General features: G+C 42.5%; 6 protein-coding genes across 16 annotated transcripts in view; 2 read left to right on the forward strand and 4 right to left on the reverse strand.

Moving 5' to 3' along the window:
- SCAF1 (SR-related CTD associated factor 1) overlaps positions 1-144 on the reverse strand; it is a 21680-nt gene extending 21536 nt beyond the window's left edge. Inside the window, exon 1 of one of the 2 annotated variants that reach the window (XM_007424131.4) lies at positions 35-144. The gene's annotated coding sequence lies outside the window, so the exon portion shown is untranslated. The other variant, XM_007424130.4, reaches the window with a different exon arrangement.
- Positions 145-6153: 6009 nt separating this feature from the next.
- Positions 6154-18106, forward strand: RRAS (RAS related). The gene is made up of 6 exons (XM_007424132.4): positions 6154-6490; positions 8194-8281; positions 9648-9750; positions 10843-10951; positions 13814-13932; positions 15293-18106. The coding sequence occupies exons 1-6, from the start codon at positions 6389-6391 to the stop codon at positions 15378-15380; spliced, it is 609 nt and encodes a 202-aa protein (XP_007424194.1). The 5' UTR covers positions 6154-6388; the 3' UTR covers positions 15381-18106.
- Positions 18107-19677: 1571 nt separating this feature from the next.
- PRR12 (proline rich 12) lies at positions 19678-62584 on the reverse strand. Its single transcript, XM_088143533.1, has 14 exons — positions 62136-62584; positions 53248-53360; positions 52110-52271; positions 47311-50801; positions 41452-42058; positions 38869-39188; positions 37997-38113; positions 37404-37537; positions 36213-36667; positions 35119-35244; positions 33957-34054; positions 32123-32251; positions 24522-24617; positions 19678-22837 (listed from the first exon to the last, which is right to left on the reverse strand). Exons 1-14 carry the CDS (start codon positions 62219-62221, stop codon positions 22697-22699), a joined length of 6075 nt encoding a protein of 2024 aa, XP_087999659.1. The 5' UTR covers positions 62222-62584; the 3' UTR covers positions 19678-22696.
- Positions 62585-68055: 5471 nt separating this feature from the next.
- PRRG2 (proline rich and Gla domain 2) lies at positions 68056-97739 on the reverse strand. 2 transcript variants are annotated; one of them, XM_015887376.3, is made up of 7 exons: positions 97490-97739; positions 88842-88949; positions 85030-85193; positions 76926-76971; positions 74329-74455; positions 73619-73762; positions 68056-69623 (listed from the first exon to the last, which is right to left on the reverse strand). In XM_015887376.3, the coding sequence occupies exons 2-7, from the start codon at positions 88939-88941 to the stop codon at positions 69593-69595; spliced, it is 612 nt and encodes a 203-aa protein (XP_015742862.1). In that variant the 5' UTR covers positions 88942-88949; positions 97490-97739; the 3' UTR covers positions 68056-69592. The 2 variants fall into 2 exon arrangements, with proteins under 2 accessions (XP_015742862.1, XP_007424196.1); XM_007424134.4 differs by having other exon boundaries at positions 73619-73765; positions 97490-97735.
- A 10961-nt stretch (positions 97740-108700) lies between these two features.
- On the forward strand, positions 108701-121968 carry NOSIP (nitric oxide synthase interacting protein). Of its 6 annotated transcripts, XM_088143535.1 has the most exons (10): positions 108707-109056; positions 110156-110249; positions 110985-111121; positions 111996-112101; positions 113758-113839; positions 115578-115719; positions 117225-117331; positions 118188-118375; positions 118519-118627; positions 119884-121968. In XM_088143535.1, the coding sequence occupies exons 3-10, from the start codon at positions 111052-111054 to the stop codon at positions 119953-119955; spliced, it is 876 nt and encodes a 291-aa protein (XP_087999661.1). In that variant the 5' UTR covers positions 108707-109056; positions 110156-110249; positions 110985-111051; the 3' UTR covers positions 119956-121968. The 6 variants fall into 6 exon arrangements, with proteins under 6 accessions (XP_007424199.1, XP_087999661.1, XP_025019818.1 ...); XM_007424137.4 differs by lacking the exon at positions 110156-110249 and having other exon boundaries at positions 108701-108790; XM_025164050.2 differs by having other exon boundaries at positions 108707-110249.
- On the reverse strand, positions 120420-131758 carry RCN3 (reticulocalbin 3). Of its 4 annotated transcripts, none has more exons than XM_088143534.1 (7): positions 131652-131726; positions 128226-128465; positions 126393-126586; positions 125645-125817; positions 123367-123427; positions 122922-123121; positions 120420-120530 (listed from the first exon to the last, which is right to left on the reverse strand). In XM_088143534.1, the coding sequence occupies exons 2-7, from the start codon at positions 128456-128458 to the stop codon at positions 120420-120422; spliced, it is 972 nt and encodes a 323-aa protein (XP_087999660.1). In that variant the 5' UTR covers positions 128459-128465; positions 131652-131726. The 4 variants fall into 4 exon arrangements, with proteins under 4 accessions (XP_087999660.1, XP_025019816.1, XP_025019815.1 ...); XM_025164048.2 differs by lacking the exon at positions 131652-131726 and adding an exon at positions 131371-131390 and having other exon boundaries at positions 128226-128467; XM_007424138.4 differs by lacking the exon at positions 120420-120530 and adding an exon at positions 121160-121298 and having other exon boundaries at positions 128226-128467; positions 131652-131758.
- Between the last annotated feature and the right edge of the window lie 11706 nt (positions 131759-143464).

Below are 143464 nucleotides of genomic sequence, written 5' to 3' on the forward strand. Positions count from 1 at the left end.
TCCACCGGGAAGCTAGGCCCTTCCGCCCGCCCACCTCAGCACAAAACCAGGAGGCGCGGCCACCGCCGTCGAAAGTGTCCGGGCCCGGCCTCTGTGGCAGCCATTTTACTCCTTTCGGCCTTACTGCGGGGAGGGTGACCGAGAAGGGCGGGGCAAGAGAGGCCGACGAGCATTCTGGGAGATGTAGTTGCGATTGGCATGGTTCTTTGGCGAACACGGAGGAAGTGTACTATAACTACCAGAGTTCCTCGAATCGGCTTGGAAGTAGAGCGCACGGTATGATGGGAGATGTAGTACCGGATATGCTACGGATGGGCCCGTATGAGAACGATCGATCCCGGAATGCCATGCGAAACTAAGGGGTTACGGTCTTAAATGGTTCGCTCGTAGGCGATCTAAATTGCCAGTGCCAATTGGTAGAATCCGCCATGTGCGGGGTGAGAGAGGGTCATACGTGGGCATTCACGTGCACACTCAAATGCAGCACGTGCTCGCGCTCTCCTTAGCAGCGCTCCGTATCCACTGCTCCAGTTATAAAAGAAGCCAGAAAGGGTATCAGGATTTACGCACACATCAAAAGCCACAAGTCTTCTATGTTTAGGTATTCCATACTAGCCCTGGCAGAAAGCGGTTCTTTCGATAAATTTACAAACTTCACCAGTTGGTTTTCTATCGTTCTATGACTTTTCCTTTTGCAATGTCTTGCAAGAACTGTATCTACAGTATTCCCCCAAGAGCCAAAATTTAAGTTAGTAAAGAACTTTTATTTTTAAAGGATTCTCACAATTGTGAAGGCTTGTGGCAGCTAGGAACTGAATAGGTACATTTCCAGGCATCTCAATAATGTGTTTCAATAATATGGAAAATTTGAATATTCAAATATAGGGTTGAGTAATGATCTTCTAAAGGTGCACTCTGATTGATCCCCACAACTTGATTTGTAAGGTCAAAGTCAACTCCAATAAATTCTTGCACCCTGACTCATACATAACCTTCCTTTTTATGCTAATGTGGGGCAAGCAACTCATATTTAGACATTTTGAAAGTTTTTAGCCTTACACTGTGTTTGTGCTAAATCATAAACTATGGCTTACAAACTAAGGCAAAATTAAAACCCAACTGTTATTGAGTTAACCATGGTTTACTCAATTACTCTAGCCATGATTTACTCAACCATCCTAATTTTGCACAATGTGCTCAGCTCCAAGACGGCTGGCTAGTGTATCATGCAAATACAGTATGTCTTAGCACATTATATGAGCCAGACCATCACAAGAAGCTGTAATGCTGGTTTGTTACCTCTATTTTCTATACCTCTGGATGCTTCCATACAAAGTTATACTGCACTTTCGTTCTGTCTCAAGCCTAAAATGTTACGGGTCTGTCCAAACGATCTCATCTTCCAGCTACAATTGTGTTCTCCCACTGCTTGAACAACAAAGCAAGGACAGAGATGGAACAATTATTCTGGATCAGGAGCACCAGCGCGCTCTTTTCTGACAGATCCTATACCCTGAACCGGAAGTGAAGTGTCACTTCCAACTTCAATTCTCACTGGTGGCTAAAAAACAGGCGGGAGCAGGCCCTCTCCAGATCCCCCCCCGCCCGCCAAGTAATAAGGCCAAGAAAGGGGTTTTTATTGCCACCTGCTGGTCGCCGATAATATAATATAGCAAGCAAAAATCCCAGGACACCTTCTCAGAAATCTTTAGAGAAATTGTAAAGCTGGGTCGCAATCATCCTGGTTTGTGGTTTGCTTTTCTCCTGATGGAGTTTCAATATTTAATTGAAGCATTTCACGATACATATGTGATGAATTGATTATTCCATCATGTACAGATCACAAAGACTGAGAGCATTTCAGTTTCCAGGATATTTATTTATAAAGGTTAAAGTCATATATGTACCCCTTATTCTGGCTTTCTCCGAAACACAATGGGTACCCTTGGTTCCTTTTGCTATTTCAGCTGTAAAACAACACACAATTCTTCTATTGCCATCATGCAGTATGAAAACAATAGGGCCAAAGTAAGTTTTTAGATGGAGCCGAACCGAGTGATTATTTCAGAAGTATTGCACCGTAAAACGTCTTTTAACCCAACTTTGGTACATTATTTCACATAAATTTTCCTGTGCTTTATACAGTATAGCCCCACAAGCATGGAATCAAATGGGAACTGGAAGAGAGAGAGTGTCTGAAGGGCTTGGATCGTCATCGATCATCTCTTGGAGCAAGATGCCTGATTTCATATGTAGTTTTTGGATGGGAATTGTCTGCGGTAGGGAAAACTGTAGTACAGTAGCCTATAATCAGCAGCCAGGTCATTATCTGTAGAGATTAAGGTATGTTGTTATAAAGGGAAATTACTGTACCACCTCTTCATGACACCACGCGCATGCTGAGGGATTGCTCTTAGTTCTTGTCTTCTTCCCCCAGGGGCTAAGATCATGTCACAAAGTGGTGGTGGTGGTTGTTCAAATAAGCCTCTTTAAGAGTATGTATTTAAACATCACATTCAGCTTTAGTATTAGTCCAAGCAAGCAAATCTTTTAAAGAAGTCTTTGCAAAAAATACTCCAACCAAGCAGATGCTCCCTCCTAGGCGCCTTGGACCACACTCTACATTGGTGTTTCTCAATCTTGACAACTTTAAGATGTGTGGACTTCAACTCCCAGAATTCCCCAGCCAGAATACTGGGGAATTCTGGGAGTTGAAGTCCGCACATCTTAAAGTTCTTAAGGCTGAAAAAGACTGCTCTATATTATTCCTAATTGACAGATTTATAACAAAACATTTTCAGCCATGACCACAGCTGGCAGTGACAACTGGGAATTTTGATAATATATGTTGGGGATGATGGAAGCTGGAATCAAAAAAACCTCTGGAGGGCATCAGGTTGGGTAAAGCTACTCCCCTGTTACTTACAAGACTATTTAGTTCATTTATCATGAAACTGCTGAAAGTAGGGGAAGGAAGTAGTGGTTCATCCGACACAGCATCCATTTACTGTGATCTTTTCAACCTTCAGGTACCTTTAGTTGCATTTGGATGGAGATGTCTTTGGAAAATGCATAGCAAGCATCAATCTGCAGTGTTTCAAAGACTACCATGCCTGATCATTTGCCCAGAAGGAAACAGACAAAATAGTACAACATCCTTTAATAGAATCTATCACATCCCATTTCTAACCATCAAAACTATTTTAAACTATCTTCCTGTTTTTTAATCCTTCTCCCTGTATTTCAATAAACTTTATTTTTCTGGCCTATCAAAACAGAATGTGGGCCTGGGCATATGAAAAAGACCTCTGTTTGTCTCAAACCCATTCCTTCAGCCTAAACTAACTGATTAAAGCTGGATCAATTGTAGGCTGGAATTATGGCTCTCTGTTACTGAGAGTTGGTGTAATAATCAAAGTGTCAAGCTAGAACTGGGCTTCAAATTCTTGTTTCTGGATGATCTTGTTCTTTACTGTATTTCAATTAAAACTAATTCTCAAAATTAGTGAGATGGTGACAAATTTGAAATATAAATAAATAAATATAAATATATAAACTTCAGACAGACCATTCAGCTCTGATTTAAAACATAAATGCAAATGCAGGTTTTTCCATTCAGCAGCCAATGGGGGGCAGGGGGCCGGGGCATAAAGCAAAGTATCTTCCAATCCAGCCATCTTCCATCCTTCTGAGGTCCAGCGGTTTTTTGCTTTCAACCTGCACCATGGGACTTGATTAGTGATACTCCACTTAAAATAGGGCAATTATTTTCTGCCGCTGTCTGTATTGGCCGTTGAGATGCCAGTGACTAGATTGTAGGGTATTCCATGATTGCTTTCATGATGTTGCTTGTTTTAACTCATTTCTGAGAGGATGTTCCCAGTGGGAGATAAAGGATAGCCACTTGTGTCATCCCATTAAGACATCTTGCTAAGGTGACCTATAACCCACCAAACGTAACTGAACAACACCACCAGCATTCCTCTCCTTCAGCTGTGCTGATTGGGGGCTCTGGGAGTTGGATTTTACACCAACTGGAGGCCTGCATGTTCTTAAAATTAACCCTAAGATCTTCCTGCAAAATGCTGCTGTGTACATTCCAAGGTTATGTATATGCAAGACTGTTAAGCAAGATAAGGTAGATGACTGGAAGTTTCCGTCATCAGCACACTTAATATTCATCCATTCATTCTTTGTTTATCCATGTCTGTATCATGTCTGATCTTGTGCATATAAATCACAGAGTCTGGTAAATGTGGCCAAGGAATGTAGTCTGAGTTCCTCACTTAGCTTCCCATTGAAGACTTAGAGAAGAAATGCTACTTAATGGTTTGGCAGGACCAAGGGCTGCAGTGAGTGGAAAAATCACAAAAAATGGATGGGGTCACACAATACATGTGGGATTGGGATTTTCTGAATTTTGAGGGCGTGGGTGAGTAGGTTCCTGGTGTTTTAAACAATGCTCATTTAAGTTTACCCTACAGTGAATTGAAGTTTAGTGATTATCTGAAGGAGCTCTGGTGATCACAGTTGCTCACCCTTGGTTGAGGACTGGGATCCTTGACTTCATAAAACAGCCCTCCCGACCAGATGCTCTCCAGATGTGGCGGATCTCACTTGCCATCAAATATCACAAGGGGCTGAAGGTGATGGCTGGAGATGAGGGGTACTGTAGTCTAAAATTAACTGGACAGAACCAGATTGGGAAAACTAGTGCAAAATAACAGTGATTTACATCAATTGTCACTGACTGTACTTTGTCATTTACATTTGTGATAAATACAGTGAATAAAAATATAAGTGTTACATATTATTTAATATTAAATGCCTCAATGTTACATAGATTAAACATAGAGTTTTCATCTCTTTGATCTTAGATTCTGCTTAGGCAGCAAGGGGCCTTTTGGCAACTTGCTAATGAAATATTTGAGCATGGGCTTTTGTACCACTGCAGAAAAAGGTGAGATAAATCACAGCTAATTTAAGTTCCCTAACTCCGTGCAGGTCAAGGCACTCCTTCGCAACTGGAGGCGGAGGGAGGGAAACAAGGCGTGGGCTGGTGCCTCAACTTCCTCCACACAACTCATGAAAGGAATGTGGTGGTGAGCTCACACTCTCCTCCGCCCTGGCTGAGTCAAGCGTTGGGTCCTAGACTCCGCCGGTAATCCATCCCTTCTCGAGGAAACTCTGTAAGCCTTTGCATTCCAGGGCAAGTCCAAGCCTCCACTCTTCTGCAACTCCCGGTTGCAAGCCGATTCAGGTTTTGACTTGATGTTTTTGGTTTCACGCCACTGAAATTTGCATTCACTTAAAAAGGGCCAGGTGTTATTCAGCTCCCATCTTACCCCAACATCTCTTCCTCATTCCAGAAGGCTCACTGATTTCCTGCATCTCAGAAATCCATCCCTACAGCTATGTGTCGCTCCCAATAGCATACTGCAGTGTTTCTCAACCTTGGCAGCTGGAAGACATGTGGACTTCAACTCCCAGAATTCCCTAGCCAGCGTGTGCTGGCTGGGGAATTCTGGGAGTTGAAGTCCACACATCTTCCAGTTGCCAAGGTTGAGAATCACTGCTTGTACAGTACAATAAAGAACTTGGACCTTCCACCAACTAATCTAAACGTTCCACTAGAAAGTCAGAAGTTGCGTTCAACCCAACTTGGCTAGCTGCTTTTTTGCCTTAGCGTGTTTGTATGAACCCAGTCACCGTGGCTAATGTGCAACACAATCCCTCACGGGGACCCAAGAACTTGGGTTGATTTGACCAAAACAAGAGTTCTATCCGGATGTGTCGTGTAAAAGCGCCGTAAAGTCGCCACGTGGGCGCCTCTGCGCCTCGTTGAAGATAGGCAGCTCCCTCTTTCAGGGGCTCCTGCGCATCCCCCGTGTTTTGCGAGGAATCCGAATGCCGCTTCTATGTGAAAGTGCTGTATAACTACGTCCATTCTGATTTCATCATCGCAGGCGCAAACCTCTCCAACCTGGCCTCCTCCTGGCCTCCCACTTCAGGGTGGAGGGCACCGCCTGCCGAAATACCCGATCTAAGCCACTGCAGCATCTTAAGCAGCGCCCGGGGTGCGCGCTGAGCGGAGCGCCTCCCTTGCTCCCGACTGGTCCACCTCGGGGCGGGGAAGAAACGCGGGCCCGGCGAAGCTTGTTCCGGGCGTGGGACCTCCCCGTAGCGGCTCCCGCTGGCCAAATAGGGAAGCGGAGCTGCCAGCGATCGCCGAGCTTCGCTCCTCAGAGGGCCCACCCTGGACCGCTCAGCCATATTTTGGGGGGGTCGGAGGATGGCTGCTGCGACGGAGCGTGGGGGCTTTTGAGTGTTTTGGTCCGATTACTCCCCCCCACCCCAATAAGGAAGCGAACAACTTCTGCCAAGCAGGATGAATCCCAGCGAAGGTGCGGCGCCGCTGGAGAAATACAAGCTGGTGGTGGTCGGGGGAGGCGGCGTGGGCAAGAGCGCCCTAACTATTCAGTTCATCCAGGTAACTCGGAGAAAGCGCGGAAGGGCGGGGCAGGACTGGGTTGGGTAGGGCGGATGGGTCAGGGCTAAACAAACTTTGTCGGTCTGTTTTCGTGTTGGGTGGCTATCCCAGGACTTTGTCCATTAGTGTTAAGTGTGTGCGTGTAAGTTCTGCTGAAACGACTGGAACGTTTCCAACTTAAATGTGCATAGATTTATAGCCCCATTTAAGCAACTTTGGCTGCCAACATACGCCTACTTAGGAATAACGCCCCAGGGAAACATGACATGAGTGCAAACATTTTTTAAGCTAACTGCCTCCAGTCTGGCGCTCTTCAGATGCCTGGAGCTACAATTCCCATCATTTTGAGGCACTGTGAGAAGTGATGCAATTTCTCATCCAGCAGATACGGAGGGCGCCAGGTTGGGAATGTTGCAGTAGGTCACCTCCATTCTGCTGTTCTTTCTTATCCTCAAAAGACAGCTGCATTTGGAGAAAGAAAGAGGTGTTAGTGAAAAGCAAGGGACATAAAAGGAGTCTTCTTGGATCAGCTTGGTGGTGCTTGTATTCCAACATTCAGCTTTGCAGAGAAGCAAATTAGGCGTATTTGTGGAGGTACATAAGATGGGTAAAGGCAGTATTCCCCCCCCCCCATTGTTTTCTGGCATTTAAGGTACCCTACCTATGATTTAAAAGCTAATAAACACTTGGCTGAACTTGAATAGGGGTCAGATCTGGTTAGAATTTGGATGAGAGACCACAAGGAAAGCCCAGAACTATAGGTTGGACTGAGAAATGGGAAACATAACTTAGAAGGTGGTAATGGAAAACTACTTCCATATTGCTACCAAGAAAAGAGAACTCAATTCAAAAAGTAAAGTCTTCTACTGCCACCTGGTAGCTATTGATAGCCCTCTGTTACCATTATTATTATATTTTTATCCTGCCTTTATATTTGGTCAACTCAAGGTGGCGAACATACCTAATACTCCTATTTTCTCCACAACAACCTTGTGAGGTGGAATGGGCTGAGAGAGAACGACTGGCCCAAAGTCACCCAGCTGGCTTTCATGCTTAAGGGAGGCCTAGAACTCACAGGCTCTTGGTTTCTAGACCAGCACCTTAACCACTATACCAAACTGGCTCTCCGTCTAAAGCAATGTTTTTCAAACATGGCAACTTTAAGATGTACGGACTTCAACTCTCAGAATTCTCTAACTAGCATGCCAGCTGGGGAATTCTGGGAGTTGAAGTTCACTCATCTTAAAGTTGCCATGTTTGAAAAACACTAGTGTAGCAGCAAGCATGGAATTGGTGACAGATGTTTGAGTGAAAGCTTGTGCCAAAGACTTTAATCAATCAATCAATCAATCAATTTTATTTCGGTCATAGACTAGCATATAACCAATGACATAGCTCTTATGCTATAGTAAGTATAAAAACAAAAATAATGTTAATAGCATAAAATAGGATGTGGATAGAATTATGAGATAAAATTGCAGTGTGAAGATATTATAAACAAAGAAAATCCTTTGTAGTTACAGTTAATTTTACAACAAATTAAACACTGTAATTAACTAAAACAAATAACTATAAAATGGTATAAATAATACTGCCAAAGACTTAAATTTTTCATGAGCAAAATTGGAAAATGAGTTTCTAGTTATTTCTGTCATCCTTAAAAATCCTTTCCTCTCATCCCCTCTTCCTCTACTTTATTTCAGTCTTACTTTGTTTCTGACTATGACCCCACAATTGAGGACTCCTACACAAAAATCTGCAATATTGATGGTACTTCAACCCGGCTGGACAGTGAGTATCAGTGGGCTCCCATTCCACGGAGATACGGTGGGTGCTGTGTGCAAATGAATGTGTGTGTGTGCAGGGGTGAGGTAGAAATTTGGGTCAGAGGGGTCTTTACATACAACGGTGTGTTTCATCCTTAGGTACTACTTGCATTACAGTGAGGGTTCCTTCATGACTACAGCTCTCAGTTTTTAATATTTCCTTACTGGCATTGCCCACTGCCATGAAGGAAAATAAGCAGGGATAAGGAAAGGGAGGCTGGCAGAGTGGGCTTCAGTGGAATAAACTGGGAGAGAAAAATTCATTGTGCACATCAGCCTTTTCCAATCTGTGCCTTCTAGATCTGCTGGACTACAGTTTCCACTAATCCCAGCCAGCAATGGTTTGTTGTTCGTTGGTTATTTGTCTAACATGTTTGAAGGGTACCAGTTTGGAGAAAACTGAAGTAAACCAACAGGGATCTGGAACTAGATGCTGTGAAACTGAGCCTGTTATTAAAATCAAGCCTGTTTGTAGAATTCTTACTGCCACAAACTTACCACCAACTATCCATTCTTGAATTTGTCACCCAACTGGAAGTAAGCTTAATCTATATTGACCATTGATGGGAGGATTTATTGATTGGAGGAGACCATAAAATGAATTTGACAGCAATGTGTTATCAAGGGGCCTGGAAGGTCTATATTTGAGTTGGTGATGATGGTTGCTGCGTGGAGGACACAGTGTCTGAGGCCTGGTCATATTTTCTTTCTTTCTTTTTAACTTTGTTTAAAACCAACAACAAAAATTGCATGTCGGGAGTGGGAAGGATGCAGCGCTTTTTAGCTACTGGAGCCTCAGCTGATCTGTTGCTGAAACCTGACTTGATGCACCTCCCACCCCAACAAAATATTTTCCTTACAGGTGACAGACACCCGTCTGTCAGAGAGTTGATGTTTTAATGTGCTGCGATCCAGCTATATATACCAACATTCCAAAAGCATCAGAGGAAATTTAAGTGGCAGCTCTTAGCACCCCAGAGCTGTCTGCCACCTTGCCAAATTTTGCCCCCCTGAGGAGTGGAGGCACATGAAATGCCACCAAAGGTAGCTATCAGAGACCTTTTTGCTGAAGGATCCCATCACAACTGGAACTGGCCGTGTCATTGCTACTAAGATGGGAGCAGGCAACCTGGTGTTCTGTGTGCATTTTAGTATATAACTCTCGTGGCTGCGTCGTCTTGAGTCTTGTAGAGTTGTAGTTCAGAACAGCGGGGGAGCATCTGGTTGCTTACCACTGCCCTAAACTCTCTCCTCTCCTCTTCTACATGCTTCACGCGCAGACTGATTGGCATCTAATCTATTTTCTTTCCCTCCCAATTTTCTCCTGTCAGTTCTGGACACTGCTGGTCAGGAAGAGTTTGGAGCCATGCGGGAACAATACATGCGTACAGGGGAAGGCTTCCTCCTGGTTTACGCTGTCAATGACCGGGGCAGGTGAGATGAAAGCTGAGGCATTTCCATGGAATGGGAACCTTTTCTTCATTAGGGCTAAGGTGTGCGTGCCACTGGTGGGTGGGGCTTTCATCAAAGATATTTGGGGTCATGATTTTCTCATTTTCTTTCTCTTTCCTCCTTGCTCACTCTTTCTACCAAAGGTGTAAAGAGATGGTTCACCTGTGGCTCATGGGCTGCAGATTGCTCAGCCTAATGGGCCAAGGAAAGGCAGGCTGGGATGTGAAGGCTTCATGAGCATTTCCTGGCTTTGCCTGCCTGTATTAGGTGCTTAAAAATTGGCAGTTCTGGGGGTTTTTGGAGGAAAAAATATTTGGCTGGTGGTTTAACTTGCAATTAGTCATGTTTATACTTCCTGAAGCTGCTATTAAAGCTATTATTAAAACTTAGTGGTAGACACAATAAACATTAAACTGGCTGGCCAGTGCATCGTGATAAGCCATAATGTTGTCTCTTTTGCTTAGGATATTGTATGAGTTCAGTATATTCATGACTTATACATAGTTAAAACAAACGATGGTTTAGAAAGCCATTGTTCCTAAATAGCTACACAAATGACAATGATACGAATTTCAAAATGGTCAGGATGCTCAAACAGACCTTTTATGAGGAAAGCACACTGTATTTGTTATAATTTTCCCCAGATAGTCTCCTGAAATGTAGGAAAAATTTACAGTAGTCTTGGTATTGGCATTGTGATTTTTCCCTCTTAGAGGCAACATGAGGGAATTCTTCATCATTTTTTTTTTTTTAAAAGGGCTGAGTAGAGGAAAAAACCCTCTTCTTTATGCTGTTGCCAGTGCAAGTATGTTAGAACTTGGGAAATTCTTCTACCCCAAATGCTGCTGGTTCTGGCTGCAGCCTTTCTCAGCTGTGAGATCACATTTATGTATTCATTTGTTTTATTCAATTTATAAGGCTGCCTAATCAGAAGCAACTCAATGATGCAATCAATAGGCTTAAAAACATCACAAAAAATAGAACAATACAGGAACTAGTAAAATAATAACAGCATATCTGGGAAAAGCATATTGAGGGAAAATTCTTCTTATTCCCATTTCTTTGTCATCATAGTTTCAATGAAATACACAAATTCCACACTCAGATACTTCGAGTGAAAGACCGTGATGAGTTCCCCATGATCCTTGTTGGCAATAAGACTGACCTGGACCTTTATCGACAGGTGAGTCCAAAGGGTTCGCTGAGTATTGCAATTTTAATCTCCACATGGTGGGGTTCTGTGGTGAATTATGCAGCTTAATGTTTTCAATCTATCGAGCAAGCCCATGTTCAGCAAAATACCACTATCTCTTAGATTAAATATGGCATAGCCCTATAATCTTCCAAATGTTGCTGAACTACGATTCCCAGCAATTCTGGATCATGAAAGTAATAAGAAGAGATGCTTGGAGATCTAGATAAACATACTGGAGGGCTGCAGGTTCCCCTACCCTAACTGAATATTGACTGTTTTCTTACAGCAGGGCCAGGGCATCCTAGAACAACCATCTCCCTCCCTCCCACTTGTACATTCCAGATGCAAGGCTAGAAAAAGTTTGACATCAATTCCAGTGGAAGGAAATATTTTCTTTCTCATTTCTTGGTCCAAAGAGGATCATGCTAACTCAACTCATCCCTCTAGAGCAGAGAGCACTCCAGCAGAGTATGAACAAAATATTTTGCATTTTGCTGAATTAAAGCAATATCAGTTACAACTAAAATATTAATATGAAAATATAAAAAGGGCACAAACTCACCAAGGCTGCTGGTGGATTCTAGTCAGGACAGTGCCCAGTTCTCAGCTGGTGGTATCATGGCCACTGTTGCTATTAGGAGGCAACTGTGAATGAAGAACTGGAATGTAGACTCCAAATGAGTTCTAATACTGGGTTCATTCGAAGGGGGAAAACTATTCCAAACTCCTGAGCAAAGTCAAGAACAAAAAAAAAGCCCCGCCTCAAGGAAGGTATGAAGGCAAGGGCAGCAGAACATTAGGTTAGACCTCTCATTCCTTTCATCCCCATCATCCAGAGCAGACTCTGGGATCATAAGGGGCACAAATCACCCCAAACAAATTACACTAGCCTCAGCTTTAGTCTAGAAGAAATGCTATTCCACACCAATGTAATAGGGGTGACACATAACAATGACTTTCTCAGCTGCCAGGTAGGTAGAAGGCTAATGGAATTCACCCACCTGTGGATCCATGTCACATCAGATGCATGGGTCTTTCAGATAGTATCACACAGCCACATAAGTTATTTTACAAGACCCCCTGAGGTTGTTTTACCCCATCCCCTAGGTCATGCAAAGGACAAAACTTGTTAGTCCTGAAGGCTATCAATCACCTGATAGGCAATATAGGCAATCAAGTTGTTTCCACCTGGCCACTGATTCTCCAGCTCATAAGGCATATTAGTCATCATTTCCAAGAATAAGGAATGGTGCACCATCCTGCACCTCAGGGTAGTGAACCACCACATTAGATAATTGCAGGTTTCAGTATCCAGTTGGCCTTGGACTTATAGTAGGTTTACCTACACATTCCAATCCATCTTCCCCACAAAGAAGTTCTTGAGACGTGAATGCCATGGCACTCAGTATCAATTAAAGGCCATTGAGCCTGTCATCAGTATCCACAGTATTGTGACTGTCATAGCCCATCTCAGATCTCAGCAAATGTACACATGTACTCCTATCTGATCCTCCTTCATTAAGCCGGGATTGATGGCGGGACCTTAATGCATATCTTTGAGAACCTGGGCTTCGTAATCAATGAAAACAAGAGCACCCTTCAACTAGTGCACCACCAAAGCACATTGGCACCATTCTAAAATTGAAAGAGGCCTTACTTTCCTGCCAAAGGAGAGACAGGAGACCATCCAGGCACTAGTTGCATTAGTTGTTCAGACCAGGCCTCATGATTCTCACCAATCTCCAGGCCAGATGATTGCCTGGATAATATTAATACCATGGACATGATTTCACTTCTGAATCCTCCAGTAGATGTGTCTCCTCCCTTTCAGGAACATAATGATCTAATCTCCAAAACACCTGGCATTCCTAGCAAAGGTGAGGAGCTCCCTCAAGTGGTCACCAGGTCCAACTCATCACATACACCAGCCTCAAGTAATGAGGGACATACTGCTAAGGCTGAGTAGCCTAGAAGGAAGAAATTCAAAGTAGCATATATCTCTTGGAACTACAAGCAACATGACTAGCTCCAATTACAGACTCTTCTAAAAGGCCAGCACATCCTCCTCCTAATAGATCAGAACTACCAAAGCCTGCTTCAGGAGAAAGAGAAGAACTGGATCAAGGTACCTGATGAAGAAGGCAAAGTCCTACATAGGACCAAGGAAAGGAAAATATACCATCTCTATGGCATTCAGAACATGGCAACATATTAGCTCAGCCATGAAGATCTGGATCCTGGTGAATGCAATTTTTTAGAGCAAATTAGAGCAAGCTCTTGAATCTTTATCAGTTGGGGAACTGACCATTACAATAGACTTCAATTCCCAGAATTATCAGCAATGACCATGCAGGTGAGGAAGTCTGGAACTCGGTGTTCAAGCATCTGAGCTGTCCAAGTTGGGAAAGACTGGAGTATAGTAGAAAATTCTTGGATTAATTATCAACTCTTCTCTGATGGAAGATTTATTGAGAGCGGACAGGCAGAATTGCCTCAGTTGAGCTCCAAAATTGCAAGAGAATGAGAAAAATCATCTTGATTTAGGGAAAGAAGCATTTGAAGGAAAAATATGATCACCAGAAGGCATCATGGATCCCTCTCTCCCTCCCCACACCCCTTCCTTCTTTTGTTTCTCATCTTTACATTTCATGTTAGCTCAACAAATAAAGGTCTGGAACCATGCATTTGATGATGGTAACATCTAGGCTGGCTGAGAAACAACTCTGAGGTTGACTTGGGACATTGCTTGGCAAAAATTCATACTAAATATTTCTCATTTTCCTTCCTCATGCTGCTATATCCTCATGTATTTCTGTACTAAGATCTTTTCTTACTTATCTATGTGGTCAGGTGCCTGAAGAGGAGGCCCTTCGCTTTGCTCGGGAAAACCGAATCCCCTACATGGAAGCCTCTGCAAAGATCCGATTCAATGTGGATGAGTCTTTCCATGAGTTGGTCCGAGCCATCCGGTAAGAGGGAGGCAGTTGGGGCTGAACCATGTACTATGAAAGAACTGAAACCCCCCCACACCGGAAAAAACTATTTTCTATGACAACATCCCTCAGTATGAAAGGCTTTTTCTGATTAGATATTCGCTGTTTTTTCTTTAGGAAGTTTATGTTCTGTCTTTCTGCTCATACTGTTCTCAAGGTAGTTAACAGCAATTAAAAATAAAAACAAAACATAAGTATAAAAACAATGCAATTAAAATCAAGCCAAAGTTAAAATTGATAACTATTAAAACAAAATCAGTTCACTGGTTATGGGTGAAATAGATGGATTTTCAGTCTTTTCCTAGATACTGGGAGAGTAGGGGCCAAGCACACTCCTTGGGAAAGGCATTCCTTAGCCTCGGGGCTATGGAGAACAAGGTCTGTCTTTCTCCCTTTATCTCCCATTCTCTCCTCTGACTCTTCCCATGTCTCTCACTCTCCGTTTAGCAGCCAGAGAGAGATTGATTGGATCAGAAACCTGGCGTGCTTCCTTCCTTCCTTATAATGGCTTTTGAAATTCCAGGTTGAGGACCACATGAGATTAAATTCAAGGCCATTAAGTGGCCTGAGGGACGTAGGTTGCCCACCCAATATTAGCAATTCCATATATTTTTATAGAATAGGGTGGTGGCGGTGACTGTGATGATGATGCCATCCACTTTCTTGTGTGATGCAGCTTCCTCTCTGAAAATGTGTATTTCAGACTGTGGCTACGTTTCAGCTGCAGCTAACCAGCTGTGTCCAGTATCCCACTTTGGCCCTAGGAAGCAGATTCAGCTATTCAGTAAAGATTCCAAAGCAAGGAGGAAGGGTGGAACTGGAAGGCCAAAGCACCAAGCTGAAGGGTTGCACTGTCTCTGGTGGACAACTCATTTTGCAGGCCTCACCCTAGAGATTTCTGCTATGAAACGTGAAAGCATGTTAGGTCCTGCTTTCTATTTAGAGTTGCATCGTTCAGCGTGTGTTGTTGCGGGGTCTTGCCCACCATTGCTGGAGCTGAACTCTAGCTCACAAGCTGAAGATGTGGACTTTTTCACTGGTCTGTAATGAAGGGCCATCCAGCATAGTGGGTGGGGTGAGAGTAGTCTTGGTTGCATTCCAGCCAGCACTTTCCTGGAACCCCCCCATGCTGTAGCACAAAGGAATGGTCATTAGTACACTGCTTCCAACCATATAGCTTCCTGGGCAGGAGCAATTGCCCCCCTCCAGGGATATAAGTAATGTTTTTGCAAGTGGTGCTTATCTTATGTAAGAACTTTTCCAGAACGTAATGTGACCCAGCATGTGCTCTTTAATGTCGTTTCCTTTGCTCACTCCAATTTTCTTTTCTCGGCAGGAGGTTTCATGAGTTGGAATCTCCCCCTGCCCCAGCCATTCACCCCAAAAAGAAAGAACGCAAAAGCTGTCCTTGCTCCGTTCTGTAAACTGCCATCCCGCATCAAGCAACGCAGCCTGGAAGAGGAAGGAGAGCAGCTCAGATGCCCCCCAACAAAGAGGACAGAGCAGGGTTTCTCCTAGTTCCACCTCCCCTACTACAACCAGGGCTGGCACTGTGTATTTTCTAGTTATACCAAAATGTTACCATTTTTCTATTGTTGCAGAGGAGTCTGCAAACTGGGAATCAGGCAGGAACTAGACAAATCCTACTCCTCCAACCTATCCTGAACCTACGGGAGATGCATGCAATTTTGTTTGCTGTACTCTGGCACTTTGCCCTCCTCTGTTCTTCCATGGAAATTGCATAAAAGGTACCCTTTTTTGCCAGGAGGCAAAAAGCTTTATTCGTTTTAAGTAAAAGAGGTACAGGGTTGTAAATTTCACTGGTAGTCCAGTGATATATTGAGTTAAAGAATAGAAATCAACAGAGGATCATATATTTCACCGCAGCTAAGGGCATGCTTTTGCACATACACAGATATACTTACATGTTCAAAGACCTATAGTACAAATGCATTTTAAAAGGTACTGTAATTTTTCTATTCCTTTTTTAAAACATCCTAGCTCAGACTTAAGCCATACATGGGCCAAGCAACAAGGGAAGCAGCTGCAGACACAATTATACTTTCATTTCTTCAAGTTGCTGGTACTGACTTTCTTTTTCCTAGAGTAGGGCTAAAAACAAGCACACTTTACAGCAGTGTTTTTCAAACTTGGCAACTTTAAGTAGTGTAGACTTCAACTGCTAGCTGGGGAATTCTTGCTGGGGAATTCTGGGAGTTGAAGTCCACACATCTTAAAGTTGCCAAGTTTGAAAGACACTCCTTTACAGTAAGGGAGTTTGCAACATTGGGCTAGCAAACTCTTTTGATATTTTAACAGAAGGTTGTGAGGGCTCTCATAATATGGTTGCCATATTGTGTGAGTCACCTATTCACAAAACAATTACTATGATCGGTGTGACCAATTACAAAATACAGCGTCTCCTCATTTAGCAACCGCAATTCGTTCCAGCAAAATGGTCGCTGAGCGAAATGATCGCTAAGTGAACCACATGACACAGAGACACTGCAAAGATCACTGGTTGCTGCCATCTCATTCAGATAAAGTTCTCTCATACAGCACTGCCAGCGTTACTCTCTGTCAGGTGCAGAAATTTGGTCATAAGGGCACATGTTGGTCGAAAATGATTTTTTTACTACCGTTTACTACCATCGTAACTGCAAGAAGTCACTAACTTAGGTAGTTGCTAAACGAGGACTGGCTGCATCCATAAGGCAAATACATGGTGATGCTTCCTGCAGAACCATTTAACAGCTCCTCAACCTCCTACCATCCCAGCTTACTGTTTTAAGATGGTGAATGTTGGAAACCTTGAATGCTTAATTACTAGAATTAAATTTCAGTGCCAGACTTTTTAAAATTGCTCTGTTCAGGAACAGAATTATTGTATACTTTGAAGACATGGCCAGCTTCTGTTAAATTCCTTCTTTGTTCCCCACTTCTGTAATGTGCTTGTAAGGTTAAGTGATGACAAGGAACCTTTCTTAAAAAAATTAGCTCTTTGTGTTAGTAAATTTTCCACTTAGCAGGGCTTCCCAACATCTTCAGAGGTACTATCATGTTGAAGTATACTATTATATTGAAGTATCAGTATTGCAGTTGCATGCATTTTTAATTGGATGGTTTTTATCAGTAGATCCTTACATCCATTTTCCAAAGCTTGCATGCCATTAAACAGTTCCATCATCTAAGATAACCTTCCCCAGACCTCAAATGTGTTAAGACTACAATTCTCAGATTATATTAGGGTGGAGTAGTGGTTAACATGTTCAATCTGGATCTCTTTGATCATGGTCATAGAAGCTTGCTGGGCCAGTCACTGTCTCCCAGTCCAACTTACCCTACCAGGTTGATATGGGAAAAATGAAGGGGAAAGTGTTAGCACTTGGACAACATACAAGATATAGATAAAATTCTCAGCAGGCATGACCATGTGCATAATTGGGAAAGGCTATCCTGCTAGAACAATCTATTGATGCTCCCAGTATTTATGTTCTAAATATCTGCAGTTTATAAAGCAAATGGATGTATTGAACGGGCAAGTTTGAACTGTCAAACATACTTGTGTGGTTTGAGTCTCTTATTACCCTTCTACCATGTTGCAGAGCATTGCATTCCAGCTGTAAATGCCAAAGAGTCTCTTATGCAAAGATTATAAAGCCTTGGGGTTTCCCCTTAAATGCAAACTGATTGTGGCAAAAGCCCTCATAGACTAGAGACTCTATTAATTCTCCAAGGCCACAGTTACCAAACCGCTGCAGCGCCAAAGTGAACTCACAAGGGCACCATGGATATTTTAAATTTCCAAGGGAAGCCGCAATACTCAACATCTGTCAGACACTGCATGAACCAGTAGCCTAGTACTGTATGTTTTGTTTCCCTCGGAAATTTAAAATATCCTGTGGTACCCGGGTGAGTTCGCTGTTTCTATGAAGCCCACGGTTCTGAAACGGCACCATGAACCAAGAAAGTTTGGGAACCTCTGGTACAAAGTGTTATTCTAAGGCTAAAAGGAATATGCACACACACACAAAGGCACAAAGACACAACAATGAAACTAAAAACCTATTAAATGTTAAAGTGGCCATAGGCTGTGAATGTATGACCTAACCATGATTTTAATAAAAGGGAAACATTCCCATTACCAGTGTGTAACTTTACTGTTGTGGTACATAACAAGCAGATACAAAGGCTTGCTTTGCTCAACATGTTAGGCTAAGGAAGCTGATATACTAAGCCACAATATGGTTTATTTGCTTGACCACAGCATATTCTGTGGGAACAAATGCACATTGTGTGAACTCAGCCACTCTTTTAGTGTTAACTCCAAAAAGTCAGCTAACTTTTCTAACAAGTAGGAATCTTTCCTAAAAAAAGGGGGGGGGGAATCTTCTGAAAATTCTGGCCCTGCCAAATTTGTGCTTTGATCCTGTCCCCTTTGCATTACTGTTCTCCTTGGTGTAACTCCCCAGTGAGGTTTATTGGCAATGAAAGGTTGCCATTCCTGATACACATCAGCCTTCATGTGATACTTTGACAAATGCTCTTCAACAGATTTCCCTATCTACTCAAATATGGGGTGGGGTGCCTTTTTAAATGCATACTTCTGTATCACATGCTACATACATATGTGTGTATGCTTGAGCATATGGAGAATGCTATAATTTTTATAATTGAATTGCCTGTTAATGAGAAATTTAACATGTCTGTGCACAACTGACAAATAGTATACATTTTTGTACACAGTAAGCTGGGGCGGAAAATTTTGAAAACTGCAAGTATATTAAAAAATATAGTGGATAAGCATACGTAATAACTCAGTTTGAATTGATATGGAGAATTAAATGTGTTCTTTACTAGTCAGTCTAGAAGTTCAAGTCTTGAGAACCCTGGAGAAATACAAACAGTGCAATTCCTCCCAGATAAAAAAATGCTTCCTCCAACCTGAAACAAGTTTCTAAATTCTGCATCCTCTTTACAAATCTATAGGAATAGCAGTATCTTTTTTTCTCAGTATGAGCAATATGCAATCGGCATTTTACTACTAAAGTTGTGCAAAAGTTATATATACAAAATAGCAATGAAACCACCACTGGAAATAGAATTTTGTAATAAATGACAGATAAGGAAGGGTGCCTTGGAAGTTGACCAACAGAAAATACACAGATAGAATAGAACCAATAGAAAATACACAGTAACTGACCAATAGAAAAGACTTTATGACGTCTAATTGACATTACTGGAAAGACTGCCTCTGCCCCACGTGGGCTGCTGTCCTAGTTTGTAACTAAAACAGTGCTGCTATTCTGCCTGGCAGGCACATGTACTGTTGCGATGATGTGGATAATCTTTCATCTGATAGGGAAGCACCGTAAATAAAAAGTGGAACCAGGAATAGTGTTCCTAGTGCCCAATGGCCTTCAGGAATTGCGCAGGAGGAAAATGTTGAGCGAGGGTTTAGGTAAACTTCGGAATATGGATCAGACCACCAAGATGTTGAGACCAAGAACCAGGGTCTCCTGCTTCAATGGGAGAAATGGACCTAGGCAGGCTTGGTGGGAGTCTATTTTCCCCCATCATTACCCATCCTACTTCTGCCCTCCTTTTTTCCATGGCCACCCCAATCTCAACAAAATGAACAAAGCTGTGCTTCAGGCATTTGATTTTTGCAAAGAAAAGTGTTTTTTGTCATTTTGTTGTGTACACAGTATACAATGTGAGTTTTACATATTGAGAGAAAAAAACGTCTCAGACACTAATAATAAACAATAAAAATATATAGGAACATCCAATAATACAGAACACAAATCCCATATCTCAGAACAATACCCTTGAGGCGCGAACAAGATACACAGAAATACACGTCGTAAAAAAGGGGGCCTTTCAAGATCCAAATATAAGGGTGGGTGGCGGAGGAGGAAAGTCTTTTTTTGTCACAGGAAATTGGGCTGTACATGTGTGTCTGTCTGTGTGTGTGTGTGTGTTGCACTTGTCCTTGATCAACTCAGAGCTGGGCCTGTCCAATTCTGGGTGCTCAAGTTTGGCTACTCTGCCCCTCCAACCGGGAGCAATGGTTTAGTAAGGTTCTGCATGGGATTGATGGTGCAAGTTTATTGTCCCAAAGAAGTGCCAAGGCTCTAGGTCCCTCTAAAATTAACCCTGTACTATGAAAGACTCCCCCCAACTCCATTCTCTCATTTCCCCAAACCCATGTTCAGCTAACCCCACTTCCACACACAGCTACCTGTCACAATCCATCACTTCTAAGGCCGAACAGCTATCAGTAACCTGGTTTATCAGGGAAAGCTGTTTTAAAAATATCTAAATTGCAAGCTTTAAAATACTCAAAGGAAGCCAGGCCACTCTCTTCTCTTTAAAACCATTCTCTTTGATTAGGGCTCATTCACCAAATTCCATCCCCCCTCCACCACGCACACTCACATACACACTTGCCAACCTCTTTTCATCCACAATAAATAAGGAGGGGAGAGAGGGAGAAAATGAGATCTAGCAGAATCTGTGTGCATATATTAGGGACACTGACTTAAGTAACCAAATGGGTCTTAACACATTTCTGTGCCCTTCAGAGATTTGTTTGAAGTAGTTCTTTACGATGAGACCACCAATTCTGAGGTGGGATTTATTTCCCTCCATCCCTGAAGTACCTTTTCACACCTCCCTCCCCACTACCCAAAATCTGAAAAGTATATTGGGGCAACTCCCAGAAGTCCTGTTGATTTGGGCAGGTGGAAAGAAATCAGGAGTCTTGGAAAGACCAAAGTTCTTCTAAGAGCAGAAGGAAAATTAAAATGGAGGAATGCTTAGTGAGGAAGGAGGAACAAGGCTCTAGAGGAGATGGGCCAGGAATAAAGGATGACTTGATGGGAAAAAATCAAATGGATGCGGAGGAGGGAGAAATAGCAATGGAGGAAGAATGAGGTAGACTTCGGCAGGGAGATGGGAATCTGACATAGGAAGATCTACATTCAAGTAAGGGATTGATTTGGGAGGTCAGTAGAAGATCCGGGGTGGGAGCAGGGAAGGATAACAGTTGGCCAAGGTGTGTGTTTGATGTAATTAGGAAGATCTGGGAAGGGGACAAGATAATGGATGGCTAGATGAGGGGTGGGGAGCCCACCTGTGAATTGAAGAAAGGGTAACTAAGACAAGGTCTTCATCCTCTAGCTCATCAGAGTTTATCATTTCAGTTTAGGGTTGGAGAGGGAACTTTGTTTAGGAGGCAGGATGGGGTAGGGGACACAAAATCTCCCTTCCCCCTCAATAACAACAACAATGATAAAAAAAATTAACAACCTCCTAATGAAAGTTTCAGTCGAAACCAAAGAACGTCACAGCTACAGGTGAAAGGAGAGAGAGAGAGAAAGAAACTCCTGCGCATCATTAAGTTCAAGTTAGTCAAATACAATATGATACATAGACTTTTTATCCTATACAGTATATACAGCTGCAGAGAGGGGGGAGCAGAATCCTGCCTTGTCAGACACCATAATATGGGGAGAATGGGGAAAAATAAACAATTATCCCTCCCTCATAGAAGTGCAGATCTACCACAGGGGAAGGGACATATCTAAAGCCCTCTATACATTCCTCCCATGATCCAAGGGGGGGGGCAATTGTGAAATCTGGGGGAGGGGAGGGGAATTTCAGGAAGTCTTGCTACAGTCTTGGCAGGTTGCTATAGATGTCACTAGGCTCTCCCCTGCCCATTTACTGCTATCTATTCAGAAAGGAGACTGGGAAGAATAGGGAAACGTTCCACATGTCCAAATGAGCTGGAATCCCCAATTCAATGGCAAAAAAGTGAATCCTCCAGCAGCAATTGCCCCATGAAAACACAAGGGGGGGACGGAGGGAAAGGGGGGTTTCTCCAGAAAGAGAGAAAATCTGTGCCGCCAGTTATGATTGGGAACAGGGAGCTTGGCAATAAATATTCCTGTTGGAAGCAAAAATAGAAGTGATCGCCATTAGTGTAAGGATGGATGGCTTCCCTTCACTCCAAACAACCGTTATTTGGCAGAGATGGGATTAGAGTTGTCGGAGAACAGGGGTCATATTTCCTGATCAGACTATGGATAAGAGGAGCTAGACACTGTATAAAGGGTGGCCAATGCACCATCCCCCCATGCTCAATTCTCAACTCTCCCTAAGGAGAAGTAAAGGTTCTTGATGGAAGAGATGCAGGATAGAACCCAGGAAATCCTGGTCCTTCTATTTTCGCCAATCTCACTACTGTCAACTCACTCCATTGAGAGAAATCGAGAAGATTTTCGGCTCTAAATCACACACCGCCATTCCTCTGACCTTCCAATGGGTTCCCCTATTCTCAACCCCCACCTGAGCAGGGGGCAAGGCTGTTCAATTAGATATTTATACATTTATATATAAATAATATTTCTCTGTACAGCCAGGGCAAAAGGGAAAGGGGTGTTCCAACCATCCAATGATTTGATGAGAACCCTCCTCAACATGTCCTGTCTGCCATCGCAAACCTCCACCCTCCACCACCGTAACAGGAGGCTTGTCCCATGTCCTGTTTAAGGAAAAAGAGAAACCCCCAAGGAGAAGGGGTGGTGGCGGTGGTGGTGATGGTGGTGAGCTGAGTCTGAACTCGTTGCCTGTAATGGTACCCCTCGACTTTCCTCTCCCCACTTCCTGCTCTGGCTCTGCAGAGGGGCAGGCGTTAGGCGGCCCCTCCTGGGGCGTGGCTCTGATGGTGGTGTCACGCACATTTGCTTTGCGCCTGAGTCAGCAACTCACTGAAGGAGTCAAACAGTTTCTCCAGCCATGGCTGGTTGCGCATGCACTGCTGCACCACCTCCTCCTGGCCCAAGTCTTCATCTTGACCCTCAATTGCCGTCGTCTGGAAAAGAGAAATGAAAAGGTTAAAATATTAGCCATGAAGCCAACCATGGAGGCAGCTGTTTCAAGATTCAGGTAGCCAGAACTGATTAAGTCGTGAGTTGGGGCCAAAGATAATAAAAACAACCCTAAAAGTCCTGAGACTTTTTAAACACAACACCATATTCTGTAATTTTTAAAGACCTTCACAATCTGCAGCTTATATACAATTCTACTTCTACATATTAGTCATGGAGGTGTAGAGGAAGATGTCTTCATTTAAGAAAACCCATATTGTGGTTATTTTATATTATATTTGTACTTGCTTTAGTCTTTTGTTTTTATTTTATTGTGAGCCACCTAGAGTCAATTGGAGTCAGATGGCATCCAAATAGAATGTCGTCGTCGTCATCATCATCATCATCAGACAACATCTGCCTATCCCAGGTCTTGGGGAAGGACTTGATAGTCTAATCCAGTCTAAACATCTGGCTGACTGTGCGACTAATCATAATAATAAATAATAATGACAGAATTGATGCCCCCTCTCTCAGCATCATCAAATTTTGATTTGGTCCACTCTTTAATAACAAATAATGTTTGTTACAAAGTATCACTGCTATTGATGCCAGAACACAATTTCTTTGAGGAGAGTCAACCAACGTGTTCTGCTTATGTTCACACGGACTAGATGCTATGCTGGAATGATGCTTTAACAGGCTGGTAAATCAGGTACCTGATATCGATCCACTGAAACTATTTGCTCTCCAAAAGAACTTCCTGCTATATTCATTCCTCAGAAAATACAAGCTGTCAACTTCATGGCAGAAGGTAAGCAATCATCTAACTTCGGAGACAAATGTATATGGGTCAGGACTACAATACCAAGCAATTTGATTAGGTTTGATTGAACCCTACATTCTGATCTTCTTCTCCAGCAAAACAATACACCAGCATTTCTAAGAAGCAAAGTATTTACTCATTCTTGGGGAGAGGGGGTTAGTGGGAGTCTCATCATCTCAGTGAACTGTAGCCTGCTAAGGCTGCAGTCTCCCAGAAAATGGAGTGCCTTTCTTAACAGTCATGTGACCTCCAGAACAATTTGTGCACTGAAGCCAAGTTCTATAACATTGAACACATGGAGTTGACAATAATGTCTCTATTTTCCATGCAGATAAACTAGTTTATGCACCCTGGACTTCACCTGAAACTTGTCCACTCAACCAGTGTTGTTAATAGTATGTGAGTGACTGTTCATGTGTTTGTGTGAAAGAGAGGGAAAAGGAGAGACAGGGAATGGTATCAGAGAATATATCAATCTAAGACAGGCTGGCTGGTTTACACAATGTGTTAGGCTATATAACATGGTTTGTTTGCTTTTGTCTTAGCATGATGTGTGAACCCAGCCTATGACTAATGTGACAGCAGTGATGCAAAAAAAGAAATGAAGCAGTTCAAGTGTTGGGCTAGGACTGGGGAGATGTAGGTTCAAGTCCACCCTCAGCCATGGAAGCTCACACTGGATGACTTTTGGTCATTCACTCTCCCTCAGCAAAACCTACCTCCCAGAGGTAGGGTGTTGTGGGGGAAAAAATGGAAGGAAGAATCCTACGCATGCTGCCTTGAGCTCCTGAATGAAAGACAGGATATAAATCTAACAAACTACCCACAAACCCAAATGAGGTTAACTCAGGGCCTTTACTTACCTCATCCTTACAACGCAGAAAGGTGTGGTATTTGTAGTGGTGAAGGGAATGGTAGAGAGTGTAGAAAAAGGACTTCTCCACTTCCACATTGAATTCCTGTCGCAATAAGGACAAAGAGATGAGGGAAACCACTGCATGTAACATTTCCCTGCAACTTTACAACAGCCATGAACTTCTGAAGTCTCATACTAAATATTCCCTCTAAACCAGTGTTTCTCAACTTCACGTCCACACATCTTAAAGTTGTTGAGGTTGAGAAACACTGCTCTAAACTATTAATTTTTTAAAAATCTAGGAAGTTTTTATCTGCCCTCATCTTCTCCTTTCAGCTTTTGCTAAACTGCTCTTTCCTTCCAGTTACCATGGGCCCATCCCCACCTCAGTACCTGAAACTTTGATAGGGCAATCATTGGGCCTGATCTATGCATACAGGAAAATGAGGTGGAGGAATAAAGCCACAGAATCAGGTGTCTGATGGACAATGCTGTTTCAGAATGCCAGAGATGGAGGTGGGGATGAAAGATGCCGTTGTAAAGCCAATTTTATAATTCACAAAAGAGAGAGTTTTCCTCCAAGCTAAAAGACAAAACATAAAGGAGTATTCAAAAATAGGATATGAAAGGGTAGATCTTCCTACCCACTAATTTCATGCCCATCACTAAGCTTCCACTCCTAACTGACCTTCCTTTATTCCCGTTTCTTGCCAAAATCTACCACGCAGTTTTCCAAAACCAATTCTCACCAGAAGGGATAAGCTTGAACTTCCATAACTGCTAGATCTGTTGGCTGAGAAATCTACTACTATCTTCCTTCCATGATAATTTACTTCACAAGTCCCACATTAGTTAAGCCTTTCACTTCCATAGCTGTTGATGGCAACAGAGATGTTTATTTCTTTTCCTTTCTTCTGGCTATTTTTCTTAAGGCAATGTGCATTTCAAGCCAGGGTCTTGAAAAGCAGAGGGGAAAAAAATTCCAGAGATATTGCTGATGAATAGAAGTTTGTAAACCCTAATGATTTCTTAAACTAGAGTATCAAGATCTGAGTATTTTCTTCCCTTAAAGACGAACAGGTAGTCCTCACTTAACAATCATTTGTTCAGCAACCATTCAACGCTACAACGGTGCTGAACTAATGGCAATAATGGCTGGTCCTCAAAGTTACAGTCGTTGCAGTGCCCCGTTGCAGTCATGTGATAAAAATTTGGGTGCTTGGCAGCCGCCTGCACTTATGACCACAGCATGCACTTCAATTCCCCCACCTGCCTATCTCCCCCACATCTCTGCCCTTTTGGCTGCCCTGCCCTGCCCTGCACTCCACCCCCACCTACCCCTGCCCCCCCAGCTGACCTTCACTGTCTGCTTCCTCCCATTGCTGACAAGTATGGCCAGAGGCCTCATGGTGTCATGGAGGCCACGCAAAGGGCCAGCAGCTGCCTCGGCCAGGTGCACCTTGTCAGCAGCGGGAGGAAGAAGACAGCAAAAGTCAGCTGGGACTGGCGGGGGGGCGGCAGGGGTAGGCAGTGGCAGTGGAGTGCAGGGCAGCCAAAAGGGCAGAGGGAGGGAGATAGGCTGGTGGGGGAGTTGAAGCAGAGGCGAGTGCAGCATGGCAGGAGAAGCATGAGGTCCTTGCCTAACAACCACAACAAGACTACTGGAACTGCCATCACTAAGCGGTGCGGTCACATGATGTTTCGCCTAACAACTATTTCACTTAGTGATGGAAATTCCAGTCCCAGTTAGGGTCATTAAGTGAGGACTCTTGAAAATATAAAATACTTGCTGAAGCTGCAGTTTTGAATGCTGGAGGTTTTAAATTTCCAATATCAAATGTTTGTATATTTTATATACTCAAAATTCTTAAGGGAAAATATTAAAAATGGCATATTAAAGGTATTCCCTTTTGTAATATCTCAAATAGTTTAAAACAATGTTTTTCAACCTTGGCAACTTTTTTTTAAGATTTCTTTATCCCGCCTCTATTATTTTTATAAATAACTCAAGGTGGTGAACATACCTAATACTCCTTCTTCCTCCTATTTTCCCCACAGCAACAACCCTGTGAGGTGAGTTGGGCTAAGAGAGTCACACAGCTGGCTTTCATGTTTAAGGCAGGACTAGAACTCACAATCTCCTGCTTTCTAGCCTGGTGCCTTAACTAGACCAAACTGGCTCTCTCCAACTTTAAGATGCTGGCTGGGGAATTCTGGGAGTTGAAGTTCACACATCTTAAAGTTGCCATGTTTGAAAAACACTGCTTTAAAGGATTTTCTAAAACTCCAATTACCCTAGATATCTGGACATGCATGCACACACACACAAACACACACACACACACACACATATTTCTCCTCCACACCCCCAAAAGTGGTGTCTGCAGAAATTTAAAACCTCTTTATAAGTATTTTTATGACTGCTAAAAAGTTGCTTAACAACTTTTAAGCCTTAACTGTTAAGGAGATTTAATAGAATGTGCAAACTATTGTACAATATCCTTAATTTCACATACCAGCGAAATAATGTTTAGGATCATCCAATGCAGATTAGAGCCCTACATGAAGAAAAAGAGATGCCAGATGTTCAAGCTGGCTTTAAAAAAGGCCAAGGAACACAAGACATAATTGCTGATGCATGCTGGATATTGAGAAAGCCAAAGAATACCAAAAAGAAGACAGCATGTGCTTCATTGATTATAGAAAAGCCTTTGATTGTGTCCATCTCATCAAACTGTAGAAAGTGCTCAGAAAAATGGGAATTCCAGAACATCTCATCGTCCTCATGAGAAATTTTGATACAGATCAGGAAGCCACAGTACGAACAGAACATGGCGAAACAGATTGGCTCCAGGTTGGCAAAGGAGTGTGACAAGGCTGCATACTCTCCTCTTATTTATTCAACTATATGCTGAATATATATTAAGGGAAGCTGGATTGGAAGAAGATGAGCATGGTTTTAAACTTGGAGGAAGAAACATCAATAACCTGCACTATGCTGATGACACTACCCCCATAGCTGAAAATGCAAAGGATCTGCAAGCCCTAGTAATAAACGTCAAAGAGCACAGTGAAAAAATGGGACTAAAATTAAAGAAGACCAAACTAATGACAACAAGTAGAACAACCAACCTTAGAATTGACAATGAAGATATCAAAGTAGTGGACAGTTTCTGCCTTTTAGGATCAACCATCAACAGTAAAGGAATAAGCAATCAAGAAATATGCCGCAGACTAACATTCGGTAGAGCAACCATGAAGGCCTTGGAAAAGATATTCAAATGCCAGGATGTATCTACATCTACAAAGATCAGAATTGTGCAAGCCATGCTATTCCCTGTGGCACTCTATGGAAGTGAACGTTGGACTTTAAAGAACCAGGATAGGTAGAGTATTGACACCTTTGAACTTTTGTGTTGGAGAAGACTCCTGAGAATACCATGGACATCTAAGAAAACAAACCAATGGATCACTGAATAAATCAACTCAGAGTTCTCACTCAAGGCACAAATGGCCAGGCTCAAATTATCCTACTTCAGACACATTATGCAAAGACCCAGCTCTTTGGAAAAGGCTCTAATGCTGGGAAAGGTGGAAGGAAAAAGAAGAGAATGATCAGCAGCAAGGTGGATGGACTCAGTTACAATGGCGATGAGTGCACCATTGGAAGACCTGAAAGACCAGGTTAGGAGTAGATCATCATGGAGATCTATCTATGTAGTTGCTAGGAGTTGAAAACAACTTATGGCACATCATCAATCAATCAGTCAATCAATCAAAAAGTTGCTAAAGTATGTCCACCAGTTAGTAAAAGGACTCGATTTTTCTCACGTCTCTAGTCCATAGTTTCAATCAGGTTTTCAGTTAGGATGCAGAACTGAGATTCTTGTGGTCATCTAGGGGAATGATTTACCCCAGGAACTAGGAAGCTGGGGGGGGGGGAGTTAATTCCTATTTATTCTCTCGGTAGCTTTTGATATTGTGGACCATCTGATAGGGTTGGGCCTTGAGAAGATTGTTTTACAATAGTTCCAGTCTTTCTTCTTAGGTCAAGTCCAGAAGAGAGTGCTAGGATTAGTGATCAGCACTTAGAGTTCCATTTTTTCCACAAACTGCTAGAAGTAATCCATTTTTAGAATGAAGCACTTTCAACATATTTTCTTGTTTCTTGCTATTCAAACACCAGAAAAATAATTGATTGCCTAAATTCAAAAATAGGCTGAGTGAAGGTAAACAAGCTGACCTCAAATCCAGATGTGGCAGGGTTAATGTTGGTTATTAGAAAGCCAAAGATTAAGCCTCCTGTGGATGATGCTGCACTCCTGAAAAGTGCAGGAAATTCAATACATGACTACAACACATTGTGCTTGGCAAGACAGACTAACAAATTAAGATAACTTATAGAAAATGGATCGCCCAAGGGGGGGAAAAATCTAATTTTGTTTTTTGATTTTAATTTTCTGCCCATATCTTTTACTTCTTGAGTAGCTTAAACAATGAAATAGCCACATTATTACAAATAAGAACTTTTCTTGAAATGCATCTTGGGGATGGACAAATCCATACCCACTCCAGCAGTAAGAACAGAGTTGGGTATATCCCCTATACAAAGTCATCTAGTAATTAAAGTATTCCACTGTTGGCTGAAGATCTTATTTATGGACCCATATAGATTACCCAAGCTGTGTTTCAAAGGGCAAACACTTAATGTGCCTCCTCACACTTGCGCTGCCCAACTTTCAAATGCCATTGCACAATATGAATTCTCCATCCAATTCCCAGTCCAATCAGATCTGAAGGTGCAGAAAAGCTGCAAACAAAGGGTCCTGGATGTGGCTGCCTAAGATGATACTGCATTCCTTAAATGTGCTAAGTCCCTGAAGTGGTTGGCTCAACACAAATCAGCCTCCCAGATAGAAAAGTATTTAACAACTTATATGCCTCAACATCTTAGAAGACCTTTCTGTAGAGCACGTTTTGAACAATTAGATTCTATGGTAAGATATGGGAGGTTCCATGGAGTTCCATTTGAAGAAAGACTGTGTACCTGTGGTGCATCAGCTGTTGAAGACATTGCATATATCCTATTTGATTGCAAACTATATTCTGCAGAAAGGACTGTTTACTTAGATCCTTATTTAAAAACTAAAAAAATATTGGGACTCCCATGAGAAACTGTCTTACTTCTTTCAGGGGACAAACTTGCATATCGCTAGCAAGGCTGTAATTTTTATATCAAAGGCCATTTCAAAGAGGACAGACTACCTAGAACAGATTGGGGTTAACTGTTGGGGTGATGATTTGTTATGACTATGTCCTACTGTTTTCTCTGTATTGGTTTTATAGTTTTTTATATGGTCAGACGACTAATCAATAAAGTTTCTTGTTGTCGTCGTACAAATAAGAAAAGCTTGGTTCATTTGGGTCACACAGTGGGTAAAGGTTTACTAGGTGATGTTATATTAAATAATCTCTATTCTCTTTGAATGACCATTTTACATGAGATCTATCACCTGCTGGCATTACATGAGATGGGCCAGTCCATGTGGACTGTCTTAGCTAAGTATGTCCATGTACATTTCAATAACCACAAACTAATTTCAAGGAAAGGGGAACCCACTGCTAAGCACCTGTGGCTCAAAACTGTATCAGCATATATCATATATATGGATAGTTGCATGCTTTTTATTTTCCTCTACTAAACTGACTCACTGGTCTCAAGAAATACCTCCTCTGAGTGCTGTGCTTCATAACAGCTCTATAACTTGTAAAGCTAGCATGGCGGAGTGAGTACTATTCAGCTAGGGAATTTCTTGAAGAGATCCCTTATCTCTTTTTTGACAAAATGAGAAAGAAATACTAGCATTAAATTGTTGTTTTATTCAGTGATGGGAATGTAGGTTATACTATTATGCTCAAATGGAGATTTCCTTCACCCTCAATTCCAATTAAGGCCTCGTGGGATTGCCCTTTTGAACTGACTTTCTGATTCTTTCCATGTTGCATAACCCGTTGCTATTTTTTTAAAGTTTTGTGACCTTGTTAATACAGGAAGAGAGCACAGACGTTGCCAAAATTTCTTTACAGCACTGGAGTATATTTTTGGAAATATACTCAAATTCCCTGCTAAATCTTCTTCTCTGTATCTAATCTAACATCTATTCTAATCTAATTATCTTATCTCTTATCTATTTATTTATAAATAAATATATAAATGTTATATATCTTATCTAATATCCCCAGGATTCAACAGGAGAGGCCAAAGTTACACAGCACCACTATCCTCATTTTTTAAAAAGAATACCGGATTGAAACTTTTTGATTGGAATTTAAAATTATATTTCAAGTGGAGCTCCCATGAAAAACTGCATGTCACTTTTTCCTTAAAACAAAAAAAGTGCTTCAGAGTGAATGTAATCTGTATGAAAAAAGAGTAATACATTTATAGTCAGAGCTGACTACCGCAGAAGAGTAGGCAGATCTGCTAGAAATGGGAATCTAGAGTAAGTTGTTACATTAGGGATGAAGGGGAGGATGAATTAATATTAATCATCAATGTGCAATTAAGAATGGAATTAGTGGCTGCCATAATGATATATGTGTTTTTTACAGGGAGAGGATGCACTTTCCAATTTATGTCTGTCTTTGGTCTCTGAGGATGCACTGGTGATATGATGAGAACCCAGAGGGTTTTTTTCACGTTTTTTGAGAGCTTAGAATTTTTGAAGGTACAAATTAGGTGCACTGAGAACTGCACGTTAGATAAAACATGGAAAATCACCATGTGTTGCATGTGGCCCACAGGCTATAGACCAGTGTTGTCCAAACTTGCCCACTTTAAGATGAGTAGACTTCAACTCCCAGAATTCCCCAGCCAGCCATGCTGGCTAGGGAATTCTGGGAGTTGAAGTCCACTCATCTTAAAGTGGGCAAGTTTGGACAATACTGTTATAGACTGTCAATTTCTGATTACCAACAAGCTGTGGGGAGCCAGCATAATACAAACCCAGAGCAGCCTTCCACAAGTCAATGCTCTTCAGATGTGCTGGACTCCCAGAATTCTCAGAAGCAGCCACAACATCTGGAGGATACAGGTAGGGGAAACCTGGGGTTAGCACATCAAAGTAGGATAAGGTAACTGTAATGGTATGTGGGAATGACCTTGGGAAACAGGAGGAAGATCCGCAGACTAGGCAATGGTCAGAAAAGAGGCAGCTGAGCCTGCAGAAGGAATGGCAAACGTCTCAGAAGGGACCCTGCCTAGTTTCTTGGACTGTAAAGGCAAGGGGGGAAAGGCTTACAAGATTCTGTTAATGTAACCTTACAATAAAGTTAGAGCTAGTACTTCTGGATGTGCTTCTTGTCTGGACTACCTCGCAAGGCTGACAGTAAGCCACATTCAAATCACTTCTCAGTCATGAAACTCTCATTAATGGCCTACGGATCTATTGTTCACCCTTGCAATTTGTGAATATAAAACAGAAGATGAGTAGGAGAACAACTATACTTACCTTGAGCTCTCTGGTAGAAAAGAGAGAGAAGAGTAATCAGTGTAAATGGATAGGTTTACCACAGATCCTGGGCACCACCTTCATCCACAACACTTACCTGCGGTTTGGATACATTCTTCTTGAGTTTGTTGAGCGTCTTGCGGTTATAAGGTTCACCACCTGGGCGCAACTTAACTGTGGTATCGCATGTTTCGGCATGGAGTTGGGGGAACATATGGAGTGCCTCCTGGATGGGAAAGAAAGTAAATGTGTGAGAAGCATAACCTCTGCCTGTCAGGGTCAATTGATTCCACTTTCTATTGTTAAAAAGATTCCAAGATGTTAGGGACTGGACAAATCAGATATTTAAATATATATTAAAATGGAGGCATCCTCAAATAGTAGAGTTAGGTATAGCCTCTGAAAAGACTTCAGAGACAAAACATTAGAGGCAGGAGGTGGTTCAGGGAAAGGGAGAACTACCCTCTATATAAGTAGGACCAGGAGACTTCTTTCCTTGAAACAGACAAGAGCATCACTACTGAACAGGATGCTCATTGACTAGAAAAATCTAACTACAGCCTATTCAAGCAGACCCCAATAGCACAAGGTCCTGAAATCAGGTGATCCTAAAGAACCAGTTCCATGCCCTTGGTCCAACATGCACTGCAAATCCAGAGCCCGGCAACATGACATCAAATAAACCTCAGTTTTTCCTCTGTATTTGAAGATTTTATTTTTTCATGTTTCACAAACTGTTTTTAAGCAGGATGGGGAGAAATGGCTTTTCTTAGCCAGCTCAGGGCAGGATGCCTGATGTTAAAATACAGAAAAATGGCCCTTTAATCTGACTTGTCTGATCATTCCAACAAGACATACAGGTAGTTCTTATTCAGTGACCACAACTGAGACCAGCAACTTGGCCATTAAGCAAAGCGGTTGCTAAATGAAACCGCGACTGTGCTTATGATATTACTTCAGCTTTCCTTTGTTTTACAGACTTGCGAAGGTTGTAAATGCAATGATTGGTTATAGTTATTTTTTCATCACTGTCATAACTGTAAACGGTCACTAAATGAAGCAGTTGCTAAGTAAGGACTACCTGTATAAATCCCCCTAAGATACATGCAAAGTTAAAGCCGACTTTCACAGCAGATTGCCAACACAGAAAAAAAAAAAAGGAATAATCAAGCTCTCCTGTTTATGCAGTAGGAGCCCTTCAGTCTGTGGTGAAAATTTTGCAAAATTCTCTGGGGTTAAGAGTACAGTATAAGGAAAAATGATTAAAGAAGAGGCCAGCAAAGTAGTACTTCTGAGATACTTCTAAATGCCTCCCATAGATCTTCAAAATAAAATTAAAAAACCCTAACCATGGCTAAAACTCATGAGACAAATTTCAGTGTTCTTGACTGAGATTTTGTGAGGCCTCAGGGATAGGGTCATTGAAACCTTGTGCAACGCAGGGATCAAGTGAGATTTCACCCATTTTTTTTTTTAAATGTCAATTTAAATTTTTGGAATTTCTGCCACCATATACAGTATGATTGACATAATATCAACCCCACCTGAAAAAGCTGCCGACTCATGAATTGAAGGGTGACACTTCAGAGCCATTTACTAGCAAGATACACGGATAGAGGAACTGAAACATCCAAGGCAGCATGAAGTCTCATGTTAAGTGTGCATTTCATATTTATATATAGAACAGGATTTAAAGGTCCATCTGGGCTGCTAGTAAAAAGCTTGGATCCTTAACCTATCTAAACTATGTTGTGTTACAAACCTTTTGGCCTTCAGGGCCTCCCCCTGCTCCCCCATTGTTGTTGTGAAGGTGAATGAGAAGAAAACACTTGAGCCAAATCTTGGCAACAAAGCAAAGCCTAGAATAAATACCCTTTTCCAAAAATCAGTCTCTGGGGGAATAGCAGATTCTACTTGCCCTCTTTCCGTACCTGTAGCGACGGATTCAGGGACACTCTCTTCAGCACCTTTTTCTTATGATCGTTCAAAATCCCATCAATTTTCCTCATGGGCGGGAGATACAGTTCATCTGGGATAGGATTGTCAAAACAGATGGCAAAGGTCACCAAAAAAAGCATCCAGGATGGGCAGGGACAGGAAACCTGCAATGCAGGACATGGGCAGCCAGTGTCCTGCACTAAGGAAACCCGGCTGCAGTGGTCTGAGTTCTAGACAAGCAAGCGAAAGGAACATAACAAGGTTTCAAATGCCACATTTCTATTCTGAAGAGGCTGGAATTTTTAGGCAGGACCAGATTTTTCAAAATGCTACATGTTATGAATAAACGCTTGCTTAAGCACCACTCTACCCCAGGTGTTCTCAAACTGTGGATCCCCTAAGGAAATAATTTAGAGGAGGAGCATTTTTGTGGGGGGGGGGAGTTGATCAGGCTTGGGCAGGCAAAACTGAAGCACTGTCAAAGCTCACTCCTGCTTTGCCCAGAGAAGTCTACAGCAAGTTTGCATATGCAAAGCAAGGAACAAAACCCAGAGAGCATTCTAAACAATGGTTAAACCCATGGGTCTTGACATCTGTCAAAAACATCTGCCAATTACAATTAGAGTTTTATTTATTATTTAGCTTTAGCCACAATTTCATTTATCATTTTAAAGGGCTGCGGGACTGCAAAGTTTGAGAACCCCTCCTCCAACCAGCCCTTCATATCTTTGCCTAATACAAATGAATGCTACAAAGGAGTATACTGAAACATTCAGTGGTGTTCTCTACTAACAAGAGATCAAAGCTGTGGGATTTATACTGCATTTGCAAAATCAGGCATCTTAGGAAGAATGTGGAGATGTTTATACTTTTTCTTTTCTAAAAAACAGCATATTTATAGTTCTTACTATGGCAACATAGAACAAGACTGTATATATTCAGTCTGTTCTGGCCCCAGGAATTTCCTAAGCAAGTATAGCTAGAGAGCAAAAACTTTTTGCATTTCCAGAAGGCCATCAAGCAAATATGAGTGAATGGTACAAAACAGAAAGCAAAAGGAGGAGAGCTACGAGAATGGCCTATGGAAACAAAAGCCACTGGCTTTTCAAACTAGCCCATGAGCCCATCTAAGCACCTCTACACAAGAATGCGCACCATTTGTATCCTCAAGAGCTTGGATCATGTCTGGGTCAAGGGCAGTGCTGACCAGCATTTCCACGTAACTGCGGTACATCTCCTTCATGGCTCGTGTATTGAGAATGCGGCCTGTGGGCACACGTTCTAAATGGGAAATGGAGCATTATTTTATTACGGAAGACGGCTGTAGCTCTACCTTTCAAAAGGGTTCAAAACAGGTTAACAAACAAACGAATGCAAAACACAGTAAGATTATATAAGTGTTTCTCAACCATGGCAACTTTAAGATGTGTGGACTTCAACTCCCAGAATTCTGGAAGTTGAAGTCCACGTCTTAAAGTTGCCAAGGTTGAGAAATGCTGGGTTATACATACAACCAAAAATTAGAGGGAGAGAGGGAGAGGGAGAGACCAGTCTCGCTCCCTCCTTGACTCATCTGGAGGTTCTTCTGATCCTACACTTAAACAACCCCTCTATAGACAGGGCTCCTTCTTTCTATTCCCTATTGTCAGCCTTCCACAATTTCTCTGTCTAACTGGTTAATGATAAAATCCTTTCCTAAGGCTTTTCAGAGAACCCGTGGCCTTTCACAAACGGCCGGATCACAATTCCCTGGACTCTTTTCTTCTCGTGGGCTGGAACTGCTGGGAGTTCTAATTCAGGTCACGTGGAGAGGTCCAGATTCCTCACCCTTGTAAATTCCTAGTTTCTCCTTGATCTAGTTCACACACATGGCAGTGAGCCACAGTATGCTTAACCATGATCTGTTCAATAAATCCCAATGGCTGGGATTTATTGAACATATCATGTTCAATAAATCTGTTTAGTGAACATGATAAACAGACCCAACTACCAACAAGCAAATAACTGTAAAGTGGTTTCTCAACCTTGACAACTTTAAGATGGGTGGACTTCAACTCTCAGAAGTTCAAGTCCACACATCTTCAAGTTGCCAAGGTTGAGCAACTCTGGTGTAATGTATGATGCCTGCCCTTGGATCAGTGCCACATTTCTTCTCTTCCCAAGACTACAGAGGTTCTTGGCATCATTTCTAAACTTCTTGGTTCTGGTGCCCACCAACCTGGGTGGAGGTTCTTCCCCCCGCTACTCACCCTCCTCACTCTGCTGGTCAGGGCTGGAATCTGAGTCCGAAGAAGATGCTGCTTCTTTGAGCCATTTTTTCCTCTTCTTGGGGGGCGGCTCAGCTTTTACCTTGGCCGGCTTCGGCTTGGGTTTAGAAGCTCCACCGCCTGGGGCAGTTTTTGTGAGCACAGGCATAGGAGGATCCGCCTTTTCCACTCTGGGGGGCTTCTCTGCCTTGGCTGGTTTCTCTGCCTTGGGGGGCTTTTCAGACTTCTCCACCTTGGGGGCCTTTTCTGGCTTGGGTCCTTTCTCAGCTTTGGGAGGCTTCTCTGCTTTGTCCATTTTTTCAGCCTTGGGGAGCTTCTCGGTCTTAATAGGCCTGTCAGGTTTCTCAGCTCTCTCTGGGACTTCCAGCTTCTCAGGTTTCTCAACCTTGGGCGCCACGGGAACCTTGGGGGTAGACGCCTTGGGCTGGCTTTGCCTCCTGTGCCAGAAAAACAGAGCACTGAGAGCCAAAACCACGTGCCTTGGGCCATGAAAGGAGGGAGCCTACTTGAGAGGCCAGGTTTACTGTGGCAGGAGAGTTTGAGTGCAAAGAAAGCCGTAATGGAAAAGTCAGTGAAAACAGGGAGGCCCTGGGAATTCTTACAGCCTAACAGCTAGCAAGCACTACAACATTTCAAGCAGACTGTGATCTAATTCACCATTCAAGATGAATCTGAGGCGGTGACGGGCGACCCAAGGGAAAGGATGCCCAGGAAAGCACGAGCCGGTGAGGGAAGTAAAGATGCCCAGCCCAGCCGCCCCCCTTGACCTTAGGAGCTGTGACACGATTAAGCAGAACAGGAAAAAGATGCTGAGCTCGGTGCCCCCTTAGCTGGAAGAGGGAAAAGGCAGTGACAGGAGCCCATCGCCCTCATGCATGAGGCGACATAAGCAAGGATGGAACATCGGAAGGCAAAGAGTGGCTGCTAAGGGGACTTTTCAAAAATGAGAAAAAGTTTCTCGTGCAGAAGTCATCTAGACAATTTTAATTCAGCCTGAACTGGAGGGATAGGGAGATGAAAGAAATACATGTGCGTCCCAAGGCAGTGCTGGAGAAACGGGCAATTTAAAAACAGCTACCCTGGAATGAAATCTGTGTAAGTTAAGCAATTACCCAGAGGTATTACTGTTCCTCAGCGGGAACTGGCCTCTCTTACACCTTCCTGATCCTTTACCTGACGGCTTGCAGAGGCCGGTGCCAAGGTTTCTTGGAACAGACACGGACGTAATCTTTCTTGTTGATATTCTCCAAGAATTTAACATAGAGTCGTTGGTACCGGTTCTTGGCATCACCAAAATAGCCCAGATACTGAGGGGTGAAGCAGGAAAAGAAAGAATTGAATACAGAAAGAAAAGAGAGAGGGAGACCATCCCACTTATAACTGCTCTTCTTCCAGAAGTAATGAGGGAACAAGTGGAACTGAAATTGCAATCCTTTGCCCAACACAATAATATATCAAGCTAATTGCTCAACTGGACTATCCCAAGCGCAAAAGTGGTGGTGGTGGTGGTCAGGGACCATTCTTTTATCAACAGACCAACAAAAGAAAAGAAGTATTCCTGTACTTGGCTTGACCCTACGCTACCATCACGGTAGAAGCATACCCAGGGGGAGGGGAGTGAAAGGAGGAATGGGAACAGGAGGAATGGGATACTTGGATTTAATTTACTGATTTCATATCTATCATGTTGGTGAGATCCCTCATCTCTGAAGCTCTTGCTTCCCTGAGAGTATGATACTACTTAAGTAGATGGGGTGGACACTCACATTGCTGGTTGCACAGAACTGACGCTGCCCATCCTTGATTTCAGGTGTAAACTTCTGAAGCAAAGCTTTCTGTACTCGCCAGATTGGAGGTGGTTCCCGCCCAGTCTGAAGTGCAAGCTAGAGAAGGACAAAAAATTAGTTACAGCAATGCCAAGTACTGGACAGCTAATAAGCTCAACTACTATCCTCTAACCAAGATTGTAGCAGAAGAGAACTGCATGAAATGACAAAAGAGCTCCCAGATATACTACATTTCTCCACAATTTGTCCTTCTGGATGAGGCTATTAGTGATGAGCTAATCTGATTCTTCAAATACCCATAAGTATTTGTAGGGAAGATATAATAGCTTGCCAACAACCCACCTAATACAATTTTAAAAGGGAAGTAATATTTTGGGGAAATAAATGGACTATTTATTTATACTTCACCTGTGGTTATTTTTTTCATCCTGATCTCAATGGGAACTGAGTGCAATTAAATTCAGTTTGGACTCCAAAGCATATAATTTACAACTGCCCCATTATAATTACACAATTCTCCCTCCCTTGAATATTTTCTGCAGTTTCCTTTAAAGTTTAGCATGTCAAAGTTTAACTTTGAGAAATTCTCAACACTAAACTTAGTGCTTGAGAACACGAAGAGTTTCCACTTTGAAAAAAACTCAACTAGTGTGCTCCAGGTATTCTGAATTACAATTCTCACAATCCTTTGCACTGGCTGCAGCTAGCAACAGAGGAAGTCAAAAGCACACACAGGGCATCAAGTCACCTAGTTCTGCTCCCAAAGCATTTGAACAATACCTTTCAATTTTAGTATTTAAAGTGTGTCTTTAATGTACACACCCATTCAATGCTCAAGACTCATTACATACCTTGAGAGCCTGAACATCCTCAACACGTATGACAAACTCATCCCGCTCTCGGAAGATCCCCTCCCCACCACTCTCCACCTCCTCTTCATCTGTCTCTCCACAAATGGCTGCAGTCTCCTGCTTCTTAGCAAGGTGAAGAGGCCGTGTGTCCTCAGGGTCTTCAGGCTCAGGAGATGCCTGGGGTGGTGGCTCTTCGAGCACTGGGGGAGGCTCCTTGAGTGAGGGAGCTGGGGAGATGGGTGGGGGTGGCTGCTCCTGCTGGGCATCTGCCTCCACTGAAGGAGCAGGGCTGGGGACCTTCACCTCCACTGGTGGCACATCTGCAGGAGAAAAAAAAGTAGAGAATGAGAGGAAATTCATTCTTTGGATCTGGAACCCTTTTGGATTTAAGGATGTATCCTTCTGATGATCAATACTCCTATTTACCAATACATACTGCAGAGGGCAACCATACGCTGCTTTATAATGAAGGAACCAAATTCTTAAACATATCACATATTTACATTAGTACACCTTCAACTTTTCAGGCATTCACGCCTGCATTTAATTTGTTTAATTTTTAGTTTGTTCAGTTATTTAGATTTTAACTTATCTTTAATAGAGTTAAGGTTAAGACTGCAACCTTGCATGATATATTTAATTCTGATTTTTCAAAAGATGCAAGGAAATCAACAGCAACAACTGAATACACAAAAGACAGAGTGTGCTGACAGGTGCAATTAAATACAGGGGGCTCTCACATGTAACAGTAAGCTAGGAGTCCTCGCCTAATAAATCATAAACGTAAACAAACTGCAAATTAGTTCACTCGGTTTATTTGCTCCAGTTCTGTTCCTCACTTTAAGCTAGTGGATAAACAAATTATACAGATGACACTTTTATGTGACATGTACCTTGGATAAATTCAAATAAGCCATAATTTAGAAACCAACAGCAAACTCTACTGCAAAATGAGCTTATGAATCTCAGCTTATTTGGGAGGATTTAACCATAACCTCGGGTTGACCTTCATGCAAATGAGTCCTGCTCGTATTTACTTGTTTGTTTGTGTAATGAGAGGACTGAACAGGAGTGAACAAGTTGAATGCATTAGCGTGCCATCCAGTTCAGATTTGTTAAATTAGAAATCCAAGTTGATCATTAAGTTCATCTACTATATGCGTGCGTGCATGTGTGTGTGTATTTGGTATGAATAATCACTTGAAAACCAGATCATTATACCATGAGAGTTACTAAAACATAGTAGTTCTCATGGTATAATGACGTGGTTTTCAGTGAATCATATTATATTCTCTATGCTATTGATTTACTGAGAAAAACAGTGTTTTTAAACATATTTTCCACAAGTAAAAATGTAATGAAAAGATTTCCAAAAAGTGTGAACTAGCCGTGAGTAAGCAAGCATATTTCTCTGAATACAGAAAAGAGTACAGCTTTTGGTAACTTTATATCAGGACTACAGAGCGTTTCAATAAGTCAAGGGCTGCACTCAACCCGAGTGACATAGAGGGGATTACACAACAAAAAGTGAGTATGCCTAAGACAGTGTTTCTCAACCTTGGCAACTTTAAGATGAGTGGACTTCAGCTCCCAGAATTCCCCAGCCAACCATGCTGGCTGGGGAATTCTGGGAGCTGAAGTCCACTCATCTTAAAGTTGCCAAGGTTGAGAAACACTGGCCTAAGACAACTAAAATTGGCAATCAAAATCGGTAAAATAGGATAATTATTTCCATTCCTTTCATCATTTTCTCCTACTCTGAAATTAGTTGTTGCAATCTGCCAGCAACTTTGGAGGGACTCTGAGGACATTATCTAAGTCTTGGGTTGCTGGACACAATAGTGTAAATGATCTAAAATCTAAAATGAATGCTGGGTGGAAAAGGGTAAGAAAGTTTACAGGAAACAGTGTACACCTTGATCTAACTAGGTAAACTATAGTCTTAAGGCAATCTACTTGGAAAATAGGGGACCACTTAAGTGCTACAGAAAGATGTTCACAATTTTACATTAAGGATGCAAAAAATATTGCTAGTAGGAATGAGGAATAGAGCAGTAGCAGAACTGTGACCCTTTTTGTATCCTAAAAAGGCCTCCCAGCTTCCCCAAATTAAATCCAAAATATTTTTTTTGAAAGGCCAAACACTCCCAAGACTGCCATTTATTTGCCGGGGGGGGGGTACCTTTGTTTTTAACTATGTTTTACGGATTGTTGTGAGCTGCCTAGAGTGATTGTATGAGATAGGCAGCCTGTAAGTCCTGTAAATAAATAAAATAAAAATAAATTCTGCATGAGATGTGGTGACACTACGACGTGGGCAAAATCCTAGAAACGTTACTGACCTATTGTTAGAAGGAAATATTACACCATAAACCAGTATTTCTCAACCTTAGCAACTTTAAGATGTGTGGACATCAACTCCCAGAATTCCCTACCCAGCCTTGCTTCTGGGAGTTGAAGTCCACACATCTTCAGTTGCTAAGGTTGAGAAACACTGCTATAAACACTATCAAGTGGTGATAGGGACAGAAGTCACAAAAATTAAGGGACACCATGATCAGGACAGGTGGCCCTGGCACTCACCACTGGGTTCTCCATCCTTACGGTCAGTGGGATCATAGAGCGCCGAGATGGCTGAAGAGATGCTCTTCTGCAGGTCCTGGTTCTTGCTGACAGAGTCTTCCTCGTCTGATGAGAATGAGGGCAATGTCTCCAGGTTACGCTTCAGCTCCTCGTCAAGCCGTTTGCAGGGGCTGGTGCAGCTCATGACAAGCCCAGCTGGATCTCCTTCTGGTCCATCCAAACCACCAGGTAACATTGGGGGTGCCACACTAAAGGGGGGTGGGGGCTGGGAGGAGGAAGATGTAGCCGATGGGGGGCGAGGCGTCTTGGATGGGCTGCCTGCAGAAGAGACCACGGGAGCTGCTGCGCTGGAGGCCCCAACTGTGGCTGCTGAGGAGGTGGAGGATGAAGGCAGCGTCTGACGCTTGCCTGACTTCAAGAAGTCCAGGAAGGAGGCCATGAACCCTGACTTCATCTCAGGCTGCTTCTCTTCCACCTCTTTGATCTTCTGTTTGATCTTCTCTCTGGTCTGGTTGCTATCCAAGCTGCTCTCTTGGGTGGGCTGGTGAGATGGGGTGGGAGCCTCCAACTGAGATCCCTCCAAACCTTTGGGGACTGGCAGTTTGATCTGGGGAAAAAGAAGGGACAGGAATTGGGGGAAGGGAGGAGATGGAGAGCAATTTCCTGGCCTGCTGCTCCCATATGCTGGCTGACAATCTTGACCTAAGGGCCCTCCTTTCTTTAAGAGATTTTTTTTTCACTATCCACCAGCTTTCCTGTGGACCTTCAATTAAATCCAGGTATATGCAAATGAAGTGCATTGTACATATATTTTTATTTCTTATTCTGCTTCCAAAATTATAAGCCTTTTGAAGAATATGGGTATTTATTTTCTCACCCCCAAGCAACTGGGTGGCAGATGGAAAGAGCATTAAGAGCAGGATAACATTACTTGTGTATTAAAGAAATAAACCACAACAATAGAGCCCTATGAGGCATTATCTACAACCTGTATTTAACTGGGAATCCTGCTTGGTTCAACTTCACTTCTTCCTCTAGACACAGACTCATTTTCTCCACTATCTTGAGGACTAGAAACATTTCTAATTTTTTAAAAAAATCAGAAATGCTGTGGATACTAAATTATGCACCAGTGATAAAATTTTCTGAAACCTGAGATATACACCACAAAGGTCTAGTGACAACTAAACCCAACCATTCATTTACTGTCCGTTGATCTTGCTGTTCGTCACCGAAGACAAATTCCTTGTATATATTTTATACTTGGTCATTAAAGTATTTTTTTTTTGAAGTAGTCACTTTCTCTTAGTTACTCACATACACAAGGATCAGATAGTCCATTGCTCCATCATCTACAGATTCTGCCAGGCCTGATACCAAAGAAACCAAACTCTATGCTAAAGGGGAAAAAAATACAGCTAATGCTAAGAATATGCAAACACTAAACTTTGCACATCTTACTTTTGATCTCAGAGAACCCCAAGGATTCCACAATTTTCTCACCCTCCCACTGGAGGGACAAAAATGAGAAAAAAAACTGGGCCTGAACCAATTTCTACTGTCTTGTGAGGGAGTGGAAAGGGGTAGGCAAAGAGAAGCATAATCTGGGCAAGACAGAAGCACTGTTGATTAGCACTTTTGCTAGAATGAGGTATATCACAGACCCCTTAAAATGAAATACGAAGCTTGGGAGGAACAAATGCTGCTCCTGAATTTCCATATGTCCATGTGGTACACAAAGACAGGAGTGCTTTTCAGCAGCTTCTGCAGTTGCATCAGCTGGATCCTTTCTTAAACAATCATACCTAAAATTGGCCAAACAAGCCTTAATTGCACAACAAGCAACTTTATACTAAGTCAGACCACCAGACCTTTCTGGTCTATACTAATCAATATACTGAATGCTGATAAGGTTGATTAGCAGCAGCTCTCCAGATGTTACAGAGGAATGTCTCTATTCCTTTCTGTTGATGCCAAGAACTAAACATGGAACTTTGTGCCTTAACAGATGTGCTCTATCATCAAGTTACAGCACTTCTTTATGCCCGGTATGGATTATTGTAAGGCACAATAAAGTTTCAACAGCCAAACTGCTGCCTCATGTAAGCTATTCCAGGGTTATTGTTACCAGTCAAACTGGCTGCCAGTCTCTTTTGGAGACCGTTCCAAAGTAGAGATTTTAATCTTTAAGGCCTCAAACAAGCTTGGCATGGGCCCCCCAAAGCCCCTCCAACATTTTCAACTTAATAGGACAAAAAGGCAAAAACAGTTCAATGCATGTGGAGTAAACATATTAACAGTCTGATTTTTTAAACTGAATTTGATCTTAGTTTAATGTAAATGTACATCAGAGACAATGGTAAAAGTGCAGCCCAGGGAGCCACCTGAGTGAACAGAGCCAAAAACTGCAATCTTTTTTTCTTTTTCCCATATTAGGGAGCCAAAGCACAGGCCTTAAGCCTTGCAGATTAAAACAATACACACTTCACTTCTGAAACCTCTCCCCAAACATCCTGACCCTAGCTAGTGTAGTTCTTCAACTTGCTATGCAATCTCTGCTGTGGCTGATCAAACGTGTGTACTTTTTATGTAAATTAAATTAAAATGAATTTAGTGTTTGTTCTGGTCCTATCCATTTTATGAAGTAGGCTCCTAGCACACCATTCAAAGGCCAAAAACAGCCTTCGGCCTAAAAAGTTTGCACACCCATGTCCTAAACCAGTGTTTTTTAAACTTGGCAATGTTAAGATGTGTGGTCCACACATCTTAATATTGCCAGGTTTAAAAAACACTGTCCTAAGCCCTCTGAGACCAGGCTACCTTTAGCGCTGCTTCATTCTGTACGTACCTATTCACACACGTTGTTCAACAGCCAAGGCACTGTCTCCCTGCTATTTCTGAACCATGACAAATGGATACGTGAGACAAGGCCTGAAAAGCCACAGCATTCAGAGTGTGGGACGTCCTTTTCAATACCCTCTTTTCAGTAAGTGGCCCCAAACCTGATTACTTGCCTCCCCTATTAGTTGTTTATTAGGTGCTAAGGTTGGTTTTGCTTTGGGTCATTCCCAATATTGCAAGCTGCCTTATGGGTTGTTCATGGAAAAGCAAGGGATACATGTTTTAATAAATAAAACATGAACCCCATTACAATTATCATTTTACAGAGAAGCCAAAGGCAACTCAGATACAATTATTTTTTGCATTAAAGCACAGGTAGGGAACTCAGACATTCAGCAATCAAAATAAGCCCCTAATTTGTTTGCCTTATATATCTCCAAATTTGCATACTGCTAGCAAATTTTCATCACATTTCTCAAGGAATGACTGCAATATGTTAGCAGGAAGAAAAGGTACAAACCAGGAAATTGTGGCAAGATCCAAACAGCCCAGCTGGCTGTGAACACATGAAATCCTAGCCCACCTACTGGAATCCTGGTGCCCTTGTGTGATCTACTGCTGGCATCTATCTTGCCACCCACCCCCTACGAATCAGAGCAAGCTGCTAGTGCAGTGTTTCTCAACCTTGGCAACTTGAAGATGTGTGGACTTCAAATCCCAGAATTCCCCAGCCAGCAATTCTGGGAGTTGAAGTCCACACATCTTCAAGTTGCCAAGGTCGAGAACATTGCCTACCGGGTGTTCTAGGATTGTCATTATAATGGTGCATAATATCCTCAATATAGTGTTACCCGACGGCACTGATCTATCACGAGGGTCTGCCTGGTGCTCACTGAAGCACTGCTGCTGCCAGCATTTGACAAAGCTGTTTGGTGGAGTGGGGAGAAACCTGTGTCAGAACAGAGTAGAAGCTGGCAAAAGTTATGCTTAACCCCTGTTAAAAAACCCCAATTCTTGTGAGATTGTGGCAGTCTTGTTCACAATGCCAATATCCTTAACTCACACCAACCTATCTTTGCAACAATAAAGAGCAGGATGGAGATAAATGAACTTGGATAATATTGAAGAAACAAATGAATTTTTAGCAGTGCAAACCTTCATCAACAAAAGGTTATACCCTGGATATACTCTCAACTTAAGCACTGAACCTGAATCCTGCCAATATGACTGTTGCCTCCCTTATCCAAAAGTCAGCTTTTATAGCAATGGTATTAGAAATACACACATCAGTACAATATCTCTGTGAAAGCTACCTGTGCTAATCCAGTTCCTGGGGAAACAAAGTCCTGAGCCATTATTATACCACCATGGTCATGTACGAATCACCCTCCAACTTCACCAGGGCATCACCACTGATAACCTCAGGAGCCTAAAGTATCTACCCTTTTTTATAGGTAGAGGCTATAGCTCAGCAGCAAACCACAAGCTTTGCAAACCAAAGGTTAGATTAAATCTCTATTATCCCCAGTGACAAAGGCTCAGGTACAAGTAATGGGAGAGACTCGTACTTGAGAACCATCAATACAAAGGTGGCCAGAGAGTGCAACAGTGGTTTTGATGGATACTTGCTGTAAGAGAGCTTCCTATGTTCCCCAACCATTGCACTCTCCATTTAAATCACTTTACAGGTAGCCCTTGATTTATGACCACAATTGGGACCGGAAGTTTCATCACTAAGTGATGTGATCATAAAGTGAGTTGTCACATGATCACATTGCTTAGTGACCGCAATCCCAGTTGCCATCATTAACCGAGAATCACGGGTTCTTAAGCAAGTACCCACCCCAATCCAAGCCATTCCGGGCTTGGACCCCCCCAGCCCTGAGCCTCAGTAAGGCAAGGGACTGCGTCCAACTCCCCCCACCTGCCTATCTCCCTGCACCATCTCTGCCGTTCTGGCCTCCCTGTACCCTGTTTTACGGGAGTGGCAAGCAGCCCCAGAACCGTGCGGCTCTGGGGCTGCTTGTCAAGCCCTCGGAAGCCGCAGACAGCCCAGCCCAATCTCAGCCACAGTTGCCGTTGCCACCCTGCACTCTGAGACACCTGCCACCCTGCGCTCCACTGCCCCAGCTGACCTTCGCCATCTTCTTGCTCCTGCTGCTGCTGAAGTGTGACCAGCCTGCTGGCTGCTGGGCCAGGCTGGGCCTGGCTTCAGCTGCAAAAAAAAAAAAAAAAAAGCCAAAAGCAGCCCCACAGTCATGGCGCACCAAAACGCCCCTTTGCAAAAAGCTCCTGGAGTGCGCTCTGGGGTGGGGCAGGGATTTTGCTTTGCGGTGCAAAAAAAAAAAAAGGCCAAAGCCCAGCCCAGCCCAGCCGCACAGTGAAAAGGGACATTTTGGTGCGCTGCTACCCAGGAGCTGCTTTTGGCTTTTTCCTTTTTTTTGCAAAGGCCCCACCCTGCTCCACAGCAGTGCAAAGGGGCATTTTGGCACACTGCACTCCAGGAGCTTTTTTGCAAAGGGGTTTTTTGATGTGCCGCGGTTCTGGGGCTGCTTTTGGCTCCCCCCCCTGCCCGCAGCTGAAACTTGGCCCAGCTTGGTCCAGCAGCCAGGCTGGGCACGCCTCATCAGCAGCTAAAGCAAGAAGACAGCGGAGGTCAGCTGGGGTGGCCGAGCACAGGGCAGCAGGGGGGCAAAAGGGCATAGATGGGGGTAGATAGGCGGGTGAAGGGAGCTGAAGCGCCTCTGCAGTCATAAGTGCGGGCAGGCTGCCAAGTACCCAAATTTTGATCACATGACTGTGGGGGTGCTGCAACAGCTGTAATTTCGGGCACCAGTTGCCACTTTTTTCAACGCATTCGTAACTTCGAATGGTCGCAAGTCAAGAACTACCTGTACTAAGTCAGTCTTCTACTTCTGTTCATTCTACCCTATGCTTTTTCCAAAATTTCCTTTTTTACACCTAGGCATTGCTACTTAAACAATGTGCTACTCTCACTTCCTTGCATTCCCAGCTTACCTTGAGTGGTTTGAGGGATTCCAAGCCTGGGCCTGGCTCAACCCCCTCCTCCCCGGCTTTCTTGCCCCTCCCTCTTCCCCGGCCACGGGGCTTCTTGGTGCCATCATGAGCCACACCGTGAGGCGGTTCAGTCAGGGGCCGGATGCGGGGCCTCCCACGGGGGCGGGGCGGACCCTCCCGCTTAGGCTTGGTGGGCTTGCGGCCTCGCCGCTTGGGCCCCTCCATGAGGCCGCTGTTTGGTGGGCAAAAGTCTATGTCGCCCATGGGGCTAAGGCTGGTCCGGTTTGTCCGGCAGCTGGAAATGAGGTCAGGCAGCAGATCAGGCAGGCGGCGGCTATTGAGGCGGATGTCAGCTGGGACATCCTCCTTGTCCTCATCGTCTTCAAATTCATACTCCTGGGCATAGTTCTTTTTGGGAGGTTGGAAAGGTGGTTCCCGTTTTTTCAGCAAATGGAAGGAGGAAGTCTTCAACAGCTTCTTGGGCTTGGAAGAACAGAAGATTGGTGATGTCAGGCCTGACTTGGATTCTGAAACCGGAGCTGTCCCATGTTGGCCAGATTGAATCAGTCCCAGTTGTTCTGTGTTGACTGTAGAAGGCAACTCGTGTTTCACTGACACTGTGTCTAACCCCAAGTGCTGCCCATCCCCACTTTCTGATTGACAGTAGCTCTGGTAGCCTTGCCCACCAGGCATCATATCATAGCCTCCCCCTTTCATTCCTTCACCCCTCTCCATGCCCTGCGTGCCATCATCTGGCTTAGGGAACTCATCCCCGGCACAGGGAGGGGGGCCAAACATGTCCTCCATTCCAGGGAAGAAGCTACGGTCTTCATCTTGTAACAAAGAGTCTGGGAAGCAGATGGAGGTGAGGGGAACAAACCGCTGCTTGGCTCCTTGAGGGCTGGGGCTCTCAAACTGGTCCTTGCCCTCAAGTTGGCCTTGAGGAACTTGCTGAGAGGAGTCGGGGTCCAAACTGGAATCAGGAAGGAGATGCTGTTGACTCTGCACTGCCCCACTCTGTCCCAGGTGGGATTCCAAGCTCAGCTCGGGCTCTAAGAAGTCCTGGATCTCTTGGGACTGGGAAAGGTTGCCTTGGGGCATCACCTCCATGCCCTCAGACTGCATCCTTTCTGGCTGCAGCTGGCCTTGGAGCTGAGGGGACTGCTGTGGCTCAAGAAGCTGTGCTTCCATGCTCTGGGAACGAACGTGGGCCTGGTGGAGGTGGGCTTCCAATGCCTGCATCTGAAGCTGTGGCGAGGGCGCTTCAGCCTGATGCATGCGCTGAGGCTCCATAAGATGGACATCCAGTGGGGTGCGAACCTTCCCACGAGAGTGCATCTGGCTTTGGGTGTGAGTGAGCACCGACTGGAGCAGCTGGGACTGCTGCTGTTGCTGCTGCTGCTGCTGGGAAAGGGAAAGAGGGGGCAAATCAGGAGGAGAGTCCAACATCAGGGTAGCACCCTGCTGGCCAGCCATCAATCCATGGGACTCCATGGGATGAGGCTGAGAGGCATGCTCAGGAGTCTTCTGCAAATAAGAATGGGCCTGAGATATTTCCTTGCCACCTGCATCCATGTGGCCACCCTGGAGGTGCTGCTCCACTGACTTCTTTATGTCTTGCCCATAAGAGTCTATAGAGCCAGCTTGATGGCTGTAATGGACCACAGAAGTGGCCAAAGACTCTGGAGTTGAGCGTGTGTGAGGGTACTCTTTGGACCTCTCTCCTTTCTTCTTGTCTTTTAAGCTTTGCAAGGACATCTCCAGGCCCTGGTTGTCCAGATTAGAGTTGGTCCGAATCACGCTCTGCAAGTGATATCGCTCTTCAGTCTTGCTTAACTCATAGCCCATCCCTTTCCCTGCCCTCTCCTCACATTCTACCATGCCTTCTGTGGGCACTCTTGGTGGGCTCTGCGACTGCAGCAAGTGCTGGATCAAGAACTCTTCATCTTCAGTCCGCTCAGATGACAGCAGATCCGAGTCAGCCTTGGCTTTACTGTAAGACGATGCTCTCTCTAACCCACCCTGGGAACCCTGGTAGCTTTGCGTGTGAGCCGTCTGCATGAATGAAGGAGACAGTACAGAAGTGAGATACTTCTGAGACTGGCCAGGCGATGCCACGCTCTGGGGCCGGTTAGTGGTCGGTGACTGGAGAGGCCGGATGATCTGGGAAGGACTCGAATCTGGAAGGTTCTGCCCATGGGAGTAGCCGATGGACTGGCTGTGCCCTGGCATAGCTGGAGAGTGGCCGGTGCTGTAACTCAACGATGGGCTAGCTGTGGGCATCCCTTGCGAATGAGCCGGTACATAGCTCGGTGTCTGGCTGACAGAGACATGGGGCTCAGCCTGAACACTGTACCCAACAGATGACAAGCCTTGCAGCTGCTCAGGAGAGTAAGTCTGATTTTGACAAGTCTGCAGTCCTTGCCCTCCCTGCCCAGCTTGGCCCTGCTGAGCCTGCCCGCTGGTCGAATAACTCTGAGCTTTACTCACACTCGTGAGGTCCTGGGCCTGGTTGCTGCTGAAGCCTTGTGAGGCCTGGCTAACTGAAGAGAGATTTTGGGGCTGGCTGACAGAGTAACTCTGTGTTTGGCTCATGGAAAGGAGACTCTGAGGCTGACCAGGCGAATAGGCCTGTGACTGGCTTGCAATGACAGAGCTGGGCTTGGGTGTGGATGAACTGTAGTTGCTTTGGCACTTGGGCGTGGCTGTAGAACGGGGAGGCTGGCGGGAGGCTGAGTAACTCTTGGATTTTGAAGACGAAGTGGTACCAGAATAGCCAGGAGACTGAATAATGGGACGGTAGCTTTGAGAGGGCTCTTGCCGCGTGGCCTGGGGAGTCTTCTGCTGCTGAGAGCCTTCGCTGCTGGCGGGGGACTGCTCACCCAAGGGACTGCATGAAAGGCTGGAGCGGTGGGGCATCTGCTGGTAACTGCCCCCGCAGCTCAGATAATGTTGGAGAGAATGGGCGGCAGGCAGCTGTGGCTGGGCACTGGAAGGTCTCTGGTAATGTTTGATCACGCTATCTTGCCGGGGGATGGCCCGCTCAATGGAGGAGGCAGGGGAACTGGAGAAGACTGAGGTGTTGTAGAGCTGGGATGTCTGGTCAGATGGCCCCAGCGAGGATGACAACAGGTTGAACTGGGAGGGGAGGTGACGGGAAGCTGACTCTTGAGCACTACGGTACGCTGAGCTCTGAGAGGGCAAGCCCGTACCCAGTACCGCACTGCCCAGCCGGTCAAAGCTGAGGGACGAAGGGACGCTGGGCTGAGAGGATTTGATGTGAAGCAGGGGATCATGGGGGGACAGCAGGCCATTGGACGTTGGGCTGAAAGTGGCATCCTGGAGAGTCAGGGATGAAGTGACCGGGAAGCTGCGCCCGCTGAAAGAGGCCGGATGCTGGTAAGCAGAGAGCGCCGATGAGGAAGGGAAGGTGCCGGAGCCTGGGAGGGCCCCTGAGATGAAGAGCTCAGCGGGCGCCGGCGTGTGCATGGCTGCAAAGGAAAAACAGAGTATCTGTTTAGGGGCTTCGGTACAAAGTACCAAATTAAAAGCTCATCCCCAAAGGCAACCTCAAATTTCTTAAACTATTTAGACGGGATAGTAACGAGGAAGCACAACACACTTAACCTAACCGCAGGTTAACAAAGTAAACTGCTGTTTCATGCCACATGTTACAATCAAACAAATAAATCATATTATGGTTTAACGTAGTGATCAGGTTTATACAACATAGGAAGACAATGGCTGAATTCTCACAACATGCTGAATCACAAGCTACCTAATCCCATTTTAGTCTTGTCCAGCGTTCTGTGAAGTCCCTCCACTGCACACCAAAGAGTCGATAAAGCGTACTTCCTAATGTCATGTCACTACAAAACAGGTTTCCCCATCCCCAAGCATAACGTCTAGCCGGGACAACTATGATCAGGCCGTACCTTGGTGACAAAGCACACACTTTTCATGCAGAAGATTCTAGATTTAATTCTGAGCAATGTCTATTAAATAAGGTAGCAGAGGATGCTTGCCTGAGACCTCGGAAAGCTGCAGCCAGTTAAAGTACACTAAATAGGTCTAGTTTAAGAATAGGCAATCAGGCACCTTCCATTTGGTTTGGACTATAAGTCTCATAAAGCCTGTCACTGGCTATACTGCCCAGGAATGAGAAAACCCAAAACAAAAAGAGGGCAACAGATTGCCTTTCCAAGTAAGGTGGATCAAGGGTCTGACTTAATGCCTGGGTTTGCACAACATATTTAAGTAAGTGAATTAAAGACCTAGCAGCTGAATTTGCACTGCATACTAACTTTGGTTAACTTTAATCTTAGATTTTTAGCATGTCATGTGAACCCAGCCAATCTGATTAGTTTATGATTCAGTGTATTATACAAAGCCAGCAAATGGTTTAATTCAATTATTTATTTGTTTATTTTTCAAATTTGTCACCACCCATCTCACTACAGAGTGACTCTGGATAATGTTGAGCAAATGCTGTCAATATTTCACTTAATTCATTTATTTACTTATTTATTATGAACTTTGCTTCAATCACAATAGACTCTAAGCAATGTATAAAGTAACTTCATAGAAGTATCAAGAAAGTGTTATTTCCCAGAAGAACAGGCTACTCCCACCCAAGCACATTACATGTATGTATCTGTCTGTCTGTCTGTCTATCTGTATCACATCTCTGCCATAAAGATATAGAATAAGCCTTCCTATAAAGTTTGCCCAACCCTGCCACCAAGTGAAAGACTTCCAGCCTTCCTTCTGTGATGCTGGCGGAGCTCCAGAGATATTACCTGTTTGCCAGGATGGGGTGCGGAACTGGGAGAGCAGGGAGGAAGCAGAAGGGCCTGGTTGTGGTGCCCGCGACTCCAGGGCCGAGATGAGGTTCATGACAGAGGCATCGGGGGTGGCACTGCTGGCATGATGGAGCCCAGTCTCGAATAAGCCGGAAAGACCTAAAGAAGGAAATGAAAAAGAAGAAATAAAGGATGTGAAGTGCTGAGAATCAGTGAGAAGGAGATGATAGATACATCAAAAGAAAACAGGAAGAGGTTCATCACAGGGAACAGGCAAGGGAGCCTACAGGCAGACAAGCGTTATGCCTGTCAGAGGAACCACAGAGAGACAAGACAAACATTGGACATCAAAAGACACACCAACCATAGAATACTTGTTTTGGTGCAGAAGGGAGGGTTGCAATCAGTCAAAAGCCAGGCACATGCAGACAGAAGGGAAGAAATAAGAAGCTGTTGACCTAACAGATGCCTGGTAAAGGAGAGGGAAGAGTCAGACAAGCCAGAAACGAAGAACATATGAGGAACTGGGGCAAGCCTGGGGCTGTGTGACAGAAAAACCAAATCTGGCTCTTACAGAGCCTGAAGAACTGAGGACCAAAGGATTCTCTATCTCAGCAGTATGTTTCTTTTCACATCTTAAACATGAGGTACAGTTTTGGTTAACCAATACCAGCTGCCAGAGCAGTCTGAGTTTGAGCATTTCATTCAAAAATATGCCAGTTAAAAAGAGAACAACACGGCAGAAAACAGAAATGCCAGGAGTAAACAGTGGCTCTAGGTGGGGAACAGAAGAATTAAAGCATGAAAGAAGGAGTTAATCTTCCTCAATTTCCCCTATGCCACTGTTCTAGTCAACAGCCCATCTTTTGTTCTAGTTAAGAAAAGATATGGTAAGCATATTAAAAAAAATTAATGTATCTTGGTAATACAGAGATTAGTCTTGGAATAAAAGAGGGATAGAGAAGGCAAAGTAAGTAAAATGAAGCTGAAACTAAAGCAAAATAACATCAGCGTATCCAGATCTGCACAGACGGGACATATGAAAAAGTGAGCAGGAGAGGGAAGGAAGAGAAGACATGGTTAAAGACATTTCTCTATGCAGATTTCAGGGAGAATGGCAAGACAGCCACCATACCTGCTGGGTGATGGTTTGTGGCATAGCCCTGCAGAGGATGGGGAGTGGCATACGCTTGGCGGTGTAAAATATCCGTGTCTGGATGCGAGCTCCGGGATCCGCCATACACCAAGCTGAATGAGAGAGAAACAAGGCTTCAGACATGGCAAGAAAGCTGAGGTCTTTTAATGTGTGCCACATTCAATATCTCAACGGAATACACTAAAGGAGTTCCTTCAAAGATCAAGAGCAGGCTTGTTTTCCTGCTATTCTGATCTGTGAACTGAACCAAGAGCAGAGGAAGAAGGAGAGGCAATTATTTGGGAAGTATTGATTTTGAGTGCAAAGGAGTATGTAGTGTAATTCTAAAGTTCAGATCCTCTGTTCATCTATGTTCTCTCTAGACCTTGGACAATTATAAGCATCACTCTATAACTGTAAAATGGGCTTATCAATACCTTCTGTTTCCAAGCTGAACACAATCATGATTTTGACTGAGACAGACTGCAGGCTGAAGAGTATTATGGGAATGAAATCAGAAGCACACAGGCTTACGGAGCAACGTTCTTTCCCTGTTTTTAATGCTCAGAGAAATAACTTCCCTTGGACAGACTTCTCTGCTTTACCCCAAGAGAATCCACATATGCAGGAAAGAAGACTGGAATGTGTAATCACCGATGACGCATGATGGGAAATGTGGTTCCCAGGCCTTGGTTTCCCAAAGCCTCAGTATCTGACCTGTATCACTCCTTCCCCTACTCCCCTTGCACAGGAAGACCCAGCTGCCTAGCCCAGCAGCCAAACACAGCTCACGGAAGAACGTCCTCAAGCTTAATCTGCTTCCTGAGCCACAGGCACCACTGAAATCTTCCTGTCTTTAATTGCAATTCAATCAGCCCAGACCTGCTCTGACTTTCGTACATGAACTGCCATTCTTCTCAACCTTCTACCAGTCAAATATATTTCCGGGTAAACCCTCCAAATATTTCCCCCCATTTTGTGTTATTAAAACAAAAAGACACAAACTTAATCCCTAGATCATTTATGCAACCCACTGTCAGAGAATGGTACATCAGGAGGCCTTGTATTCTCTTTCTTACATTAAGATACAAATTATCTGCTTTCCAGGCCCTATGGCAGCATTTCTCAACCTTAGCAACTTTAAGATAGGTGGACTAACTCCCAGAATTCCTTAACCAGCAGAGCTGGCTGGGGAATTCTGGGAGCTGAAGTCCACCTATCATAAAGTTGCCAAGGTTGAGAAATGCTAGCCTATGGTTTCTAAGAAGTTCATGCCCTGATCCTCAGCACCCTAGCACCACCTTCTCCCTTATGAAAACACATGCATACATGTCCTAAAATCCATGGTGCAATCTGATGCGTCTACTCAAATATGCCCCACTGAGTTCAGCGGAGCCCTGTTCCACATATGTGACTATACCAGCCTTCTCCAACCTGGTGCCCTCTAGAGGGGCTGAGAATACAACTTCCAGAATTTCTAACCTCCTCAAGTCAGGGAAGGCTAGTATAGAGGACTACAGCCTCAATCAAGCCTACACCTATCCATTTAGACAGCAATTTCTTTACAACAAGATCAGATGATTTTATATGGGTCTCTCTCTTTTTTAAAAAATATATTTCTCTAAAACAGGACATCATTTCCCCCATTTAAAAAAAAAAAACACGAAGAAAGTTTCAATCCTACACAACAGGCTATGCTCTTTTCTTCTAGACTCCCTTTGGGAACTATCCGTGTATATAATTATATGCAGTGCTACCACTCCCATCCTTCCAGCGCCAAACCAACCAGACACCGTTACTTATTCTCTGACTGTGTGTTGAGGCATGTGCCACAATTATGCACGTGCCATGCAGGAAATGCAGGAAGAGCCCTGGGACAGGAGAAGTAGCATGGGGTGGTGCACCTCTCCGTAAAGAGGAACAGAGGCAGGCATGACTTGCAGATGACTAGCTGAAAGTAAGTGTATCTGTCTCAGGAATGCAACTACCTGCAGGAAAAATTTTTTTAAAAAAAGCTTGCACAGAGCAGCGGAAGTTATAAAAGCAGAATGAGGTGCAGCACTGACGGAGGAGGCTGAACTTGCTATAATGGCAAGCCACTTTCTGAACACAGGTTGTTGCCTGTAAGGGTGGTGGGAGGGTGGACTGCAGAACAGCAAGCTCGAGAGGGCCATTCTGCAAAGGGTTACAGTAAACAGGAAATAAAGAGATACTTTCATTCATATAGTGAGGTCTCAGTTCCTCACTTGCTACAGTGCAGTGGATCAATGATGGAATGTAAGGCAGAAAGAGAAAGAAATGGAGCAAGAGGTGGTCACTTCAGTGTTGGTACACACTGGACAACTTTCCTGCTCCCACCATTTCTCAAAAAGAAAAACTTTCTAAGTTAATGCAGATGACAAAGCAAGCATCTGAATGCTTGGTAGCAAACAGCAAACAATTCAGATGCTTGTTTCAGTACCTGACATTTTGTTACAAAATACTGCAGCGTATTCCATTCCCGTGTCTACAGAAGGAAAAACGGGGTTTTATTTCCATTTCTTTGTATTGCAATTTTTAATATGCTAAATGGTTCTGCAACTGCTGTTATATTTACCTTCACAGTCATCTCTTATGAGATCGATCACAATAGTTCCTGATCTGTAGAGTGAAAAAGACTGCGAACTTTTTTTTCAGCTTCACTATACTGTAACTCAGACTTCTGCAACCAAGTCTCTTCCTGTTGTGCCTTGGCCACAGCTCCTATCATCCTTTGCCCCTTTTATACCTATGGTCCCCGTCAGCTGGGGATGATGGGAGCTGTAATCCAACACATTTGTAGAACATCAGATTGAAGAATGTTGCCCTAAACCTTGGATTCCACACCAATATAGAGAATAGATTCACGCATAACACTAAACCATAGTATTTTTTAACCAGAATCTGGTTCACACATAATGTTAAGCTATTAACCATTGATCTCAAACCTCACCACCACACAATACAAATAACCATACTAAGTTGAAACCAAACAAACCACATTCTGGCTTAAATGTAATCCGTGAGCTCAGTCTTTTCTCCCACCATACATGAATACAAATACACTCTGAATAACTGACTTTTAACTCTCAATGTAACTTGGAGGTGAAAAATGACAGGCACACCTTACTACCAAGATGGAGAAGACTATAAATATAAGCACCATGGTAATAAACATATCTAAGCACCATGTCCCCAAAACAGCACTACAGTATTCCGAATTAAGAAACTGTTAATGTACTTGAGTGCCTCTTCTATGCTGGCTCAAAGGCAGATTAATAAGGAAAAGTGAACAGAGTAATAAGCACTTTAAAGAGAATGACATATTCTAATTCCTGCATAATTTCTTTTAAAAAAAGGCTATCCAAGAATATACCTTTCCCTATTCCTTCCTAGGGTACCTTGGCCTAAAATGATAAACTGACTTCTTCCACTCTTGAAAGAAATCTTTCTGTTGTGCTTGCTTCCAACGTACACATGGAATGGTGATCACTGAGGGTTTAAAAGATGCGGGTGTTCAAGCAACAGTCAGGGTAGCCTCTGAAGGCACACAGTCAGTTGCCTGCAGAATTGTGCATCAAAGATTAACAGCAATATGCAAACAATATAAAACAGACAAGTCTGACATGTTTTGCAATTTCCCCCTAAATTCTGGAATTAGAAGAAGGGGCAAGAAATAAAATGGGGGGAAGCAAGAATGGAGGAAGAAAGGTACCACGGAAACATTCCAGGAGTTTGGCAAAATACCTTACTTTATCTGAGCCCTATTCAAATCATCTCTGATGCCATGAGGACTAGGAACAAATGCACATTCACTTCTGAAAGAAATATGCCTTCTGTACTCTGTTGTCCATGGACAGCCATACTATTTCCCTTGATGCAACAGCCTGCATAAATGAATGCATCAAGTGATAACAATTGCTAATAGAGTAAAGCCTATGCCAAACTACACAGCATTCAAAGTGCTACCAATCAGCAGCTCACAGATGCAAGAAGCAGATGGAATAAGAACTGACTGCAAGCTATAGAGGGATGGATGAGTGCAAAAAAATGCATGCAGCATTGCAAAGTACAACTGCTGTATGAAGAACCTATCTGCCACACAAGGCAGCCAACTAACCAGATTTCCAGCCTTTCAACATGCAAAGTTATGAGCTAGTAGTGCTCAGCGCTTGGGCTGCCATACAAACATGGTATTTCACAGTGGATGCAGAACACAGCATCATCTTACTGATGTGAAGGCAGGCATCAGCTCCTAGCAAAGTTTCAGCAGCTAGATGACTTGGGAATCAAAAGTGAGGAAGCAACTGTCTAACTCACTGCCCTTTTTCTCTTCATTCTTTGAAATGATACACAATATGGAAAAGTTGCAAAATACATGCAAATCTGCATTATTTATACTAGTTATAGAATTCTGTGGGTTTGGGTTTTTTGGAGACAATATTGGAGTAGTCTTAATGTTAGTCTAAAAAAAAGGTACTGAATGCAAAAATCCCAACCACAGGCCAACCAGCACAATCTTAGAAGGAATATATGTTTCACTAGTGCATACTATCAGAAAGATCCAATTGTATTCTGTATGCATATGTGAAACAGTACCTATACTATGATTTATACGGGAAGAAATATTCACTTTAGAGCAGGGTTTCTCAACCTCAGAAACTTTTAAGATGTGTGGACTTTAACTCCCAGAATTCCCCAGCCAACATGTTGGCTGGGGAATTCTGGGAGTTGAACTCCATATGTCTTAGAATTGCTGAGGTTGAGAAACCCTGCTTTAGAGGGTCCAATATTTACACATGATATAGACTACAGGCAAAGCATGCATACTGACATCAACAACCCTAAGGGCACCACAACTTTCCAGTAAATCTGGGAAGGAGAGCATGAGATTTGAACCTTGAAGGCGAAGCAAAAGATGGAAAAAACAGAAGATATGAATGAGAACCAATTTAGACTGAGGAGGCCAAGTTAATTCAGAAAGAAATCAATGGACTTTGTATCATGGCCTTCTCAGCTTCATAGAGAGGACGTGCAAAACTAGCCCACCACATAGTCTTCTCATACCACCAGTTCATGTGACTTTTCAAATTAAACTTGCTAATGGCTGTTCCACTGTTAACTCTGATGCTTAAGATTTACCTTTAGGTGCCCATACCAGAAAGCCTTCACAAACTGAAGGGGAGGGAAGTGTTCTTCTTTTCTCTAAGGCTGTTGGTATTTAAATTATTAAATATTAGCGCATGTGCGTGAACACAAAAGTTGTGGACTATTGAGACTTATTTCCAAGGCTATCTCAAAGCCATTTGTTGACCCAATCATAGAATGAACTCACCTTTTACTCAGAAGTAAAGGGAAAAAGATCAGTCCTCATGCTTCCCTGAAAACTGTGCCCTTTGACCTAACTGCCAACCTTAGACTGATGAAGACTTGCTGTATGGAAGCAGAGGGAGAGCAAAGACTTGTCAAAATATATATTCTGCACATGCTCTGATGTACCTTTTTACATCAACTTGCAATACAGGCAATAACTCTCTGCAGAGTGCACCACATCCAACTTATACCTGCACTTTCAAAAGGAAAAAAGGCATCTCAGTCAACTTCAAGAAGTTCATCCCACCCAACCCCCTTTTGAAGGGAGTCAGCAAAGAGAAGAATACACACAGAGCTAAAAGCTAGACAATGAACGTGTGTGTTTTAAAAATCCACTAGGCCCAAAAGCCTCAAACATTTGCTATGCCTTCCCTAAATTGCAAGTGCAATTGTTCAAAGCTCTACAAATGTAACTGAAGTGACTGTAATACAGATGGATCACTGTTGGGCAGCCTTGTCCCAGAAGCAGGAAATGGAGGAGGAAGAGGATGCTTTAGGGAGACAAGCTGAGAAACCAAATGCTTGCAAACAGGGAGGACTGCTTCTCTGGGGAAGGAGTACAACAATCACAGAGGTACAGACCAAGATTTCCTTTGCATATGCATGTATGCTTATGCATATGGAACAGCACTGAGTTTAGATGGTCTTGCTCCGATTCTCGTTTCAGATAGATGTACATTTTAAATTCATGTCTAATACAAAGATCACTGTGGCTGCTTGTAAGCCCAGGGTCTTTGTACTAGCTCATCTGCAATCTGAGACCTCACTTCTCAACATGTTTTGACCCCATCTTCAGTTCCCAGGAAAACGGAGGAGTCCGATCCTCAAAACTCTATAAACTAAGCCACTAGAACTCACATTGTTTCCATCAGCGCTAGGCCCCAGCAGTCCCTTTCCTAAAATACCAGTTATTTCAAAAGAAATGCACTATGCCAGATTTCTTCACCATGATACCTTCTAGATACAGAGGAACCACAACACCTAGAATTCCCAGCCTACTCATCTGTCTCAACACATCCGAAAGGGACCATGTGATGAATGCTGCATTCCATAGGCACTACTAACTCATTTAAATGTGCATGTGCAAATCCACCTGTGCATGGTGTTAGCCGACCAATGCTACTACTACTCTAGTTCTCTCATCCATCCCACAAATTGTTGGCATCATAGTGCATAAATGGATGCTAAAATAACAATAAGATGACTAGCAGATGCCTGGTACAGTCATATGTCCCTGTGGCTAGTGTCACATTTAAATCGAAACTTGTTACTCCTTTCTTACCAAAAATAACACAGCACAACATCAACACAATGCATGCAGCTTTGGGGAAAAGGATCAGATTGTTTTTACATGAATGCAATTGTGTTGAGGATAGCCGTCCCTGACCTGGCACCCGCCAGATGTATTGGATGGCAACTACAATAACCTCCATTTGTGGTCCAACACACCTGAAGGGAAGGCTGAACACCATGGCAGGGAAGGCTGACCTAGAGGAGAGAACAAGATATATTCATGATAACCTCTCTCACTCAAACACAGAACACAGATCCATATAACATGGCATCACTGTATTCCCCCACCTATCAAGACTGGGGTAAAGATGCAAATTGTCCATGCATGTCAAAATATTAAATGACAGATACTGCAGAAACAGATGAGTGTTGGACATTAAGGAACATCTTATTCTCATGGATTTTTAAAACGTGATACTGAGGATTTAGAAGTTGGTTCATTCAGGATGGGAGCCAGAGATAATAAGATCCCAAATTCTTGGGTCTTCCAGGGTGGAAGCAAGGATGAGCACATCAAAGCAGAAATCCAGATTAAGTATATGTATCCAGAGAGCTATTCAAGAAGGGAAAACAGCTACTAAGCTAAGAAGTTGCTTTTTGGAAAAACAACAACAACTGTGTCTGGCAAACAACAAAATAAAAAAAAAATGCATATCTGGTCAAAAGAGCTTTTGACCTCTCACATTTCTATATGAATGGGGAGATCAGATCTGTACCTAGTGGAACTCTTAAAAAGCACCTCATTTCATATTAGTGGAAAGAAGCACTCCAGCCACAAAGTTTAGAATTTTACATCAAAGTCTCCGCTCCTCCCTTCTTAAGCCTACAGGATTCTTGGGACCAACTCTCACCTTCTGCAGCTCTCCTCTGCAAAAGATGTCCTTACAGGCATAAACCACAAAAACCACTATGAACAAGTGTCCCAGTTTACAAGAACAACATAAAGAGAGAGTTACCGGGCCTACCACCACCCATCTATATCTTATTTGACACACACAAGGAATGGGAATACCCAGGGTTCCCAAAGTCAAGAATTTCCTTTTCACATTTAGCAAGAAAGACTTTCTTGTCACCACCACCATCTGCAAGAGCTGAGCTTATACTCAGCAGTTTTAAGGCCACATCTGTCTACCAAAAAACTGAGCTACAATTTCCTACTCCCATGAACTGAGGGTATAGACGCATGTTGGAACAAATAGAAGGATACATATTGATAAAGCAGAAGCCCCTCATCCTTCCAAAATCCTCCCCCAACTTGCAAGTTAGAGAGAGAGAGACCCTTCCTCCAGAAAGCTTTCATGGTGCCATATAGTATCTATCACTACACAAACTCTGAAATGTGGGAAACATTCCCCAAATGCACAGTCTCCTTAGGTGCAAGGAAAGAACATTAGTCCTGCTTCTCCCTCCAAGTACAAATGATTTTTTTCCCTCGCAGAATAATGTTCCCTGCCCCAAAACATAGAGGCCAGCGGTTATTGCTTTGTTTCATATAGTGATAGGAAATGCAATGAAATGTCCTTCATGCCCTAAACAGGGCAGGAGAGGTGTCCTCCACTGGGCATCTCACTAATGAATGCCCCACTAGGGGTGGAAAAAGGGAAACCGCAGAGGCGTCTCACCGTGACTCTCACTCACCCTTCACCTGCACAGAATCAAAGCACTTTCTCCCTGCAGGGCTTGTGGGGCTGCTGTGCATGAGGAGAACTGAGCATCAGCCACCTTTTCTTCCTCCTCTGCCCTTTGTACACACATTTCTGTCCCGCGTCGCTACTCCCCTCCCCTCCCCTCCATCAGCGCCCAAGGGGCTGCGCACCTCAGTCGGGTCCCCCATCCCACCGTAGGGCCTAGAGGCTCTCGCACAGGCCGCCTCCTCTCCCACCCTCCCCCCTGCAAAAGACGACCCTTCCAGCGCAGGGACGGTCCCGCGACTGCACCCCAGTGCCATGCCTCTGGTGAGGGAGCCCGCAGCGGGTCCCCTCCGGCATTCCTTCCCCCGAGGGGCCGCCCGGGTTCGGTCCCCACTCTCCCCCCTCAGCCCCACTTCCAGGCCCGGAGAAGGAGGCCTGTGCAGAAGCCGAGGAGGGGCTGGAAGGGGAGGTGGTGCCGTGCTTGATCCCCGCCAAGACCGGTCTCTCCGGCGCTGCCCGGGAAAAGGGGGAGCGCTCCCTCTCCCTCCCCTCCACCACCCCCGGCGGCCTGACCTGGCCTTGGCCGAGCGCTCGTAGCTCCATCCCGGGCCGGCGCCCAGCGGATCCCCGAAGCCGGCGCTGGGGTAGTTCCTATCCATGGGGAGCGGGCGCCGGGGAGCGGGCGCCTGGGGCCGGCCGCGGTCCGTCGGTCCGTTCCTCCGCTCAGTCGGGGGGCCCCTGCGCCTCCCCCCGCGGCGACGGTCGAGGGGGGGCGATCGGGGAGGAGATCGGGGACGGGTGTCCCTCCTCCTCCTCCTCCCCCCCTCGGCCGCTGCGCTCCCCCACTCGGCCTCGGCTCAAGCCGCGGGCTGGCGCTAGCGCTCGGGCGGCTGGAGGAGGAGGAGGCAGCGGCGGCGGTGGCGAGCCTCTGGGAGGCGGCTCATGGTGCAGCCATGTTCGCTGGGCGTCTGTCTGCGCTCCGCTCCGCTCCGCTTCCTCCCACAATCCCGTGCTGGGGAGAGGAGGAGGAGGAGGAGGGAGCGAGCGAGCGAGCGAGCGGCGGAGGGATGGAGGGATGGATGGTGGGCAGAGGAAGGAAGGAAGGAAGGGAGGAAGGGGCAGCAAAGTAGAAAGAAAAATAGAGTGGCAAAGAAAGATGCAGGAAATGGAGCAGGAAGGAGAAGGGAAGGAGGCGAGCAAGGGGAGAGGAAGCGAAGGAAGGATGGATAGATGGATGGACGGACGGATGGATGGAGTGGGCAAGAAGAGGGGAAAAGGACAAAGGCGCGCGCGGAGAGATAGGGTGGCAGGAATGAGGCCGAGACGACCCCAGGACGGAGGAGGAAGGGTGGCTGGGAGGGAAGAAAGGGGGCAGAGAGAGAGAGAGATGGGGAGAGGAAGAATGAGGTGGAAGAAGCGGGAAGAGAGGGATGGAGAGGGGCCAGGGCAGAAACAGTAAAGGAGAAGGCGATGGAGGAAGGGGCACGGGGCGGCGGGGAAGAAGCTGGTGCGAACTTTTGCTGAGCAGCGATGAGTGAGGTCCCTGTGCCTTGATTTCCACGTGTAAATGGGCGAACTAATACAGAGGTGGATAGAAACGGCATTACTGAGGGTCGTTGGCGGGATGTCTCTGTTCTGGAAGCTATTTTGCAGTTCCATGCTGTGGAATAAGTATCATGGTTTTCTAAGGGTATTTCCGGCCCTAAAAATATTGGCGAGCTCATGATGGCTAAGGAAGGAGTCTGTGTATTTTAACATTTAGAATACCCTTGCTGCAGAAGAGACCAAGAGACCATCCCCAAGTGGGAGCATTTGCCTTGGCATAACCAAGTCAAGTGGTCTTTAGCATAACTTTACTTATTACTTGTCCTCTGCTCAGGTGTTCAGAGGTGTGGGAAAATGTTACCCCGGCATGTGCTGGGTACTTGGGTTGGCTAGGTCTGCATTTGTTAGAAGGCAGGGGGTGTAATGTTTGAAAGGTAGCATCCCATAAGCAGCTTGAATTATATGTACCCACCAAAAAAATGCATCTTCTTTTGTTTAGAAGATATTTTGTTAACAGTGTATTGTGTATACATGCTCACACTAAAGTATATTAAATGTCTGTGAGTTGGACTTAGTCATACATTACTCATGGCACATCACATTAAGCCATAAATTATGGTTTATAAGCCACAATTGCTAGGATTACACAATACAGCAAGCCACAAACAGAGTGCATGTAGGCTTAGCACAGCCATAATATAAGCACAACATCCATGTCCTATGGTTTTTTGATGCAGTCCTGGCTTCTGGATGCAACTGTAATGATCCTCTAGGTTTTATTTCTAAATTTACAAAGTTAATGCAGTATCAGACCATGAGACTCTTAATATAGATGGAGTAAATTACATGAATCCACTTCCTTTTGAAGGGGAATTGGTTTTAAGGCCCAGGGATTAAAAAGCTATAGTATAGGCTACAGCTTTGGTCCAGAGGTCATTTAAAAGATTTTAGCCTGGAATAAAGCAACCCTAAAATTCACCAGAGCTACTTTTTAGCAGAGACTTTAAGTACCTTGTACTTTTTTTGACTGGGACGCAATGAGCTGATTGGTCTTTGAATTCAGGCCTCAGGTAAAAGTGCTTAAGAAAGAAAGGTTTGTTAACTGGATACAATGTGACGACCTTCCAGCAAAAGGATATTCTGGATCACTTATACTGTAACTACAAAGGAGTGGTTTCATCCATGCTTCTACACTAATTAGACAGAATTATACAATTAGTATAGAAGCATAGTTTATGGGTCCATAATCATCCACAGCTTGCACTCCATGGTCTATACAGATTCCTCTATTGTGCTAACTCAAATTATGTGTACTTAGAGCCCCCTTCAGGCAGGAATTAGCATTGTACAATATAAATTCCTTTGATTGGCAGGCAATATGAAGACTCTGGATTGGTCAGTCCTCCTATAAATTCTTCTCTGGGGTGGGTTTGCACCAGATTGCAAGGGTGTGATGTACAGAATGGTTGTGCATGGACATTTCATTAGTCAGGCTTTTTAGCATAGGGGTCGGGAGATGTGGGTTGGGAGTCTGTCCCTCTGCCACTGTTGTAGCCTTATCTGTATGTCTTACTCTACTTGCTAATATCAAACAGGGAATATACCTTTTGGAACCAAATTCAGGTACTTTCCCTTCTTCTCAGCCCATCAATATGAAATGTGCTTTTTAGACTTCAGTGGTGCACTATTGTCTCCCGTGGAACAGCAAGGGATTTAGCACTTCTACATTCAGTTCTTCATCTGAAACTTGAAAACTTGGTTATGATGTCAGCACTAGCTAGAAAAAGGAGGATTCCTTTAAATACCCTACTCACCAAGGACACCACTGATCCTCTTCTGAAAAAGGCCTGGGAGAGAGTATCCCCCCCCCCCCTTCCACTCTTCCATAGCCTATGTTCTAGGAACATTATTAACTGATGCCCATTCAGAGTAAAATGAATTATAGGAAATTCTTCCCTTAATCCCCCAGGATATTAGCTGAAGTTGACCAGTTATTGCAGAAGGGTTTTCCCCCCTATACATTGGCTGGCTTCCCATGTTGAGATAAGCCACAAACAAGCCACATTGTGGCTTAGCACAATGTGCAAATGCTGTCATTTTATCCTCCCCTCCATATGTAAGAACAAAGCAAGGAGAAATGCAGAGGATCTAGATTATCTGGCATTATAATAATAAGTGTGAAATAGATTTACAAACTTCTGGAAGAGGTTATCTGAATCTAGTAAAAACTGAAGTGTGGGTTTGGGATATATTAATACAAATCATGCTAATAAATGAAACAGCATGGTTTTGCATGTTTCCGATTTCTAATGAATTTGCCTCCCTCCAACAAATCTGAGTCTAAGGGCTCTTCTTCATGTCCCCCCCCCATCTGTGGCATCAACATGCCCCAGCAACTGTCCCTATGCCATTGCCTTCGTCTCATCTTCAGCCCACAGCTCAGATCAGCTTTACATCACCTTTAGGTATTCCAGTTTTAGAGTAGTGTTATCCCTCTTCTCCCAAAATAATAATTCTTGTGGGCACAGTTTGGCACATTCCACTTTTGTGGTTGATGATGGGTTTGCCAAGCTCTTATTGGACACTTAAGCTGTTTCGAGCCCTCAGCCTCCCCTCTGAGCACTCCCCACTGTGGTTGTTCTACTCGGCTTCTGCAGTCACATCTGTCCGTATGATGCCTGAGGAGCGCTTACTGAAGCCCTTGTCAGAATTTCTGCAGGCTCCTTATATACATAGGTTTAATGCTCTTTTGAAAGTTCTCTAGACCTGTGTTTGAAAAACAGGACTAGCACTCTCAAGAGAGCACTAATCTTGTGCTTCACGGATCAGTTTAAACCAGAAAAGAGAGCTGGTTTCCGCCAGCTGTATTGGGTACATTACAGGTTTTCCACTGTTTCTCCAACAAGGGGTATGGCATACCAATACTTCTTACTGGTTTTGTTAATTTGGTGAGGGGAGCATTGCCACTTTGCTAACTCCACAGGCTACTTACAGGTGCTGCTGGCCAATGGCCACTCACTGCCACACTGCCATATACTTGAAACGCTAGCCATGCACAGAGCTTGTTATCAATCACTCCTTCCCACTTCACCTTCCACCCTCTTCCATGCCTGTGACCTGTCATCCAGGCTATTTTTGGACATGAGCTTAACATTCTTTCAGAAAAGCACTAGACCTCTGTTCAAAAGTAGCCCGAGTAATAGGTGGTAAACAGATGCATAACACTTCTGCAAGGGTGATCTGTTAGTTGGGCAACTTGACATGTGACTAAACTAGCCATTCGAAGCACCGGCCTGTGTTCTCCGTTCACCCCACATTCAGGAAAGCAATGGGTGGCTGCTTTTCCTGCTGGGAGGTGAAGGGGAACTCAGCCAGAGAAATCCACCAACCTCTTGGAAAGAACTGCACCATTCACTGGCTTCATTGCTCAGGCAGAATTGCAATCAGCCATGGCAGTAGGGCAATTTATGCCGGCGTACTTATCTGCCAATTCTGACTGAAGAAAAGTATTTTAACACAGCCATCTGGCTGTGCCCTGAAAGATGTAACAGAACTTCAGCACCCCCAGTGGTCTCTTCTATGTTTAACTTGGCTTGCTTTTGCTGGAACATTTACATTCATGATGAAGTAAATCTATTTTTATGCTCTTTGTCTGATTGGTACTAACCACTGAATTTTGAACTATGTGCTGAAGGACCTTAACCTTTTGAGAATACAGGGAGCCAACTATTTCTAAGAGAGTCTTGCAGAAGGCCTCCAACAGTCATATCAGCTGGAAACTCTTTGAAATATAGTTCCAGCATATCTGGAAGGCTCCAATCTGGGGAAGACACCTGTACAGAAAGATATTTGGGACTCATTCAGGAAAATAGTGAAATGCTCAGAGTTCTTCCTGGTAAGTTAGAGCTCTCAAATTCGGCCTATCATACAAGACATCCCAGTTACCAAAATAAATGCAATTGGGGTATTTATTTCAATACAACCAGACCATCCATACAGCTGAAATGATACACAGGTGCCATAAGACAAGACAAAACAAAACCTAAACCCCTGTGCTGCACAACACTGGAAGACTTACTTTCTCAGAGGTCTGTATTCCCGCACAAAGCTACGTGATGCGCCATGAGATCAAATGTGGATCTGTAGAAAATTCCTTTGTTTCTTTATATATGGATATTGGGAAGCAGGGACTTTCAGCTGCAGCAAACAGCATGTATTTATGTGCCAAACACATGTAATTACAAGGGCCATATTTATGTGAAGATTCAGTTATTAGGATGTTGCACAAGAAGTAAAATTACATTTATTGTATTACTCAAATCTACATTTGAGATTTGTGTAATACAATAAACGAGGGTATCAGTAATACCTTAAGTTTATGCTTACATTCATTCCTTAAAATGGAAGTACAGGAAAAAATGCTTAAAAACAGTGTTTCTCAGCCTTAGCAACTTTAAGACGGGTGGACTTCAACTCCCAGAATTCCCCAGCCAGCATGCTAGTATTTAAGTCCACATATCTTAAATTTGCTGAGATTGAGAAACACCACCTTAAAAGATGAGGGGGTGGGGACTACTGCTCCACCGGTAAGCAAGCCAAAGCACAAATGTGACAAAATAATAAGCCGTGGGAGTTTCCTGTACACATACTTCACAAATCCACACATTGGGAGAAGAGGGCCCTAGTAACAGCTGCCAAGAACATAATCTAAATTCACAAAGTAGAGTTTTTGGGGAAAGAAGCTGAAAGAGTAAAGCAAGATACTTTGGCTGTCCACTTACACAGAAGATTAGCAAATCTGGCAATTACTAGAGCAACAGGCCGGCTGAGTCTTGGCAATCTAGCATCATGTGGAATCCTCTTTCTTCTGATGGATAAATGAAATCTGTTCTAATTAAATCCTGAATCAAAAAGTCTTCTGACAACAAGGACACTTAGACATATGAGAAACAGCTTTTTAAATTTTATTTTCCATACAAATCATGTTAAAAGATTCACAGACTATTCAGTTAATTGGCCACATTATTGTTCACCAACGCTCAACAAACCGCTTCCCCTTCCTTACAGCTATGATGGAGTGTTCTTTCTATTGTGCTCAGAGCCAAGCAAACAATATTTCATGACAAGTAAGTGGAAAGGCAGGACAGATATGAGTTTAACATCTGTGCATATAGATGTGTTTGTCCAACTATGCCATCATTCTCATTTCATTCTCATCTTGTGCCACAGAGAGCTGTGCAATATAGCTCTTAGAAGTATATGTAAACATGTTTTGCTCTCACTTTTATATGCTTATATCACTGCAGAGGTATACATATTTTCTGCAATTGATTTGGACTTTCTTATTTGCTCTCCACCTCTAACTAAATGAGTGTCTGCTCATTTGTTACTTTTCCTACTTGTCTAGAAATATCTGTGCAACTGCCCAATTTGCATTGCAAATCTGCCTCCCCCAATGAAATCCTCTGGAAGCATGGGTGGGCGTGTCTGCCTTTGCAGGTAGGAAGGGAACATTGCTCAGAGGTGTATGAAGGTGTGTTTGTATGAAGGTAAAATCAGGCTTAATCCAGACCAAATTTTTAAATGGGTCAGGCAGCTGTGATGGGAGAAGCCTTTCACTGCTGAGGCCCTGGACAGCAGATGTGGGTCAGGCAATAACACTGGGCCAGATGGTCAAATAATCTGATCTGGTCTAAGTGAGCTTCTTGTATGTTCGGTGTTGTTAGAACTGGAAGAGGACATTCTCTAGATCATGAACTTAGCTAAAGCTAAGCCAGTAGCCACAGCAAATGCTACTTTCTGGAAAAGCAGGGGCAAAATGCGATGCTACCAATGAATCCAGTCTTTAAGCTGCATGCCAATTACAGGAGACACCCTATAACATCCCGATTCTTTCTGCACCTGAATAAATCTCTGAGCTTGCATAATTCAGAGCAGTTTCCCAAACTGAATCTCTGTCTTGAGCTATAAGTTTTCTTACTCCAGCCTGGAGTTCCTGTTATATTAATTAGTCTGGCACAGTCAATCATGTTTATCTTCAAATAAAAACAATGTTCATTTATCCTCAGTATAATCCTTTCATAATCATACGTTGATAGAAAAGACAGGTATAAAAACCTCATTCATAAGGTGAGTGGAAGAAGAAGAAAAAGAAATGGGGGGAGGAAATCTGTGCAAATTGGCACTTCACTTTCGTGTTAACCTAGTGGTATCAGTTGTAATACGTCCGTTTGCGATTTTAGATTTTAATTTCTCAACCAAAATGTGCTGCAATGCCCTCTTTTGCACGCTTCACTTGACATACACGTACAGTCTCTGTATACGGCACATTCATATCCAATATGCATTAATTGTCTGCTTCAATGTCCCATGTTTACATATGTGCTCCCTGCCTCGGCTTTGATGCATGTGTGTGCATAGTGTCTTCTGTACAGATGAGGGAGGCCAAAAGGTATTCCAAGCATATTTATCTTGCTGTTGAAAACTCAGGTTGGCGGAGTCAGATTGGTGTTATTCCTGAAGAAAAAGAAAGACATGGTAATTGAAGAAAAAAATCACACATGGAAGCTGGTCAGTGAAGAAAAACTTGTCTGGATTAAAATATTCCTGATAAGTGGAGAGGTGAAAGATTAAGATCATGTTTTGGGAAGAACTGCCACCCTCCTCTGTATTAAGAATGGTGGAAAATTGCAGTGTGTAGAACGTGAATCTGTGCCAAGTTCTGCTTTCATATAATCACCTCTGTACATTGCAGCTGCGGATAGAACTCAGCACAAGTGATTGTAACATGTAGCATTTCCTGAAGAGAGGAAGTGGCCTTTTTTCCATTGGGCTAACCTCCATGGGGTTGTTGAGAAACCCAACAACCTTGCTTCCTTGCAAGAAAATGTAAATAACCCACCATAGGTGTCCATCAAGTACACATCCAGTACCTGCAATTTAAATAAAGGCTTCCATGGTATTAAGGAATAAAGGATTTTCAGCTGCCCCAGTGCTCTACTCAGCCTAGGAAATAAAATCTGGATGCTATTTAGCCTTTACTCAAATTCATCCAGTTAAATAGCTCACAAGTTCCAACGGCACACTGGGCTACTGCTGAATAGCATGTACCAGTGCATGGGTTTTGCAAGTGTTAAGCCAAATTCTGCTTACCTACGATCTCCATACAGCGGATGGGGATTGTCTCTGAAATAGCAGAGGACAAATCTGCTTTATCTTCTGCATGACAGCCTATCAAGTATTGCTATTGTACTTCATTTTAATATTTTCCAGATTCAACATAGCTCTTCCAACTGTTCTTTATACAGAAGGACTTCCAGGATTTTTACCACCCTCCTTTGGTGTGATCTAATTTCTTGATGACCCTCTAAAAATGCAGTACCCAAATCTAAACACAATACTAGTTGCAGTTCAACCAGTGCCAAATAGTATTAAACTGTTTGTTTCTCAAGTTGATCATTATGTTTCGATTAATGCAACCTAAAATTAGATTACATTTTTAACAGCTGGATCATACTGCTGGCTCATTTTAATCTTATGAGCTACTGATTCACCTACCCATCCCAGCTTTGTCACAACTTTCTATGGATGAAGGTGAAGTCAAGATAATACTTTACTTTTGCCTTATTTCCATTATCTGTTAACTTCACATGATCTTCCATAAGAAGCTGGCCTATTCTTCCTTATTGTTCTTCTTGATTCAAACATAAACAAAAAGCTCTTTCTGGTGCTTCTAAGTATCTCTGACAAGCTTTATTTCATTCTGAACTTTTTTTTTTTTAATTTCACCCTTACAGGTTCAGATGACTCACATCTTGGAGTAATCACCTATATAATCTTCTGTTTAAAAAAAAACAAACCTCACTCTCTCCTCTTCAGTGAACTTGTGAAGCCTGATTCCATTTTTCCTTCTCAGTGGAACAGTTTACAATTCAGCTTCAATGATCTCCCAATTCCTGCTGAACTTTTTCTTCTCCAGCCTTCATAGACTTGCAACTTTTTTGGGAGCTTTTTAAGACTGTCATTCCTAAAGTTCAGGTACATATTCAGCTATACTCAGTCAATACATTCCTCACTACCACAAATTCCAAAATTACAACACAGCCACCATCCTTCCCAATGTTTGTCTTTTCATCAGTATTGTTCCCCATTGATCAGAACAAACTCCAGAGTACCAGATTCCTTTGTTCCATCCTTTACTTTCTGAGAGACAGAGGGGCCAGCAAGTCAGGAATTTACTGAGATGTTTCAGACTTAGCAGACTTCCAGAAGATGTTGAGAAAGTTGAAAATCCCCTATTAATACAGTAGCTGTCCTCTGTGAAAGTTTTGTGATTTGTTTCAGAACAATGTAATGTGTGTTTTCTGTTGGGTTGGCAGCCTGTTATGTGCTATCTCAATACAATTTTTCTTTCCTTTATCCTCCTATCATCATCCATATGCTTTAATCAGAGTTTCCAATCTCAGATTCATGGATCTCTCTGCCGGTCTCACAAGCTTTACATATACAGCATCTCTCCCCCTTCCTTTTTCCCTGATCTGTTCCTTTTGAAGATATACCCTTTGACTGCAATAAAGTAATCAATCAATGCCCCAAACATATTGAACCACCTTCAAGACTGGCCTTCATAACCACAGGGGTCATTGGCTCCCTTTCAGTAGTACTCTGTTGCAGCACACTCTCAATATATTACCAACCTCTGCTACTTGGTCATATATGCAAGATTTCAATGTTTCTCTTGGTACTGGAGAGAGAGATCCGGATTTCAGATAATAACCATAATTCTTTTCTGCACCATAATTAACATTTACGTTGTACTTACCACAACATGCATGCTGCATGGGAGTTCTGAAGCCAACACGTTTGAAGGACACATGATTGGAAAAGACTGACCTACTCTAATTAAATCTGCTTAACACTCTTGCACTTCATTTCAGGACCATTAAACATTACAAATCTGGGGGCTTTTCCATTGTGCTAAGCTTTTCCTGTTATCTTCCTTTTACTTTATATCCACCCTTTATCTGGTTCTAGTGCCTCAAGTGTTTGCCGGCCCTGAGCTGATCTGGTAGCGGCAACAGCAGAAAACACTCAGTTAAGTTACCTACCATACTTTATGGCAACATTACAATGAAGACATTGTAGGTAATTTAAGTGGTTATTCTCTGCCATATGAGAATGGAATGGAAGCATGTGGAACTAGAATGCTAGCAGTAGCTTAAATGTGCTAGGTACCCACACTAACCCTATCCAGTCTGAAGAAGAGGTTTGCTTGAAAATTGGCTTATTAGTTACCATTTTAGTTGACCCTAACAAGATAATAATTATTATTTTTGATACCCCACCCCTATGGAACATGACCTCCTACAATTTTTATGACCCCACAGATTTTATAGTGCTCTCTGTAGAAAAAGATGCTGCTGTTATTTTCATGCATTCATGTGTATGTGTGCACATTCACACCACCACAAAGGTAAAGCTTTCTCAACTTTCACTTAAGAAGCCAGAGCCAACTGAAAAATGAAAAAGTTACATTTTGTGCTGCTATTCCATACTGTAGTAACTGCCTGGCATTTGTGTCCCTTTTAATCACATCACATTTGTTTCCTAACTTTCCTGCAAGGAGCTCTGGGTAGTGTATATGGATTTCCCCAATTTTATTCCCTCAAGTATCCTAGGTGATACATTCTGAAAAGTTTACTGTGGCTGAAAAATAGCAAATTCTTCTGTCCTTCAGGCTTCAGCTTTTGGGGCTCTGGACAGCATCCATGACCCACAAATAGTGCAGAAACCGAAACTGGAGCAAGAAGCTACATGTTAAGGGCTCAAAGCAGAATTGCTAACCAGCAGAAGTCTAGAGGAGACCGAGGATATTATATACACGCTGCCTACTTCTTCCTGGTCTTGGGGGGTGAGGGGAATTGGTAATTTTAAAACTATTCTCTCCTTCTGACTTCATTCAGAGTGAATGAATCTAGTCTCTCCTTTGGAACAAGTTCTATTGAGGAGAATGGCAATGACATTTTCTCCTGTCAGGTCCCTAATGACAAAGCAGGGAAAGGAAATCTGTGCCTTCACCCCCACCCCACATGCATTTTTGATGTTGCTGAATTACAGCTCCCATCAGCTCCAGCCAGCAGAAGTAGGGGTGAAGATTCCTGGAAGTTCAACAACATCTGCAGTTGCCCACCCCCACATTGGAGGCAAACATAAGCTCTGTTGGTGATTCTGAACTTCCTGTCAACTCCAGTACTGCTTTTCCTCTTGAGAACAAAGGCCTTTGGTCTACTGCAGGTTCATCCAGATCTTCCATGGGAGTAGGGTTTTCTGCACAATACAACACTTCTTCCTTGAAAAAGGTTTTCCATGGTCCAGTTCAGACAGGATCTTGATCTTTGTTCCACACTCCCTTTAGGTGGCATTACTCTCAAGCCTTTCTCTCCATCCACATCCAATTCCCAATCCTTAGATACTGTTAGAATTTTGAAGTAGGATCCCAATGATAATTATACCTGTTGTAAGGTGGGGGTGGCGCATCATGCACCCCTGGAGATGCCATTGCTTGCTCATAAGAAGGAAGCCCAGGTGCAGATTCTGGCTTTGGCTCATCATCAAGGTTGGCAAGGGGAATCCCTGGATACAAATTTTCCTGAAGTCTTCTAAAAGGAAAGAGAGACAGAGGTGAAGAAAGATAGAACGATTCACAGGCTTCTTGTCTGTAAGCCTCACTTAATCAAAACAAAAAGTTTAGCAAACTTTTCAACAGCTGTTTAGAAAGCATACAGGCCGCTTGGAATTTAAGGGAATTTTAGTCCAATCGCCCACATTAGAGGAAAAAAGTTCAGAAAACTATCAATTTCAGAAAGTCTTTTCACTTAATATCCATGAAAGAGGTATGCTGGCTGGGAATGATGGAAACTGTAGTTCAACTGTGTATTTTTAACAACTGTGTAAAAGGGCATACACTTTAGAAAATATGCACACAGCTAAAAATTATCAGATTTATACTTCAATTCCTCTAGAGGTCAGCAGTTTGCAGAATATAAATCCCCATAATGCTGTTATTCACTTCACTGACGCAACAGTTAATCCCTCCTCTTGAATCAAATGTTTTTGACCTCATGTTTACTTGGTGACAACATTGCTAGAATTATGTTCCCCTTTCCCTCCCTTTATTACATAGGTGGGCACAAAACATCTCCCTGTGGATCCTGACACGTACCTGGATCGATTTCTCTCTTTAGCACGGTATTTGACACAATACATGGCCACAACTATGAACATGACAGTAGACACCAAAGCTGCAATAAGGCCAGACACTAGGCCTGCCACGTCCACTCCTGGGGTCCCTATAAAAACAGGTGGAAATGAAGGGTTACTGGGACTCTTGGTACTTAAAACAACAGGAGGTCCTAACTCCAGCATCAATGCTATATTAGGCCTTGCCTCTGTGAACTGAGGGATCTCAGGGAAAAAATCTGGATTATGAGTTATTGGAATAAACTTGGAACAGTGCTGTGTTAAGCGCTTTGGCTCCAGTTCAAATTTGGCATGACTATCTCTTGATACAAGGATGGGCAAACTATGGCTCGAGAGTATGCCCTCCACACTAATTTTGAGATCCCAAAGCCCCCTCTAATTATGGTGCCAAATTTCAGCTGTACCAGTATTGAAAATCAGCAATTTTGGTTTCTTGTTCTGGGATGGGAAACACATGGAAACTGGAATATACAGTGGTACCTTGGGTCACGAATGCTTCTGTTCACGACCAATTCGGGTCACAAACAGCACCGTTCGCAAAATTTTGCTTCTGTTCGTGAATGCCGGATCAGGTGACGAACAGGATCCGCGGCCATTTTCCCTCCCGTGACACGTGGTCGTGGCTTCCTGTAGGGAGGGGGACTCTCCCTCCAAGCAATAACCACCTCCCCACCCGCCTTCCTGTCCTCCACGCCAGAAGTCGCGTCGAGCAAGGTTAGCGTTCTCTCTCTTCGTACTGTACTTTGTGTCATATTTTTGTGGTTTAAAAAAAAAATACATATGGTTCAAAACGGATTAACCGTAATTACATTGAACCTTATGGGAAAATTTGATTCGGGTTGTGACCAATTTGGGTCGCGACCAGAGTCACGGAACGAATTAAGTTCGTGAACCGAGGTACCACTGTATATCCTAATATATCCTTAAATCAGTTTTAAAAAGTAAAGGAAGTACCCCAGAAAAATTGAGAATTTTGGCCCTGCCATTCTGGATGATGCTACCTCAAACACTTTGCTCCCTACCTTCCAATGCAGTCCTCTCTCCTGAAAAAAACATGTAGTCCCCAACCATCAAAAGGTTACCCCCAAGTTAATAATAAGTAATAATGATGATCACTGGGAATCTCCAAAAGTTATTATCTGTCACATTACTGCCCCAAAGGCAATAGCTACAGCTTGAATTGGTTGATTTAGTGATGAATATACAGTATGCAATGAGGAGGAGAAGAGATTACATACATCAGCATACAGCCTTATGGTAAATTACTTGGCTAGGCAAGAGAAAGTTATATGAGCACATCTTTGTGGAAAAGAAAAGCTGTGATAGGATGAGCTGCTTACATGTAGAATGTAAGAAGGAGCCTTTAGGGCAGCCTTGATCAACCTTTGCTTTTTCACAGGGCTGCAACTCTCATCTAGAGGCACTTGGAGAATGGAGGATGAAGGAATAGAACCATAGCCTTTTCCTTCTACTGAGCTATTTCCTCAGTTGTAATTTATAGTTTCACCCAGCCATTGTTGTAGCACTATAAAGCCTCTCTTTATTGATATTTCTGAGCACAGCAATGGCTGGATGATGCTAGAAGACACTACAGTAAGGCCATTTTATATAACCTTATAGGCTTTCCCCGTTAGCACCTAATCCCAGCACAAACATTCCATGGCAACATTTCTGTGCTGCCATGTCCCCATGATGCTGGTTTCATCTTGTCCTCGTCCCATGAAGGGCAGACTTAAACATCAGCGTTAAAGCGATGTATCCCTGCCTAAGTTGCCACCATCCAACAGCAGCTTCCAATGGTATGTGGGAATGACCTTGGGAGACAGGAGGAAGAGCCACAGAGTGGACAACCAAAATGCAAAAGATTTCTCAGCCCACAGGAGAGGAGGCATGGGAAGCATTTTAGAAGGGACCCTCCCTAGTTTTCCAGAAAGTAAAAGGAGAGGAGGGGAGAAATAGTTTGTCTTGCAAGATTCTGTTAATGTAACTTTAAAATAAATATAGAATTAGTACTCATAGTTGTGATTCTTGTCTGCACTACCTCAAAGGGCTAAGGCAGCTTTAGAAGATGGTAAGGCCTTGTAACTCATTTCTTCGAAGGGAAACCAAGTGGCTGCAGTGACTTGAAGCAAAGGCAACAGAGGCAGGATAGGGATCAGCAATGGGGCAGCAAAGGTCATGTCATAGTTTTCTGCTTACTCAAGGATGAGTGGAGAGCACTAGCTCAGCAAGCTGGGAATGTCTCTTGGCACCCAACTGTTGCTGAAGGGGCAGAAAGCCCAGCCTTGTTACTATTATATGGGCACAGTAATGGTTAGATGACTCTAAAAGCCCCTAGAAATCATTAGCTGGGATCCTGCCTATAAGTGTTTCTCAACATTGGCAACTTTAAGAAGTGTGGATTCTGGCTGGGGAATTCTGGGAGTTGAAGTCCACACATCTTAAGGTTGAGAAACGCTGCTGCCTATAAAGGTAATACTTGATTCAAGAAGAATAGCACAGCATCAGAAAACTTAAATATATGGAACTTCCTTGTTGCTGTTTTGTACCCTTACTCACTTGCTCCTCCTCTTCCATTGTGTGGATAGGTCTCCCAAAATTTTTTCTGTAAGGGATATCAAGAAAAGAGGATAATGTTAATATGATGTTAACACATTCATTCATTCATTTGATTTGATGCTGTCTGACTCCAAATGACTCTGGGTGGCTCACAGTACACCAATACAATATAAAAATTATGCAAAAAACAAATAACAGAACCAGGCTCAGACAAAGAGGAAGGAAGGAAGGAAGGAAGGAAGGAAGGAAGGAAGGAAGGAAGGAAGGAAGGAAGGAAGGAAGGAAGGAAGGAAGGAAAGAAGGGCAAAATGGTGAAACTAGCAAACCCTAAAACATCCCATCAACAACTAACATTCAACAAAGGGAGCACCAACCATACCAGCCCAAATCCTGGGAAACATCATTTTAATATCAATCTACTTTACATTGGCATTATTGATTGAATTCTTGTTCCTGATATCCATTTCAATTCTTTTAAAGCAATCAGTTTTGTAACTTGTGTCACCCCCGTACCTTCTCCTCTCTCCCTTATCTCCTGTGTTAAATTTTAGATGATAAACTCTTTATTATTTATGTAATATATTTCTACATTGCTTCCCATAAAACCACATCTCAAAGAAATGTACAATAAAATTATTCAAATACAGTACCATAATAAAAAGCACGTGGAAGTACAGTATATTTCTTTGAAAAGGGGGATGGAAGGAAAATGAAACAAAGCAGAAATCATTGTAGAACACTCAAGCAGAGAATGCCTCAATAAAGTGAGAGACCTTCAATAGGTGTCTAGAAGGTGTAATATTATGCACCTTGTGTACATCAGGGGGGAGAATATTCCAGAGCACAGGAGCCCCCACAAGGGAGACTCAGTTGCAAATAACCACCATTCTTGGCATATACAGTAGGATCTCCCATGATGATCTTAATTATTAATGGTGATGACTTGATTGATAATGGTGAAGGCAGTCTGTCAGACCCTCTATTTAAGTCAAGACATTGTCTGTCAGAAGCAAAACCTTGATCCTGGCTTGGAAGTTAATTGGCAGCCCTATTGGTTGTACTAGCAAAGGTATAACATGTATACGGCCAAAAGCCCCACTCAGCAACCTGGCTGCCGTGTTTTGCCATGGCTGCGGCTTCCAAATCAAGCACAAAGGTAGCTTTATGCAGGGCATATTATAGAAATCTAAAGTTGAGGTTGCCAGTGCATGAAAGGTATGGAGGCTGTTCCTCTCCAGGAAATAGGCTGTTGCTGTACCAATCAAAGTGGGCTATGAAGGTCCCTTGGGCCTCTAATGACCGTGATAACTGTAGAACTGTATAATTCTATGTTTTATCTTATTTAGAACAGACAAACTTCCCAATTCCACGGAACCCCCACTCAACCCCACCCCATCCCACCTCTCTGTATTGTTGGAATACAACATGTTTATTGGCCCCCATCCAAACTATCTCTAGATCCAGATACTGGTTCAGAACATGCACAGCCTCTCCTGATTCAGATGCCATGAAACAGTGCTAGGCTTTGCTGCTAGCCCTGCAAGCAGGAGTAGAATCATTGTATCAGAAGGCCTCAAACTCCCAACTCATGAAAACAATCCAAGAGAATACCTTGCTTGATAGTATCCTTCTCTAGCTCAATAAGCATGCTGGCTGGGGAATTCTGGGAGTTGAAGTCCACACATCTTAAAGTTGCCAAGCTTGAGAAACACTGCTCTGAGAGATCCAGCAAACAAAAAAAGTCACCTTCCCTCTGTCTTTCTCCTGTGGAAGCTAATCAGTGTCTTCCACAAATGTCTTTCAGCTCTTCCACATGGTTTACTTAAAGTTTTCTCCTCCTATATGTGAGCCAACAGACAACTAAACCAGCCTAGATTTTGGTGTTCCCACCGCCAATCCCAATTACCTATGTTCTGGCTTGAAGCCGGAACTGCTGTGTTTTGTGACTGTTTTTGACAGATGGCTAGACCCATGAGTTTAGCATTCTGTCAAAACCAACCCCTTCACTTGCCACCTCTCCCAGCCTGGGGAACGGTTGTCTGGATTGTGAGAGGAGGCACATAAAGCAGGAGAGGAGGACCACTATCTAGAACATCTCTGAGTTGGAGACCTGAATCAACCAGAACATTTGACAGTCCAAACAACAGTTCATAGGTTGAAGGACTGGGGTTACATAAGTCCCTTCTCTGTCTGCAACTTCACCACACAGCTTCCCTACTGCCACTACTGGTCAACTGCTGTTTGCATTGATCCAGGCCCTCCAGGAACAGAAGGAAAGCCTGATTCCCATGGTCCAAAGCAGAAGTGTCCTAGAGAACAACAGCCAGGGACCAGAGGGAGGGGACATGCCCATAGCAGCCTAAGACAGCCAATAGGTACTGAGCTTATCCCATAACCTAGAGAGTCACCTGGCAGCACCATTAATAAAATGGTTGATGAAGCATGTTCGATTGTACCCATAGCAAAACTGCCATGGATTCCTGGTTGCTAAAGGGGAAAAGCACAGTTATTTAACTCCAAAACAACAAAGTAAGCCTTGAGGGGCTTACCTGCCCTTGGTGACACTATTCTGGGCACCTGGACCTAGCTATCTTTTACATATTATATATACTAGTACATTATATATAATATAATATATAATATATATAATATTACATATTACATATTATATATCTTTTACATATTATACATATACTGCTCCAGAATGATAATAGGTTAGAGATATGTAGAAAATTTAAATGGTGTTGGGAAGGCATCAGCAGGAGGGTTGGTCAGCTGTCCAAGAAGGCTATGTGCTAACCACATCCCTATCTTTGTAGTAAGTTGCTATGATGTGGTCTAGATTTCCCAGGAATCTTGACTTGCATCTAATCCTTGCAATTCAAAAGAAGTACACTAGAGGGCAATATCCTATAGGAAAAAACCCCCCACAACTCAAGTCAATCAAGTCAACTTTCTCTATCAGAAATACTCAACCTGAAACCCACAGTTGTTTGAAAAGCCAAATATTTTACTGTTTGGTTGAAAAACCTCTGATAATTTAAAAAAACAAACAGCCCTCTCTAGCTCAATAAGTAAATACAAATATACATATATAACAAGAGGCATTCTTTCTTCGGCTGGGTGCTGAAAACTATCTAGAATATATAGCAAATTGTACTGTGCAATATGATAGATATGTAAACTGTACATATTACTGTAACTATGCAGTCTGGGAGATTTGTTTCATAAGTCATCCTTATCTAACCTCACACCTTGTAAATGTGTTAAACTTCCATCATCCATACTGGGAATTATGAAATCTGTTACCTGACACACATGGAAGGCTGCATAAGATACTGTGTTGCTGTATTTTAATGGTGGACAGTATATAAAACTAAAGTCTTTTATGAGTTTTCAATATATAAGTACAAATCAAGCAAAAACCTTCTTAGCTTCCCTGCCTTGACAAGATCAAGGTACAACTTTTCCTATTAAAGAGGCACTACAGGAGGAAATCTCGTATCTCCAAAAACACACCTTTTCAATAGAATTTTCGGACACCCTCTTTATAAATAGTCAGAGTATGGAATAGTTGACACGTTTCCTAGCATTGTTGGAAATAACAGAGTTCTGTGCTATCCTGAATATTTTGGTAGCTATTTTTATTATTAGATTTTTATCCCACCTTTTTAATATATATTTTGGTCAACTCAAAGCGGCAAACTTGCCTAATACCCCTGCCTCCTATTTTCCCCACAACAACAACCCTGTGAAGTGGGTTGGACTGAGAGAGAGGGACTGGCCCAAAGTCACCCAGCCAGCTTTCATGTCTAAGGCAGGATTAGAACTCACAGGCTCCTGGTTCCTAGCCCAGTACCTTAACCACTACACCAAGCTGGCTAGAGGCACCTACAATATCATACAGACTGAGGCGGTGTCACTCAAGAGGATGAAGTTGCAGGTTTCTTTCTTTGCTTTTTCATTTTTAAATCTATTCTAAAATAGATTTAAGCCACCTAGAGTCACTTGTATGGTGATATGGGCAGCGTACAAGTTTGATCAACCAACCAACCAACCAACCAACCAACCTGTGTTATGGCTAATACTAGTTTTCATACGTGTTGTGCCATGCTGCAGATCAGAGTCAAAAATGGGGGCAGGGGGGCATGCTGCCTATGGCCTGTTTAGGTTACATAGCTGTGCCTTAAAAACTATTAAAATTATTATTCCTTGGACTATAGCTCATTTCTTTGGATGCATAAATTGTTATCTTCAATTGACAGGCTCATCAGTACACAAAATATATTAAATCAAATGGCAATAATATAACAGTTCGGTTGAGATCTCTCTGACAAATCAATTAAAATTTAAATGAAAAAATACAGTTATCAATCATAATAGTACACGGTCATCCTAACATTCCTAAATTAATTAACATATATACCGGGACAGGAACCATAACCTCTATTGCCACAGAAGTCTAACATGGCTACTGTTCTAGTGTTGTTCAGAAGTCCCATAGTTAAGCCACTGCTTCACTCTCAAAGAATCATGGGAAATAGAATGTTGCTAACCAATTACCCACTATAATTTAAATTATTAAATGTGGTTTTTTTAATCTGTTAACCAGCAATATGGTGGCTAACTAGTTGCACTTTGCCTTTGAGAATATGTTGGTAGAAAATAGATTTTAAGACGTTAAAAACATAAACACTGAACACTACAAAGAAATCAGTATTTCCTCAAGAAAACTGTTACTGTTTTAATTATAGTCACAAAGATAATGTTCCCCCAAAGCTAATTCTGTTGTGCACATCCATCTATATCCTTGCAACATTAGTGCCAAAATTGAATTAAAACAAACAAATAAATAAATTAGCCTCAAATAATGAACATTATGCCTTTAGCTCTTTAGTGGCCAGTAAGAGTGCATTCACGTCCATGTCTGCATGGACTGGAGGTTCCCCAAAGATTAAAATGGTCTTGAAAGCTGGCCTTGAAAAAGTCAGAGCTAGTTAATATGAACCAAATTATATACTGACAATCTCTGTCCCTAGAAAATCTTCCTTCACCTAGTTCCCACCAGATTATAGAGGTATAATCACCCTGCTGGCTGGGGAAGACTGACTGAGAATGCCCTTTATTAGTGAAATGGTGTGCGTCCACAAATACCAGCTTGTAAAAGAAAGGTTTCAAGGGCAGGAGGAGGCTTGTGTGACATACATAGACATGAATGAAAAACCCCAAATATAGCATCTTATTTAATCAGAGAAGAGGTTGGTGGATTAATGTTGGACATTTTCCACTAGGAGTAATAATTGTATGACTGGGTTCACACTTTACGTTTATGCTTAGTAATGGGTTACTGTGATGGGTGAAACCACCCGCTGTGTTTTGTGAACCTTTATTTATTTATACCTCAGGTTATAGGTGAACCAAGCTGTTCTGGTTTGCTTACCAGCCTGTCAAAATAAAGCAAGATCCAAATATTGCAGACAGCATGCCAGAAACCTCAAAAAGGTCAATGTGAACTGCTCTCCTTGTATGCTAACTGACATCACACACAACTTGATTCATGCAAAACAATTTGGGACTTAACCTAATTTGTGTCTCTGCTAACCATTTCAAGGTGTTGCTGGTTTCACTCCCCACCTTTTCCAAGCCAGAGATTCCCTCACACAGTTTGGTAACAACCAGCTTGAGACCTTCCATGTGGCTTCTGATTATGCAAGGATCTACTGTACCTCTTCTGAACTCTCCACACTAGCGCTGACACGGAGAACTGACTTAGTCAACCATGTTCCTTACTCTGCAGCTTTGGATCTGCAGAGCTTTATGGCCTTCTCAGAAAGGTCTGAATCCTGGCTTCAGGATTCCAGACAATGGGACTGTCAGGAATAGTGATAAGCTGTGGTTAAGCACCCCTCTATGCATCTGCTTGTTTATTCTCTATTACTATACAGGCAGAATACACGAAGAGTCGGACACGACTTAACGACTAAACAACAACATACAGGCAGAAGGAAGGGTTGAAAACTTCTCTGTTAATTGAACAGAAGTTTACAGTGTTATCTGAACCTGACAGAGCACAGTTAACCTTAGCTATGAATTATCTGAAATAGCCAACTTAAAAAACTACAAGTTCTGAAGCTGGCTTGTTTCCACAAAGTATAGTAATGATTAACCAGTATTTAAGGTTCAAATGACAAAGTGCTAAAGTGTTACTAGTCCAAAACGCAAGTGGAAACTCCTGATTTTTTCTTTGCAACCAAATCCAAGGAGAGGAAAGAGTGCTGAACCTCATTTTTATAATCCTAAACCATGACCTAGTATTTCGTCTGAATATTACTGTTCACAGGATTGTTGCATCTGATAACAATAGAATATCCAATATCCAAATTCTCTCCTTAAAATGTTACTTTCTACTCAGCCAATGTTATAGAGAAAAAGTTTTAAATGTTTGGACATTAAAATTTAAGAAGCCAAAAGAATACAACTCAGTTCAGACATCTCACCTAACCATGACTATGTTCATTACAGCTTACTATCCAAACCATGGCTTAGAATGATTTGTCTGCTGTAATTTTCCATCCTCTCACCATTCAGCTTTATAAACTCACAATCCAACACTGTTGTGCAACAGCCTTGGGAAAGTGGAGCAGCTACAACCAAGCTATGTTTGTCCCTTCAGACATAATATAAAATCATAGTTAGGACCACAGTTGCTTTGTAAACCCAATTCAGTTCAGGATTTCCAATTTTGATTAACAAAATAATCATTAACCATGGTGTCTGAATTCAAACTTCACATCCAGATTTCCTTAACTACATTTTGGCTAAATTATGTCTGGGAAGAACATCTACCTTTTTTTTTTTTTTAAAAAACCATATTTTGCAAAATAAGCAAATAAATGCTTTTTTGTTCTAAGATGTTTATTATAGATAACCCCACTACTTGAATCCAGTGTTTTCAGTCTGATATCTGCCAAATGTGTTGCCCATATTGAATGGAAATTCTGAAAGTTGTACAGTAGTAGATCCAGAGAACAGTAGGCTGGGGAGGACTAGATTTTGCTACTCTAAAACAAGAGGATAATTACTACTGTGGTTGTAGAGTCAAAAGTGCATCAAATACCATCAACATCAGCAGGCCATAGTTTGAAAAGCACAATACAGTACTTTAAAGCAGTATTTCCCAACCTTGGCCATTTCCAGATTGTAGACTTCAATTCCCAGAATTCCCCAGCCAACATGGCCATTGCTGAGAATTCTGGAAGTTGAAGTACACATATCTAAAGGGTACCCCATTGGGAAAACTCTACTTTATAGACTACTATACTTATAGGCTAAATATGTTCAACTTTACAAAGGATTGTCCTCCATTTGAAAGCATACATTCTTTAATGGGCTTTCCAGTTCAGAAATAAACAAGAGGAAAAAAGCTTAAACGTGTCTAATTATAGCACCTGGACAGCAAAGAACTAGGTCATTGGTTACCCTCTTCTCATTAGGACAAAGTGTGCTACATTTCCCTTACATTCATCATAATTATACATATTATCTCCTTTGGAACAGTACTCCACCCAAGATCAGGTCGGCACTAATCTTACTGGGACTCAGGAAAGCCATAAAGTCCTGGCTATTCCGGAAATCCTTTGAGGATGGATGGTATAGGGAGCTCCCTCACTGCAGTATGCAACAGTTAGTGTTAGTAATGTTTTCCTTGGTGTGTCAATAGTTAGAAAACTGATTATCAATGAGTTTGGGGTTTAGTTAGTTTCTTTTCCTTTTAATTCTTTCTATTTTACTCTTGTATTATTGTAAGCCGCTCAGAGCCTTTTTGGAATTGAGTGGCATGTGCACTACAGAGATAGATAGATAGATAGATAGATAGATAGATAGATAGATAGATAGATAGATAGATAGATAGATAGATAGATAGATAGATGGGTGGGTGGGTGGGGTGGGGGGGTGGGTGGGTGGATAGGTGGATAGGTAGATAGGTAGATAGGTAGATAGATAGGGAAATGCAGACCTGTTTTGGGGGACATGTCCTCTTTTTATGACATGTAAGTGGCCACCCTAACCCAATCCAAGGCCTTTCCCATTCCCCATACTCAGCTGTTTTTAAGTTGTCTTCAAAGACTTCCCGAGCTTCTTCATAGTTGCAAACTTCTTCTATGCACTCACGCTCCAAGTTGTCTGGCACAATCAGCTCAAAATCCCAGTGGTTATAAAGAATCTTACGGCCCAAGAATCTATGTGCAGAAGAGGCATCCAGGAACACTGGGAACAGGAACCAGCAGACATTATCCTGGAGTTCAGAGCAGGCATGAAATCTATGAACAAGACCCCTTGGTTCTCACAGAAAGGGTGTAGGACCTACAGCAATGTTTCTGGACCTGGGCAACTTTCAGATGTATAGACTTCAAAATCTAGAATTCCCTGGCTGGCAAGGCCACTGCTGAGAATTCTAGTTGACGTCCGCACATCTGGAAGTTGCCCAGGTTGCAAAGATTGCTTAAAATGTTATGGTGCAGAGCTAAATGCCCATTAAATAAAGGAGACAGAAAATCAAGAACTACTAAAATAACTAAGCAATCTAGCATCAAGCATCTAGCAATCTTGATTGATGGTGGGCAGGCTTTATTTCCATCCAATTCCTTTTTACTCTGTAACAGAGGGAACATGAGAAGTAAAGAAATACAGAATTCCAGAAGGACCAGCCATACAATTAAGATACTGTAAGAATGGGTAAACTTTCAGCCGCTAGAGGTTACATTTCTTCAAGGAAATGATTTTTTTTAGCAGCCAAGTGCCACAGTGGGAAGCAACATTTATGAAGTTGACAGGGATGGAACTTCCTTTTCATTCCCAAGAGGGTTTCCAGAATGTTTTTGAGGTGTTAAGCTTAAATGAAGATTTGTACATCAGACTTGCAGTTTTCCTGCAAAAATATGGCAGGAAACCACACCAGTGTTTCTCAGTGGATTGCCAACAGAATTTGGCTGCATAATTTCATGGGGGAGGGGAGGTCATCCAGCAAAAGTGGATTGGAAATCACATGTGGGCTGCAGGCAATCTACCCCTGCATTTCGGACAGGGTATGTTGGGGGAACAGCAGCAGCCCTTTAACCATTTCTCCTGACCTCCAGCCATTCCACTCTGCTGGAAAACAGTTACACCAGCCTGTCTCACAATCCTGAAGCCTGGTGGATAACCCTCTCCTTCAACAGTGCTGAAGCAGGGTTCCACTGCTGGTAGAGAACATTCTTGGATGAGGAAGAAGGGAGGCTGGGTTGATGCCAGCTTGGCTTTTGGTACAGGCACAAGGCATAAACAAACTTGGGGCAATCCCATTCATATGTAAACAGACCAGAGACTTGGGGGGCTTGGGAGAGAATCCTGTGCTGACCACTCTGCCTATAAGATTCTTTTCCTTTCTCTGTCCGTTATGAGATTTTCCAGATGATCGCTTCCTAAACATCATGAATAAGTTTTTGTTACTTATTTCTAGTCACAGTCCCAAGCCTTCCCTTCCCTCAAAAGCTTATTATTTGCTCTTTGTGGGAATGCAATGCAATTCCCCCTCATGCTGCATTCCCTGCCACATATGGAATGTGGTTCTGCAAGAGTCAGAGAAGCACTAATTGCTGGTTATTTGTGAAGCGGGTGGATGATTAGCATTGTGAGGAGAAATTCAGAAAGCCAGGACTGTGGCAGCTACTGAGCGCAGCCTCTTGTTGGTGTTAGCTACACTACATGCTTAAACCAGGAGAGACAAGATGGTATAGAAAATAGAGCAGAGATGAGCAACTCTTTGAGGGACGCAGATAACCTGAGAGGATAGATAGGCTGGCTCTGCAGGTAGCCCTTGTTTAGCGACCATAATTGGGACCAGCAACTCAGCTGTTAAGTGAAGAGGTCGCTAAGTGAAATTGCGACTGTTCTTACTTCAGCTTTCCTTTGCTTTACAGACCTGTGAAGGTTGTAAATGCAAGGACTGGTTGTAAAGTTGCTTTTTCATCACTGTCATAACTGCAAATGGTCACCAAATGAGGCAGTCGCTAAATGAGAACTACCTGTACAGGTGGTCCTTGTTTAACAACCACTTGTTCAGTGACTGTTCGAGCTGAACGAATGGTAGTTATAACTGGTCCTCAAAGTTTCAGCCATTGCAGCACCCCTGTGGTCACATGATTGTAATTTGAGACATTCCCGGCCAGTTTCCCACAAGCAAAGTTAATGGGGAAACTGGCAGGAAGTTGGAAGTCGCAATCCTCGCTTAACCACCCACGTGGTCCTTGCTTAACAACGGTAACTGGGACTGCTGGAACTGCTGCTGCTAAGCGGTGCAGTCACCTGACGTTGCATTGCTCAGCGACAGAAATTCTGGTCCCAATTACCATAGTTAAGTGAGGACTACCTGTATTATTAAATAAAATAAAACAGCGAGTTTGAGAGGGAGGACAAGTCAGGTGGCAAATTGAAAACTTGCTGCCCTTCTCATCCAGGGCCCACCTGCTTCATTTTGCCAAGATGAACTGCTTCACCAAACTGTTTTAAACACATGCTCTAAGAAGATTGTCAGAACGATGCTCAGCGATGTGACTGCAGCAGCTCCTCAGTGGTGGCTCTGGGACCCATCAGACTGGCATTTATACAGCAATTGGGAGAAGGCCAGAGAATGTGCCCTTGATGCAATGGAAGGTATGGGGGGCGAGTGGCAGATGCTCTTCCCAGTTCAGGCAACTTTAGGCTGCCACGGCAGGCAGGCTGAAGCAAGCAACAGATGTGGCCAGATGCAAAAACGGATGAAGAAACCCATCGTCTCTCTGCCCATCCTCCCCCCCACCCCATTTTCTAACCCTCTTCCCTCTTTGCCAAGCAGCAGGCTGTAGAGAAGGAACAGGCAGCTCTTGCTAAAACTCTGAACTAATCTCTTAGAGAGGGATTTGAAATTAGGGGCAAACCCGTATGCAAGCTGTCAAGGGCTACAGACGCTACTAGGGCTGCGGTGTGCCCACCCTGGACTTTGGAATCCTGGATTGGGACCCAGGAATATTGGGGTCACTGGGCGACTTTGAACGATGATTTCCCTAGCTAAACTACAGGGTTGCTACAGAGATAAATATAGGGTAGGGAATGGTGTAGCTTCAATGTTCAGGAAGAGCAGTCATTCTCTATATATTTTTTTCCTTACCTTTTGCACTTTTTACTCTTTCTCTCTATTCTTCTTTTAGTTTGCATTCATTTTTACTACCACAATGTTAATCTTTAATAATTTTTTTTTTAAAGGAAGACCAGTCCTATCTAAATGTCTTTTAATAAAACTGGTTTAGTAAAGGTTCCTTTAGAGAAAATTCATCCTATCACTTATGACCCCCATTTTTCAGGAGCATTTGCATCTAAGAAACTGGATGTCAGTTTATCGCTTGGGAAAGCTTGGAAGTTAAAGTAGAAATGTGACTGTGCTTTTTTGATTTGCTGCAGAACCTAAAATAATTTAAGGCAATTAAAAATACTGAAGGAGCACTGGGGGATATTAACTAGCACTTCCATAGCTGGGATGTGAATCTCAGGCAAAAAGGTGCTTTGAGGTGTCCATGTGGGTGGTTATGTACCCCTTGCCTGCAACTCCATAACGCAGCTCTGTCTTTTCCTAGCATCGCATGGCCACCTTCTCCAGCTATCAAACAATCCCAGGAATAGAGGCACTTGTTTTCAGGAGTAGCAAGCAGGAGTTACTTAAATGCCCCCACGTGCTCCAAAGCAGTGTTTCACCTTTGAGTCTGAAGCACTGCGACCGCTATTCCATCGCCCATTCTTAACATCCTCTGACACTCCTTTCGTTTGCAAGGCACACGAGCATCCTCCTCCATAATTCTGCCACTTCATTTGGGTACCAAATCCCCCCTTCTCAGCTACTTTTACCTTCTTGAGTCTGTTGCTGGTCAGACTGGCTACGGAGGGAGGCAGCAAAACCAGGAACTAGAATTTTGAACAGGAAAAGAAGACATAAAAGGCTCCGCATGGTAGGTCCTGAAGAGAGAATAGGAGATGGTTGCCAAAGGACTGGATTAAATAGACTGTTAAAATACAGCACTCCCCCACAACAAGCACACACTGATAAAAAGGCCTCCCAGCCCTCAATTCAGCTGGATGGAGAGGTAAATGCAACCTTTGGCCTAATCAATAGTCAGTGCAAGAGTCAGTTCAGACCTCTGACTCAGCAGAGCTGAGTCAAAAACAACCCGTCCACAGCATGGTTCAGGAGTACGCAAAGTTTTGGGCCTGGGGCCCCCTGCGAATTCTGAGAAGAGGGGGCCTCTTACAACATGGTTGCCATAGCAGGCCTGTTCACTTAGGTGGTCTATTAGTGTTTCTCATCCTCGACAACTTTAAGATGCGTGGACTAACGCCCAGAATTCTGCTGGCTGGGGAATTCTGGAAGCTGGAGTCCACACATCTTAAAGTTGCTGAGGTTGAGAAACTCTGGTCTATTAGATCTGGGTTGTTAAAATCAAGACCACCACTGGGTGGAAGCAAAGAGAGTTTTCTGTCTCTCTTTGCTGCTCTCTTGTGGTCATCTGACTTTTTGCTGCACAGATCATGGTTACTACAAAGCCCCCATTTACTGAAAGGCAAACAGGGGAGGTTGCCCTCTGCTCTGCTTTCAACCATCCCAGCTAATTGGTCCCCCCCACCAATATTTTTCAAGGAAACCAAAGAATCCAGAGTTGTGGCCACTGATTCTTTATTTTCCAAAGCCTCGGAGGCCTGTGTGGGACCTCAAGCAATGCTTGTAAACAAAGATAGTGTCGATTAACGATGTTGCAGACTGAGAGGGCTTTGAGTTGAACAATTCCAGATTTCACCTTTTTAAAATTAAATCCATCTTTTAAAAAATAAGGCTAAGCAGGACATGGAACCTGATGGTGTGAAAGGAAACACTGATTATCTGCCAACAAATCATTTTCAACTCCTAGGGACCACATGAGGATCAAGTTGCTTGCCCATGTTCCTATTTTGCATGAATCTGCCTAAAACAATCTTCCTGCTTGCTAGTGACTGGAGGTGGGGCAGGCAGGATTTTTTTCCCCCTCCAGCTGGAAGAACAGTTGCTGTTTAATGAGGGAGCAATTATTATGTTTTAATTTGCGAAGAACCCAATAAAGGGAACAGGATAGAAAGGGAAGCTTCCAGGTGGTTAAAAAGCATTGCAAGGGTCCACAACCAGATAATTACCAGGAGTTGGGCTTTATTGTTGTTTGTTTTAAAGAAAACATTCCCACAGGGCTGCAACGCATTGCAATTTGTCAGATGGCCTGGCCTGCTGCTATTCTTCTAACGGAAATGTGATTGGCTTGGTGCTCAGCATTATCACCCACTAACGGCTAAGAAAGCACATTCAAGAGCTACTAACTTCAGATATAGTTTTAAGCTGGGATAGTTTTTAATATACAGAGATGTGGATATATAATTTTATTAAGACTTTTTATTACAGTAGTAAAATCTAATAGAAACTAAACTTAAAGAGAAGAGAAAGAAAGGATAGAAGATGCAAGGAAAAAGAAAAAGAAAACAAAGAAAGAGAGAAGAAAGAAAAAAGAATATAATAAAGAGAAAAACAATATATAAGGAAGTGACTTCCAACCTTCATCACAACAAGTATAAACAATTAAATGACTCTTCACTCCCCTCGAAGGTTACAAACATTTATCTCTTCATCCCATACCCCATCCCTTTTTTTTTTTTTTTTGTCTGCGCTCAGTCATTGCTGACCCTGCAGTGACTGCTTGGACGAGTCCTTGCAGTTTTCAAGGCAACTGTTTTTCGGAAGTGGTTTGCCAGAGCCTCCTTCCTAGGGCAGAGCCCAGCTGGCGAGCGCAGGAGGCGGGGTTTCCGTTGCTTCACGCCCTTTTCGGGTGCGCACGGTTTTTCGCGCTTACCAGCAACTGCTCCCAACTCCTTTTTGCAAGGCGCCGCCAGCATTTTTCCTCCCACCGGAGTGAGAGTCCCCATTTATCTACTCACATAAGTTTTCGAACTGTTGGGTTGACAGGAACTGGGGAGGAAACAGGAGCTCACCCTGTTTAATAACAATATATCTTGTTTTAACGTTCATCACATAAACCAACTTTATATTCCTTCCTTTTACTTCTAATGGCCTTAACCTTTAGTTCAATCAAAAATTGTAGGATTTGATTTCTCTTTCTCTTCATTTTTTCTTTGTCCCATTGCACAGAGTTCTTCAAGGCTTTAACAAGCTTCTTTTGTAAATTCAATAGGAAAAAATTGTTCAGGTTACTATCATTTGCATTTCCCTTTGAATTTTAAAACTTCAGCCAGTTCCAGAAATAAGAACATATATATTTTAACCACAATCAAATAAATCAACTTTGTATTCCTTTCCTTTCCTTTTAACACAATAACTTTTCACTGTCTCTGAAAATACAACAAAAGATCTCTTATTCCCTTATCTCATCTCTTTTCTATAAACAAATTTTTAAGGCCTCACCATTCGGTCCTGGTCAGCAAAAATCCATTAAGAGTTACCAGAAACAACAACATATATATTTTAACCTTGATCAAATAATCCACCTTTATATTCCTTCCCTTTGCTTTTAAGGATCTTCAACTTTAGTCCCTTCAATAGTGTCCCAGAACTAGATTTGTTTTGACTTCTCTTTGTCTCTTCTCAGAAGCTCCTTCAAACTTTAATACATCTCTTTTGCAAATCCAAAATAAGAAAGTTATCCAAGTCACTCTTCTAGTTTGTTTTTTGTATATCCCTTTTAATTAGTAAGACATTAGCCAGTTTCATTTGTAAATCCAGTATAACATATTTTTCCATATCAGTCTTGTAACCTGTCATTTTTCAGTCCACATTAGAATCAGACTCAGTCTCTGTTTTATCCAGTAAAACCTGTTTGTCTTCTATAACCTCTTTTAAATCCATTTTTATAATCTTAAGAGTAATTTCTGAGTGCATTGTTTCCAAATATCCTTGAATTCTTGCAAAGTTAGAGTATTTTGCTCCATGGTAGGTCTCTTTTCCTTTAATTCTAATCTTTAGTTCTTTCTGGTTCCCTCTAGAGTCCAACCTTCAAAGTCCGCTTATCATGTTTTTTTCTAATAGCAGCATTTTCCTACAGGAAGGTTTCTTATATCTAATTTCAAAATCTTCATATATATTTTTATAGAATTCTAAACAACCCACAGGAAGTAGCCTTATAATTAATTTCAAAATCTTATTTCAAATCCATCTGGTCCCTTAGTCCGTTTATAACTTTCCAAAATCAACGTTCTAATCGCCCTTTTGCTGTTTATTCCAAAATAAGAATTTTTAAGTCCTTAAACTTACATAAAACTTCTTTTGTTAAGGATTGGAGAGCTATTAAAACATCAGCCAATTTCTTTTGTAGATTCAGTGAAACATCCTTTTCCAAGTCATTCTCTTGGCCTGTTAGTTGTAAATCTACTTTCAATACCACCTCTGTCTTGTCAGATAAAATTTGTCCTACATCCGTCATTTCTTCAATAACATCTTTTGGACATAGTCTATCCATAGAAGCAGACATCATTACTGACATTGTTGATATTTTGGCTACTTATTTCTGACTCCATTCTTCAAAAGTCTTCTTCAGTATTTTCATTGTTACAACATTTTGCGTTTTATAGGCTTGCATTTTTTTCCTTTGCCTAAAACCTTTAGTTCCCTCTAGTGTCCAGTTTTTAAATCATGAAATTATTTATCTCTGTTATGTCTTCCAAAAACCAAAACAGATCTATTTCCCATGAGAAGCTGTTCTTTATAACTAATTCCAAAGTCTTATTGTAAAAGTTTCAATATGGCAAATTTATCTGGATCCTTAGTCCATTTATAACTTTCTAAGATCAAAATCTTATTTGGCTTTTTACTGTTCATTTCAGATTCTTTAAGTTCTTAAGCTTATAATTAATTTTTCTTTTGATCAGAGTTGAAGATCAACTCACCCAATGAAGACTTTTCAAACTTGTCATTCCAAAGGTCTTTAATAGCTTTAAAATGGTTAATAGGCAATTTCTGAAAGTGATTAGAAAGTGAGGCTTGTGAACTTTAAAAGGCTCTACTGTACTTGTAAGCAAGACAGCTAATTCCTTCATCTCCCAGTGCTCAAACCTACCAAAACTGCTGTCCTGCAATCTCCTTGTGAGCAGCAGCTGTCTGGAGCACATATGGACAATCTCTTGGCCTCTCCTTGTCCAGAGAGGTTCCAAGGAACTCTACTCACTGGTTCCTAGGTCTTTGCCGTGGTCATTGGCTCCACTTTGGCTGAGCCATCTTCAGTTTGCCATACCTCCCCTAGAAGTTTTTTGATATACAGAGATGAATGATTTCAAAAGGCCTTCTCAGGGCAACTAAGCTAAAGCATGTGGACACAGAAGTCAGTCTGTTTGTGCTGAACTTAGTTCCTGGTAAGTCTTAATAGAGTTGCCACCAGAATGTCTGCAAGGTATTGTCAGAAAGGTCAAGCTGGCAGCCACAGCTGTGACTGAAGCTTTGCCTGTTTTTTATATGCTTCACAACACACATAAGAAACAGGCAGGGATTCAATCACACAGTTGTGGCAGCCAGCTTGACTTCTTTGACCGCACCCTGCAGACAACCATGCCACTTGATCCAACGCCAAATGGATGCTCAACTGCACTGGTCCTTGCCAAATGGGTCATGATTATCTCTACTCTGTTAATTGGCGTATGTGCATTTTATGCCAATTGTTTCCTTCTTTACTGATTGATTGAGTGATTTAGTGATTTAGTGCTAGAATGATGGGTCTGATTTATAGGTCTAGCGCTAAATCCCATGGTGACTCCGGAGCAAGAGGATCCTCAGTTTCCCACTTCTGAAGCAAGGATTCCAGCCAAGGGTGCCTGTTGGGGCAGGGGGTTTAAAAAAAGGCAAGATGACGGCTGCAATCATGCAATTGAAGCTCTACTCCTTTTTTGCCACCTTGACTTTTTGCCATCCTTTCCCCCACTCTCTCCCCTTGGTATCCTCCAAAGCCAGTCCTGATCCAGAAACTGCAAGATAAGGAAGATCCAAAGGGGTAGGACTGAAGCTGGAAGATGGGGAACATTGAGAATGCCAAGGCTTCTCAGTGTTCCCAGCTCTTTGGCACCTTCCGAGACATTCAGACCAACTTAAAAAACCTGGTGTAAATGTGTTCATGTTTGCCCCATTGGGATCAATAAGAATTTGGAAAGCACAATTATAACACTGACTTCAGAAAAGTTGTACCTGTTGAAATTTCCCTCTCTATCCTATTAAAACAGGAGCAGCAGACTCATATCGTAACAACACCCATACAAAGAGCTTGATTCTTACAGAAGCCAACTTCCTCCTAGAGGCATTTTTCTATTATTCATTAACAAGTGCACACAGAAGACTGCATGGGACCTAAAATGCTTGAAGCTTGATCCCTGCATTCTCTGGGAAGAAGTTAAGATAAGGACATTATGGATAGGGTAGGAAGCCATAATGTAGCTTGTCTGGGACTGGCTTAGCATGTTGTGCAAACCTAGTCACTGTCATTTGTAAACCATGATGGATAAATTCAGTAAGCCATGATAGAACACTATGTCCTAATAAAGGAAGTGGGTTTTAGCACAGCCAAAGAGATTTGGGTGTTATATTCCCTAGAGTCAATTCATCGTAAATTCTTAAATAAGGGTAATTAGCAAAACAACTATCTTATTGTCACATTTTGAAGTTCATACGGAAAGTCCTGTTAAATGAAACAAAAACAAGATGTTCTTCAGCCTCTTGGAATCCACCTCACAGATTTATAAAGTAAGTTAATAATTTGCTTTCTATGCATGCTGCTTACACACATGAGCGTTCCAGGAAGATTGGAGCCTCCCACACCTTTTTCTGTTTATCAAGCCCTACATGATCTGAGTCAACAGAATTCTTTGCAATATCACACTGATAATGCAGTAGTTTTCAAATTGCATACTTCCTTATGAAAGCCCTTGGAAATATAGTGCTACCCTAATACAATTCTGACCAAATATGTATAGGATTGCAGTCCAAGGAATAGTTGCAGTGGAATTAAAGCTGAAGTAAACCTGCCATTTTGCTGCTTAGATGACTCCCAAAGTTCACCTCAAAGAATCTGGCATGAATTAATTTCCTCCCATACAAAAAACCTAAAATGTTAATCTGATAGATCTTAGACATGGGGGTACGCTGTACAGCCTTCCAAATGTTGCTGAACCATAATTCCCAGCATCCCTCAGGATATGCCACACTGGCCTAGAGTGTCTTTTGCTAAAAGAGCTTAGAATTACATGAAAACATCTCTAAAGTCCTTCCAAATTGTCAGTGTTTCAGATACTTTCATATTCTTTTAGATCTGAAATGTGCTCTCTGAAGACCCAACCATTTTTCAGTGCCCACCCCCAAAATCTTCCAAAACATTGCCACCAAATTGTAATTTTCATATGACAAAGGGTGAAACCATTAAACCATTAAATGTTATTTATTTAGAAATTTTATATGCTACTGTCTCCCATAATGAGCTTGAGTGACTTACAAGGTACAGCAAAAGAATCACCAACTTCAATTTAAATTATTATTATTATTATTATTATTATTATTATTATTATTATTATTATTCCTGGAAAAGCATAATAGGAACAGATAGAACCTCAACTCATCAATTACAAAAAGTTGTATTACTTAGAATGGCACATATATCATGGTATCTTTAATTATCCTAGATCCTTGGGAAGGATTCGACAGTCCTATAGTCAAAAGTAGCAAATCCAATAACTATCTGGTAGACTGTGTGTAAAGAACAATAGTAAATTAAATCACATTTATTTTTTTGCCCTGGCCCTCTACTTTTCTGAAGTCTAGCGAAGTTGCAAATCATGCTATAAATCCTACAAAGCTCCTATAACCATTGTCTCCACTGTGGCACCCTGTGGCACCCAGTGGCCACCCAGTGCCATTCCTAGGCCCAGCAACACCTCCTTTGGTCCCTACCAAATTCCATGACCTTTCTGATTTTATTTAAGATTCTTTAATGTAATATATTAAATGGGAAGTCACAATCCTGCAAAGTGTTAGTTTTAAGTATAACTTAAGCATCGTGTTTCCAAAATGTGTTACATGAATGTTACATAGGCTGTAGAAGTAGAATTAGAAAATAAAAACAATAGCTTTGGTGAGAAGGGTAACCATGCACCCAGAAAAGAAAGGCAAAAGTAGGCTAAGGGATTAGGGAGCAATCTCAGAAGTTAGTGGGGATGATGTAGAGCAGTGTTTCTCAAATTTAGCAACTTTAAGATGTGTGGACCTCAACTCCCAGAATTCCCTAGCCAGCATGGCTGGCTGGGGAATTCTGGGAGTTGAAGTCCACAAAGTTGCCAAGTTTGAGAAACACTGATGTAGAGCAACCTTACCAATCTAGATGTTTTGTTAGCACCATGCCCACAATGACAGCAATTGAGGGCCAGTGGCCATGTCATGTTCTCAGAATTCCCATTCAATGTGGTCACTCAGCCCAGAAAGGTTGGGGACCTCTCCCCTATAAAGATGAAAACGATCATCTTCAGATGGCAAGGGTTACCAACCTTGTAATTAATAATTTAAAAATGAATCTATCTTGATAGGATTTGGAGGAAGAGTGTGTTATGTATATGAAGAAAGGACAGTAGGCAGACTTAATATAGAGGCCACTGGTTTTATCAGTAAAATGTGCCTGTTTTCCCACTTGATATATCAAATACACACACAAATAGAGCTGTGTATTTACTGTAATAAAAATAGCTCCAAAGCAAGAATGAAACAAAACCTATACAAACAGTCTCTTTTTTTATCATTACACACCTTGGATAAAAGATAGAGGGGAGGGCTCTGTGATTCCTGGAAAAGGCATGGCTACTTTACAGTTTTCCACCAGATGTTATGTGGCTTCTCATGCTCCAAATCATATTTTGCCCTTCAAATCCAGTATCCTGCACAATCCAACTGCTTACCACTTCCATGAACTATAAAATAGTTAACGGACTTGAAAAACTGGTCCTAACAGTTTAGTTACTGTCCAGTGAGCTATCAACTCCTTTCACATATAAGGTAAAATGCCATATACATACTTAAAAGTCTGCCTAAAAAGCAACAGGACTTACATATGAAGATTGGGAGAGGATGAAAATAAGATTATCCCCGCCACCCCTGCTGTAAGCTCTAGAACAGAAACTATTTGATCCAATTACCCCTTTTCCCAGTCTCGAATAATGTCATTAACACCCCCCCCCCGACTGTAGTTTTACGCAAGTGTCTCAGCAGCGGCTGTCCCACACTGGATCTTCAACTCACAAACAAGCAATTACAAATTGTCCCAGGATATGCCCAAATTACCGCCCCCCCCCCCTTTGTAATTATCCCCAGCTTAAGAACCCCTGTTCTAGAGAAAGCCAGATCCAAACAGGCAAGGAAGAAAAAAGAAAGCATACATATTTTTGGAAAGCAAACTGTTAAAAAGAAAAGCCAGTTCTGCTTCGTAGCTGTCCGCGTGCTGCCAACTCACCTGTGCGGAATGGGTGAAAACGGAACCTGGGCGGAAGCGCTGCGCTCCTCTTGGATTCCACTTGCTTGCCCACACTAGAAAGCTGGATCTGCACTGTTCAAAGGCAAGCTAAGCATGAGTGGTTGATAAGGGGATAAATGAAGGCATGGATACATCCTCACTGGGAGCAGAGCGAGAGGAACTGTTGGAATAAAACTGAGTGCCTCCTGGGTGGAACCAGGCGCTACCAAAAGTCCAAGTCTGAAGGTGGGTGTGTCTAAACATCACATGGAGGAGGAGGAGGAGGAGAGCCAGGTAATGGAAGGAGGGGAACTCCCAGTCCAGCCAGCAGCATTCCTGGGTGTGCCTCTTCTACGCAAATGTCCAGCAGTCAGTTTCACGGAAGGTATTGCTTCACCCCATCCACAGAGAGAGCTCCTGGGTGCTTCAAGGCATTCTCTTCCTCCTTAGTACTTCACACCAGTCCTTTAAAAACTGGTTGCAGCGTTCAAGCCTGGAGTGGTCTAGCTCCAGTGATCCTAATCCACTGATTTTCTGGTGCCCTGGTTCGATGTCTGCGTTTGCAATCATAAGTACAGTTAAATGAGAACCATACTTAAGTGATAAATATACATTAATTAATTGCTCATTCTAAGAGGTACAGCAGGGATACTGCTAGACTGGAGTTGAGAGTTTGTAGCATCCAATGTCAGTGTGGAAAAGTTTAATAGGAGAGAAATTAGGAGAGACTGTTAGTGATCCAGAAATTGGAAACAATACTGAACTCTGAGAAAGCAGACATTCCTAAGACTGTTTGGGTTTGTGGGTGAATCTTCTGTTCTTTCAAAGGTTTATCAAATGATCTAATAAAACCGTAGTTGCTGGATGCAGTGTTCCCTTGATAGCCTTATGCAGACAGCCACAAGGATGTGAAAATAGGATTGAGAGAGCCAACTTATTGGTTTACAGTTCATGCTAAGCCATTATATGTGTTTTGTTCAGTTCTGGCTCAGTGTGTTGTGAGAACTCAGGGGCTGCAGTTTGTAAACAAGGTTTATGGTTATAGTTAATGGCCATTCCGCTTGGAAAAGCCTTCCACATTTGAAGCTGCCAAGTTGGAGAAGATGTATTGTATGTACCCAGTCAATTGTTACTATGTCAGCCACGTTTAAATAAATGCACAGTCTCAGCCACTCATTCCTGACTTCATCTGTTAATCTGATCTTTTGAATCAAGCCTGTGTGTATGCAGAACGTATTTTTTTCATAAACTTTGCACACCTGTAGTTTTAAACAGAAAATCAGATGTACAATAACAACAAATACAGCAAGTCCCATCCCAGTCCTGCTCCCCCAAGTCCATTAGTCATCTGAATAGGGGTTACCCTTGTAATTCTATATCCACTTTACATGGGGAATAAGACCTCTTGATTTTTATTAAAAAGTAGACATGGACAGTGTTGGGCTGCTAACTCTTCAAGTTTAAACCACCAGTTATAGTTATTAGTTTTTCTATACTCATGTTGTTCCAAGCTTTTTTGGTGTGTCCTCTATCCCAAAAAGGCAAAATGAAACTTTTTAGCCCTTCTTTTGAATATACTGTATTCTATTATAGATCTATCACTTTGAAAATAGTTAATTTAGTCAACAAAGGGAATATGCTTAAGGAAGTTTGCTTTCATTGTTGTTATGTGACATTTAGAACAATATCTATCCATAGGTCAAATTAACATTATATATTGAAGTTAGAAATATTTAAGCAGTATGAAGGAGAAGTTGTGGCCATATGACTAGGAAAAGCCCCTTTCTTGTCATAATGACAGATTTTCTTACTCATCGCTCACCAGTCCTTCCTAGCCAGCTGCGTGTGAAGAAACACAATCTCATGTAAAAAGTTGTATCAGGCACATTTCCTCATTTTTGTGTCACTAAAACCAAATGTTACTCTTTAATTTCCTGTACAATGGATCTGCTAAGCAAGACTGAAACATCTCTTGTCCTTACAAACTTCTGTTTTGCTTTGGGTGATGTCCTTCCCGCTCCACCTTATTTCAGTGTCATAACCATTCCATGACCACAGAGATTTGAACCTCTGACCTCTCTAAACCCTTTGCCTTGTTCCACTTTCCAGGCCTGGCTTATAACCCTGGTAGCATGTTTGAGGAGTCTGTGCCCTGACTTTGCATATCTTTTCTGTAGGGCATCTCCACATGTGCATTCCTTGACAACAGTTCTAGACTTCGGTGACCTCATGATAGGAGGGCTATGCAAAAGCAGGATCACTTTATTTCTGGCCTGTGTTAAATGTAAAACCTCAGCAAAGCCATTATTTTATTTTGTGGTGCTTACATTCTGAACTTGTGGGTGGACAAGCTTCCTTTTTGGCAAGCACTCTTGCCCTCACCTTGCTGCCCCTTGAGTTTGGGAGCTGAAGGCAACCCCATCTCCAAGTCTCAGGTTAGAATAGCATTTTACCCATGAAAGAGAAAGGGAACACAAACACAGCTCTGGTCAACCTTCCCCTGGCTTCCTTTGCTGAACCACTATTACTGTATTTATGTATTTATTTAGAACATTTATATGGCTGTCCATCTCAAACAACATGACTCTAGGCGGAGTACAAATAATTAATCAAAAATACAAAAGAAAAATAACTCATACCACTAAAGCAAGCAAAAACAATTAGATGCCAATCAGAACTAAAATATACTATATCTTACCAATTAGGAACTCTACACATCCCGCCTCAAGCTCCTGGGGAAAGATCCTTTCTTAAGCGCCTTTCTGAAAGCCTGCTGTGTACCCAAGAAAAATGGCAAGGATCTGCAAACTAGCAAAGCAACTTGGATCCATCTCTGCTGTGTTCTTCTGTCCTATAGCAACAAACAGTTACGGGAAGAGGTACCATGAACAACACTTGGTTGCAAAAGTGCCAAGATGGTATTAAAGACAAATACAAGGAATGGGTTCATAGCTACCATTCAGATGTTTTTGCAAAGGGGCAGAGCAAGGCACAGGTCCAGAAAATGCAGAGAGAGGTCACTAGCAATTTGTTTTATTTCCTTGCAGTAGCATGGGGTGGGGGGAATTTTTCCTTTTCTAAGAGCTGTGGTAGCTCAGCAGGTATGGCATCAATTGAATGTATTTTTTACACTCCACTGTTCTCTGGCTGTTCACAGCATTTCAAGGTTGGCAGCAATGAAGACTATCAGAGTTGGCTTCAAACTCTTTTTAAAGGAGAGGGGTAAAAATAGTGGTGGCATGGAAATCTTTAGAGTTGGCTAGTTTGTGGCTTGTTGTATTGGACAAATCCAACAAATGTGGTTAGGTTATGTTGCAATGTGTTTTGCAAACCCAGGCAATTGGGTTAATTCATTAAACTACTACATGCCCACAGCCCTGGTGTTTCCAGTCTAGTTCGGTCCTTTATCACAAGATCAGTACCATAATGGTATACAGATCAGTTTCCTGAAAGACAGGTTGCTCCGTACTTCTAATCTTAATGTGCAACCACAGGAAAGTATTGGGTATATTTATTGCACAAAATTCCAACAGGGCAGGGTGAACCCAACAAACCTGACAACCACTTGCCCTGTGTGTAAATCAAGAGCATGCTCTGGAAAATACTACGGTCTGTCAGCCTTCTCCAATCTGGGGCTGTCTTGTGGAATTAGAACTACAACTCCCAGAATTCCAAGCCAGCATGGTGAGAATCAATCCCAGCCTACCTACACCACAGTAGTTTCAGCCAAACTGCTCCATGCACAGGGAATTTAGGATGGAGACTGGGTTGATTGAGTCATTACGGAAAGCAATCCATGAATGTAGAAATTTGTAAACAACTCAGTCGGATTCTAATGATATCGATCAGGATGTACATTTTTCTCTGGGGCCTTTCCTTATTTGCCCCTAACCTCAGTTTGAACATCTGTTTTCTGCCGTATCTGCATGACATCTTAATCTTGTTCCAAGCCCGTGAAAGTTGTATCTCCCTTCTTATTCCAACACTGCCCAAGGGCAGCTCCAAGGGGTGCAAAATCTGTTAGGCTTTGTCTCCCATCACCTTTGGAGGAATGGAGGAACTACAATGACTTCAAACAGAGGTAAAGGAGGCAGGAGAGGGTTCAGAATTAAAGCTGGTTTTCTGTCAAGTCAAGGAGGGCTGGATAATGTCACCCAAGCAATGGGGTGAGGATTTGCATGATACTTTCAGTGTGTCATTCCCCATTATTCCAGTGCCACAGCCAGATGACTCTTGTTTTCTGAGTCTTGAGTGGGTGGATAGGAAGTAAACCTCTTGGACGGCATCAAAGCCATCTTAGCAAAGGCTGGCATGTATATGTGTGTGTGTGTGTGTGTGTGTGTATGTGTATATCTCAGATTAACCGTTTTTAACCATTTGAAAAATAAAATAAAAATCCATAGTGGCCTAATTGTGGCCAGAACCCTTACGGGTTGGAAGGAGTATTTTGTGAAAATAAAGGGAAAACAGAGATAGCCAGCTAGAAGAATTTCATTTAACAGATGCTCTAAACTTCCATTGCTGTGTCAGAGAACCAAAGGGAGAGTAAACTTAAAGTAGCATTCTTTCTTTTTGGATGAAATAGGAAGACCAAATTAAGCTACGGTACCGAACAATTAATCTTGGGTTCAAGGGCAATACAACAGTTTCCCTTACAACTGAAAAATGGCTGGGTTTGGAGATTTGGGTGATATGCTGGGGTCACCACTGATTAGGTTAAGCATGTTGTGCAAATTTGGCCTTAAAAATTAAAATGGTGAGTGACTACTGCTCAGGGTTTTCTCGGAATTGTGTTCACCTGTTCAAAAAGAAGAAGGAAAAAGCTAAGTTGAATTAGCAGAGAGTATCTCGAAGTCTAGAACAATGGTGGGGCAGATCTTCACCACTTTACATTGTGGTTAAGTGCACATGGGGAAAGGCCCTATGAATAGCTAAGAGACCTGTGGAGGCTAGGAGCATTCTTGTAAATAAAGTTGATTCTAGAGATGGTACTAAACTAGGCATCATGCCAGTTTCCTATTGGCTTATTTTTATTAAAAGAATCTGAAAAATAACTAAGGTCATCTGGGGTCAGGAACCTGATGATTAGCTAGTGGAAGTACCTGCCAGCATATGGATGCCAGGTACCGTATCCCACATGAGTCAACCAACAGAGTCGAGAGAGTTAACAAGGTGTACCTTATTACATGAGAAAGAGTGGTGATCATCAAGCACTTCCCTAGAAAGGGAAAAGGCACTTGGATAGAAACAAAAGCAGCATACAAATGCATTTAACTAATATTCATGTCATTGACTATTGAAGCAAGATTATGTCATCATGCACACTGTGCTCTTTTGGAAGATTCACAGCACCTGCATTCTGCATAGACATTCTCTATCTGCAAATACCGTAAGGACCAGTTCTGACCAGCTGAGGACGAAGGTGGTTATGTCAACTTGTAAGGTTACTAGAGTTTACTTCAGGAGATGTTTTTCAAGACTATGTAGTTCCTGCTACTATCTGCATCCTTTTATTAACTAAATTTCCTCTATGAAACAGGTGTGGTTTGAATTTGATCTACTGAACTTGTAATGCAGCAAAGAAGCTCTGAAGATATAGACTTCATTTTAGCAACCCAAGAAGATGACAGTAAAACGTGTGGACTGGAAGGTGTTTCCTTTATTCCTGATACACAGGATTCATCAAGGGCAGAATTCCACACTGCATAAATCACAGGTTTGAAACATGGCAGGCAGATAATAGAGAAGGTAGGCAGTTGCACCAGAAGTAGACATTGTAGAAGAAACAGACATTATACCAGAAACAGTAGGCAGAATTTTTATTTGTAGCCCTTTCTCCACAAACAGTTCTAAACAAGATTCTGTCAAGAGTGATGTTGACTGTAACACACACGCTGACTGTAATGCAACACTTTTTCTTACAGCGAGATATCTGGCAGGGATCCAGCCACAGCTTTTCTATATTAGTGATGCATACAGCTTTGCTGTCACAGTTGTTTGCTTAGAGGAATCAACACTTTTCAGTTTTGATTTTGATTGCTCAATAGATCAACAGGGGTTTTTTAGCCTGGGGAAGAGAAAGCCACAGGAATGTGCTTATTTGTGTTCAGCACTTAGGGGCTTCATGAGTTATAGAGTGTCGAGGGAATTCAGAGATAGATGGAAGGTTTTTCCCTATTTTATTTATTTTGAGTAACATACCTGCCAAGGTTTGAGATAAGATACGCTTAGGACCGATTCACATATTCATGTTTACCACTTGACCGCTCTTCCCAAGAACAAGATATGCAGTGATGACTTGCAGGAAATGTGTGAACTTCTACTGAACAGATGACTCATTCAGACATTCAGCTAATCCCTTTAAGCTATTAAAGTTACTCTTGGCTCTTCTTAGGCTCTTGCAGTTCTTCCACTCTATCATGAGAACAGCATGCCTCTAAAAGTCAGCTCAAAAAACAACAGAGCTATGCTCATGACCTTCAGCATAGCACTAAAAGGGCTATGCCTTGCAGAGACACATAATCGTTACCTTTAACAGAATAAACAAGTGGCAATCTTGACGGCTGGCACTATTCTTACAGTAGCACTCAGGCTTCTTCCTATTATACATTAACTGAATTTCTCAAGCTATTCCTCTTACATATTTTTGTGCTTTTTGATAACAGACAAACCGCAATTTGCCTTTTACGGTTTTAACATATACTTCATTAGCTAGTTCAGCACTGGCTTCTGAAGCAAAGCTAGGCATAAGAATTTTAAAAATATATAGTTGTTTAATTCTCCGGTGTGATAAGTGCATTATTTATAGAATAAGCATTAGTAATTCCAATATATAAAACAAGCAGCATTTATTCCTTGGTCCTTTCATGTACAGGTAGTCCTCGACTTACAACCACAATAGGGACCAGAGAATGTATTGTTAAGCAGTGTGGTCGTTAAGCAAGACATCACGTGACCGCACCTGATTTTATGACAATTTTTGCAGTGGTTGTTAAGCAAATCACCATGGACTTTAAGCAAATAATGCAGTCATTAAGTGAATCATGTGGTTCCCCATTGATTTTGGTTGTCGGAAGCTGGTTGGGAAGATTGCAAATGGCAATCACATGACCTCTGGATGCTGCAACCGTCGTAAATACATGCTGGTTGCCAAGCACCCGAATTCTGATCAAATGACCACAAAGATGCTGCAACATTTTTAAGTGTGAGGACCAGTCATAAGTCACTTTTTTCAGCACTGTTGTAACTCCAAATGGTCGCTAAATGAATTATCATAAGGATTACCTTTATAGAAAAGAAGCCCTACTGTGTTAGATAGAACTAAATTCTAATTAAGGTGGAAAGACTGAAGCTTTAGTATCTTGGCACATAACAGTTGTAAGAATAAAGGGAAAATGTTGTGCTGATATTTATGTTTAGATAAAAAATATCAATAATTTATTTTTACAGACTTTTTATTATTACCATAATTTTTAAAGAAAAAAGGAAAAGAAATGCTGATACAAATACAGATTTAAAAGAATATAGAAAATATAGTAAGAATGGGAAAAGAAAAAAGCCAATATAAGTAATAAAATAACTATTTGAATTTGAATTCGATCTTATGATCTAAAATTGTATTAGAAACTAAAATTGTATTAGAACAGTCTTATTCCTGTAGAACATATTAATGAAATAGATACTTTATTGATTATTGTATAGAATGTTAAATTTTAGCTTGTATGGTCACTCAGAATCTAATAATATGCAGTGGCAGCTTGTATTGTCAATCATAAAATAATACAGAATCCTATGTATATTTACTCAGAATTAAGTAATTCATTATTTCTATTGGGACTTACTGCCAGGAAGGTTATACAAGCTTGAGCCCACCCTGCTGGGTCTGCGCAGCAAGTTCTGCTGCCCATCACTGTCTTACTGCGGCAAGCAAGGCTAATGCAATCCCTGGTGCCAGACTCCTGAGTTCTGTACTGGAGGTGGGGTGGGGAGAGGAGGAGGAATACCTGGATACAGTGACTCCTTCTCTGCTGTGTGCTTGGTAATGGGCTGAGTAGTGTGGCTGTGTGAAGAAGGCACATGGTAGCAGACTGTAGGCATAACGACCAAATGCTTATAAGCCAGCCTCTGCAGAGCTTTTGAGGCAGCACAGTGCAAAGTGGCAACGCAGCTCAGAAAGGCAGCAGAATCTTAGGGCCAGCTGTACTCTGCATATCTGCTTGCTCTTCTTCTAGCTCCTGGGGAGAGGTGCCTGGCTATGGGCAATGGCAATGCACTGTGGGAAGGCAAGCAGTGGTTTATATGTAGCACAGTATGGTAATGTATATGTAGGCAGGAAGCAGCCAGATGTTAGCAGGGGGCAGGGTTCAACAGTACTGCATGCACTGTAGCAGCATACTTCTAAACGCGTGGCAGTTAGATGGTATGTAGGTCAGTTCAATGTATGGTGAATTCTGTGGGGAGGGAAACATGAGTTAGTAGATCAGAAGAGAGCAAAAGAGAATTGTGACCAACACTCAATGATGAAGCCCTGGGTTTACACATGCCTCTGGGATAGCCAGGAGAAGTTGATGTGATATGTCCTTATGGAGAACTTCATAGCCCTGCTGAATCCAGTAACTGAGTTGCGAACTTGCACCCTGAAACAGAGCACAGCAAGGAATGACTGAACGTTGTGGCATGTGCAAGGAATGATCTCACTATGGCAGCAGAGGCACAGGAAACTTGACAGGGAGCACAGGAAGGGCTCTGAAGGCTGGCAACATCCCAGATATAGAATGGATCCAAATGTTGTGATCATGTCTTATCAGGCTGCAGCATAACGGCATATCTTTGAGACTCTAGAACCAATGTACCTCCCTGTATGCAGACATGAATGTAGAGAAGTCTTTTACTTCCCCATCTACTGCCTAGTCAACTCAGTCACCATCTACTCATAACCTCTGTATTTGATGAAATCATGGAAGATATTGGGCAATCAGCAGCCACTCATCATGCACCACTAGATGTGGAAGAGGCACTCATTCTTTCTTTATGCAGCTCTCAGCCAGAGTAATGCTTAAATAGAGGTCCGTTAGGGTCCACTAGCAGATTGGTGAATGCTAACTTTTTCCTTCTCCAATAAGTCCATTGGTGGACCAATAGAGCATTGTATGTATGGACAAGGAATGTTCACCTGTCCTGGGGAGGCTGCTGGATGCAGTAAGAAAGGGAAATTCTAAAGTTTCAAGTACAAGGTAGGCTCATTCAAAAGATCTATAAATAGGAAGCATGTCCAGAAAGAAAGGAAACTGGTGCTTGCTGTCTCTGAACAGATGGGAAGGGAAGAGGTAGGGGAATGTACCACTTGGGGAGCACAGTAATCACCATGCAGACAGATCACCTGGCCAGAACCATTGCCAAACAGAAGAAAGGTCTGTAATTCAAACAGCAATTCATTATATCAGCTTCATTTCCAGCTTGCTGTGGCATGTGAGATAAGCAGCTTAAGGCTGCCATGCAGAAAAGCCCTTAGTCTTCATATATATGAGAAAGGTGCATTTCATAGGAAGTAACATTAACTCCGTTTCAAAATTTCTTCCACCTGACAGTCAAAAATTAGTTTGGTGGTGAGACCAACTCCTAGTTCTGGCATGGCAAACTGATCCCACGCTATGAGGTTTGCACAGGTGAAAATCAGCTTTTGTTTCCAAGAGGGCCTCTTCTGTGTAAAGAGAGACCTGCTGAAAGCCAGATTGTGGTTTTACAATTCCATCAAGTCTTTAGGAAGGTGGCTTTTCTCCTTAGATGACTTGATTTGCTGACTGGACCCAGGATATTATACATAGAACGTTTTCCTGATTGGCCAAAGCAACACTCATTCTCCCCAAAGAGACTGGCTTTTGTCTCCCATCCCACCTTTTTATAAAATCAGGCATTAGTGCTAGGAGAAACCTACAATGCAAGAAGGACCAAGAACATGTATTTACATTATCAATATCCAAGCACAACACCCAAAAGCTGTTTCTCCCCCAATCCTTTCTACAATAAACATGTGCTGGAACTCAAGACCTTGGGTAATAATAAGTAACAAGTTTAGCTTTGCTGACTATATTGATTTTATTTAGTATTCTGTGTAGGTAATAGTTGTTTTCCCTATATTTCTCTTTTCCTATAAAATCCTTTTTATATCTAAAGATCTGGCTTCATTCATTTTATAAGGGAATTTCTTATCAAAAACTTCTCCACATACAGGACAGCATACTACTCTGTTTCAGAATAGCCACAAGGTTCATTTATTTCTGAGTTCCATTTTCATAGAACTGGCCTGAAGGGGTTAGTTCTGGTAGAACAGCCTAAGAAGTGACCAGCTGGACTGAACAGGCAGCATTAGAAGTTCAACTTGATGGATGGTAGCTTAGGAGTATGTTTTACTAAAGTACACTTGTAAGGTATCTGCTAGGGAGATTTTAAAATTATCCCCCTTCCTAGTTTGGTAACAGGTAGCAACTTCTGTAAGGTCTTTGGTGGACTGCAAACCCTGAGGGACGGAGTTGTATGTCCCTGATGTAGGTAAATACAACACAACTTAATTTTTAAAATTTATTTTAAAACATTTATGGAAGATTGACAATGCAAGAATAGCCTTCCCTAATCTGATTCCTTCCACACACGAACTACAAAACCAACTATCTTCAACCAGATTAAGGAAAGTTGGTCAGAAATAGCAAGATTAGGGTAAATGTGCACTCCTTCAAGAGAGGGAAAGGCTTAGAACAAGGTGTACTCTGAATATTTTAGAATTCAATTCCCATCAGCCGCAGCCAGCAAGACCAATGACCCCCAAAACATTCGTTTTGCAGAAGTTTCCCACCTCTGCTCTAAATATCTTTTAAAATGGCAGAAGTATAAAATATACTACCACAGTGAAGTAAGTTCAATTAGCAGAAAACAGTGACTGCAGAGAGAAGCTATATACGCATATTTTTGGAGATATTTTAAGGGGTAAAGGCCCTTAGTTCCCCCCAAATCGCCCTCCCCACTCCTGAAAAGGGATCTTGGAGAAAAGGCCTTGAGGGCGTTAAAAACGCCATAACACAAAGCTGAACCCTCTTTTAACTCCAAGAACCTCCATGCGGAAGACCTTTCAGTTCCCAACCCCTTGTTTTCTTGCCAGCGGGCCGCTTTATCTGATGCGCATCCGGAGTACCGTTCTTTGGAGCACTTCCGGACTCATAGATTTCCTGCTTCCGGTTCTGTGAGAGGAATTGGTCAAGGAGGGGAAAACAGTCGTCTTTTTGAGCATTTCTTGAGCGGCAGAAAAAGGTTATAGTTGGCCAGGAATGGTTGTTAAGGTTGCCAACCTTTCAGCTGGCTCCTTTTGAGACATTTTGATTTGCAGCCCCAACCAGGCAGCTACCGCTTGAAAAGTTTCACTCGCTGTCGCCACTCGGCATAGCAGATAGTTTTTAACGGCTCAATAGCGCGCTGCTGTCGCTGTTTCTGTCGGTACTTATAGTCGGAAGGTCCTTCCGGGGGCCTGTCAGAAAGAGATTGCTGGCTTCGGTGACCAAAGTGTGGCTTGTGACGAGGTTCGCAAAATAACCTGGCTAATTTGTATCTCAGTATCTTTAGTATAGGTTTAGCGCGTTATGCAGACTTAAGCTAATTAATGTAACTATGATTCAGTATTCCTGGATTAACATGTGGTGCGAATGGAGCAAGAATGGATAAAATAGCCCTCTTTGACCTAGCATCCTCTCTGTGTCTTGAAATAATGTGAAAAATTAGAATAATGGGAGGTGGATATTTAAGGACTAAGTACAATCATTACTGAAATGTAGGGAAATGCTACAGTATGTGTTCAGAGGACATTATGATTTTTCCAGAGTAATTGAAATGTTGAGGGTCAGAATTTATTAAATAATGGCTGGGCTATATATTTCTCTTGCAAAAGAGTTAAATTTTTCTTTTTCTTTTCTGTAATTCATTGCTGCCAGCCTGTGGTTGTTCAGAGCTGTGCAGCCCAGATAACATGGCTGATATTTCTCTTTATTTTTAAATTGTAAGTGTGAGGATGGGTGTATTCATAAAGTTTGTAAACTTTCTATTGACTGTTTTGCTGAGGATGTTGAGATTTGTTATATGTCAATTTTGATAGCAATAATGTTCTTTGGAGAAGGACAAAACTGGTTAGAATGAAGTAGTTTTTAAGCAATCTAGAAATTTTATAGAAAGATAAGGGGTGCTGAGGATGATGTGTGCTTTTTTAAAAAAAAGTGAATTGTACTTTTTACAGAGAGATATTTGGAGTTTAATTACCATGGAAATAGTAAACAGTAATGTAATATTGTGTTGGCAGAAATTCTGTATCAAAAGAGCATAAAACTTTATGCAGATGTAAGCTCCTTTGAGTTCAGTGCTGTTTGCTCCTAGATAAGTATGCATATACTTATTCTCAGAGTCTCTCTTTCAGGAATCTAAGCTTGGTGTGATATAAATGAAACTGAAGGATTATAAGTTTATTTGGAGAAACAAATGGAATGCTGTGCAGTTTATTTTTTTTTTAAAGGAAGTATATTACTGTATTGTGGAAGGAATAGCTCTGTAATACATTAATACGGTTAGGGTTAAATAATAGGATCTTCTGGATCTGTTTAAATCTTTCTTCCCAACTTGGGCACCTTCCAGATATGTAGGCTTCAACTCCCAGAATTCCCTGGCTATTGTGGCTGTTGCTGAGATGTCTAGAAATTGAAATCTTCACATGTGGAGAGGGTCCAAGGTAGGGAAGATTGGTTTAAATAGAAAATATATGCTAGGGGGATGGGAGGCTATTGGTATGAATCAGTATCATGCTTGTTGCAAACATTGTTAACCATCCACCAGGTGGCAATCATTGACCTTACATGCTGATAAACAATTAAACCACTTTGACTGTAATTTTCTGTTCTTCAGATGCTTCCCAAATGAGGTTAAATATCAAATGCTTCAATATTTGTTGTGACTGAGCTGCTAGACTTGAGTTTCTCAAACAAGGGAAATGTAGTAGCTGATACCACTCAAAATGAAGCAGTCAGGCAATCTTGAAGGCACAGCTTTGTTTTTTAGAGTAGATAAAGCTGGAGCTGTTGATAAACCTCTTTTATACAGCTACCAGAAAGATGGGATCTTGTGATGAATTACTGTATGGATATGACATGACTCTCCCTACTAGGTTTGAGAATTGGTAGAATAGTAAGAAATTGAAGCAGAATACTTGAACGCAGTTCTACCTACCATAATTGGTTCTATTTTTCCCACACTTTTACAAGGATAGAACTAAACACCTAGTAAGGAAGGTTGGAGCTGCCTATATAATCATCCTATAAATATCTTTTTTTTTCCTATATATTCTACTCTTTTCTCCATAATCTTCCACTTCCAGTCATGGGATTTATTTCACCTGCTTCCTATGTAACACATATCAGCCTCTTTGTCTCTGGCATTAGATAGAATTAATTTAATATCTTCTTGTTAGAAGAGAGTTGGCATTAATAGAAGGACTCCAGAGTTGGCATTGTCTTGGATTGTCCATCTAAGGCTACATGACACGTCATGGCAAGAACTGTACAGCTGGAGCTGTCTACACATACCATGAAAAGAAAAAAGACACAGGTGAGGAGGCTGCTGACTGAAGTGTATGGACAGTGCTTCCTTGGTTGAGGAGTGGGGGAAATCTTGCCCCCTCATTGCAATAATGGAGTTGCTTTTGGAAATCCAAAGCAGTTTTTCTTAGCCTGTATCTGCTATGTGTGTTGAACTACAATCTTCATTCTCTGCTGCTAGCATATTAGTTGGCATTGCTGGCTGGAGGTGACAGAAAGTCATGTTGAGGAAAAGCAATCCAAGAGCAGGAGAGATCCTGTATGAAGGGGATGTCTTGAGTAGAATTGGAGAAATGTATCAGTAAATTAGAAGTGGTTGCAAAAAGAACTGATGAAAGCCATTATTATTTATCCAGTGGAAAGAAATTTTTTTCAGTGAAATCTGAAATCTTGTTCTTTGGGACCTCTGTGTCTAGTTATATTGTCCCCTCTTCCCATCGTCTTTATAGAAACAAGTTTAGGGGATTGTCACAACATTTGGGGCTGATTTCTCCCCACCCCTTTGGTTCTGCTCACAATTCCAGACATAACATAAGGAAATAAAGAAAGCCAGGACTGGGAAGCGGTTAGCTCTGTGCTGTTTATGACTAGCTGGATATTACAAAAAGCTCTAAGCTATTTCAGAGTTTTGGTCACACCCCTGGAGTGTGATTAATATGTCCTAGTGTTTCATTGAAACTCAGATTTAAACTAATTCAAACTACAAGCTTTGAAATAGAAACCAGCTGAGCCCCCTGAGCAGAGTTCTTGGCAAGCTCAACTTTTCTGGTTAGAGTGTTGTCAGTTGTTATTTTCTGATGGATCTAAGCAGCAATCCAGAGCAGCCATTTGGATAGCTTTGTCAGTGCTGCGCACTTGCTATGACCTTTCCTCCCTTTTTTCAGCTGCCTCTGGCTATGGGACTCAGAATGTCCGTTTGAGCAAAGATGCCGTCAAGGACTTTGACTGCTGCTGCCTCTCCCTGCAGCCCTGCAAGGACCCTGTTGTGACGTAAATATTGGATGGGATCCATCTGAAATATTTCAGAATCTTATGCTGAAGATCTGCTCTGTGTGTCCTTTTTTTTTTTTCCACTTTATCAATACTGTAATGAATCTCTAAAAAGAAAAGATAAATTAATTTCCCTTGCCCAGTACAGATAATTTATTTGTCCATTTGCTACATACACCTGTTGAACTTTTCCTTTTCCTTTTCCTTTTCCTTTTCCTTTTCCTTTTCCTTTTCCTTTTCCTTTTCCTTTTCCTTTTCCTTTCTTTTTTTGCAAATGTAATGGCCTTTTAATGTGTATTCGTATAAATCAGTGATGTACAACTTTTGTTGCTTGACAGCTACATCACATTTTGCATGACACATTGAGGGCTGGCCCAAGCCCTGTTTTGGAAGGAAATTTGGAAATGTTAGGGTGAAATGGGTACACTTTGCCTGTTAAATCCCCCCAGATATAAAAGAGGACCAGACTTTTGGCTCTGCACACTGGGGGGGGGGGGTTCCATGGGCCACAAAGGGATACTTCAACCTCTTTTGCACCCTTACTACAGAATCTTAATTTTGTTGGTGCTTTTCTCCTTCCAATGCTCAAAAAATAATGACATCCTGTTTTATAGAGGAATGGGGGTTAAAAGCTGGAACATGAATTCAGTATGTCTCTGTGCCATAATGCCCCCTTTCTCTGGGAATGTAAATCTAGCTATGGAGCACAGATCAGGTACTTCATGTATCCATTGTTACACAGGGGTTGTTTTGTTAGCACTATTTACTGCCTCATAGCATTGTGATCCACAGATTGCTATTTCTTATTATCATTGGTGCAAGAAGGAATTTAATTTTGGAAAGGAATGGGTCAAGAACAGGGTAGAGAATTGGAAGTCTCACATGGTCACGTGATCACCATTTGCAAGCTTCACAGCCAGCTTTTGACAGACAGAGTCAATGGAGAAGCTGGCAGTACGTTGCAAATTATGGTCATGTGATGTCGTGCTTAACAACCATGGGTGATTCGCTTAATGACCACAGTGGGAGTGAAATTGTAAGTCTGGCATGGTCACGTGATGTCCAACTTAACAACCACATCACTTAGTGAAGGAGTTTTTAAGTGAGGACTACCTGTATTTGTACAAAGCCTTTCTGAGTTTTGCTGATTTCATCTCTCTCCCTCCTGACCCTGCAGTTGTGCATTATTCATTCTTATTTGTGTTACCATGTGTTCCCTGAGCCACTTTTTTGCAGCCCATAAAGCTCTCTCCAATTATAATGGTGTGGTTTCTTGCCATTTTGCCATACAAATTAAAAAGTAATCCTCAAAATAGGCTTAGTGTAATTAAAAAGCAAAGACACCCTCCCAACTTCCTCCCCAAAACTCAGAAAAATAAACTCTGTAGTCCTAGCCATTTGCTTCAATGTATTGGTCACCATAGTTGTCCCAAAAGGGTCAAAGATTGTCCCCAGCCATTAAAAATGAACCCCATCTTGGCCTTTAGTTACATGTATTATGGCTTTCCAGATGTATCCTTGAATATAGGGACCAATATCTGAGTATAGTTATGCTCTGCAGTTCTCACTGTAGTCAAAGAGGCCGGAGGGGTTTGGGAGTTGGGTTATTGGGGGTTTACAAGTTCTGTTTATCTTGCTCCCCCCCCCCCTTTCCAGCCCCGATGGATACCTCTATGAAAAAGAAGCTATCCTGGAGTATATCCTACATCAGAAAAAGGAAATTGCCCGGCAAATGAAGGTATGTCAATATGGAGAGCTAGGAGGTTGGTTGGGTTCATACTTAAATATCAACTTTAATAGATATATTGGAAGAGTGTGCCTGAAAAGGCTAACAAATGAAAGAAGATGCGGAAAAGAATTGAATGCCAGTAACATAAACTATCTATGCTGTGTAACATGAAAATCAACCCATTAAATCTGACCTAACTGAAGTGGGTTTGCTATAATTTGTTTAGTAGGCATTCTTCATCTTTTGTGTAACATGAATTATTTTAGTCTTCTTTTGATAGCCCTGGTGCTCAGTGGGCTTTATCCACAAGGGCCCTTTTTCCTGTGACCCAATGTAGGCTCAGTTTGAGGCAAAAAGATGACTGGGAAAGGATACTTATATTTGTCCAGTGCCACCTCCAGTCATTGCCTGATGGCCAGGAGGTGCTGATACTATCTGACCAATGAGGCTGCAAGATTTAAGGAACAATCTGTCCAAGAAAAAGTATGGAAGAAGGTGTAGCAGAAAGTAATATTTTTAGTGGTTATTCAATTTTCTGTAAACAGCTTTGAGAATGTTCTCCTAAAACTAGTATATAAACATTGTAAAATAATAAATTTAGGATTTGGCTGAAAGCCACAGATGAGCTCCAGAGCTGTCAGCCCACCCAGATAACCCAGACAGGAAACACGACTAGATGAGCTAATTCTGTTTTATTGTAAGGCTACTTATTAACGGAATCTTGCAAGTCTGAAAGTACAAATCTCCCACCCTCCCTTTTTACTGCCTGAGTAGTTAGGGTGGGTCCTTCCTAAGTTTCTTTTTCTGGCCGTTGCTATGTTGGGGACTCCTTTCTCTTTTATCTGATAGTTCCCTAGGTGGCATTTCTCCCCCACTCCCCCAAATCTTCCAAGGTCTCCCTCACATCCCATCACAATGGCTGTGGCTGGATTTGGTTTCTGTTCCTCCATTCCCTTCCTAGAATTGGAAGATGAGCTTATAGAATAGGGAGTGGCTGAGACTGAGCTTCTTGAGTAAACGTTGGTATGGACCTTGCTGGCCATCGATTCCTGGCCTGTGTCTGTTACAGGAGGCAAAGAACAGATTTAAGTCTTAACAGAGGCATCGTGTCTTTTGGTCAGGCTTGCATGCAGAGTATCAGAAATACAAAGGGCACAAACAATTCTTGTGTATTCTGGTTGGCACATCTTCAGGTCCCATTCTGGAGGCTATTCATGGGAAAGACTCCTTTTTCCCTTTTTGAGTGCTGTGTTAGAGTAATGTAGGCAGGAAGAGATCAGCGTCTTTTATCAAGACTGTACATCTCTACTCAGCTAGAAGTCAAACTTTGGTTTATGCTTATGGCTCGGTTCCTGCTTTGGGGATATAGTATCTTGATTCCACAGTGCTGCTATGTAGCAATATAATGAGTTATTGGGGTCCATCAATAATATTTGTTCCTGTAGTGCTGCTTGTAAGCTGGGCATCCTGCAGCTGCAGTCTGGTTTCTTCATCTGATTGTCATCAAGCTTTTCACTTCTTGCTCAAACTCTTTTCTCACTTAAAACAAATCATGAAACAGACTGGTCTTTTTTTCCTAGGCTTTAGACTACTCTTTGGTTTTAATGAGCCCTGTTGTTTCCACCTCACCTATATCTCATAGAGAACAGAAACATGCTTATTACTTTGCTTTAGAACTGACATGCTGAAAAGTAGAGCAGCAGTAGAGATGATTTCTTAGTAAAGGCCTTCTTTTTGGCATCTGCAGGCATATGAAAAACAGAAGAATGAAAAGAAAGCAGAGATGGCAGAGTTGAGCAAGGCTGCCAAAGAGTCCCAGGTGAAGAGTTTCCTTGACAAAGAATTGAGCATTGTGAGCAAACCCCTCAATCCCTTTGATCGTCAGTCAGGTAAGTGTTCAAGGGTAGAGGAATGCAGTCCGTACTAAGCAGCTGGGGGTGGGGAGAGGAAAACTATCTTATTTGCCATCTGGGAAAGGATATCAAGAATGGATTCTTCCTTCTGCTGCGTGTGCACTCTCCTGTAAATCTTAAAGATGCTGCCATGCTTGATACGAATTGCTCCCACTCTCCCTGTTCTGGTCCTGCATGGTGTGGTGGCTTGAGCAACTCTGGAAACTGGGGGTGGGGGGAAGCAATCTCTTCTTACGAGGATTGAATAAAAAGTGATGGCTCCAAATAATCTTTGAAATTAGCTTTTTTTTTTTTTTGCAACACTTAATTGCAACAGTCAGAACTTTGAAACAAATTGTTAAGCTGAGTTTGAAGTAGCTCAAGTAGGATATTTGCTACAACATGACAAGCCTGGGCCTCACACCTTGTAAGTCGCCCAAGAGGCAATTGTGAAGTTGGATCTCACTGTCTTACCCTATCCTCCATACAATCCTCCCACCTTTTCCCAAAATTGAAGGAATACCTTCGTGAGCATCTGTTTGATTCAGATGAAGAGACTGAAAAGAGAGGTAGGACATGATTGAAGAGACAAAGTGTGGAGTTCTTTCGTGACAGCTTTAAGAAGCTTGTCCATCATTGGCAGAAGTGTGTTTCAAATGATAGTAATTATGTGGAAAAGTAAGTACAGGTAATAAAAGAGCTGATTTCAAGGATTATTTTCCTGTTTCATTTATTAAAATATCTCTATTTAAACTAAATCTATGGAGGTGGCGGCATTACTTTTCATCAACTCTCACATAAATAGCTCTTTCGCCTATGTTTAAGTTTCTGTCTCTTTCTCTTAAAGCTCTTTCCTACCCTTATTTGATTTTTCAGCTTCACTGCCCCCCCCCACCTCTTTCCAAGTTAGCTCCCCTGCTATCATTCTCTTTGAATATTTGTCTCGCTCCCCTGAATGTGAAATGGATCACCCAGGGGAAATGTGGGCAGTTGCTACAAGATATGAATCCTCTCCCAAGCATGGAATAACAATGCCTGCATTATTCCTGTCTTTGCTGAGCTTTGTAGTGTTAATGTAATGATGAGGGACATATTTTGGGATGCACAAGAGAAGTACTTCCTGCATCCTTTTACATGTTCTAGACTAAGTATGCACAGGGCCATTGAAACCCAATGTGCAAATTGTGCGCCACACAAGAGCACCGCATGAGGGGGGGGTCACCAGTTAGAAGGTAAAAATTGTTTTTGACTGTGTATGCATGCTGCTGGAATATTTTAAAAAAAGGCTTTTAACAACACATGAGTGTATATGCACATAGCTGGAATATAAAAAAATGTTTTTACGCACAAGGGCACCTGATATTCCAGCAGTGCCCCTGGGCATGCAGATGAATTCCAGTGCTCCTAGGCGTATAGCACTATCTTATCCCACCCACCCACAAACAATTCATGTTTGGAAATCTGTAGACCTTAATAACTCTGTTCTTCTCTGTGGATTATAGGAGACTCTCAACCAGGACCCAGCAGTGGAGAAAAGGCCAAACAACTACCAAGCTTTTGGATCCCTTCGCTGACACCTGAGGCCAAAACCAAAGCCATCCCAAAACCAGTGAGTTATCTTGTCATGCCCTTTTCAAGATTCACCTCTTGCCTTCTATTGGGATATGTACGTCTTGCAGTTTGTCTACACTACAAAACTAAACCAGCTTAACTGCCATGGTTTCTATAAAGAATAATAAAAGCTCTTAATCTTTGATTAATGTGGTGCCATATTCTCAAAGCATTTAGTTTCAGAGTTCTTAGGAGAAGTCCTAATGATTTAAATGTATTTACTTAATGGCTGTATTTGGATCTATGTTTTTTTCCCCCTCCAAAACCAGATAGCTTTTCGGTTAGCCTTGTTTTTCTTTGTTTATGGCTGTTGGTTGAAAAATGTCAAAGGCTCATGCTGCCTTTTCCAACCTGGTGCAATCCAGTTCTGTTGAACTATACATCCCATAATTATAATCAGAATGGCCACTCACCTCTAAATATTTAAAAAATTTCATCTGTATTTAAATGATCTGGATATATGAAGGGACTCTTTTTAAAAGATCTGATTAAAGATTAACCATGGGGGGAATGGAATATCTGGTTGCTTGGAAGATACCACTGAAATTTATTCACTGTGCATGTATATTAAAGAAAATTGCACGGATTCTAATTTTCCAGCCATGAATGGCTTCTGTTTTCAGGTTCCAGGTTTTTTTCATTGGATCTTGATATTCTGTATATCAAATCCTAGGAATAAAGCATTTGAGTTTTGAATATTTGAGTGCTAGTTTCAAGAGAGGATTAGAGTATGTGTTTCCATATTGATTCTAATCTATTCCATACCTTTCCTTTTTTTCCCCCCTGAGAACTCAGCAGTCTTGACTCCCAGCTTACCCTATTCTTGTCATTTCTGTTCTTACCATTTATTCTAGGACAAGTGTGTGTACTGCCCCATGAGTAGGAAACCACTGAAGCTGAAAGATTTGATCCCAGTGCACTTCACCCCTGTAGATCCTAGTGTAGATCGTGTTGGACTGATCAACCGGCAGGACCGCTACGTGTGTGCCGTCACACGAGACATGCTTGGAAACTCTGTCCCTTGTGCTGTGCTCCGTCCATCGTGAGTAATGAAATGGGGCTTTTTTGGACTGAGGAAAGGTTTTTACTAGCAGGCTATTTATGGGATGAAATCTATAGCTGGATCCAAGCATGGGAATCTGTGCCTTATGCTTAATATGTAAAGGAGGTGTCCTTTTTTTCAAGAGGCTCAGTTGTGACCCTGGAATGTGTGGAGAAGCTGATCAAGAAGGACATGGTTGATCCAATGAATGGGGAGAAGTTGACTGACAAGGACATCATAGTCTTACAGCGGGTGAGATTGACCATTAAAGCCCTTCTCCTATAGCTCCCAAAGTAGGCAATTTTAATAGTTCTCGTTCCAGTACATTTGAAGGATACCTGGTGGAAGGAGAGCTGATCTAAAATCTGTAGTCCTTTTTAAAGTCTTTATGTTGATCTAAAATATTAAAAGGTTACTCAGTGATTTTGATTTTCTTTAGTCTTCTAAGCATTGAATCCCATCATTCATTCTGCTGCAAAACATAGCCATCATGCAATTATCCAGCTATGCTCTGGAATAATTTCTGTGTTGTGATATGATTGGAAACATATTTTAGTGCTCCAAAGACCTGCGTTGATGTAATAGAGATTATCAATGCACAAATTTCTGCCAGCATTACTAGATATCTTGTACTATGGTATGTTATCCTCAGTGGATAATGAAGTTATCTCAATGATTTGCCTTCATGGTCAAGATACTCTCAAATATTTAAAATCTGGGGAACGTTTTTAGATTAAGTTGCTTTCAGCCAGTTTTATTGAAAAAAGAATGATATACAAACAATAGCATGGTCTTATCCCTGATATGCAGTATTGAGTAGCCAAAGATGAGTCATCATTGGGCTACAATTATTGAAATATTCTTGTGTGGATTCAGAAGAAAAGGCATAACCTTGCCCTATTCACAAGGTTTGAAGGCAGATTAAAATAGGGAGGGATTTGTGTTTTTTCAAAAAAAGGTCCACCACCTTTCAACCAAATGGTCCAGGATAATGAAAGTGGTAGTTAGTATTATCAGGAGGGCGATCAGTTCTCCATCCCTGCAGTTACATATAGAAATATTTTCTCTGGGATTATTTGGAGTGTGAATATTACATCTTGGGCATCTACAGAAGTTTGTGGTTCAGCATGTTGTAGAAAACTATTATCTTAGCATGTTGTATAAATCATACCATATACATGCTATGATATGGCAGGTTTCAAAATAGCAAGTCTCATGAACACAGCAGTCATGTTTTGTTAACCTAGATTTAGAGCTAAGTATGATAAGCAGTGGTAGGGAACTACATACCAACTCTGAATACTTCTGAACATGTGCAGAGAATTTCCTCATCCCAGGGCAACCACATGCCCTGGGGTTAGCTGTCAGGCAAAGCTTGGGCTCCAACTGTCATGTTGCCCAGCCGAGCACTGAGCCCAACAAAAGCTCTCTCACCGTCACAGGCTAGGTAAGTGTGGCCCTTCACTTGTTACCATTCCTCTTCCCTTATGAGTGTCCTCCTTCTCTAGGGTGGCACAGGATTTGCAGGGTCAGGCGTGGAGCTGGAAGCCAAGAAATCTCGGCCTGTGATGCAAGCTTAATACATTCAGATGGAAAAGAAAAGGACAACTCCTCCAGCCGATGCTAGCTGCCACCTGCTAGCCTGAAAAAGCCAATATTGGATATAAAGAGAGACAAAGTATCCCATAATTTTGTAAATAATGCTTGTTTGGTTTTGAAGTTTTTGAAATAATTTTTAATTTGGGAAATGTGTGGTCAAAAGCTTATTTTTAGGAGTCATCATTCACTTGCCAAGTTTTTTTTTTTAACCTTGGGAAGGAAAACAGAGGGTGCAGTTCACAAGATCAAAGGCCCAGTGTATCTTTTTAATTGATTAATTTAAAAAAATTTTTGACACCTCTATAAGGGGGGAAGCTCTTCTGTTGGATCAATCTCTTTTTTCCTAAAATTTTGCTGCCTCTTCTGTAGTCCAATCTATGGCACAATATCTTGAGAGGGTGGGAAGTGGTTTTATTAGTAATCCAGAATGTTACAGTTTAAGAGGTCACAACTCCTGGCGGCCCCCCAGATAACCAACTGTTGCTCCATACACTTTGGCGCTCTCAATGCTGTGCTGCATCATCTCTATGACTTCCTTCTGGGAAAGCTTGCCATCCTGGAGAACGAAGAGGTACAGAGAAAGAACTACAAGCCCAGACAAGCAGTGTTTATCCAAGGGATGGGGCTACCACTAAGATGCTTGCAAATACATTCATCCTGTACTCAACTTTTTTTGCCTGTGCAAAACAGACATGGGAGGTGATTTTGAACCCAACTGGTTATTTCATTATTCCCAACAGGTCCCAGATGAGTGTTTGAAAAGAAAACAGGTATCTTAGTCCCCTTAAAAGAAGGGGAGCACTTAAGGGAGCTAATCTTTGCCTCCCCTTAGCTAAAGAGTGTGGAACTTGCAAGGGAAGAATTTAAGTGCATTAAGAACATGGGTTGAACCTACCCTAACCATTACAGAAGAGATTAAATGCACTGGTGAAAGAAGGTGTAGGTGTATTTAATCTCCTCCTTCCCAAACCTCAGGAACATGGACATCTTTATAGCGCAGTAAAGTTCACAGTGCTTTGGGGGAGGTGGAGGCTGCAGAGGAGCAAGAATGGATCCTAGGGAAAACCACCCAAGTACACCAGCTACACTAGTTTAGGAGGAAAGTTTAAGCAGGCCCTTCCAATAATAAATAAGACAGCAATTCTCTTCTGGAGTGTGCTTCTCCCACCCCCATGTAAGGGAGAACCCGCTGTTGTATATCCCCCACCCACTCCAATCACAGTTCATCGTGCTTCTTTGTCAAGTCTTCACCATAGTTGGTGGCCTGGCTTCCCACAAACATGTTCCAATTGTCCAAAATCTCTTGCTTGGTTATTTTATCATCCTGCGATGTGGGGAGGAAGAGAGGCAGTGGGAGAAAAGAAATAGGAGGCAAGGAGAGAAATGCACAATTACAACCCAATTACATCCCAATCATTTATTTTTAACATTCTTGTATTGTATTGTTAGCAAATTATATATAAAAAAATAGATTGAAGCCATTTGTGTTAACTTTTCAGGGAGAAGGAAGAATCTTTTAAAAAATACAAACACTTCCAGATCACTGCTAACAGCCTCTTATAACAGTCCATGCAACAAATCATTAGAGGAGGCAGTTTTAAATGTTCTGCTTTTTCCTCATTTAGAGGGCTAAAGTTCTTTTTGGTGCTACAGAGATTACTGTATTCCTGCCCACTCCAGGATGAGAATAAAAAAAAAAACTTCTACAACAGCAAATTCTGAGTTGCTCTCCTTCTATTTTGCTATTTCATAAATATAAAGAATGGACAGCTGAAGCCAAATCTTGGCAGATGCATATCTCAGGAATCAGCAGCATGTGACACAAAGCCACCCACAGGTTAGTCCTGAACAAAATGTCCACTGGATCTGAATCTTGTATTGTACAAGCACTCCTTCCTTTAAGTAGCAGAGTGTTTTGCTTTAATTCTTCAGATAAGAAAAGTTTGCTTTCTTTTAAGAGATGCAACAGCAATAAAGAATGCCTTGGAAACTCAGTTTTCTATTCTCGTGGACAGGAGAGAGGAGGTTTTTCAGCAGAGGACAGACATTTAAAAGGTTTTCTAAAGCACGGTTAATCCTAACTCTAATGCTGTCACTTAATGACTTTTTTTTTTTTTTTTTAAAGCTTCCCTGAGGATGAAATTTGGGTCTTGACTGATATTGAGGAGCTGAAAATACCTTTCGTGTCCTAGAAGCTGGATGTGTTTATAGCCTTGTGCCACTTAACTGGGATGAGATAGTCAAGGGCAAGATTTCAAGTATTCATTAGAGATTGGGTTAGAACTGCACTGGTAGACAGATTTCAGTTGCACTGAAAGGAGTGAGTTTCTTTCAAGAACTAAATTTTGGGGTGACTGCGGTAGTACTGGTTAGACCCTGCCTAATATTAGTAAAAAGGCCTGTAGTGAAAGCTGGGTGAGCCACGTGCTTTGATTCTTTTTCTCCCTTCCTTGATAGGCTATATCTAAAGTAGGTTCTGCCAGAGATTTGACATGATTGCACCAGCTCTTTGAATTAGAGTGCAAGCCCAATTTGAAGCAGAGAAAGGAAAGAATGAAGGACCCTGTTTTAAATTCCATCCCTCTTCCAGAAATAGTTTTCCTTCACAATTAAAAAATGACCTATTTCATGAATTTGCATTGGACACATTGATAATCCCTAATTACAAGCTAACTAGGACAGAAGTCTTTAAGGAATGCATTGATATCCAGGATTATTTGAGGGAAGATCAAAATATTTTATTTCAACTTCCATATCCAGGTCAGGAGACCTGGAGCTAAAACTGCCCTAAAGTAAATTCTCCTTCAAGTTAAGTTTGACTCCTGGGGACTCACCTACTTTGTGCCAAAAATGCTAGTGGATCACACACAATCCATGGGCCACATATTTCAACTCCTACCCTACCCTGAGCACTGCTGCTCCTTCCCCATGCCGGGACTGTCCTCACCTTATCTTGGTCCGACTGAACAAGGAGATGCTTGGATTCCACTTCAGCATGGTCATAGTCTGGGGGCAGGATCCAGTGCCCAATTTCCTCCCGATCCATTTTCCCATCTTTGTTGATGTCTCGGTGTTCCAAGAATTGCTGACGTTCGCTTGTCACCCAGCTAGGTTCTGGCTCCCCAGTTTCAGGGGTGTATATGTCACCTGATCAATAAGAATAAGTGACATGATAACACAGATCTCCCTATTCAATGCCCCCTCTCCAACTACCGGAGAAAAGCAAGACCTTTCTGCTAATCAAGTCAATGAAGGAATAGAAGGGAGACAGAAAAGGGCAGAGTACTTCCTCCCTCTGGGCTCGAAAAAGGCTTACAGCTCTGTCCAAAACCAGCCTGCTTCTTAATAGGGGGTAATCCAATTCCATGCAGCCAGGATCCTTATAGTCTTACCAAGATACTCATCCACTTCTACAAAGCCATCACCATTCTTGTCTATGTCCTCCAGGGTTTCCTGAAAAAGTCAGAAGGTAGCTCTTAATAGTGCAGCAGATCTTTCTACAGAGATTTGTGCCAGAAAGATACCAAAACCTTGCCCTGCTCAAGAAATAGTGCCTCTGGTGAGATGTGATTTCTGTTCCTAGATGCTTGGTAGTGTGATGTGTCTGTTACAGAACAAGGAAGTTGTGTCTTGGAAAATGTGGGTGGGTCATAATCACTTTCTAAGTTTGGGCCTTGGTTACTCAGAGGAGAACCTACTCAGGCTCTCTGGCTCAATACTCCAGGATCTCAGATGAGATTTTCCCCAGATCTCATGGATTGAATATGGTTCCTTCTACCTGCAAAGCAGGTGCTCTAACACATTACAGCTGTTTCCACGTGTGCTATCATCTTGGACAAAATTGGAAAGGATTTCTCCAAGATCATAGTCAGCTTTGCATCTGGGAGAAAGGAGAGGCTGAACACAATACAACATACTTGAATCTTCTCTTATGCATTAAGGGGAAAAGGCCCATCCTTCAACTAAAACTCATAAACACAGTTTAGACATCAGAGAGAATACTAGGAAGTTTGAGAGCTTTTTGTTCCTTTTTTTTTTTAAACATAGGGGAGCATTTTAAATCAGCATCCCACTTCAGCTTTTGAGGTAGCAGCAGCCACAGTTCATTTCCTGCTCATCACGTTGCAAGTGTAAAGCAGATCATTGCTACCTTTTACCTTGTAAAAAAACCTGGATTTTTTTGGAGGATACAAAAATGTGGTCAGATCAAATAAGCCCAATATCTTAATTTGGTGATTAGAAAATATGCAGGTGTATCTTACTTTACATGGAGATCCTTTACTACCATCTGAAATAGTTTGTGAAGCAAAACTGTAACATTTCACAAGAGAGATAAGGTACAGTTAAAGGGGAGAAAGAGAAAACAGTATACATGGAAACTGCAAAGCAGGAATAAAATTTTTAATAAAATAAACCCTGAAGAACAGCTGCTGAGGTTGGTGCAAAATCTTTGCTGCACTTTCAGCTCTATTCTTTTATGTGTCACCCTAGGGAAATCTAATGGCAAGCTAATAATTTTGTTTCCCACCCAATATATACACCATCTATCACAGAAAAACACAGGATTTCTTAATGGTAAAATGTCTAGGACAGTGTTTCTCAACCTTGGCAGCTTTAAGATGTGCGGACTTCAAACCCCAGAATTCTGTGTGTGTTGAAGTCCGCACATCTTAAAGCTGCCAAGGTTGAGAAACACTGGTCTAGGAGGCGGCCATCATGAACATAGCTGTCATGAGCTGGGAAGATGGAGACTGCGATCTTCTGAAGCATCAGAACATTCAGATTCAGATCATTCTTGGTCTTTGATCTTTGTTTCAACTGGATAAAACCCACCCCCTATGTTACATAAGCCTATGGACCATTTGAAAGTCACAGTGTAATTATCAACCTGATACTTTTGGGAGGTTTTGAAGCAAAGCTTCTCTGATCTCTTGCTACTAGTCATGCTAGTGAGAATCTAGACTAAGCATTGCTTTTTATATATTACTTGGGTTTACATGTTGTGTTAAGCTGAAGGTCAGCCCAAAATACTAATAGATGGCATCCGCTGAATGTATGAAAAAAAATCACAAGATAAGACAAATCTCACAAGATCTCTGTGTTCCTCCATTTGGGGCATTGTTAAAAGATACATGCATTATTTATGTATTAAAATATTTTTGCCCACCTGATACTGCATAAAATCACACAGTGATACCCGCTAGGTGAAAATGTGGCTGATCTTTATATTAAGCTATAATTTGCTTGGTTTTGGCTTAGCATGATGGGAGTTACAGAGTTTGTAAATCATGGTTTATAACTTAGGATTTATGTGAATCAGAACACCATGGCCATCATTTAACCATATTTTGGTAAAAACCAACTATGGCAAAATGGAGTATGTGAATCCAGATTTAGTGTTGCTTTTATTCCAAGTATAAGTTCTCTGTTCTCGGTAAAGTTTCCAGTTTATTCATTCTAAGTGGAAATAACAAGATGCATAGCCCATGAATGGAGATGATTCTATCTGAATTTGAAATTCTAATTCTAGGGAGAGATAGAGAATGAAACCTGAAAATGTGCTATGACATGGTTTCCTTAGCCCTGTTGCTGACTAAACCACAATTAGATTCATACAGCCTGGTAAACCGGAGCAATTTGTATTGTTTAGTATGGTACGCCCAGCCTCACCGTCACTATAATGTCCCTCATGTAGTCAAACTCTTCAGGGTGAAGGAAGGCTGTGAATTCCTCTCTTGTCACACTCATATCCCCATCTTTGTCAGCTGCTTTGAATCGCCGCTCATCCCGTGCCAGCATCTTCCGGTATGAATTCTTGTCCTCAAGATCACCAAACTCTTCTCCTGAAGAAAGCAAAGACAAGAGCATCAATGAATCCCCCAGTAAACTTGAGCACATAATTAAAACTTATTCTTCTACAAGGAGAGGATTTCCAAGGTGTTTCAGTTTGGTCGACCAAAATGAACCACACACACAGAAAGGGTGATATGAGTGAAACAGTCCATCAGAATGAGCCTATATCTTGAGTGATGACCTAACCTCTCTGCATCAAGTGTAGTGTGGGGTCTTTGTAATGAGGCATGTGCTCATTAGGATCCCAGAAAACAAAGTATTATGTTATACTGCTGATTTATGGCCCCTTTCTGGAGCAATTCCTATAATAGAGGAAACTAATTTTTTGAGCAATTTGAAAAATCTGCTACGGTGGGGTGTAACAAAGCACCCATCATGAGAAGGCAAATTAGTAAGAGTAACCTAACTTCTCAAGATGCTGTCTACCTTCTCAATTTACCCCGCTTTTTTTCAGGCTAGGTGACTCTTACAGTATATGCTGCTCTCCTGGCCTCTGGCTTAACATTTCTTCTATCTCCCTTCCACATAAACATATGATTTTTCCTTTTCTCCCCCACCCCCTCACCTTCATAGTGACCATAAGTAGTGCTTTTAAACTCATTCCAAGTGATATGGCCATCATTATCCTTGTCATAGTCCTTCCAGTTCTTGTTTACATTCTCATAGATATAGCGGTTCTGAGTATGCTTGATCCAGTCCTTCAACTCAGGCTGAGTCACGAAACCATCCCCATCTCGATCAATTCGGTCCACAATCTTCCTGCAAGGACATTACTACAAAAATAAGAGGCCTGAAAATCCTTACAGAAAACATCTGGATTGCTCAATCCTAGTCTGATGTTCTACAAACAATGTCACAAACTCCCATAACACATTTATGGAACACCTTGGGAGTGGGGGCTAGGATTTCTGGGAAGTGTAGTCCCAACAATTCTGGAGGGTACCACTGGGAATGGCTAGTCTATACCATACTCTTAGGGCTAGTATTAAGATCCAACAGACCAGTCTAGAGCCCTGTGTTAATTATTCATTTGATCTGGAACATGCGTTAGAATCTTTTGCAGTACGTAGGCATGTTTTCTTAGTAAAGATGATGATGTTAGACCACAAAGCCAATTACCTAGAAGGCAATAGGAGAATTGTGGTCTCTCTCACTGGAGATCTTTAGGTAAGGTCTGGATGGCCACTATCAAAGATGCCTTATTTCTGAATATCCTGTATCAAGCAAGGGATTGGACTAGGCAGTCTCCATCTGGTAAAGGGTGTCTTGAGGCAGAAAATAGAAAACTTCCTTCTCTACCATATTAGTTCTTAAGAGTTCCAGACATAATTCCTCCTTGTCTGATCAGTTTTCTAAGGAGAAGAAAACTTGATGTCTTAGAACAGGGCTTCCCAACCTTGGCGATTTGAAGATGTGTGGACTTCAACTCCCAGAATTCCCAAGCCAGCCATGCTGGCTGGGGAATTCTGGGATTTGAAGTCCACACATTTTCAAGTTGCCACGGTTGAGAAACCCTGCCTTAGAGAAATTACTCTCAAATGGCTGGATGATCCCATCTTTAAAAGACTCTGGATTCATGGCATTGTTTCTTTGCATTTGACCAGGAACATAGCTTCCTGAAGAAAAAAAGGCAGTATAATGAGGTTTATGTTGGTGCTTAATACCTCTCACTTTGCTAAGGTTGTTTGTTTTGTTATTGTTTTGGGTTTGGGGGGGGTTGGCGATGTAGTTGAAATGGCTAAGTGCCACGTCAATGTAAAGTTTAGACGACAGGCAAGTCATAAAATCCAGTTGTTTCAAATATGCTTGTAACCAGATTGACCAAACATTAGCCTAGTTTGCACACCACAATAAGCCAGCATACTTAGAATCCTCCCTTAGAGAAACAAGCAAGCATTCTTGTACATGGCATTCCACCATTCTCACTTGGCTTCGCTAGCCAGTGGGAAGAGCTAAACCAAGCTGGTAGCCACATTCCTTATTTCTTTATTTCAGGCATCCAGACTGGGATCCCTAACTTGATTCCTCCTTAAGTTGGAATGAAAAAGTTTAACAAATCATGGTCAAATTTTTTTTTGGTTAGCCAGGCAAGAATAATGAGGCAACAAGTTTATTTGTTCTTTAATGTGATGTTCAAATTAGCTGGCTGTCAGTAAAAACTGAATTCTGCAATCTGCCCATGCTCAAATACATTAAGCAGATTTATATATTATATTATCTTTTGCTAAATTTATAGTTGCTTTATAAGTTGTAGGGAGAGGCAAAGTGACGTGCAAGTCACTACAACCCGCCCTTTGCCTTCTAAGAAGCTATCACCCTACAGGGCTAGACACTTGGTTCTCCTCTCCCAATTTTAGCATGCAAAATTCTTTGCCCAATTCCACCACTGCATCATTACCCCAGCCTCTCTTTGCTCTCTTCAGGAGTTAGTTGGTCAAATGTCTTGGCTTCTTCTTTGCCCAAAAAGGCTTCATGATCATAGCGGAAGTCTTGACTGTCATCATGGTGGTGATCACTGAGGTCTTGACCATGGTGGACACGATCCTTCTTGTCAGGGGGTGGCTTGGCCAGGGCCCAGACAAGACATATAGTCAGCAGATAGTAGTAGCAAAGTGTGTTCTGCCAAGCCATTGTATACCTCTTGGAAAAATAAAAATGATCAATAAGGGAAACACATAATACATACGTTATATATATCCCCGATACATCTGGGTCTGGAAATTTTGCTCCTCATCTCCACTGCCTTTACTGTCTTTGAGAACTCCTGCTACCTTAAAGCATGACATCCATTCTCCTAGGCTGCTCAGAGTTTGGAGAATACCCCTAATTCCCCTCAAGTCCTTCTTCTAAAGCTACCTTTGCATCACTCTGTAGATTATACTTATTGTACCCATACCCAAATTCGTGTCCTTTAGATGTCTTAGACAACAACATTCATCATCCCCTATGATCTGGGATTATGGATATGTAGTCTCACACATCTCTAAGACAGTTCTCTAAGACTAAGAGAGCTGTCCTGCTATTACTCAGCCCACATCCTGGTTCCCTGCTTACCCTTTTTGGCATCCCCCCTGCCCCGATTCTTCTCTATCACATTGTACGTTGTGAGCTCCTTGGTGTTGGGCCTGTTCTTCTGTACTTGGTAAAGTTCTGTGCATTCTAATGATGCTATTAAAATGACAATTTCTTCTTCTCTTTGCCAAGAAACCAGAGCCCAATGCCCTACCCCCATATATCTATTTGCCCTTTCCCCTCCTTTTTTTAAAAAAAATGTATATTACATTTATGCTTTACTTAGTTAAATGTTTAGTTTATGCTTAGTTCTCTACTCTATTCCGGGGTACCATGACTATCTCTCTGTAAGTTAGGTGATGCTAAAAGATTGGCCCAGTTATCAAATGAACTCCATGTCTGAGCAAGAATTTGGATGCAGGTTCTCCTCGTCTCAAATAATCCAGCACCTACACATTATTTGTTCTCAGCACTAAAACTTAGTCGTGATTGATTTTAGATCTGAAACAACACCTCCCAGTCACAGTCCTGCCATGTATGATGCTGACTTCATATGACTATCACCTGGTTTTGCCCTGGGGCCTCTCTCCAAACCAAAGATCATCAAGTCCCCATTCCCAGCCAAATTCTCTATTTAGTCATTCAACTTCCTTTCATCCTAGCCCACTCATCCAGACACAAAGCTCTCCAAGGATCTCTTGGAGGTGGGGATTAGCAATAAGGGCTGCACCTGCTCTTTCAAGGGGCAAAACATCAGCAGATCACAGCAGCAGAGGCAAATTAGGCCAGTTTTCAGTTTGCTGCCCAAAATACAGAACGTTCAATTCCTGAAGTAGCTCAGTGAAAACTGTCCCTGCTCTGTCCAGAACAAAGCCGCCGAAGAACAAAGCAACAGCAGAAAGAGAACACGGCTTTACATCCTGGGCTGCAGTACAAAAGAGACACTTCCAGTGCCAAGTTATTTGGACTATGGCAAAGACAGGCCCTGGGCCTGAATCAAACCCAACAGCCTCCTACCATTGCACAAAGCCCACTTAGCAAGCAATTCCACTACAATAAAAGCTGAAAAATCTATTAAGTCTTGTGGCACTTTAAAGAATACCAACAGAAGTATCTGCAGCTCAGGGTTGAACTGTGGAGTTCTTAATGCTCTCCAAGCTTGGTTGTTTGCTTGCAGACGTTTCATTACCCAACTAGGGGACATCATCAGCGTGAGTCACTTGCACTGATGATGTTACCTAGTTGGGTAATGAAACGTCTGCAAGCAAACAACCAAGCTCAGAGATCAAGAATTCCACATTTTAAAGGATAACAAATCTATTACAGTGGAAGCTTTTCTGCTCAGTCACAGCAAGTGGCAGAACCTAATCAATGGCTGATTTTGAAAAGGCTAAACAGGGCCAGGCTTGGTTAACCTGTTTTAACTTTGGGTAGGAGAACACCAGAAATCCTAGAGGCATAGACTAGACTGCAAAGAGAAAAAAAACATTCTGGAAGAAGGCAGTGACAACTGACTTCCATATTGTTCCCCAACCCCTTCCCAAAAGTGCTGATCTCTTCTTTTACTGACTTCCTCAGTAAAAAGGTGAAGAGGCATGGGAAATAGTGAACAAAGAGGTTGAGAAGAAAATGGAACAATGAGACAGTGATAATGACCTGATTAATTGTTGAGTATCTGTGTGATCACCCAACTATTGTTTTGTGAATGGTCAGTGTTATCTGTTGTCTGCACTTTCTACAATTAATTTTCCTTTGACCTCCTTGCTTACCATCCCACTAGGGATAAATATTTACTTATAATTCATGCACTGATGAAGTAGAATCTAGTGCCAGCCAGTCTCTGCCATACATACATTTGCTGTCTTTTAAACTGGATTGTGGTGCAACAAACTAATATAGTTACCCTCAGGGTGAAAAAATGCATATTTCACTCCCCCCCCCCTTCCCCATATGATTGTCTCCAAATGCAAGACAAATTAACATGGTTCAACCTAGAAGTTAAGAAAGCACAGGAGTTCCTGCTCCAGCAAGACACGCACTGTGGGATTCAGGCTAAAACACTTTATCCTTATAATGTCTCTTAGCAGAAAATGCACCTTTAAATCAACAAGCAAATGAAGAGAGAAGAACTGACACCCCGCATCAGAAAACGTCATGAAGAAAATCTATCTATGTGGTCGCTAGGAATCGAAAACGACTTGATGGCACATAATCAATCAATCAATCGATCAATCAAATCAGAAAACAGGGCAGGATGCAGAAGCTGGGCACGAACAAGTAACCGTCTCAGCAGGAGGTGGTTCCTGCTGCCCATTTCCAAGAAGGCCCGAGCGCCCCTAGGGAGCTGGCCCCTAAAATCCCACACGCGGCCACGTTGCTCGTCTTCTAGAGGCACCAGACGCCCTCCGTCCAATCCTAAACCGCAACACTCGGCGCCAACAGCCTCCACAAGGCGCCTGAGAGTTCAGCGCCGCTCTGAATGCTCCGATTTACTCCGTGGCTCCCGACAATCGCCTCCGGTCACCACTTACATTCTTACACCGCCAACCGAGAGCATCCCAACTCGGTTCTTCAGCTGCAACGCTGCCGTCCCTAACAAAGGAAGAAGAAGGTTTCCTTTCCCGACGTAAGTTCTCCACGGCCAGCCGACGCCCCCGGGGCCGTAGCCCCCTCCCCTCATTCCGTTCACCTCATCTCTGGTCTGCGCGTCCCAAAGCCCCTTTCCATTAATCCTCCCCAGGCCAGTATCGATTCCTCCATTTCCTGGGGAGGATTCCATTAATCGATTCCTCCATTTCCCCACGCCTTTTACCTCTTCCCCAAAGCAGCTCCCACATGCACGATCCCCACTCTCGGAATGCCGCCTCAGTTCATCTTCACCCCTCCGATGTTTCCCCGGACACGCCCCTCATCTCTGCAACACCCAATCCGGGCCCGCGGTCGGCCGAGGGGCGTGGCCGAGGGGCTCCGGGACTGGCCGGTCTGCGCCACGTTGACACAAAGTTCCGTTCGTCCCGAGGCCGGCAGGGCGGGCTCTTTCTGGGGTCCTCCGTGTTCCCCGCTTCTCGTCGCCCAACTGCAGCGGGACACCTCTCTCTGCCTCCACCCCGGCGTGCATCAGGAATCTGCCGCCACCCCTTTTTTGGCAGTCGTGCCAGGATTAAACAGAATGCGCTGCTAAAACAACGTGGCCGCCCAGTAATGTAAAAAAGGGAGGGGTAGCGGGCCCCGATCCTGTGCGGGGTATTTTATAGGGCATGATTTGGGGTCTTAGACTCGTGAATCTCCGTGTGTCTAAACTTCGGCTTCCATCTTTCCAACTCCTGTGTCTCTTCTTCCCAGAATGTGCTCCGTATAGTAATGTTGCTATTTAAGGGGAAGAAGATGTGACATCCTTCTCTCCTGTCCACACTCCAGTAACCAGAGAGCCTTTGAGACTAGACTGCGGAAGTAGTTCTTTATGGAGCAGCCGTCCCTCACGCCTGAGGACCGCAGGCTTCCTTAAGGGACTCAGGAGAGGTTGCCCCCTCTACCTTCCTCTTTCTCATGCACCTTTTAATGTGTTTTAATCACATCTTACCCTGTGTGAATGTAGTCTGTGTGGCTGTTTATCATTTCTACAAGTTCTGACACTGTCCAATGACAGTTTCAGGGTGGGTAAAACTGGTTACACTTCACCATCCATGACCCTGGAGATGTTCAGGTGACCCGTAGCAGATGTGATCAGAGTTGGTTTAGGAAATGTTGGGAGACAGAGCAAGTCCTACTAGCCAGTTTCTAACACAGCCACTTCTCCTGATATCTTCTCGATTAGCACTTTGTTTTCTAAAATCAGGAGGAATCTGATAGTAACCTTCTCAGACTAACAAACTGAAAAGGACCTATTCAGACTAACAACAGAATACATCTGATGCAGAGAGGTGCGGGTCACAAAAGCTTATGCCTTTTAATAAAATGTGTTACTGAAGAGATGCTACCAGACTCATGATTTTTACTACCATAGACTAACATACTCTCCTCCTACAATGTCCACTTGATTTCTTGACTTTCTTTCATAGTTGTCACCTTTCCCCCTCCTTTTGACAGCATTTCCCTCCCTTCCATACTTTCAACAAGTAGAGTAAAAGAGAACAGCTCCCTCCACCATACTTCTTTTGAATATCTACATCGGTGTTTTTCAAACTTGGCAACTTTAAGATCTGTGGACTTCAACATCCAGAATTCCCCAGGAATTCTGGGAGTTGAAGTCCACACATCTTAAAGTTGTCTAATTTGAAAAACACTGATCTAGATGAAGCCTCTGGGGGAGGTCGTTTGTTGGCACTGAATGCAGTATCATGGATACACTGGTGATACTCAACTGTGTATCTCCACCCCTGGTTGAGCAAGTGAGGCTGTTGAGGTCTTATCACAGTGTCTGGAGGCCGTGGGGATCTGGATGGGGAAGAACAGGCTTCAACTCAACCCTGCCAAGACCAAGTGGCTTTGGGTTTTGGGTCTCTGTATTTGGCACTGGAGATTTTCCATCTTTGGTCCTAGATGGGGTTGCACCCCCTACTATACAATCTAGGGGTCCTCCTGGACTCACAGTTTCTCCTCAAAGAGCATGTGGCACCTGTGGCCTGGGAGGCCCTTGCACAATTTTACTTTGTGTGCCCATTCCTGAATCAGAAGGTCCTGCTCGCTGTCATTCATGTCCTAGTCACTCCCACCCACCCTGGCTGGACTACTGCAACACGCTGTACATTGGGCTGCCCTTGAAGACCACCTGGAAGCCACAATTGGTCCAAAATGCAATGGGGTCGGTAGCTATGGGTGCATTTTGGTACACTACGTAACACCATGACTTCACTAGGTGCGTTAGTTTCCTATAGGCTTCTGGGTGCACTTCAAGGTGCTGGTTATCACTATAAAGCCCTATATATTACAGGACTGGTTTACTTGTGGGACCGCCTCCCCACAATAGAATCTGCCAGTTCCACACACACTAGCAGGTGGGCATATTTCACATCCCTTCCCTGAAACAATGCCATCTGAAGGGTCCCAGGAGGCGTGCCTTTTCCACTGCAGCACCTACCCTCTGGAATGATCTCCCCCTGACCACCCCCCACCCCCACTGACCCTGTTGGGACTTTCCATCTAGAGAGGGGTATGAATGTGGTTAATGTATGAGGATTTATTAATACAAGATAAGGAAGAAATTAAGATGAAGACAAGGGAGCAATTAGCAGCAGAAGGACATTCTTTTCAATGGTTTTCTCATAATCAGAAGAAAGAGGTTTAATATGGATAAAAGAACAATTGAAACTGAGAAGAAAACTGCATTTCAAATAGAGTTATGTGCAAATGATGATCATAGAATAGCTAAAATTACAACTTGTAATTAAGATTTGAAACAGGATGAACAGGTTAGAGATTGTATGGTGAAATAGGCAGCAAACTTTGGTTATAATATAAATATGGACATACGGGAGAAAATGTGGGGAACTGGTGTTAAATTTACATTGTGCTATAATTTAAGAGAGAACTTTTACAAAATGATGTATCAATGATATATGACACCGGATAAATTGTTTAAAATGTATAAATGAACATCAAACCAGTGTTGGCGGTATGAAAAGGAAGAAGGGACTTTCTATCGTGCATAGTGGACTTGTGAAAAAGGAAAAAAAGTTGGGTGCAAATCCATACAATGATGCAAAACAGATTGCAGACTAACATCATGATGAAACCAGAGTTGTTCCTACTGGGTTTTATGGACAAGGAATTAGAAAAGAAATATGGGAAATTAATATTGTATAGAGCAGTGTTTCTCAACCTTGGCAACTTTAAGATGTGTGGACTTCAACTCCATGCTGGCTGGGGAATTCTGGGAGTTGAAGTCCACACATCTTAAAGTTGCCAAGGTTGAGAAACACTGGTATAGAGTAACTGCGGCAAGATTATTGTATGCAAAAAGATAGAAAAGTAATGAAATACCTGCAGTGGAAGATTGGATTATAAAACTAATTGAATTTACAGAAATGGCAAAGCTGATCAGTTTGGTCAGACAAAAAACGATAAAGACTTTTCTGAAAGACTGGAAACCTTATATAGACTTTTTTGTTGAAAGGAGAAAAGACTGAATCGATGATTTTGGGATTTGGGGATTAAAAAGGGATGAAGAGGTTGAGGAAAAGATTAAGATGATAATTACTCTACAGAAAGAAGGGTAGAAGGCATAATTGTATGTTTTTTCCCATTTCCCTCCTTTTTCTCTTTTTCTTTCTACTTCTTTGTTTGTTTTGTATACTTTTACTATATTGAAAAATTCTAATAAAAATATTTTAAAAATAGAGAAGCATATGAATGTGATTTCCTGGTCGCCTATTAAACTTTTGCATTTTAGCAGAAATTGTTTATTTTATTAACTTTTTTACCTGTTGTACACTGCCTGGGGTCACAGTATTTGACGACTGTATAAACTCCATAAGTATGTGCTTGTGTTAATCTGCTTTTATTGAATTCGGAACTGTATCTTTAACTGTGGGGACCCGGCTTTTCCTTATTGTAAGATCCAGACAATAGTAGGAGAAGTCGGATTAGTCTTTTTTTATTTGAACAATCATGGCAGGCTCTGCCTGCTTCCCCTCTGGGGCGCTTTCTGACCTAGTGTCTTCCTCCATGTTTCTTTTTTTCCAATTACTTCCAAACAGAAGGTAGGAGGAGGGACAGACAAACCTGGCCGGAGAACTCCAGGCAAAATCCTGAGATCAGCCTGTCCCCATCAGTGGTGTCTGCTGGGGAGGGCAGCAAACAGACAAAAATTGTGTGGCATCGTGATGCCAGCCCTTCCCCTTTTGCACACACACCACATGTGCATGCTTGAAAGAGGCAGAGCTTGTGGGGCAATGTGGCAATGCTGTTCTGGTTATTCTGACAAAAGCTGCAGTGCCCTGACGGGCGGACGTTTTCCTTGATGGCTGGTGACCTGTTGAAGAGAGGCACCAGCAAAGCCAAACCAATCTCTTTGCCTCGAATGAGTGGCCTGTGCCCAAGTGGGGGTAGTTCCATTCCGTGGGGACTCAGAAGAGACATAGTGAGAGCAGGATCAGTAATGGGAAGGAACAATTCTACGCCCGCTTTGGTTTTTGGCATCTCAAGGATGGGTGGGTGGCTTTTTAACTCAGTAGTAGGGAAAGGCCCTGATTGCACTTGTCAGATCCTGAGGGTATGTCATGCAGAAATGCAGGCTATGAAATGATGGATTCATGGATGGGTGCAGCATGTGTGCGTGTGTAAAAAGTCAAGATGGCACCATGCAATGGAAGCTTGCCCCTCTTTTACGTGTGTTGCAAGTGATGCCCATAAGAAAGCAGCAAGGCTTTGTTCACATGGTTGCAACTGCCAAAATGATTTTTTTGTTTACTTTTCCCCCCTTCCCCAAGTGGACCTTAATTACTGGAGGGCAGGTTCTGGTTGAACGATAGAAACAAACTTCCAGACAATAAAAGCAGTTCAACAGTGGAACCAGTTATTAAGAGAACTGATGGGTTCCTCCTTCTCTGGAAGTGTTCAAGCTGAAGTTACACAGCTATCCGTAGGGATACTTTAATTTATGTTTCTGCTTAGAGCAGGGAGTTGGACTTGGTGACCTGAATAATCTATAATATTAGAGCCTATGATCAAATTATGTGCCATCAGATTCTTTTCATCTTCTAGCAACCACATAGATATTCTCCATGATGATCTGCCCTTTACATGGTCTTTCATGGTACCCCCATCGCCACCATAACTGACTCCATCCACCTTGTTGCTGGTCGTCCTCTTCTTCTCTTTCCTTCTACTTTTTCCAGCATTAGAGCCTTTTCCAGGGAGCTGGGTCTTTGTGTCCAAAGTAGGAGATCAAGTTATAGTAGGTCTCAAAAGGTTGAGCTGCACCAGCATATTTTCTGATAGCAAGTGCATATTGTACTTTATTTTTGAGATTTAGAGGCCACCCTAACTTGGCAACATACAACATTAAGAACAGTAAACAACAGAGCAGGAAAAACAAAAAGCAGGTTTTAAATCAAATAACATTTCCAAGGCCTAGAGGACCAGCCAGGTTTTCAAAAACTTCTTGAACATCATTGGGGAGAAGGGGATGTCCCCAGGTCCCTTCAGATCACACTCAGGAAATAGGTTGAGCATGTGACAGCTTCTCCAAAGCATTTTGCACCAATGTGGTTGGATGGAAGGAAGGAAGGTAAGAATCATATTAAGGCTGGCATAGATATTTCTCTTGTGTTAACGGTATCTTGGTCTCCATCTCTACACACACATTCAGCAATTCAGGATATATGGAGAGGGTTAGACCCACAAAAGAGGTGGAAAAACACAAGGTTTCCTTTTCTCAGTATAGAACGGAGGCCACTTGGGGTTTTCTTTGGGAACTTAATTAGAAGAATAAGATCAGAAATAAATTAATTCTGAATTGTTATTTTGAAAAATAACCCACAGATGCTTTGCTTCTTCAAAATTACCAACTATTTTGGACTTTTAAAAAATAGTAGCAATAGTTTGGGGGACGCGGTGGCACAGCGGCTTAATGACGCTGAAAGTTGCCGGCCAGAAATGGTCGACGCTTCAGCGGTTCGAGTCCAGCCTTCGCGCTAAACAGGGTGAGCTCCTGTTTCCTCCCCAGTTCCTGTCAACCCAACAGTTCGAAAACTCACGTGAGTAGATAAATGGGGACTCTCACTCCGGTGGGAGGAAAAATGCTGGCGGCGCCTTGCAAAAAGGAGTGGGGAGCAGTTGCCAGTAAGCGTGAAAAACCGCGCGTGCCCGAAAAGGGCGTGAAGCAACGGAAACCCCGCCTCCTGCGCTCGCCAGCTGGGCTCTGCCCTAGGAAGGAGGCTCTGGCAAACCACTCCTGAAACAATTGCCTTGGAAACTGCAAGGACTCGTCCAAGCAGTCACTGCAGAGTCGGTAACGACCGAGCGCAGATTAAAAAAAAAAAAAAAGCAATAGTTCAGCGTATAGACTAGCTTTGTTTGCATAACAGGCTTAACTGGGTCGAACATTTAGTGGCTACATTTGCACAATATACTAACTTTAGTTGTTACCTTGGGGTATTTCATTTGTTCGGTGGTTTTGCTTTGCAGCATAGCATATTATGTGAACCCAGGTCATTTAGTCACTTTATGACTGTGCAAACTCCAAAAATGTGTTCATCCGGTAACCTAATGAAATGTGCATTTGAATCTGGACATACTATGTAAGGTGCCAACTCTCTTCTTGGTATGTTTTGTGTGTATCTGCGTTTGCAGCAAGGAGCAGGTACAGATTGTGAGCAGAAAGTTCTAATTTTTGGAAAATCATTCCAAATTTTCTAAATTAGAATTAAGTTTCTGGAGGCTATGAATATTTGACATTGTTGCTTGTCTACCTCTTCTTATGTTTTCGCCCCAAACATTAGGGCTGGCTTTACCTCTTGCACCAGGTCACCATTTGCCTGGCCATAAACACACCACACCAGCATCCACAAGACCCCCTGCTTTCCTCAAAATGATAAAAACACAGTTGCTTGAATGTGCCTGTGTGTACTTTCGCGGCACCCATACAAAAGGGGCAGAACTTGCACCATGTCAACATGATGCTGCTGCTTTTGTGATTTCTCCCCTGTTGTCCACCCCCCACGTGGACGTCGCTGCTACTGTTTGCTGAGTTATAAAGGTACCACAATTAGCTGACTTCCCATGACATGCTAGCAGACAAACCACCATGGGGAAACTGACAAGTCTGAGGCTGTTGTTTTCATGCTAGGGGTCACAGGGGGCACTTCTGGTGACATCACTTGCTTGGTGGGGCTAAGGCTTCTCTATCCGTTGTTGGAGGTTAGGAGGCTCTTAGAAATCTGGAGGGCAGTCACAAAGATTTTATGCATGCATCCATATTTTAGCAATTCAAAATATTGTCCTGCTTAAATTTTCAATTGTTTCCATCGTCTTTCCAAAATTAAGGTTGGGATAGGGAGCAGGAGGCCCTAAACTAAACATTCCCTATATCAGATTGGGGATTTTTTTTTAAAAAAAAGGGGGTAGGGGATAAAGTGGTAAAGGGAGCAGTCTGACTCTCAAAGGTCTTTTGGTCCTATTCTTCCTCTGATCAAAAAACCCTGACAAAAACAAGCCAATGCCTCCTTGTGCCTTCTGGAAAGTTGGAAGACTTAACTTTGGCCCCAGCCCCTCAAATATTGGCCATCCCTGTGTTGGCTAAAGCAGATTTTATAAATTGCAATGTTTAGTGAAGACAAACAACCAACATCACAGCTGGATTCATACAGTATGGTGGACTACGCAAAAATAAGGTGAGTAGCCCATGGTTCAGCATATTGTTGGAAACCCAAGCACTATGCTGCGTGAACCAATCCATCAGGTTAAGCCATTATATGGTTTAATTTTTGAAGTATAGCATGCTGTGTGAACCCAATTAACCTGAACACAGCTCTCTGATTTGTTAGGTTCCTTTTTTCCATTCTTCTTGGCCTCCGTAATAACACTTTCTTCCCCAAGAGGTCAGTCTAGCATCATATTCTCAAGGCAGGCTGTATGTTCATCCAGCCAGATCCTGCCTTTCAGTACAGGAAAACACCAAGCTAGATGGATTGCGCCCCAGGTTTCAGACAGTAACTTTTTTCAACCATTTCTAAAAATGTCAGAGGTTGGATTTGGGACATTACTGAGCTCTGAGATCTGGGCTGCAAAGTATGGCTATGTGATGGCAAAGAGTTGGGATTTCTCTATAGAATTTTGCTGAACTGAAGAAGCTAAGCATGTTTAGACTTGCTAGAAGTTGAATGGAAAACACCAGAGTTGTAGGCTAGGATGAGTATTTGGTTTTATTTGCACCCCTGTAAGGTGGAAGATACTTTGAGAGTTAGTTTCCAAAGAAAGGAATTTTGAAAATGTCGATAATCAATTCCCACCTAGCACTAAGCGTGAGAAGTGCAAAGTGTGGTTTCCATGAGAAAGGTGGGTGAAAAGGCACTGAGTTTAAACTCAACACAGGGGCTACACCTTCCTGTGTCAGAGGACAATTGACGGTTTAATGTGACTTCAGTCTTCATGGATAGAAAGGATTCCCTCCAGTAGCCAACATTCAAATAAGCAGGGATCAACACCAGACAAACAGAAAAACAGAAAAGCAAGCAGAAAACAATACCCTAATCAAGGAACTACCAAGGAGGAAACCACTTCCCCACCAACACTGGCAGGGCAAACTACCGTATATAACAGGCAGCAAACCCCACACTCACTTGCACTGATGATATTACCTAGTTGGGTAATGAAACATCTGCAAGCAACCAAGCTCAGAGAGCACCAAGGACTCCATAAAAAGGATTGTTTGCTAGCCATGCCATGTCATGCCACATGACTGGGAAGCTTCAGCCAAGCTTAAAGGGAGGGAACCTGACACATCATCCAGGCTTGTTCTGCAGCCACTTAAGATGCAGTGTGGTCCTTTCAGGAAACTTGGCTTTTAGAGCTTGTTCTTATCCATCAGGCACCACTTTCCTTTCTCTGAAGGTAGTCAGTCCCTCCTAAGCCCGTGATGATGTTTCAAAGCTACCTCTGGACAACATCAGCCAATCAATCCCATAAGATTTCCAACTGTACTTCTCTGCCAAAGATGCAACTTTTGTCATTAATCGTGTCCCCCCCCCCCGACTTTTGTATTGCTTTGAACAATGTTGGTAACTTCCCGACATCTGGAACTTGCAAATGTAATCCAGATAGGGTTTTGTTTTGTGTTTCTGATCCTGAGATGCACATTGATCAGGGTTTGGTTCCATATCAGAGCAATAAAATAAGCATGGAAACTTGTTATGACTCGGATTTATTTGAGAGCTTGTTGACTTAAGGTGGCTGATTTTAATCAATAATTCTTCTTTAATTACAGAAGTAGCTTTAAAACATTGTAGCCTATGTTTGGTCCTTAAGGCACCACAAGACTTTTTTTGAGTTTTGGTCAGCTACCTTTGAAATAAATGACTTTCTTGAGCTCAGTCCTGTTTATGGAGAACTTTGTATATCTAGATGCAGTCATCCTATTTTCAGTCACCATTTTTTCCCTTTCAGTATGTTTCTGTCCTTGAACATTAATAGAGTTCCAGTACAATTCTTTAGATGTCTAGTCAAAAATCAGCCGTAACAAATTCAATGGGTAACTAGACATAGGAGTATGGTTTTAAATAGTTGCTTTCCTGGAATCATTTATTTGCCTCTACAGATAGCCATAGTGTTATTCAGGTTCATTCTTTGCACTAAACCACAATTCCTTTAGTTATAATTTGCTGAATAAGCCACAGGTGGGTCCACCCATAGTGCTAAGCCATAAATCATGCTTTACAAATCATAAAAACTAATTCACACAACATGCTAAGCAAAATATAAACTCAGTAAGAAACTGCCAGGCAACATTTACCTAAATTGAGTTCCCCTTAAAGATGGGGAGCACATTTTGGATTTTATTTACAAACAGAGATAATGATTTTAGCTTAACTCTACTACCCTATGGTAGATCCATATTGTAGAAAGCAATTAAGGATTTCCTAAAGGTGCTTTTCAAAGCTACCGTATCTTCTCTGGGACTCAGTGGGACTCCTTCCCAGAAATGGAATTAAAGAAATCATTTCATTCCCATCAACTTTCATGTTGTAACACCTCCTTTGGACTAATAAGTATTTGTCCCCTCTCAACAGTTAAAGTGTGCTTCCTCACTATTTCTTTTTCTTCAAGCACTACTGCAAGCTTGAAAGTTGCTGGGTGGAAACACAAACATGCTAGAAGTATTATAGTCATAACTGCAGACTCTTCATCTTCATGTTTGTTTCTTAAGGCATGTCAGGAAAAAAGCTTATATTTCATCTTTCTTTTTTTTTAACTTTTCAGATTAACCAAGTACAGACCCTCAGAGTATTAGCCATCACTGAGCAATCTTCTCTTCCTATTCAGATAGCTGGATTCACACAAAATGCTGTTCTGACCTAGAGTGTGGCCCAGAGTTTTCTGCTCTGCTGAGTTAAAGTGCTACTACTCAGCCTTGGCTCAGCAGAAACCCATAGTGGAAGGACATCTCTTGCCTCTGTTCTGACTCACTGCTGAATGGTGCTATCGTGATCTGGCATGTACAGCATGTGATAAGCAAAATTATTGTTGGTTCCTCTGGCTTTGCTGCCCATGTTTTCTGCACCTCATCAGCAGGTGGAAAAGCACAGGACAGCAACAGGAACGGGACATCACCACTAAACTGCTTCCTGTACCCCTTCTCTGCTCTAAGTTGATCTAAAGGGGTTTTTTTGGTAAACAGATCAGAGTCACAAAGGGAGTTGAACCACAAGCTTCCAGATTCCTCTGTGGTCTTTCAAGAGATAAGTATATGTTGGAGGGAGTGGGGAAGGGCGTCCCATCATTTTGGTGTTACACTATTCAGCCTAGTATAATAATGCACTGTTTGCATCTCAGCCTGAAATGGCCAAGAGGTGTCCCTCTGATCCCACCCCTTACTGGTCACCTGACATCACCTCTGACATGATGGGTGGCAAGGCAGAACAGCTTCTGTGGCTGTCATGAGGCCCTTGACTTAATAAGGGGAAACACCTTGAACACTGAAACAGCTAAGGATGACTTGAGCCTGTCTGACTTGTGGGCTGGGACAAGCTAAAGGAAATGTCACTGGGGACAAACCATTTTTCTAGGGTCAAGTACAAATGGGGAAAGCACCCAATATATTGCGCAAACCCAGCCGGTCTGCTTCGTGTATGGTTCAATGTGTTGTGCAAATCCAGGTAATTGGGCTAATTCAGTCATTCACGGCTCAGTTAACCACAGGTTAGTGTACTGTGTGAAATCAGTGCGAAAATGGAAAACAAGGGCATGCTGCCTTGTCAGCCAAATATTCCACATTCCCATCTTTGGTTGCTTGTATCTCTATTTTAGTTTGTACCACCCTCCATCCACTGCACACCATCCAGACCTGTTTTATTCCCTGACCTGTCTAGCTTCTCATCTTAGTTTAAACATCTTCTCTTCTTCCAGTCCTCCCATGGCCAGTCTCTCTTCTCCATCTGGCCTTGCAGTCTTATTCCATCCCCATGAAGAATCAGATACACATGAGATGCCATCTGGCATGCTCCTGGCAAGCTTCCCCAAAGGCCCTTGGCAGTGGCTGATGAGATCCACCCCAAGTGGGAAAAACAGAGTTTCTTTCCACTTGTATGTGTTTGCCTTTAGCTATGTTCTCTGAGCTGGCCCAGGCAGGATGAGTTACAGCCTAAAGGCAAGCATGGCCTTTTCTGACAACAGGGATGCCTTGAGGCCTCTGCTGGATGTGCCTTTAGTAGAAAAGAAAGAAGAAACTAGGTTGCTTGGGCACAAGTAGGACAAGGTCCAAATTCTTGCAGGGAGTGAATTGGTGGGGAGACCAATGGAGGAGGCATACAATGAGACTGGGCCTGTGCAACAGCAGAAGAAGAGAGCAGAGGAATTGAGGGTCAAGGTGGAAAGCACTATTGAATTTGCCAGCTAATTTGGGAATGAAGGAGCTTGGAGGGAATTACTGAAATCTGAAGGAGGTTGATCAGATGTTTCAAGTTATGAAGC

The sequence above is a fragment of the Python bivittatus genome, unplaced genomic scaffold (genome assembly GCF_059951505.1).
Source record: "Python bivittatus isolate LINGU-HERP-01145 unplaced genomic scaffold, Pbiv_v1 ctg000410_np1212, whole genome shotgun sequence".
NCBI lineage: Eukaryota > Metazoa > Chordata > Lepidosauria > Squamata > Pythonidae > Python > Python bivittatus.

Coding starts and splice junctions, on each gene's coding strand:
- NOSIP (XM_007424137.4), top strand. CDS start 111,052: ATGACACGTCATGGCAAGAACTGTACAGCTGGAGCTGTCTACACATAC. Junction 117,332..118,187: donor CCAAAGCCATCCCAAAACCA/GTGAGTTATCTT, acceptor CATTTATTCTAG/GACAAGTGTGTGTACTGCCC. Junction 118,376..118,518: donor TGTGCTGTGCTCCGTCCATC/GTGAGTAATGAA, acceptor CTTTTTTTCAAG/AGGCTCAGTTGTGACCCTGG.
- PRR12 (XM_088143533.1), bottom strand. CDS start 62,221: ATGGATAGGAACTACCCCAGCGCCGGCTTCGGGGATCCGCTGGGCGCC. Junction 37,538..37,996: donor AGTTCTGTGCAACCAGCAAT/GTGAGTGTCCAC, acceptor TTCACCCCTCAG/TATCTGGGCTATTTTGGTGA. Junction 36,668..37,403: donor CGGCCTCTGCAAGCCGTCAG/GTAAAGGATCAG, acceptor TTTCTGGCACAG/GAGGCAAAGCCAGCCCAAGG.
- PRRG2 (XM_007424134.4), bottom strand. CDS start 88,941: ATGCGGAGCCTTTTATGTCTTCTTTTCCTGTTCAAAATTCTAGTTCCT. Junction 85,194..88,841: donor CCAGCAACAGACTCAAGAAG/GTAAAAGTAGCT, acceptor TCCTGTTCCCAG/TGTTCCTGGATGCCTCTTCT. Junction 74,456..76,925: donor CAATGGAAGAGGAGGAGCAA/GTGAGTAAGGGT, acceptor CTGTTTTTATAG/GGACCCCAGGAGTGGACGTG.
- RCN3 (XM_088143534.1), bottom strand. CDS start 128,458: ATGGCTTGGCAGAACACACTTTGCTACTACTATCTGCTGACTATATGT. Junction 125,818..126,392: donor TACTTATGGTCACTATGAAG/GTGAGGGGGTGG, acceptor TGCTTTCTTCAG/GAGAAGAGTTTGGTGATCTT. Junction 123,122..123,366: donor AGAAGTGGATGAGTATCTTG/GTAAGACTATAA, acceptor CTTATTGATCAG/GTGACATATACACCCCTGAA.
- RRAS (XM_007424132.4), top strand. CDS start 6,389: ATGAATCCCAGCGAAGGTGCGGCGCCGCTGGAGAAATACAAGCTGGTG. Junction 6,491..8,193: donor TAACTATTCAGTTCATCCAG/GTAACTCGGAGA, acceptor ACTTTATTTCAG/TCTTACTTTGTTTCTGACTA. Junction 10,952..13,813: donor ACCTGGACCTTTATCGACAG/GTGAGTCCAAAG, acceptor CTATGTGGTCAG/GTGCCTGAAGAGGAGGCCCT.